Source organism: Amblyomma maculatum, chromosome 11 (assembly GCF_055883805.1).
Source record: "Amblyomma maculatum isolate TAMU_Amacu chromosome 11, ASM5588380v1, whole genome shotgun sequence".
In the NCBI taxonomy this organism is placed as follows: domain Eukaryota; kingdom Metazoa; phylum Arthropoda; class Arachnida; order Ixodida; family Ixodidae; genus Amblyomma; species Amblyomma maculatum.
Genome location: NC_139354.1, coordinates 100,307,342 through 100,451,520, shown reverse-complemented (window position 1 = coordinate 100,451,520; position 144,179 = coordinate 100,307,342). Strand labels below are relative to the sequence as shown.

At 45.8% G+C, this 144,179-nt stretch overlaps 1 protein-coding gene, 1 long non-coding RNA gene and 1 pseudogene across 16 annotated transcripts; 2 read left to right on the top strand and 1 right to left on the bottom strand.

Moving 5' to 3' along the window:
* The first annotated feature begins 10,897 nt into the window (after positions 1 to 10,897).
* LOC146174495 (uncharacterized) lies at positions 10,898 to 16,215 on the top strand (annotated as a pseudogene).
* Positions 16,216 to 38,926: 22,711 nt separating this feature from the next.
* On the top strand, positions 38,927 to 128,044 carry LOC146174493 (uncharacterized). Of its 14 annotated transcripts, none has more exons than XM_084583563.1 (9): positions 38,951 to 39,109; positions 43,457 to 43,519; positions 75,761 to 76,015; positions 76,103 to 76,245; positions 90,616 to 90,711; positions 108,670 to 108,748; positions 109,808 to 109,871; positions 126,987 to 127,083; positions 127,853 to 128,044. In XM_084583563.1, the coding sequence occupies exons 4-8, from the start codon at positions 76,172 to 76,174 to the stop codon at positions 127,049 to 127,051; spliced, it is 378 nt and encodes a 125-aa protein (XP_084439689.1). In that variant the 5' UTR covers positions 38,951 to 39,109; positions 43,457 to 43,519; positions 75,761 to 76,015; positions 76,103 to 76,171; the 3' UTR covers positions 127,052 to 127,083; positions 127,853 to 128,044. The 14 variants fall into 14 exon arrangements, with proteins under 14 accessions (XP_084439694.1, XP_084439695.1, XP_084439689.1 ...); XM_084583561.1 differs by having other exon boundaries at positions 75,748 to 76,015; XM_084583562.1 differs by having other exon boundaries at positions 75,748 to 76,015; positions 76,094 to 76,245.
* On the bottom strand, positions 58,374 to 65,886 carry LOC146174494 (uncharacterized). 2 transcript variants are annotated; one of them, XR_014702252.1, is made up of 4 exons: positions 65,613 to 65,886; positions 63,591 to 63,740; positions 63,148 to 63,338; positions 58,374 to 58,736 (listed from the first exon to the last, which is right to left on the bottom strand). It is a non-coding gene; the product is annotated as an uncharacterized LOC146174494 (long non-coding RNA). The 2 variants fall into 2 exon arrangements; XR_014702251.1 differs by lacking the exon at positions 63,148 to 63,338 and having other exon boundaries at positions 65,613 to 65,875.
* Positions 128,045 to 144,179: the final 16,135 nt, after the last annotated feature.

The following is a 144,179-nucleotide window of genomic DNA, read 5'->3' as shown; positions in this document are numbered from 1 at the left end:
TGCTTTTCACACGTAACAAGATTAAGAGTACCGCAATATTGAAAGAATGCCAACGTTAAGGAATTCACAAGGGACGCTTGACTCTTACGACGTCCAATTCAGCCCTTTTTACTTTGACTGGTATGCCACGATGCGCAGGTGTACACCCGACATATAAATCCCCGTTTTAACTTCACCGTGCTTATATTCCGCCGTAGCCTGCTATATCATGCCTGGCTTTGCTTCTAAAAGTACTGGGAGATTGAAGTTCATTCCATTATCACAACTCAAATGAGCAACACGAGTTGGCAGCTGGTTCCAAATTTCTGTTGTCATATTGCGTTATAAAATTGCGCGAACCATCAAATATTCAGCGGCCGAACATGCCAGCTGCTAACTACTACCTGCAAGGCCATGCCTGTCATGGTTTTTCGCTCAAAACGCTTTGGACTGGATTTTGTAAGTAATTGAATCTTTGATGCTACCGAATTTAAAATAAGATTGTTCAGACTACTGTCCATTACTTACATGGTATTTACTAATGCAGTCTCGAAAACAAGTAGCACCAACCTTACACTTCATTTTACCAGCGCACCATGCCGCCATATTTAAGGCAATGCGACAAAAGATTTTGTCCAGTCAATTATTTAAAAAATGTGCTACAAAGAACTATTCCCTGTGCAGAGCCACCGTAGATTACGAGAAAGTGTTTGACTCAGGCAAAATTAGAGCAGTCATGAATTCACTACAGAATCGAGGAGTAGCAGATACCTACGCGGAAATTCTGAAAAATATCTCAAGTGTTCTGGTGTGAGTTCAAAAATGTGCCCCTGGTATTCCTTTTATTGCCCCAAACGAAGGTCTTTAAACATGCAACCTGAACACCATTCTTCAAATAGTAAAACCTTAACTCACCTGACAGTATGCCCGGCTTGCCCGGACCACCACTGGTCGGAATATACTTGAATTCCTATCCGCAAAATTTAATTCGGTAAATAATACAAGAGTACCCTCTTGTATGCGTATCCTCTTAACCAACCCCAACGACATCAAAAACGGGGGGAAGTCATTCAAAGACAACTTTCCAAGGTCAAGTAGGGGCTACATATCGATGCAGTAGAATATTCATTAGGCCCTTCCTATGCCCTGTCAGCCGTCGACTCCAACGGCCACCCTATAACAGCTGATAGCATATATGCCTCGCTCTTGGTCTGAGCGCTCCCGATATTGCCACCATGTTCAGAGATTCTAAATCAGTCATCCATCATTTCATCGCGGGTTGAATATTCCTTCCAGCCCTGTCTCTTCTCATAAGTCACCCTTGATCCCAATATATCCCCTTATTCTTGACCACCCACATGCATAGAAACGAGGCGGCTCAAGCCAGCGCCCTAGGTTTCACTGTCCGGCTGCAGGCAATGGAGTCCACCTTCGGCCACTCGAATCCACTAACTGTGCGGGTGGTGGTGGTAATAACTTTATAAAAGCAGAGGCGTTTGAGGCATGCATGCTCTTGGGCCCCCGCACGGCCCCACGACACTCAAAAGTTAATGCTCCTATGGTTCATGACATCGGCAGCCCAGTCTGTGGCTATCTTTTGCCGAACTGGGTCCTCACAGTGCAGCAGTCTCCCAGTCCTCCAGGTGGTAACGTGCTCTAGACTCCGTGGGGGAGGATCCGCCGGAGATTGGAACAGGATGTTGGCGAGGGTGGCGGTGGGGTTGTTACAAAGGGTCCGGGAGGGATCGGTGAGGGTGTGGTGGTAGTGAGACGTACTATAAGGGGTCAGGAGGGTGCAGGTCTGTAGTCTTCTTCAGAGCGTCTGGTGGTACTTATCTAGAAATCGGTGAGGTGGAGGGTAGAGAAGTCGCTCGGCCCGATAGGCCTGCGTTAGCTCACTGAAGGAGTGCAGGGGATCATGCGCGAATCCCGGATCGGAGGCTCCCGGCGCCCGGTTTAAGAACCTCAGGCTAACGCAATGGCGGCCTCGTTACCAGAATTCCCGGAGTGCGCAGGCACCCTTATCAGCTCAACATAGTGGGATGGGTTAGCGGCTGGCAAGCTCAATGTGGTCAACGCAAAAACGTGAACTCTGCCGAGCGCAAAATTTAGTATCGCAGTTTTAGAGTTGGAAATTATATAGCGTGCTTCCGCGTGTGTAAGCCCGTAGGCGATGGCTGCTTCCTCGGCTGCTTTCGAGTAAGAAGAGTATTAAGAAGTTACAGAAAGGAATTGGTGACGGCCAATACTACTCCCTCATTCGTGCATGCGGCGTCCACACATACGGCGTTCGTTTCGGAGCCGTAGTATTTGTGGAGCGCCACTGCTCGGGCTCGGCTTCGTTGCTCGTGATACTGGGGTGCAAGGGAGAGGCTTGATGAGAAGGTCTCGGTGAAGGGGCTAGGTATGGGAAGGGGGTAGGGACATTCACTGGGACACGAGCATCTAAAGTCTCCAGGATATGGCGACCGGTGGAGGTCTTGGTGAGACGGAAGTTTTGGGCTTGGCGATGAGGCTCCACAAGGTCCCCAACTGTGTTGTGGAGGCCAAGCTGCAGAAGGCGTTCTGTTGAAGTATTGATTGGGAGAAGTAGGGCCGTCTTGAACGCTTGATGAGTCGTAGGTAGGGTACTGTGTATAAGAAACGGCTGAGGAAGAAGGCGTGAATAAGACGACATAGGTCTTTCTCTTTCATGCATGTGTGATGGCCCAAAACTCAGCGGATGAGGTGCGATATCGCGCCTGCCAGCCGGTTTAGTTTCTTGAGAGTTAAGGTGATGTTGTCATTGTTCTGGATGTGAAGTTCCAGAACACGAAGCGTATTAACCTCTGGGATAAGACGGCCATCGAGTTCTATGACAATGGATATAGTACGGCATCCACGGGTCGTGCGGTGAAGTATAAGTAAGTAGCTCAAACTTTTGTGGGGAGCATGAGAGTTGGATGCTCTGGCCGTGTTCTTGCGTGAGTGATGCGGTGCTGCGTAAGGTACCCTCTATGTCGCCATCACTACCGTATGTGGTCCATAGTGTGACGTCGTCCGCATAAAGGGTGTGTCTAAGATGAGGTATCGCAGACAGTTTTCGGGCGATGGGAAGGAGGGTGGCGTTGAATAGGAAAGGAGAGAGGACGGACCCCTGTGGTGTACCGACGCTCCTGAGGGTGTAGAGGGGAGAGGCAAGGGAGCCACAATGAACCTCAGCCATTACACCGTTACAAAAGCCTGAATGTAAGTGTACATCTGTACACCTATGTTCTGGGGAAAGAGGGCAGTCATTATCGCCTGATGTTCAACGCGATGAAAACCTTTGGACAGATCCAAAGCCAGGACTTCCTTTGTGTAGCCTAAAATAGCCTGGTCGAAGATGTCGTGAGTGAGCTGCAGCATGGCATTCTGAGCGGAGAGATGGGGTGGAAGCCCACCATGCTGTGTGGGTAAATATCGTTGTCCGCTATGTGAAGTGTCAATCTCGCAAGTGCCACGCGCTCAAAAAGTTTCCCGAGACACGAAGTGGGCGAGATTGGGCGCAGATTTTCTAGTTTAAGAGGCTTGTTCGGTTTTGCTATAAATATTACCTTCGAGTGTTGCCAGGACTGAGGGAGGGTGCCCTCCGCCCAGCATTTGTTGAAGTAGTCTGCAATCTGTGCAATTGATTAGTCATCCAGGTTGCGGAGTATAGAACTGGAAACCCGTCTCATTTCGTTTCATGACATGTTACCATTACTGCCTCTCCAGGTGGTCGAAATTTTAAGAGTTCTCCATTACGGCGTTTCTCATAGCCTGAGTCGTTTGGGACGTTAAAACTGATTGATTGATTGATTTTTAGGAAATGAAAGGCGCAGTAACTGTCTCACTTGTTTTCTGTGGACACCTCAACAGCGCCGTAAGGTAAGAGAGGAAGGTGGGACTGAAAGTGGAAAGCAAGAAAGAGGAGCCGTAATGGAGCGCTACGGAGTAATTTTGACCACCTGGGGATCTTTAACGTGCGCTGACCGGCGCTGGCTTTGGAACGTTAAACCCCACGAACCAACCATTAGTGCCTCGATCCCCTGCTGTGTCCTCCAGCATGCTTCAATATCTCTCGTTAGCGCGAGATTCTGTATCACCAGCTTCAGACTCACACATTTCCCACTCCTGCCTTCCGACACAGCATTCATCCAGCTATGTAATAGCCCTCAGCTTGTAATTTCTGCCTCGCCAGAGCCAACATTGACCATATCACTTAAGGCTACACTAGCCAACCTCCACCAAATAAAACTCCGTATCCTTTCAAAGGAGCAGTGGAAGGCTGCCTTGTGGAGCCGAGCGCCAGATCTTCAGGAAGAGATCCTGGATTGTCTAAGGCAACGGATGCCTATCAAGTGAGAGACTTCCCTCCTTCCCGCACTGCCCCTTTCCAATATGGGATAAATAAAGTTGCTACTCACTCATTCTCAAATGTTCGTTTTCTAAAAATTATTCAGGTATTTAATAAAGGTTTCCAAAGGAAGTAAATCCTCTCAATTCCCATTGTTTGTTATTCCGCTAAGATATCTACAGAACTTTTTACCACTTGCTCAACAGAAGCGTTCTATTAATCAATAATATAATTGGTCCAAAGGAAAGGCCCAGTAGCTTTGAAAATTCTCCCGTGGACACTTGAACCGCACCGTAAGAAAAGGGAGGAAGGTAGGAGCGAAAGTGCAAAGACAAAAAATGGCTTTGGCTCAACTTGGTTAAGCCGGAAAATTGCGAAAGCAATGCCCATGGCTACGCCCTCGCTCACGTGATAGTCCTGCTGTTGTAGTGCTTGTGTGAAACTTGTATATCTTGTGCTGCTGTGGTGATCACTTGGCTATTATAAGTACAACTAGTAATGAAACTATAATCGCTGCGGCTGTGAGGATATACTTGGTTGTTGGCGATATTAATGCAGACTGTAGAACTGCTGTTCCTGCACTGGCTACAACGGCATGCTTGGAACACATGGTAAATGTCCTGGTAAATCCAAGGTACACACTAGTCACACAAGAGACACATTGGTACAGTGGCTCATCGCTTTTATTCAAGCCGATAAACACAGTTCGGTGGTCCGTGAAGAAGTGACTCCACTTGTAAGTCTCTTATTGAATACCCGTCTGAATTTCTGTAGGCGACCAAGTCGAAACTGCTAACCCATTGAGTAGTTGATCTTGGCTGGTGAGGGCATAGCTGGAGGTAGTACTTTTTGTCTAAGGCCTCGATGATTTTGGAGACTCTTCTTGGGTTCTTGTTGAAATCACCAGTGCATATGAACATTCTTTTATCAGTGCGCTTCAGCAGGCCGTTTGCGAAGGTTTTGAGTGCAGCATCGTCTCCTGTTTGCGGTGAGATGTAGACACCAGCCACAGCTAAGTCCAAAGCAATCACTTCAACCCACACTGCTTCCCCATCTTTGGTAGGCACTGGGGCTGTCACTGCGGTTGCTTACAAGAGTTGCCTTACGTATATGCATACCCCTGTGTCTTTGGTTATCGCGCCTAGCCCCCCCGACAAAGTTGAACCCAGTTGTGCAGATGGGAGTATCCCCAGAGCACCCTGTCTCAGTGAATACTAGCACATGAGCTGACATTAAGCGTGTATCTGTGGCTATGTCGTGTTGATGCGCAGCAAGGGATCTCACGTTCAATGTGACACCATGACCTCACTTTTGGCGATGAAGTCTTCACAACGACTGAACGCTGTAACCATCCTATGCTTTTCTAGCCTTTCAAATTCTGCCACGAGAAACTTGTCGGGATTAGGCTCCTTATGAATGAACTGTCGGCATCCATCCTTGTTTGTAAGATATAAGCTTTGTAAACTTGTAGCACGACTCAATGCTAAATACACCAATTTCTGGTGGTGGTTGGATGCATACTCGTAGAGGACTGCATCGAACATTCCACCTCGCGACTTGTATATGGTCATTGCACTGGCAAGTATTATTGGAAACTGCGTCTCCTTGACCGACATACTGTTAAGGAAAAGTACACAGTGGTAAACGCTAGTTCACTGTTAGACGCACACAACACACCGCGCACCACAGAACGAAGTCAGCTAGGCCTGAGCGTCGTCTTCTTCCCTACTTACATCAGCACGTCGTCGTCGTCTTCATACTGTGCTCCGTAACAGTACTCCCCGCCCCGAAGAAGCACCGTCCCGGTGCGTCCTTGAAAGGAGCACTCGAATGATATGGTTTTAGACGGGCGACATGCACGAGTTCTGGATGAGGGGCTGTGGAAGGATTCTTGGGCTGTAAAGGGGCGATCTCATAGGTCACATTGGTGACTTGCCGCAAGACGGAGTAAGGACCCACGTAACGAGGCAAAGGTTCCTCACACATACCTACACGGCGAGCCGGGTGCCTACGAGGGAACCAGGAGGATAGTGGACGTCTCGGTGATGAAAGTCATAACGACGTTTTTGAGAGCGCTGAGACGCTCTAAGACGTTCTCGAGCAATGTGGCGGGCGGCATCAGCGCGGGCGATGGCATCCGAAGCGTAGCTGCAGGAAGAGTCGTCAAGAGACAGCAAGGTGTTGAGTGGGAGCAAAGGGTCAAGGCCGAAGAGTAGATAAAAAGGAGAGTATCCGGCGGTATCATGGCGTGAGTGTTATACGCCATGCGCAGCGCCTATAGGGGCGCCAGTGAAAGCCGCGTAGCGGCGGCCGTCGGAACCCGAGGCGGGCCCCATGCGGCAAGCGGGGCCGTGGTGCACGCGTGCGATCAGCCGTTTGTGCGCGTCTCGCGGGCTCTTCCGCAGTGACAGGATCGCACTGTACAATAGTGGACATGTGTTCGATATCACGGCCGTCTGGGACTACATCGCCTCCATATGCATCAAGTGTGTGCTGAAGACGAGCGTCAACAAGGCTGCGTACGAAGTGGAGCTCATTTGAGTTCCCCGCTTTCACAACATCGCCACGCCAATTCGTTCATTCCTTGACCTATGAAACAATGTTCTTTCTTTGCTTAATGTTACACGTTTGCTTCGTTTACATGCAATAAATTGCTTCAGCAAACTAGGCAGCGTCTTCGAAACTGCGAGTGGTTTCTTACCGGTGCGACCGCAGGAAAAGCCAGCGAGCTTGCAAACCAGCATTCTGAGCATCAGAAAAATAGCGCATATTGGGCTCCTGTAGCAAGAGTTCAGATTTTTTATGCTTGTGCTTTATCATGGCTTGTACGGCATGGATTTCACGTCCGTCGTCAAAACGGCAGAGAGGGTAGATACTTTCATAGGGGAGTGAGATATCAGCAGAGGAATTATCTGAAAAGCTGCATCACAGGTTGGTCAAGGGCATATTAGAGTTAAATTTTATATTTGATTTATTATTGTAGTATCATCTTCATTTCATTCGTATTACCCTCGCGCCAAACTGCAGAATTACAGTGTGCTTTATAACCAGTTCTAGAGCCCTTAGTCTGGATAGCAAGTGCAGCGACATGTTATGTTTTCGTAATCTTGCCAGACAACGCACGAAGGGTGCAATGACAAGCAGAAAATCCTGAAAACATAGTTATCACTCAGCCCTGCCACACGGAAAATTTAATGCCATTTCCATCAAATGACACTCGTTCAAAATTATATTTCTTTGCTACTACACGAGAAAATATAATGACATCTGATGAAAATGACATTAGGTTTGCTCATCCGAATGCGATCAACGAGGAAATATGTTTATCTCTACACACGAGACTCGGTGAGAAGATACACCCAAAATACATTACAAAAGTGCCACCTGCATTAAATACTAATGTGCTCATAAAATTTTGCAGCTAATCATCTATGTGAAATATGCCACATAGCATCGTAAAAAAGAACTGGCACCCATAGCTGCCAGCCAACTCATAGCCACCGCACTCAGCGCGGGCGGAACAGGTCGCTTCTGCTGCGGTGGTTTGTCGGCGCCGAGTCGCCGACACGGCGGATTTCTTTCGCCCCCTTGAGAAAAGCACGCTCTGTTGATCTTAAATAATACGCGCTTAATTTGTTGAAGGAATCTAAAAAAAAATTATCTTTACTGAGGATCGCTGTTATGTAACGAGATTTTGGAAGAAGTGATAACAGCAATAAAAGCAAATTTCTGCTCACATTAGCAGTGCCGCTGGTGTGATGAAGCTCATACGATTTCGTTCTCTACCTACGCTGCTAAGACGTCGCCGAAGTTACACCTTCCGTTTACTGTAAGACAATTTGTGAAACAATTGAGCTGATACTAAGGCAGTTTTATGAATATGAAATTTACTATTTCCAAAGCGCTTCCAGCTACGGCATTGACGCGAAACCGTTTAGGCGTTTAGGCCTGGCGACTAGGGCTCAGCACACAGCCAGAGCGCCGTCGTCGGCCACTTTCGCGGGCCGCGTCGTTGCGGTAAGCTCGCGGTATCTGATGTGGCAAGTGTTACGATTTTGACGTACGTATGCTTCCTTGATGAGGCCAACCTCGGGCATTTTTTGACGGGCCTTATTACGCCGAGCGAACGATCAGGGGAAAACGTACGGGAGTCACCGGGGCTGAAGTATGTTGCTTGGTGTGGCAATACTCGATGGTTCTATAAAAGCGCCGTCGGACAGTGCACTAGATACTGCCTATTTTACGTATTGCTCTTGACACTTGCTTTAGAGCGCAAAGTGTAGGTTATTGAAACTCGTACGCGTTTCGCAGTCAAGCGCAGACTTGCGCACCTTGCCCTTTCGTAAACAAACGCCGCCGACACTGCTGCTAACTTCGTAATTGGTAGTCCTAATCAACAAGTTGCCTCCACGTGCCTTTCTCTCTTCGGCTTGGTACCGTTGCCTATCTGCGTTGAAGCATCTACACAACGACTCCAGACTGACGTGTGGCTGGCTCAGGACGGTCCCCAGTCCCACGAATCTGGCCATTCGGCTCAGCCCCATCTACGGTACAGCGCGACGTGGGAATTCATTGGGACAGCCACATCAACATCGCCAACCTTTCCATCGGGCTATAAATTTACGCCCCGAACCTTTGCGCCCTTCAGTGGGCATGGGATGGCAGCGGTGACAATGGTCGCTCAAAACCATTTCTGTTTATTCGTCCAGGCTACAGTCATCGCCACGTGCCTTTCTCTCTTCGGCTTGGTACCGTTGCCTATCTGCGTTGAAGCATCTACACAACGACTCCAGACTGACGTGTGGCTGGCTCAGGACGGTCCCCAGTCCCACGAATCTGGCCATTCGGCTCAGCCCCATCTACGGTACAGCGCGACGTGGGAATTCATTGGGACAGCCACATCAACATCGCCAACCTTTCCATCGGGCTATAAATTTACGCCCCGAACCTTTGCGCCCTTCAGTGGGCATGGGATGGCAGCGGTGACAATGGTCGCTCAAAACCATTTCTGTTTATTCGTCCAGGCTACAGTCATCGCCACGTGCCTTCTGTCTTCGCCTTCGTACCGTTGCCTATCTGCGTTGAAGCATCTACACAACGACTCCAGACTGACGTGTGCCTGGCTCAGGACGGTCCTCAGTTCCACGAATCTGGCCATTCGGCTCGGCCCCCTCTACGGTACAGCGCGACGTGGGAATTCATTGGGACAGCCACATCAACATCGCCAACCTTTCCATTGGGCTATAAATTTACGCCCCGAACCTTTGCGCCCTTCAGTGGGCATGGGATGGCAGCGGTGACAATGGTCGCTCAAAACCATTTCTGTTTATTCGTCCAGGCTACAGTCATCGCCACGTGCCTTCCTGTCTTCGCCTTCGTACCGTTGCCTATCTGCGTTGAGGCATCTACACAACGACTCCAGACTGACGTGTGCTTGGCTCAGGACGGTCCCCAGTCCCACGAATCTGGCCATTCGGCTCGGCCCCATCAACGGTACAGCGCGACGTGGGAATTCATTGGGACAGCCACATCAACATCGCCAACCTTTCCATCGGGCTATAAATTTACGCCCCGAACCTTTGCGCCCTTCAGTGGGCATGGGATGGCAGCGGTGACAATGGTCGCTCAAAACCATTTCTGTTTATTCGTCCAGGCTACAGTCATCGCCACGTGCCTTCCTGTCTTCGCCTTCGTACCGTTGCCTATCTGCGTTGAAGCATCTACACAACGACTCCAGACTGACGTGTCCCTGGCTCAGGACGGTCCCCAGTCCCACGAATCTGGCCATTCGGCTCGGCCCCATCTACGGTACAGCGCGACGTGGGAATTCATTGGGACAGCCACATCAACATCGCCAACCTTTCCATCGGGCTATAAATTTACGCCCCGAACCTTTGCGCCCTTCAGTGGGCATGGGATGGCAGCGGTGACAATGGTCGCTCAAAACCATTTCTCTTTATTCGTCCAGGCTACAGTCATCGCCACGTGCCTTCTGTCTTCGCCTTCGTACCGTTGCCTATCTGCGTTGAAGCATCTACACAACGACTCCAGACTGACGTGTGCCTGGCTCAGGACGGTCCTCAGTTCCACGAATCTGGCCATTCGGCTCGGCCCCATCTACGGTACAGCGCGACGTGGGAATTCATTGGGACAGCCACATCAACATCGCCAACCTTTCCATCGGGCTATAAATTTACGCCCCGAACCTTTGCGCCCTTCAGTGGGCATGGGATGGCAGCGGTGACAATGGTCGCTCAAAACCATTTCTGTTTATTCGTCCAGGCTACAGTCATCGCCACATGCCTTCCTGTCTTCGCCTTCGTACCGTTGCCTATCTGCGTTGAAGCATCTACACAACGACTCCAGACTGACGTGTGCCTGGGTCAGGACGGTCCCCAGTCCCACGAATCTGGCCATTCGGCTCGGCCCCATCTACGGTACAGCGCGACGTGGGAATTCATTGGGACAGCCACATCAACATCGCCAACCTTTTCATCTGGCTATAAATTTACGCCCCGAACCTTTGCGCCCTTCAGTGGGCATGGGATGGCAGCGGTGACAATGGTCGCTCAAAACCATTTCTGTTTATTCGTCCAGGCTACAGTCATCGCCACGTGCCTTCCTGTCTTCGCCTTCGTACCGTTGCCCATCTGCGTTGAAGCATCTACACAACGACTCCAGACTGACGTGTGCCTGGCTCAGGACGGTCCTCAGTTCCACGAATCTGGCCATTCGGCTCGGCCCCATCTACGGTACAGCGCGACGTGGGAATTCATTGGGACAGCCACATCAACATCGCCAACCTTTCCATCGGGCTATAAATTTACGCCCCGAAACTTTGCGCCCTTCAGTGGGCATGGGATGGCAGCGGTGACAATGGTCGCTCAAAACCATTTCTGTTTATTCGTCCAGGCTACAGTCATCGCCACATGCCTTCCTGTCTTCGCCTTCGTACCGTTGCCTATCTGCGTTGAAGCATCTACACAACGACTCCAGACTGACGTGTCCCTGGCTCAGGACGGTCCCCAGTCCCACGAATCTGGCCATTCGGCTCGGCCCCATCTACGGTACAGCGCGGCGTGGGAATTCATTGGGCCAGCCACATCAACATCGCCAACCTTTCCATCGGGCTATAAATTTACGCCCCGAAGCTTTGCGCCCTTCAGTGGGCATGGGATGGCAGCGGTGACAATGGTCGCTCAAAACCATTTCTGTTTATTCGTCCAGGCTACAGTCATCGCCACGTGCCTTCCTGTCTTCGCCTTCGTACCGTTGCCTATCTTTGTTGAAGCATCTACACAACGACTCCAGACTGACGTGTGCCTGGCTCAGGACGGTCCTCAGTTCCACGAATCTGGCCATTCGGCTCGGCCCCATCTACGGTACAGCGCGACGTGGGAATTCATTGGGACAGCCACATCAACATCGCCAACCTTTCCATCGGGCTATAAATTTACGCCCCGAACCTTTGCGCCCTTCAGTGGGCATGGGATGGCAGCGGTGACAATGGTCGCTCAAAACCATTTCTGTTTATTCGTCCAGGCTACAGTCATCGACACATGCCTTCCTGTCTTCGCCTTCGTACCGTTGCCTATCTGCGTTGAAGCATTTAGACAACGACTCCAGACTGACGTGTGCCTGGCTCACGACGGTCCCCAGTCCCACGAATCTGGCCATTCGGCTCGGCCCCATCTACGGTACAGCGCGACGTGGGAATTCATTGGGACAGCCACATCAACATCGCCAACCTTTCCATCGGGCTATAAATTTACGCCCCGAACCTTTGCGCCCTTCAGTGGGCATGGGATGGCAGCGCTGACAATGGTCGCTCAAAACCATTTCTGTTTATTCGTCCAGGTCAGTGAAATTCCACCCCTTTTGTCTAAGCGTTCTGACAACATTTTTTTGCTGCTATTCCCATGCCCAAGTATTTTTTTATTATTTTAATTTTTTTATTTATTTACCCCAAAAGGCCCAAGTGGGCATTACATAGGGGGGGGGGGGTGGTAACGTCATGAAATAAACACAATGAACAAATCGGAACAGTAACGTGGCGGCATGTAAAAGTGCTAAATATACAAGAAGAAGCAATTAGGAAAAACATGATCACAATATGATGACACGGAAATATGCAAGAAAATACATGACGCACAAAGGTTAAAGCAAAAGGAAAAATCGAAACAAAAGTAAACCACAAAAGGTGAAAATTTCCCACTACGCTGTTAGAAAATCGTTAAGTAATGAAGTAAACTGGTCATAATCGATAGTATTAACTACAGAAGAGGGGAGAGCATTCCATTCTCTTATCGCTAGGTGTAAAAACGAAAATTTAACTGCTTCAGTTCGTGCAAATGGGGGCTAGATTTTTTTATCATGGTCAAAACGATGAAACGTGCGTGTGGCGGGCGTAATTATCGGTGCTGAGAAAGAGGTAGGGTTATGGTATAGTTTATGAAAAAACGCAAGGCGTGATTGCTTACGTCTTCTTTCTAATGTTGGAAGTTTAAGATTCTCTTTTATTGCTGTTATGCTTGAATAACGTGAATACTGACGTGAGATGAATCGACTCGCTCTGTTTTGAAGTGCCTCTAATTTGTTAATAAGATACAGTTGATGAGGACACCAAATGAATGACGCGTATTCGAGCTTCGGTCTAACCAGTGTGGTATAAGCGATTAGTCGGGTATCTGTATTAGCTCTGCAAAGTGACCGGCGGATAAAACCTAGAGTTTTATATGTGTTAGTCAGAAGATTATTTATATGCACAGTCCATGATAAATTAGGGGTTAAATAAACTCCTAAATATTTAAAGGATTCGACAGGCTCTATTTCCGCGTTGCTAATATAGTAGGTGTTCGACAAAACCAGGCTGCAGGTACTGAATCGCATTAATTTAGTCTTTTTAGTGTTTATAGTCATTTGCCATTCAGAGCACCACATGTCTAACCTAGATAAATCATCCTGCAACATAACACAGTCAGTAAGATTAAAAATTGGACGGTAGAGGACACAATCATCTGTGAATAGCCTGATTGATGATGTAATGCTGGAAGCAATATCGTTTATATATATTAGAAATAATGTGGGCCCAAGGACAGATCCTTGAGGGACTCCAGATTTCACGGGCTGAGGAGAAGATTTAAAGTCGTCAGTAATAACCGGTTGAACTCTGTTGTTTAAATATTCTTCTACCCATCTGATAACCTTAATATTTATGTTAATGCTACTCATTTTATATATGAGGCGATTATTGGGCACACGATCAAAGGCTTTTGCAAAATCAATGAAGATGGCGTCAGTTTGGATTAACTGTTCTAAGTTACGGTGTAGGTCGATAGTTAGTTCAAACAGCTGGGTTTCACAAGAACGACCGCGCTGAAATTCATGCTGGCTGGGAAGCAAGATATGATTCTGAGTGATATATTTCATTATATGAGATGATATGACATGTTCTAGTAATTTGCAAACAACTGATGTCAGTGATATGGGTCTGTAGTTTTTCATATTATCTCTATCCCCTCCTTTAAATACAGGTAAAACGTGCAAGCTTCCAATCATCAGGAATCTCAGCCGTATCAATTGATTGTTGAAAGATGAGTGCCAGGATGCGCGATGTATATTGTTTTGTTATTTTTAGTAGCTTTGTGCTAATTTCATCAGGGCCCGAGCTCGAAAATGCAGGCAGGCGTTCAATAGCCCTCCCTATACCCTCAGGATGTATTTCAATACTAGGCATTCTGAATTCAATGCTAGGTGCGGGTTCAAATGTAGGCAACGGCTTTTCTTCTCCAAAAATGCTACAAAAAAAAAAAGAATTAAGCTGATCACACATGTCAACTGGGTCAATTGAGGTACCATCTGCAGAGACTAAACACGGGAGTTCCTTTTTTTGTGCAGGAGAAACGACTTTCCAAAATTTTTTAGGGTTGGTTTTCAAAAAGTTTGGCATGTCAAAATTAAAAAAACCTATCTTTCGCTTCTTCAATTTTCTGCTTGCAGGATTTTGCAAAGTTCATATATGCGGTCCAGTCCAACGTTGCCTGTGTGCGTGCAGCTTTCGCATACAGGCGTTTCTTTTTGTTCAGGCATCGTTTGATATCCCTTGTGAACCATTCATTATTTCCTGTGGTTAAAAGCCACCTTTTAGGAACGTATTTCTCCTGCAAACTTTTTAACAAATCACGGAAAAGCAACCACTTTTCAGAAACACTTCGATTACAATACGCAGATTCAAAGGAATAATAAAAGCTCTCAAGGTGGGTATGAATACTGTCTATGTCTGCTTTAAAAAAATCATAAATCAATTTTTTGGACACAGATACTTTCGGGGTTTCTATTGCCGCCGAGTGTGTTCATGTTACAAAAATGCTTCTTCTAAGCGGTGACGTGGAGCTTAATCCCGGCCCTAACAATTACTGCAGCAAGAACCACAGTGAAGTGTTAACTGCTATTCAAAATCTAACCGTGCATCTTGACGAGCGGCATGACAAACTGATAACTTTTATCGATGAAATAAAAGAAAATCAAAAATAGTTGGATAGCAAAGTATGTGCCCTAACTGAAAGACTTGCTACGCTAGAAGAAAAGGTGCAGTCATTTGAAAGTACATGCGATGAAACGCATTTGGAAAATTTGATTACAATTGCAACTAGGAACGAAAGTGTCGCTCTTCAATCACGGCTAGATGAATATGAAGACCGGTCCCGCAGGGACAACCTAGTGTTTTATGGGATTTCCGATTGGTATCTGATACTTGGGCTGCCTCTGAAGAAAAGGTTCGAGAAATAATTGCTAAGTTGTTTGATTTGCATTTAGCCGACGACGCTATTTCTCGTGCACATAGATTAGGTGCATTCGTCCAGGACAGGCACCGGCCTGTCGTAGCTCGTTTTTTATTGTTTAAAATTAAAGACGCTATCTTGTCACGTCACAAAGGTCGAAATTGCTAGATACCGGCATTTCAATCAGCGAAGACTTCTGCAGAGCCACCCGTAAAAAGCTGATTGATTTTGCCAAATCATCCGGGAAGAAATATCAGTTAAAATACAATAGACTGGTTATAAACGGTAAGAGCTATGTGTACTGTCCTGTCACTGACCGCGTTTCTGAGGCTGCGCCAAGCCGCGAGCACTCTCCAGATCTGTCCCGACCGTCATATTCTAATACAGATGTCACGCCACCCCCTTCATGGCCACAAGCGAGATCACATCTGCGCTCTTCGCTGCAAGAACTTTCCTTTCTGCTTTGCAACATTCGAAGCGTCATAAAGAAACGAGAAGCTTTGTCAGCTTTTATAGACACATGCTCATCTGAAATTGTCGTTCTAACTGAAACGTGGCTCTCCGCGAACATTGACAACTGCGAAATCTTAGACTGCCAAAAGAAGTACAACATCTTTCGATGCGACCGGGACAGTCTGCCTGGTGGCGGCGTTTTGGTTGCAGTCTCCGATACACTTCTTTCTTTTCACGTTCAGTTGCTTTCTACACTTGAAATTGTTTGCGTCAGCATACGTTTCAATCACATGGATTTCCTTTTACGTGCCTGCTATCGTTCACCCAGTTCGCCCATCGGCTTCTCTATCGACTTTCATGATGCTTTGAATACCCTGCATCAGAAGTTTCCTCGGTCCCCTATTTTTGTCGTGTCGTAGGTGACTTCAATTTTCCAAACATCAACTGGTCCCTATCTTATCCTGCACCTACCCTTAATTCTTCAGAGTGTAATTCTTTCATTAACGTATGGTCTGACTTTAATCTAACTCAGCTTGTTAAAAGTCCAACTCGCGTTACTCAGTCTAGTGCAACTATTTTGGATCTAGTGCTAAGCACACACCCTGACTTTGTTCATTCCCTTTCCGTTTTACCAGGTCTGAGTGATCACTCAGTCGCTGTTTTTAATGTGTCTACCACCTCACCTCGTAAGCAAAGCAGGTTGAAACTAATTAGGGATTACGCAAGAGCATACTACTCATCACTTAATATCAAACTTCAGGTTTTCGTAAATGAATTCCTTGAGATGTTCTTCAAGCGATCGGTTGATGACAACTGGCTCATATTTAAAACCAAAATTGCTTAACTGACTAACAACATGTGCCCCTGCGTACGATACGAAACCGTACAACCTCGCCTTGGTTTACGCCGACGCTGAAACGGCTGTTGAACAAAAAGAAGCGCATTTTTAGGCGTGCAAGGCTTACAATGAGTCAGGAAAGATGGGCCGCTTATCACAGTGTGGCTGATGAATACACAAATGCATTATCTGTCGCCAAACACGCTTTCTTCAATAAAACACTTCCACCCTTGTTAAACAACAGCCCCCACAGGTTTTGGAACATTATTAATGGGAACGAAAAAAAAAACCCATAGACCTTACACCTTATGATGATCTGCCTATTCCAAGAAGTCATTGTTGTACTGTCTTAAACTCCACTTTTTCGTTGTCATTTTGTACTATTGTGCCATGTTCATTTCCTACTTTACCTGCTTGCAGGTTTTCAGTAATGGACCCGATTGTAGTTGACTGGGTTGGCATTAGCAAATTACTCGAGACTATAAAGTTTTCTTCTCCCAGTGAAGATGGAATAAACCCGAATTTTTTAAGAAATACTTCCATATACTCTTCAGTGATACTAACAAATATTTTTTCGCAGTCTTTGGAATCATGTGTTCTCCCTGATGACTGGAAGGTGGGGAAAGTGGTTCCTGTGCACAAATCAGGTAACTCTCATTGTCCACAAAATTACAGGCCCATATCATTAACTAGTGTACCATCAAAATTTTTGAGCACATCATTTATTGCCACATTGTAACCTTCCTCGAGTGCAATTCATTTTTCAGTAACTATCAGCATGGCTTCAGAAAAAAACTATTCCTGTGATACACAACTGCTCTGCTTTACTAATGACTTATTTTCTGCTATTGATCGTTCATCCACTATAGACTGCATATTCATTGACTTCGCTAAAGCTTTCGACACCGTATGCCACAGATTACTAATGCTCAAGCTAAGTGCACTGAACTTCGATCCTAACGTTCTTAAGTGGATAGAATGCTTTCTAACCGCACGCAGTTCGTAACAGCTAATGATTGCAATTCACCCGCATACCCTGTAACTTCTGGCGTACCACAAGGATCTCTTAGGACCTCTGCTGTTTTTAATATACATTATTGACTTACCTGACAACATATCTTGTTTGTGTTATTTATCGCGAAATCCTTAACCCTGCCGATCATCTTGACCTTCAATCTGATCTAGATATTATTTCTTCTTGGTGCGACACTTGGTTAATGAAACTAAACCACACTAAATGCAAGACAATGCGAGTTTAACGTAATCTTACTAACTACTTTCCCTGCGATTACAAGCTTAATGGTGCCCATCTAACCAAAGTTGCATCTTATAAATATATCGGCGTGCACATTTCTGATGACCTTTCCTGGAAAACTCACATCGACTACGTAACAAGAAATGCCAGTCGCACACTAGGTTACTTACACCGGAATTTTTCTCTTGCTCCTACTAATATAAAGTTGATGCTTTATAAAACCCTGGTCCGATCGAACCTCGAGTATGCGTCATCAATCTGGGATCCGCACATCAATACACTCATTAACAATGTTGAAGCCATCGAAAATCATTCTGCACGTTTCATACTATCAAACTATTAGCGTACTGCCAGTGTCTCCATAATGAAGTCAAACCTTAATATACCTGATCTATCTCTTCGCCGAAAAATATCACCCCTTTGCTTATTTCATAAGATTTTTCATTTCAATTTCGCTCTTAGATTCTCTCTGTTTCAGCCACCATCATATATTTCATCCCGCACCGACCACAAGTTCAAGGTTGCCATACCCAACTGCCGGACGAATCTACATTTTAATTCTTTCATACCAAAGACTTGTTCTGACTGGAACCACCTTCCCGCCTCCCTCGCTGCCATTATTGACACCAGTCTCTTCAAAACAACCATTGCCAATACCATTTAATGAATCATTGTTTATATTGTATAATGTATTCAATTCCCTGTTCTTGTTTTTGTTCTTAATGTGTTTATTAATCCACTCCTCTCTGTAATGCCTTGGCCTTGAGAGTAAATAAATAAAATAAATAAATAAAAAAAGTTGTTTACAAGGGAGGCAAGACATGAATGTAAATTGAAAGGCGGCTTTCGTTTACAGCGCAATCATCTTAGCAACATATATTGAAGGCGCACCAACATTTGCATAGCAATCGCAGTTACCATATTTGGAAATGGCATTAGCTTTGGTCATGTAGCAGCGCGTCGAAAAAATGACATTAACCTGAACAAATGTCACTCGGAGTCTGCTTGCTTTCTGCGTCGAACGCCGCGATTCACGGCCGCCGTCGTTCTCGTGAAGCATATAACTGAATACTTATACAAACGTGTTCCTGGCAAGGTTTTATGTCTGTTCGAAAAACCAACTGCGCAGCAATCCTTCCGCGACCAAAGACGAAAACACGACGCGCGCGCATAGAGGCTGACATGAACAGCGCCCGACCGAGCCCGCCTACGCTTCGCGGCTTTGGCGACAGGCGGCGTTGTCGGCGTTTTGCGCATCGCGTATAGGCGAACGTGACGAAAAGTAAGGAGACGTCCCAGTCACGATGGTGAGCGGACACATACATAGACAGCATGCCGGTCAGTGTGCGATTGAGGCGCTCAGTAAGACCGTCCGTTTGCGGATGGTAGGCCGTGGTGTACTGGTGACAAGTAGCGCATGGGCGGAAATGTCATGAACCACTTGAGCGAGGAAACAGCGGCCACGATCTGTGAGCAGTTGACGTGGAGCGCCATGAATCAAGATGACATCATGCAGAAGAAAGTCGGCAACGTCGGAGGCGCAACTGCTGGGGATAGCCCTGGTTACAGCATATCGGGCCGTATAATTAATCGCCACAGCAATCCATTTGTTTCCAGATGTCGATGTCAGAAAAGGCCCAAGAAGGTCGAGGCCCACCCGAGAAAACGTCTCCGTCGGCACTGGAATTGGTTTCAGAGGTCCACTAGGTTGAAGCGAGGGTGTCTTATGGCGCTGACACAGCTCACAAGCGGCGACGTAGCGAAGGACAGAGCGGTAGAGACCAGGCCAGAGAAGTCTGTGTCGCACACTGTCATACGTGCGTGATGCTACCAAGTGTCCTGCTGTAGGAACGTCGTAAGTTGGGTAAGGACACTAGAGCGCAGATGAGCCGGAACGACCAGTAAAAGGTCCGCGCCACCTGGACGCATATTGCGTCTGTATAATGTCTCGTTATGGAGTACAAACATGCTGGCGGAAGGATTGGGTGTTGTTGCGCAGCTCGTCGATAATTGGTTGCAAAGCAGGATCACTACGCTGTTCGGAGCCGATATTGATAAAGTCCGAGATAGACAAAACGTAGTCGTCAGCATTATGGTCGGGCGAATCGGGAGGATCTACGGGATGACGGGACAGGCAGTCAGCGCCTTGGTGTAAGTGGCCGGACTGGTACATCACAGTAAATTCATACTCTTCTATTCGTAAGGCCCAATGACCTAAGCGGCCAGTGGGGTCCTTAAGTGAGGACAGCCAACACAAAGCATAATGAACTGTCACTACACAGAAGGACAGTACAAACAAATAAGGGCGGAATTTGGTCAGCGCCCAAACAAGTGCAAGGCATTCTTGCTCTGTAATTGAATAATTGCGCCCAGAGGTCGAAAGCAGGCGGCTAGCATAAGCAATGACGCGGGAGTAACCATGCTGGAACTGGGCAAGGATAGCACCAATACCATGTCCGATAGCCTCGGTGCGCAGTTCGGTAGGTGCAGAAGAATCGAAGTTCGCCAGAACAGGTGGGGTGGTGAGGGCGGAAATAAGCGTCGTGAAGGCATAGGCTTGGTTAAAACCCCATGTGAAAGGTACAGTTTTTTTTTTTGCAGAAGAGAGGTAAGCGGACGAGCGATGTCTGTGAAGTTCCAAATGAAGCGGCGGAAGTAGGAACAAAGGCCAAGGAAGCTTCGCACGTCACTTGAGCTACGTGGGGTAGGGAAGTCGCGCACGGTTCAAACTTTGTCAGGGTTAGGCTGCACACCATTTGCGTCAACCAAATGACCCACGACTTTTATTTGGCGCCGGCCGAAGCTGCATTTTTTGGTGCTCAGTTGAAGACCGGCGCGACGGAAAACGTCCAGGACCGTAGAGAGTCGATCAAGGTGGGTTGCGAACGTGGAATAGAAAACGACGACGTCATCAAAGTAGCATCCTCTGGCTGAGGTGCGAACGCAACGGGTGTCATAGCTTCTATCTCTCGACGAACAATCCTGGTCAAGTTGGAGGGATGAGATGGCTACTGTAAGGTTGGACTATCCTCGCACGAGGACGTAGCAGCTGTGTTTGGCAAGCGTACGAATCGGTGAGCAATACGGCGGTGTTTTGCTTGTTTAAACCGACGGCGAACTTGGATAACTGAGTCGACCTTCGGACAATCTTTGCAAAGCAGCGCATTATAAACATCATCTGCAAGTCCCTTTAATATGTGGCCCACCTTGTCTAATTCGGACATGGCGCTGTCCACCTTTCAGCATAGGGCTAGAATGTCTTGTATACAAGACAAGTACTATTCCGTCGAAGACTGGGCACGAGATGCGAGGTCTTTTTGTGCGCCAAGCTTGCGTCCGATCGGCTTGCCAAATAGGTCTCGAAGCTTCTCCTTGCACATCTCCCACGATGCGATATCGTCTTCATGCGTCTCGAACTACACGCGCGCCGTACCTGCCAGATAGAAGATTACGTTGGCGAGCATGAGGGTCGCGTCCCAACGGTTGTGCTTGCTGACCCGCTCGTACATGGCGAGCCAGTCTTCTACGTCGACGTGGTCGGTGCTGCAAAAGGTGCCTGGATCTCGAGACTGCGTCATGCGTCATGCGTCACACCCAGCACCTCTACCAAATGTTAACGAAAACTACGCAGGAGTAAACGCTAGTTCACTGTTAGACGCACACGACACACCGCACACCACAGAACGAAGTCAGCTACGCCTGAGCGTCGTCTTCTTCCCTACTTCACATCAGCACGTCGTCGTCGTCTCCATACTGTGCTCCGTAACAATATGTTTGACCAGCTTTCCTATCAACTGGAACTGCATAGATACCAAATCAATCGATATCCAGTTGTTCATGTGTCGGCTGTAACACTTGGCAAGTTTCGCCTTGGCTATGATGCCAACGCCAGGCGGACTTTGCGCCAAACTCTGCATGGCTGTTCTTGTACATCATACTCGATGTGTTTCAGTGTTCATACCATGCCATTCACAAGTCCGTTTGTGATGCCCAAATTTCGTATTAGCATGTATGGCTTCTCCAAGCATAAGACAACCATTAAAGGTAGGTTGCCTGTTTCCAAACGGCTACACTTCTCTAAAACACTCGTTGCCAAATTTCTCTCTTCCAGGCACCTGTATCCAATGACCAAATCTCTTGCCAAATGCTCTTCTTTGTTGCGACTGGCTTGTGCCACTTTGTCGTTGTAGGAATCCACTTCGCAGTTGCTAAAGTACAGCCTCACGATGTCGGTGCAGTGCGCCGAGACCTCGTCGGGGTCCACAAATCGGTCCTCGAGCAGTTTAACTTCGGATTCATCCAGCACCGCCCCATCACAAATCTTGATTAGCAGGCTTGAGAACACTGCATCGCTTTGGCGGACTAATTGGGTTAAAGGGAAGTATTGGAGATGGTGCCAAGGTAAAACGCCCGTATTATACACTTCCCCCGCCATCTTTGGCCTCTTGTACACCTCGGCTGCCCTACCAGGAGGCAGTTTCCGCATGACAGCACAGAGAATGACATGGAATCCCCCATAGGGCTCCATCATCTTAACCGGCCTTATCTCCCTAATAACGCGACAAAGTTATGGGAACCGTTCTGCCAGAAATCATGCGCTTCTGAAATAAAGACGAAATACTTTGTCAGCTCATGATGCATATCTTGTGTCTGCAAGATGTGCCAGTGAGACGTCGCAATAGGTTCTGAAGAAGGCAAAGAGAAAAAAAGTATTGAAAAGAAAGAGGAAAGTCTTTCGCCACTAAGAGTGTAAGCGAAACAAGTTCCATCCCGCATTTTTTTTTAATGCAGGACATTGAAGCCAAATTTCAGACAAATGTAGTTTGTATTAAAGTCTACAAAGAATTTATGTTATACACACAGGAACTTCGACTCGTCTAAGACAATCACAGTTTTCGCCACCTATTCAAAGCAGATAATCATTTGCCTATATCACCCTAGAAAACCAATTATATCAGAATGTGTGGATGTATTGAGGGGCGTATCATTTTGTGTAACTGGCGTTCTCCGGTGACGATATGAAAAAAAAAACGATCCTGAAATTTCATACGGTAAAGCTAACAAAACTCAGACTCTGTTACTCTGATAAGCCCAAATGATTCCTGGCGTTTCGTCTATTATTGTGCGCGTGTATCACTGCCATTTGAGTAGTTGTTGCCTTTCTACATAACGTATGTTGTTTATAAGCACATGCACTAATTCAAGCGCCTGCCGAAAATATCTCTTCAAATTGACAGCGAGTTCGCAGTAGTAGAGAGCAAGCAGGAAATTAATTCAATGTGCTCTTCTAACACGCCTGGTACTGGCATATTGTTACGAAGACAACGAAGCGGGCAGTGGCGCGGGGAGGAGAGCTCGTGCTAGGCCCGCTGGCCATTAAAGCATATTTCATTATCATGTCATCACGTCGTTCTGTTTCTGTGGTGTCATCGTGTTCCGTCGCTTACCATATACCACCACAGAACAATATTTTGTGGCCTATGCGTTGCGTGGTAACCTGGCATGTCAAGGATGCGGAATGCAGTCGCAATGGAGGCAGGTTTTATTGCGATAGCAATACTGCTCCCGGTTTCGGCCCATCGCGTCTGCCCGGGAAGGGCTATGCTGGTGTTTTCCGGTAAGGGCCACAAAGGTGAAAAAAGGATGAAAAAGAAACAAGGACGAATGCAAAGCCACAGAAAATAAATTTAAGCCGGTGGTAATTCCTTATTCCCATGAAGTTGCCCGTACTCTAAAGCAGGTGGCCGTGAAGTACAGAGTTCCCGTCGTCTTCCTGCCCCCAGGAAACTCGCATCATTATGTAGTATGATCATTTCCGCAAGCAATACTAGGAAAGTATGTGAAACTAAACATGCTACCCATTTTGTGGAATGTGCTATGGGGGTTGTTTATAGCATCCCGTTGACATGCGGAAAAATTTACATCAAACAAACGTGCCGGTGTATCAATGAGCGTTTGGGTGCACAAACTACCGCTCAAGAACGGAACAGGCTCGAATCTGCCACTTGACCTAAAATAATTCGGGAAAAAGAAAAAAGAAATTGCGAAGCTAGACTGGAAGATACAAGGATTGTCTGCAAATGTGAAGGCAGTGTTGCACATGAATTGATTGAGGCATACAAAATCGCTAAGAGTGGGAATGCCTGCGTTAGCACTCCCTAAAACATGATGTGTAAAAAAGAGTGTAGGTTTTTAGATATGTTTTAGATACCTTTGTATCACACATGCCCCTTCTTGTCTAATCTTTGTGATCCCGCGCGCTTCCTATACCTTTTGTTTCCTTTTTTCCTTCCCCCGCCCTCTAATTGCATATAAGCAGCTGTTTACCAGCTTCAATAAATTGTTATATGTAGCGCATGTCCTGTCATCTCTATTTCCGTGTGCCGTCGTTGCAGCGCTTGAAATATTAGTAACAATGCACCTACATGCCCCGCAAAGTGTTTTACTGTAGTATATTTTTTGAAAGTTTTCTGTTCCTCAAAAATTCTCTAGGCTTTAGTTTTTTGAAGTGAAAGCATAGCTGCATTGCTCTACTCTTTGTCATGGTTCTTCGGTCTTTTTTTCCACTGCTTCGTTTCAGATGTCAGTTTTAAATAACTTTTTGAACCCGCCTTATCTCCAGAGATGTTAAACTTGACACGCACAGTGGTCCTGGGGTGGCTCTTAAATGCTTCAGCATGCTTACTCTTGATGCATTTACATTACTAAAACATGTACTTGCATCATCGATAACTTCCTCAACTGTTTTGAGACTGACAAAGGTGGTTTTAGGACACCTCAGTCAAATTAGTTGGCTTAGTGCCTCACTGACAATCTGGGTCCTCCTGTGAAGGCATCCTGAAAGTGTTCGGTGTCTGAAAGGTCGAGTTAAATGGCTTTCACCACGCCCATCACAGGAGTATATTTTAAAGTGAAATAGAATCCGGAGTTTCTGATCAAAAACTTCGGAGCAATTACTTTCTGGCAGTATCACAAATGAAGAGACCACGTCGTGGTGCACCAAAGTTTTCTGTCAATGTGTCGAACAAAAAACGACACAAAATGTTTTCTAAACTGCGAATATACAAGTGTTAATTATTTTCTGAAAGATACAAATATATTCAGATATAATTGCGAAATCTCCAAATTGATTTTTTTCACCGAATAATGTTTCACCTCATCTTAAAGGCAGAGCTTGAATGCCCTTTAGGCCTTGCCAGCGTACACTGAGCTCCTAACGCAATAAAGTCTTTCTTAAGATAAGTTTGGGACGTTGAACCTTCGCTTAATAATATACATTAGTCAAGAACTAAACTGCAGTCACATGTAACAAGATTTCTTAAACACAATTCTCGTGTACAGCTCTTACGCTCGCTTGGTCAGGTTACATAGTGTACCGAAACCGTATTCTTATTCTCCGTTTACACTTTATGTCCGTTTTAAATTTGCCACGCGATATATTTCATAGGTGTGTCTGAATTTCGATTTCAATTTTTTCTTTTACGCAGATGCACTTTCTACCCGTTTAGTCACCTTTCCTTTAATATCCGCCCTCATTATCTCGCATATATTTGTAACACAAGCCATAAGCTACCGCATTACGTGCAACAGCATTTGACACATAAATGTCACGGTGTCCCTCTAAGATCGCAGCGATCAATATCCATCTCACCCCCCCCCCCCCCCAATCCATCGAAAAGCACCACCTTCAACAATTTCCTATCATATCGTGGCGTCCCTCAGCCCTCAGGCGGTTGACTGACAGACCATGTGACCTGATAACTCCAAGCTACCAGAATCATACTCTTGAATTGATCCTCACAACGCCAAAGCCGAACATTCTACAGGACAGCACTGTTAAGCAGTTGCAATAAAATTGAATACACAACTATTTGGTCAATAACCTTCGTTATATAAATGCCGCCTACTAGGTTAAATCATATCGGTGGTCCCCTATGCCCTATGTGCTCACATTAGTAAAGTCACTTTGGAAAACTCAATAAGGCACAAGAAGCATTGACAATTTCTTCAAAGGCCACAAGATGCGGCCGAAGCGAGAGCCTTCTTGCTTTAAATAACGCTCTGCTTCGTTAACGCTCCACTCCACGTATTAGCAGGATAGGTATTTTTTATTCAAGCATTCTGAAGCATACGGTTTACTCTTGAGATGCAGCCGAACCGCACCCTCCTACTCCATATCCCACCTTCCTCTGAGCTACCGATGCCGCCGGTCAATCTCTTACATTTGAATACATTTATATTAAATGTATGTAAACCTTGAGAATATAGTAGATTGTGCGAATATTTTAAAATCATCGAACCACTATCAAAAATTCAAATATTCGACCGAATCATAAAAGTGAATATGGAAAATTGTTCAAGCTATTCAAATATGTTACTGATGTTGTATTCTCCACGTAGAAAAGTTCAAACATAGCAACAAAAATTAACAATATTGTTACGATGAAATTCTAAAGGGACGTTTATTTACTGTAAATATTCAATGCGGATGCAGGAAGGTAGGACTTTGCCTCAAGTACATCACGGTCTTTAGTCCGACATACCGCACACATTGTCGTAAAACGCAATCCTGGCAGGTAGGCACAGGATTTCTAATAAGTGCGTTCTTCTTTATATTCCGTAAACCGGAAAGTGCTCAAGAGAGAGAAAGAGGAAGTGAAAATTATGCGTGCATGTCAAATTATGAAGCAACCTTGACGCCCATTGAAGAGCTATCTAGCAAAACGAAATGATAGGTCATATAAAATTTCAGGCTATACAAATTTCCGAAAACCAACCCTATCAAACAGAGCGCCTAGTCATGCATGAATAGCAATTATCGCCAGAATATGATATTGCTCTGTAAAGACAAGGAAATTCGCTAGCAGAATATATCAGTCGCATATAATCTCCGCTCCTCAAGGCATGCCCGAAACGCTGCTAAACCAGAAACAATGTTTTTTTTTGTTTGTTTTTTCAGAAACGCTTTCTGGGGTGTCATATTATTGTAGCCACAAACAATAACGTACGGCTCACTTTGTTCTCGAACATGTCTGTAGAGCTTTGTTGCCACACGTGAAAATTATTATAATCAAGTTAGAATGTATGCAAAATGCGCTGTTCAATTCTTATTTAAATGTTACCATCGCATGATTACTTATTTTACCTTTTAGATCATGATCTCTTTATTATACTGATAATCGATTGAAGGTTCATCATATACGCGTTTTATGGTTGTTATTTCAACTTACCTTAATTGGTCATTATGACTTCAAAAGCATCAACTGCTTGTTATTATAAAAGGAGGGCTCTGAAATTTCACAATTTTTTTCTGGAGAAACAGAACGTTTTTTTTCTTCTCACATTTCACTGGTGAACCAAGACTTACTAAGAAAATACAAAACAGCTCTGGCCTAAAGATGTTAACCAACTGGTAGAAGAAGCAATCTTCCCTCATAATGTGCGTTATGTCTTTTTTCCGATAGTCGATAGATCATTATTGTGCCCTCCTTCAGACTTTTGAAAGATGCAGCAACCTTTTGCCTCTAATCTATGCCCCAAAATAAGCAGCGTATTTACACACCAAGTTAGACATCAAAATTGGACAACAAAGTTTTCTACAGCGTCGTTTATTCGCCTGTCTCTGTGACTGCCCCTGGCGAACTGTATAAGAATTGGTAGCATGTATCGCACTCTCTGACTTCACATCTCTGTTTTAAAGGTCTGGCATTTTCTTCCCTCAGCACACCTGTTACCCTTATTCTAGCAGTTGGGAGTACCTTCCAATATAGGCTTGTGTAAGTTCACTGAATGGTGCAGCTAGCAAAGCGTCCACGCATCTAACACTAAAGGCGCATTCGGTTGGGGGGACGAGAGCAGAGGCCCCAAGTAGTACAGAGCAGTACAGGAGAACGCCGAACGAGGGTGTAACTGTTCTCCCAGGGGAACGCTCTCTGCGTGTCGAGAGCAGTGCGCCACGACCATGTGACCACACTGCTCTCTCCAACAATTTCCGCCTGCCCGCTGCGGTGCCAGTTGCAAACACGAGGAAAGGCCACGCTCCGTGTAGAACCGCTTGTTTTCTATGCCTCGGTTCTCACAGCGCGGCGACCTACCTACCGCCCTTTCGACGCCAGCAGCGACTCTCAGACATGCATGCAGCACCTGAGCAATGCTTTCTGCTTGCCGAGCGCCGACTCTTTGCAGCCGGCATTTTGATGCCTCGTTTAAACTCGAGCATTCGGCGGAGCGAGCGAGCGAAATCCGCTCTGTGCCAACATATTACCGCCTTTGCCGCTTCGACTGCGAGCTCCCGTTAACCCTGACCTGACCGCTCGACTGCAGCTACGAATGCCACGAAAAGTATGCAGCTATGCTAAGTGCCGGAGGAAAAAGGTATCGTCTTTCAATTCTTCACTAAATCACGGCACATTTGACTAACGTAATGTGGCAATAACAGCTCCAACGTATTATATGCAGGCATAGTAAACGAAAGGGGCATATTTGCCGCCCATACAATGGACAGTGTCGATCTTATAACTAATGTCATTTTTCCCCTATTACATCCCGGCGAAAAAGGGCTTCGGATAGAAAGGAAAACCTAAAAGGTAACGACGCACCTCAAATACGTTAAAAAAACTAAAAAAATTATTTTGGAGAAGAAAAAAAATATACCCAACGCGATTCGAACTTACCACCACGGGCCCCTAGAATTCTGCGGTAACCACTCAGCCACGCCGAGTTTTTTTTCTTTATTGCATGCAGGTGCTTAGAGCTCTTTAACCAGGTCGCATTCTGCAACCTGTCAATACACAGTTACACCAGCATCGAGCTCTCACTTTGATCACACAACAAATTCCGGGAGACATATACATGCATCAAGTAAACGTAACCAGGCAAGAGGTCGATCCTGCGCAGCATATACTCCCCGCACCATAGCACATTGTTTTCTGAACAGAGACTTCGATGAACTCACAAACTGGATGGTAACTTCTCCCCGTACACAGTCCCCTTTCTAACATCTCCTGGCACCCAAACAAACTTACTGGAACAGGCAGATATTCTAGGCGAGCATTTTTCAGCAATTTCAAGATCATTACACTACCCAAAATCTTTCATAACATAAACATATAAAAACAAGGCCGAAAAACAAAACCTGCCAACAAGTGGAAGTACAAATGAAGCATATAACAAGTTAATAGCACTACAAGAAATAAACACAGTTCTATCTGCCGGCAAGAAGACTGCACTTGGCCCAGATCAAATTCACTATAAGATGCTTACACATCTTTCTACACCTGCTTTAGAAGCACATCTGAAATATTTCAACAAAGTATGGGTATCCGGTAATATTCCTGAGGCCTGGAATAAAGCTATTATTGTTCCTTTCCTGAAGCCAGAAAAGCCACCAACGGCCCCCAGCAGTTATAGACCCATAGCTCTCACAAGTTGCCTTGCAAAGTCTTTTGAAAGTGTTCTAAATACCAGATTAGCCTTTGTCCTTCACACCCGAGAACTTCTAGACATTCACCAATGTGGGTTCAAAACAGCACGTTCTACCACGGACCATCTAGTTCGCCTTGAAAACATTGTTCGTGAAGCATTTATTCACAAACAGCACTGCCTTGCCGTCTTATTCTATATGGAAAAGGCGTATGACACTACATGGAGATTTGGCATCCTCCGTGACCTAGGAGATTTAGGCATACGTGGTAGAATGTTAAACTGTCTAAAAGACTTCTTGTCAAATCGCTGATTCCGTGTGCGCTTGGGCTCAACCTTTTCAAAGAACTTTGTACAGGAGAATGGCATACCACAGGGATGAGTCTTAAGCACAACTCCCTTTATAGTAAAAATGAATTCCATAAGCACGTTATCCCGAAATCCGTAATGTATTCAGCTTATGTTGACGGTCTACAGATTGCATACACATCCTCTAACGTATCTACATGTGAGAGACAGGTGCAGTTGACCATAAATAAACAAGGAGCATGGGCAGACACAAACGGATTTCAATTTTCTCCTCAAAAAACAGTGGCTGTTCTATTCTCTCTCAAACGAGGCTTACAGACATACTACACAACACCTGAACAAAACGAAATTACCGGTGAAAAACGAACACAAATTTCTAGGCGTAACTTTTGACAAAAAACTCCCCTTTCTTCCTCATATAAATGTCCTGAAAAAAAAGACTTCCAAATCTCTAAACATACTAAAAGCTCTTTAACGTAAACACTGGGGCGCTGACAGGACATGCCTTAAACACATTTACAGATCTGTCGTACGCCTTCCTTAGACTATGGCTGCATAGTGTATGGGTCAGCTAGACCATCATACTTAAAAAAAACTAGACCCAGTACATAACACACGACTTCGACTCTCATGTGGAGCATACCGAACTTCTCCTATATCCAGTCTGCTTGTGAAAACAAATGAGCCTCCTCTTGAAATCAGAATAACTTCACTTACATGTGCCTATATATTTAAAAACAGATCTCGGCCATAGCATATCTGCTGTTCCCTAGTAACTAGATGCCCTTCTAGAACACTATTCACCTACAAACCCAATGCAGTGAGACCACTGCTCCTAAGATTTGAGCAAATGTGTCAAGAGGTTGAGCTACCGGATTGTTTACCTAGTATTGCCAAAAGACCTAACCCTCTGCCTCCTTGGTACCTGGTCCCTGCAGTTTGCGACCTCTCACACAGCTCCAAAAAACAATAACCCCACAAGAGCACATTGAATTCCTCCAGCTGAATGAAAAAAAACTGTCAGTGGCTTTACGGACTTTTACACGGATGGCTCGAAAACAGATCATTATGTCGGAAGCGCAGTTGTTCAAGGCGAATGGGAGAATTAAAGACTTCCACAGTGCGCGTCCATCTTTACTGCTGAATGTTATGCTGCCTCTGTTACGATAGAGAAAATAATAAAAGAAAACCTCAGGAGAAGTATTATTTACACAGATTCCTTAAGTATAGTCACAGCCCTTCACACAAGAAACGCAGTTATACCAATACTGGGAAACATCATACACAGCATAGCAACACTTACAGATGAAGGACGAAGCATAAAAACTTGCTGGGTCCCCAGTTATGTGGGAATCCAAGGTAATGAAAAAGCAGATATGTGCGCTGCCAAAGCTCGAGACAAGAAAATAAAAGAAGTTCAGATACCATCTCAAGACTGCATGAAATTGATACAAAGTAAACTGATACAAAAATGGCAGTCCACTTGGAACACTGAAACAAATAACAAACTACACCTCATAAAGCCTGTAATAGAAGAGTAGAAATCGAGCACCCACCTTGAACGTTCCAAAGAAGTGGCTCTATGCCGTCTTCGCATAGGACACATACATTTAACACACAGCTTCATTTTAACTAAACAGGATAAGCCCCTGTGTGATTCATGCGGACATGAGCTAACAGTCACCCACATTTTAATCTCATGCAGACAACTTGAACAACTAAGAAAAAAACATTTTACGCAGTTTTACAAACAACACATTCCTCTTCATCCAGCGTTGCTTTTAGGTGAAAATGCGCTCGTTGATTTGCCCTGTGTTCAGGTTTTTAATAGAAGCAAACGTTCTAAACAGAATGTAAGTTTAAATTACATAAATGCTACACTCTTAACATTGAAGGTGGCGCATGATAGCCTAAGTTGTTTATGCGCCACTAAACCCAACACAACAACACAACAACAACTTCGATGAACGTGGTGGCTCTGCATGGCGATCAGTCATGCGGCTCTTCCACAGGCGAAAAATTCCCATGACTCCAAAAAGGCTACATGGCGCTGCAGAAGCTTCTTTTGTAGGCAAAAACCTTATAGTATAGGGCGTAGTATCCATGTCCTTTTTGAGAGCCCGTTGAAGAATATCTCCCCAAAGCACTGCATCACAGCAACACACAAAGCAATGATCTATAGTTTCTAGCTGCTGACACAGGGCACAGTCTACTGACCATGGCACAAAAGTCCCTTTTGCACGAAGCCACGTTTTGACAGGTAAGGTTGATATGTGAGGTTTAAAAAAGAAAGTCTTTGCGGCTGATTGTACATACATTCGTTGAACCCGCTTAAATACACTATTGTCTAAAAAGGGGAGGTAAGGTTGCCAATAAATCGGTACAGGAAATGATCTCTCAATAAAAACTTTTTTTATCTGTCTTCTGGATAAACTGCACAGGTATTTCAAGGAAAACCGTACAATGAGGAAATGGAATGTTCCGCAACTCCCTTAAGAAACCCCCCAAAGAACCATCACTTCTATGACCAGTGGGCGCAAACAAATTAGGCAAATGAGCATTTAATCGTCTATGAAACATAGCTAGAAGGAAGGGATGGCTTGCTTTAAAAAAAGAACCTTGAAACAAGCTGATGACCGCACAAGTACTGCAGACCAGCTCCACTAGCTTCCAGAGAGAGACACAAACGATCTCGACGCATAGGCTCCCATTGAGAGCGCACACAAAAGTAGCGAACATTGTATGCATGAACTGTACTTTGTTTCTTGCACGCAATACATAGATAAGCTTAGAAATTAGGAAGACATTGTACACTTGTGCTTATGCAAATAGAAACAGCTCCCTCCCCATCCATGCCTGTGTTTGTCGACTAACTGATGAGATTTAAGAATCCCAGTGAGGCCCACTATTGCAATATTGATGCAAAGGAACGCCCAAATACTGTAAGTATTCGGCGTCCCACCTGATGCCGGCAAAACATTTAGGCTTTGTACCCCAATGACCTAACCAGAACCCCTTTGATTTATCTAGGTTAAGAGACGCACCCGAACTATAACAAAAACGCTCAGTTACGGGGAAAACCTCGGTCACACTCTTTTTATCAGTACAGAAAAGGGCAATGTCATCAGCATAAGATGTCAGCACCCGTATGTCAAGGCAGCATTTATAATTGAAGTTCACGTTTTGAGGTGTACAGGCCATTGCGGCCTCTCTAAAATATACAACTTCTTGCCCATCAGAGCTTGCTGCCTACTCTCAGGACTTGCAGCTGTGTTCTGGATATGCTCACTATATTGTGCAACGAAATCATTTTAACATGCGGAGTTTCACAGCGCTGGCAAAGTTAGGGACGCCGGCTCTTCGGTCATGCTCTGCTACCGTGGACGTAATTTTCACCGAACACGGAGCTGTAGCACAAATACTGAAGGAAAAAAGGCCGACGATCGAAGCTTCAAAACCGGCAAGCGCAGCAGCGAGAACACTAGTTTGCTGGTAACTATATCTTATTTGTATGTAAACTTTTCGGGAAGGATTGCGATGACCGACGGATCGGTTTGTTTATACGCAGTGCAAGAAAGAGCGCTAAAGCTTGCGAAACACGTCACGCATTGTGCATTAGAAGTGCTCTATGTTGTTTTTTTTCTTTCATGGACCCATCGCACGGTAAATTACTCTCTTTATCGTTTTATTTAATTTTTCTACTGTTTATACCGGGCCACTGTGCGGGCTATACTCTCTGTTGCATTGGCCCTGTTTTGAGCCTGCAGTAATCATCGTGTTAGAGTGGCCTCAAGAACAGCTGTGAAGATTGTTATGCGTGTAGACCACATTATTCAATTCCAGATTTAGTTGTACAGTAATCACCACTGTGTTTTGAGACAGAGCCGCGCCGATCATCGTCTCTCTCGAAGCGCTCGAAACGATGTAACGGAAGGTGGAAACTCGAAAAAAGCTACCGCCGAGTTTCACGTTGTCACAGCATCGAAAGCATTTCGGCTGTGGCTGTCGCAATTATCGTGAGCCAATGTTGATTGCGAGTACGCTGCCACCATGTTGGCCCCTGAGAGATGCTAACCGGTCGACACCGCGAGCCGCGCCGGCAGGTGCAGCCGTGTCACCATGTGACTTCCTCTACACTCGCTTTAGACGAGGGAGCAGCCGAGAGTGCACTCGGGTGCTTTCAGCGGAGGAAACGTCCTCCTCCTCTACCACTGGAGGCCAGTGATTCTACTCCTGCTCTCTCAATAGAGAGCACCCGCTTGTCTGAGAGCACTTCCAAAGTGCTCTCGAGTGCGCCTGCTCTTCCACTCGAATTCACCATAAAGACGACATACAAGATTGTCCTTTACTGGTGGGTTCAAAGTTCCCACTAATTTTGTTTTCAATTGCGTGGCCCAATGCAATTCTCTCAAAAACAATTACGTCTTATTTCCCTTTCCGAAATTCCTCTACAAAAAGTACATTTATTTTTCCACATCCTGGCCATACGGATGCCTGATTCATTTAGAGCATGTGTTCAATAACCGACTGTGGCGTTGGTACTTCAACGGTCACATAAAAGATATGCATGTCTCTCTACCACAGACTGCAAGTAAGTTCAGTATTTCTTCATCAAAAGTGATCGACGAAGAACCAATCTGCTTATCCGCTTTGCACGCTAGTTCAATCTATTACGAAAAGGGGTGCATGAAATGACAAAAATAATGAATGGATACCACCCTCGACTCTTTGGGTCAGTGTATTTGTGAGGCACTACAGGTGCTGACAAAATCTGAAGGAATATATAAAACCTCGCATGGGCTAGTTCCAAATTATATGGCGTGCATGATACATGTAATTTAATTCATATTGTTGTCTTATTTTTCTCAGTTTTTAAGAAACTTTGATCAGTTACGCGAATCTACGCATCGATTCCAATGACTGCCTAAAGCAGCGTTGCCTGACCGCTCATACTAAATATAAGACGCCAGAAAGAATCCAGCCCTGAAGTATTTCGTCGGCATGTGAGCCAAAATGCCTTGGATAATTTATGTCCGTGTAGTATTAAACGGTAATTTCTCTCCTCTGAGCTGATACTAATTCAGCTATTGAATTTCCAGGCCCGCAACAGTCAAATAAACAGGCAAAATAGTGAACGTGAGAAATTTCTGGCTCCCCAGAAAAGGCTGAGATAAATCTTTCTAGAGAGAAGACACTGAAGGTATAGAAAATAGGAAGGTAATAAATTGTTTATAAGCTTGAGGACAATAAGAAGCAAAACGTTGTTTAAATTTATGCGGCGGAGGTTCTAGATCAAAATTGCCGTCATAAATCCTTGGCAGGCTCATTCAGTGGTGTAACTTAGAGCGAGTGGCGTGGCGAGGAGTGAATAGTTGAGCACGAAGGAACCATATGAAGCTGATTTTTCACAAGAGTGAAAAAGTCAACGAAAAGTGTTTATGTTGCATGACTGAAACTTTTGAATGGAATGTGCCGTAAGATTTGACCAGAAGGTAGAGAACAAAATACTAACAGAAAACACCAGCATCCGCAAGCCAACACGAAACTAAGCTTTAGAAATTCCTAACGTTTTTTAGCAGACTAATAAAATCATTTTCAATGCACTAGTTCAAAGTTTTCATCAGCGCAGAGGCGGATGGGCAAAACCAGACGTCACTGCTGCACGCTTGTGCTGTCTGTAAGTCGTCTCTTAGCTACACGGGAACCTAACCTTGAAACAGTCATTAGTTGTGTTGGAAACAATCGCGTGAACATTTCAAGCATTTGATGTTTTCGTGCTCTCCTAACATGACCTAAACGTACAAGAGGGAACTTGCCAGGCTTTTGGATGAAAGCCAAAGTGTTTCTAAAACGACGTTAAGTACAATGACATTTGGAGTATTTAGTCTCTGGCATCTTGATAACCATTTCATGGTGAAGAATAGATCGAGTGGAGTTGCTACAGATCATAGCGCTATTTCGGGTTGTCCTTAATTACACTCAAGTTCAGATTTTATTCATGTATGCATCATACTACGCGACTGAAAGATTATCGCTGTCGTTACAAATATTTCTGGATTAAGAAGCCCCAACCACGTTTACCTTTTGTGCAGTAGAGTTCCCTGAAGCGCAGTTTTGTGTGACATCATTTGTGATCCTTAGAGTTTTTAGAGTCCCTATATTTACAGTAATGTTCTTACAATTGTTCTGAACTTTACTTTAAGTCAGCAAACAACTGCAATGTTTTTGTTTAGTTCCATCCGTAAGATAAATGCGGCGTATCGAGCAAAAGTGATAGCGTCCTCGTTCGCCTGACCGCTAATGTTTCTGTCCTCCATTAGGTTGAGAAGACACATCTGTAACAAAAATAGCGAAAGATAATATGATTAGAAGCATGGAAGATATTTGTTTCAGAATTTCCTTCTAGCAATACATGGAAAAAGAGGAAATATCGGGTCAAAGTAGGGTTGGAATAAGATTCAGTAAAATCACCTCAAAATAAAAAAAATATTTGCGTTACATTTGATTTGTATTCTAAAAACATCAACTCGATTGTTTGGTTTCGTTTTTGACACAATTAAAAAATTGGAAGATCAAAACTTCGCAAGATTACATACATATCAAGCAAATTATTCCCGGCAAATCAAATTGATGAGTCGTTGTGCAATTTTACGTTCTGCGCAACTGCCTGCGCACACCTCTCGGCTCGAGCTCATATTTTATTGGTTACTAGATTTTAATTCGAAATACTCTTGCTAAAAAGAGCAGATTACCGTGTATCACATCCTTGTACCCAAGAAATAAATATTTCAGACATAATTTAGCGAAACACATTTTTAGACCCAAATATTCGTTTCCCGAATCATCATTTCAGCTTGCAAGCTCCTCGGTGAGATCTGATCTCCAGAAATAAAACACAGTTTGAAGGAATCTTGAGATATCTTCATAAGAATCAGATATTTGACTGTTCGGAAACAAGTAGTGAGTGAAAAGAACTAACCAGTGTGATTTCGCCGTGTCTAAATATTTGGTAGTCAGGTTTACCACCATAGCGTATAAATCCTTAAAGCCTGCTCTCACTCTAATTATTCAAAAGAAGCTCCATCTTCTACTCTGCAAACATCTCTTAATTGAGCATTTCCTCCACATGGACATGACTTCCTCCTTCAATGGTAACTCTCCAATAGATTTTTGCAATTGCTTACGCAATGTGACTTAAGGCCGATGGTGGATATTGTCAAGTGCTGGTGACAAGGCCGATGAAAAGAAATGAAGAGTCCGGGAGTGCACGAAAGAAACTCTTTATTGTGCTTACTTGCGTCCGCAAAAGAACTGAGCGATTCGGCGGCGGCGATCACAGCAATCGTGCTCACTGGTCGTCGAACAACGAATGCCTATCGCGCCCGTCAACGCTCAATTGATAGGGGAGGAAGAAACGTCTAGGTAAAGACGAAAACAGTGACTAGCATCACCTGGAACATTGTAGACACGCGCAAGACAGGCTGGAATCTTCGAGATACAGCTCGACGCATCTTTCGCGACAAAGAAAATTATACAGCATCATCTCGGGACGACACGCATGAATGAACAAACAATACAAAATTTATCCGCGCGCAAGATTCACATTGATATGGCCACATGCTAGCGGCTCTCTAAAAAAAACAAAAACGATTGAAATGATTCGCGGCATTGAACCTGAATAGTCTAAATGTAGGAAGCAAGCTATACAAATACATCAAAAGTTACCTCACGTACCAAATCGTGAACGTAGAAGTAAAGGGCACAACAAGAGAAAACATTAAGCTAAGCAACAAAGGTACACCACCGGGATCGGTGCTGTCCCCTACCCCTTTAAAAATTCAATGATCGGGCTGCCAGAACGACTAAGAAAGATTGAGGGCCTCTGCCCCGCTCCTTGCGCTAACGACCTCACCCTTCTGGTTGACAGAGGGGAGAGCGATTGCCAAATAGAAGACACCCTATCTGAGACCCATAGAGTTAAAATGCTCGCCAGAAAAATTGGAGATGCTAAATGTGAGCAAGCAGCAGGTAAATATGCAGCTTCTGGTCAACAACATTCCTGTCCAAAGGGTGGACAAGTATCAGGATACTGAGTATGTGGATACAACTAAATGGAAGAAACACAGAAACAATAAACAGACAAGAAGCCAGGACCAACCAAACTTGCAGGCTTCTCAAAACGACCGCAGACAAAAACGCGGGGAGGAAGGAGGCGAAACTACTTAGGCTTGCCCACTCTTTAATCATTAGCTGAATCACCTACGCTATCCCGTACTTAAAGACAACTAAAGCAGAGAGAGACTAGGCAGACATCCTCACCAATAAAGGTGTCAAAACAGCCCTAGGTTTACTAGCGCGCACATAAACCGAGACGATCCTCAATCTAGGAGTGTCAAGGCGAAACTCACTGCCCAATATGTCAGACTAACTGGAAGCAAAACTGCCAGATCCATATTTAGGAAGCTGAGTTACCAAAACCCAGAATCGTGACAGGGGATAACCGCCATATTCCCAAAGAAACTGCCAGCAAGATAAGAATACCCCCCATCGCAAGAAACATGCACCCCATACACAACAAGGAACGCAGGAGAAGTAGAGTCCAAAGACTCCAAAGCTCCCTCCTCCAAAACAAGGGGTAGTGTGCACCGATGCGATAGAGTACCCAGAAGGGCACTACGCTGCAGTAACGGTGAGCGACAAATGCGAGGTAATCTCCAGCTGTAACATAAGACAATGCTCACCATAGGAGGCAGAGATGGCAGCGATTGCCCTGGCAATCACAAATTCATCAAGCAGAATAATAATGATCGATTCTGAAACTGCAATCAAAGCCTATGAGAACGGTAAGGTGTCCAAAGAGGCCAGCTAAATTCTGCAAGCAGGCAAGGAGAACGTACCCATCGACCTAATTAAAATAACATGGGCGCCCGCCAACAGTGGACTGACAGAGAACCAGATCTCCAACGAGGTCGCTCGAGGACTTAGACACCGGTCCCCAGAGCGGGCAGACCACTCTCTGTTCAAAAAGCGAGACTTAACCACACACAGAGAAATTCTGGAAAACTACAGAATAACCAAAAGAACCCTCCCTCCCATAAATCTGTCACAAAGAAGGAAGACGCAATTTGTCGAAACCTGCACACGGATACCTTGCCAAACCCGTATATCCTACACAAATGGCATCCTGAGATGCACTCTTCCAAATGAAAAAACTGTGAAGGCATAGCGACCGTAAATCCCATGCTCTGGGCTTGCCCAGCGCTAAACAAGCTACATGAAAACATACAGTTATGGGAAGCCTCCCTCCATAGCCAGGAAGGACAAGCCCAAAACAAGGCATTGGCCAAGCCCAGGCCGCCGCCGGAAGCCAACTGATTCGCGGCCGATGTCTAGGGGGGAGATAGACGGTAAAAGAGGGAGCTACGTCTCGCCCAATCACCCATACTCTCTGACGTGTGCAAATGAAGTGCTTTCTCTCTCTCTCCCCCCTCAAAAAGGCGTCACCTCGATACTTACAAAATAAACAAATTATAGACAGAATACGAGATATTAGAGTAACAAGGGCCTTTAGCGCGCGTAATAAGGCTTTATGCGCACAACGTGGATGATTTCTGGGCTCGTCTTGTTCCGCTGAGATGTAGACGTGCCGTCGGGAATGACTTCATAATTAAGCGGTCCGGTGCGCCGAAGGACCTGGTATGGGCCGGAATACCACGGTAAGAGCTTTTCATTCAGTCGGAGGCGGCTTAACGACGTTCGAATACACTCTTGGTTTGCCGGCCTGTATTCTGCGTCAAGTTGTGGCAAGTTGTACCGCCGGGCATCGGTGTGTTGCTTGTCTTTGATGCGCAGCCGGGCAAGTCGTCAGGCTTCCTCTGCATGCGGCAGGTAGGAGGGAACGTCGGCGTTATCTCCTGTCACGTGCAGCAGCATCGCGTAGATGGTCGTTGAGGGCTCCCTGCCGTATACACAAGCACGAACGGGGTCACTGTGGCTCTCTCCTGGATGACCGTGTCATACGCAAAAATGACATACTGGAAGATGGCGTCCCAAGTCTTGTCGGTGTTGACGTACATGGCGATGCTGTCCACGATCGTTTTGTTCAGGCGTTCCGTAAGTCCGTTGGTCTGAGGAGGGTACGCAGTTGTTTGGCGATGGCTTGTATCACTGCATTCCACGGTGGCTTGTATCACCTCTGCCGTAAATGACTTTCCCCTGTCCGTGATGAGCACTTCTTGGGCACCGTGTCTCAAGGGAATATATTCGACAAAACATTTCGCTAATTTTGGCGCGGTACAACCGCTTTCGCTTCCGGGTAGCGGGCAAGGTAGTCGGTGGCCATGATGATCCACTTGTTGATGAAGAGGGAAAGGGGCTGAGGAGATCCATCCCAATTTTTTGAAAGGGCATGGTTGGGGAAGGTATCTGGTTCAGCAGCCCAGCTGGTCTGATCGGCGGCTACTTGCGTCGCTGATCCTCGCGGCACGCTTTCACCTAATCGGTTACGTCGGCAGAGAGTTGCGGCCAGTAGTACTTCTCCAGGATTCGATGCAACGGGCGCGCCAACCCGAGATGACATAATGTGGGCTCATTGTGCAGGGCTTGCAAAATTTCTTCCCGGAGTCTTTAGGCACAAGATGCTGCGCGGTCCTGTTGGGTGCGAAGTTCTTCATGATGATAAATGGCGCTTGAACACAGCTGGAGGAGAAGCGGTCTTATCATGCAGGTCTTTCAAGTCCGAGTCGGAGCGCTGTTGGTGCGCACAACTCCTGACGCTTACCGGTCCCAAAAAGGTGTCGTCGTCATCTTCTTTCGGGGGAGCGTCGATGGGAGCGCGGGAGGAGCAGTCTGCGTCGGAATGCTTGCGGCCCGACTTATAGACTACGGTCACGTCAAATTCTTGAAGTCGTAAGATCCATCGGGCAAAGTGGCCGGATACCTATATGGATCATCGTTCACGATCGTGACAGATCATCATTCCTCTTGCTGGCTCATATGCCTACGCGATATCTGTGTTTGTTTTGGGCGTTGTACGTTGCGCTTGCAGTAATATGACTTTTCTGTCGTTTACAAAAGACGTCGTCGCCACAGTGATGGTAACTACTTGCCTTCCATTCATTCCCAATAACTACCGAAGATGCAGACTTCCAGGAATTTTGCCTCAATTTCCAAGCCATTTTCATAAACAAAGATCTTCCGTCGAGAGCAACAAAATGACCTCACGCTGCAACGGTTTGCTGCTGCGGCCACACAGGAGAATATTCTACATCGTTTACCATAAAAATTGCCTCCTATAAAACAATTACTTGGCTGAGTGTGTATCGGTGCTTTTCGTTTTCCAGCGAAATCTCCGCAATTCTGAGCTACCCGGAAAGCGCAACGACATCGCATTGGGTCACTTTTAGTTCTCTTATATATTGCAAAGACTTCGCTAGAGCTTTTAAACGTGAAAAATGTTTAAAACCACAAAACAGTGCATCTCCAACTCAAGTCTCACACCACTTGTCCTGCTGGTATTCTCCAACCGGTAATGTAACCACCGGCTCCTTTTGAAAGGTTGCAATCAATTTTCGTTGCCCATTTTTCATGTCTACAAAGGAAACGGCTGGATTTTAGTGTGTGTGGTTTATTTGACAAGATATGTGAAGATGTCAGCTCTTGTATATGTCAAGGCAAGTATGTGTCGTCGTATATGCTCCATTCGAATGTTCTCCGTCAAGGCACTCTACGTGTGATCAGGGACCGCCGACGGCAGCTCACTGCTGACATTGTAGAGGAATTAATTCGGCTCTGGGGTTGTAACTACCGCCAAGCCACACCTACACACATTCCACTTGAAGACGCAAGCGAGAATCTGCAATAAGCACTTTATTTAGTTTAGACCTCGAACTGCATGTTGGATACAAGTATATTTAATTCTTAGGAACGCACTCACCCAGAATATCTAACTTAGATGCTTTGTACTAATGTGGTTTACTGCGCGTCATTCCTCATGGAAAATATTGCTCAAGGAGAGGGGCACTGCTTTTATCAAGGAAATCACTGATATGTGGGAACATCTCACGATGAGATGTAAATGCTCGCGACAATCAATTTACGGCTATCATGGTAACTGTTTTCCTACAACGTGCAGTTGCTGAATAAGCGTTCCTTTTTCTTACCAATTGAGTATAACGAATAATTCACGACAAACATATTCATCTATTTTTCTTCAACGGGTTCTCAACAGAAGCTGTCTTTTGATCATGATATTGAGAAGTATTAAAAAAATGACAGTGAAAGTACGTCACACAGAGCGCTAGAACTATTGTAATTTTGGAAGAAAAAAAAATATATATATATATATACTGCTCATCCCGTGTCCAGGTATCCCAATATCCCAATTCAAGTTGGAAAGTTATTCTTGCAGAAAAACAAATAAAAGTACCTATCCTACAGCGCACCGCACCTACATATTTAGCACAACTCCTTTTCACGCGATTGCAAGCCATTTTCTTTCATTGAAATGGTTTATATTTCTCGTAGCCGCTGGAAGCAAAAAAACGGAATGGCCGTGCTACACTGACGAAACGTTTGAAAACTGAGAGGCAAAAAATAGAAAAGAACCCCTATTGCAAAAACCAGCGTCTCCAGTGCGAAACCAGTAAGATTTTCGCGCTGGTCTTGCACTGGATCCGCTGGGCACGCTGTAGGTCTGCGATATTCACTGGAGCAGTAACGGGAAGACACTGGCTCCACTGGTGCGATGGGAGAAAAACGCTGGGATTAGCTCTTTGACGCTAGGTGTGTCGCTGGCATCCGCGATGTACTGGGAGAAGCGCTGTATGTGCGCTGGGGCCCCACTGGTCCCAGTGCCCCACTATAGCCGGTGCGGCCTGCGGTGTCAGCAGGAGTAGCATCCCTCAGGGGCCAACAGGGCAACAGCGTACTTTCAATCGACCATCGGGGGGCATATGAAAAATATGGTTCAAGCAAGCGCTTTTTGCTGCGAAGTCGTTGCGCATTTGTAAGAAAACAAAGACAGTATCTTTTTTCTAAAGTTTCCATGTTCCGATAGGTCGTTTCGAGCGTTTCGAGAGAGACAACGACCGCCGCGCCTCGATCTCATGACACACTGGCGATTAACGCACAACTCAAGCTGGAATTGAATAATGTTGGCTATCATGCAAAACCAACTTCACAGCTGATCTTAAGGGCACTTAAACACAATGATTACTGCCAAAATGTTCAATTCGGGCTCAATCGCAGGCGAGCGTAGCCTGCACCACGGCCCAGTATAAACAGCAGAAAGAAAAACTAAAACCATGAAGATAGTAGTTTACCGAGCGATGGGCCCATGAGAGAAAAAGCAACAAAATACAGCGCTTGTAATACATAATATTTGGCGTGTTTCTCAAGCTTTTGCGCTCCTTCTAACTCTGCGTATCAAGCAGCCGAGCACTCGGTCATCGCAACGCTTTCCGCAATGTTTACATACAAATAAGGTTTAGTTACACGCAATTAGGGTCATCGCTGCGGCGCTTGCCGGTATTGAAGCTTGGTCGCACTTTTTTTCTTGAAGGCTTCTACTAAAGCTCCGTGTTCACCGAAAATTACGCCCACGGTAGCAGAGCACCACCCAAGAGCCTGCGTTGGTAAATTTGCCAGCGATGACAAACTCCACATGTTAAAATGATTCCAGTGTACAAAATAGCGCGCATAGGCACCCAGAACATTAGCTGCACGTCGTGAGAGCAGACAGCAAGCTAAAATGATCAAGAAGTTGCAATTGTTAATGAGGTAGCAATGGCTTGTAGACTGCGAAACATAAAGTCTCAAGCTTATAAATGCGAGTCATGACTTAAAATGCAGGAATGTTTCATTAACTTCCAGTTCTCGGTGAGGCCGAGTGGTTAGCGTGCTGAGCTAATGATTGATATGTGCCTAGGGACTTAGTTCGAGGCGCGCATGGTGCATTATTTTTGTCTTTTTTTTTACTTCAAGTTTTTTATGTACCTAACTTGTTTCGTTAATTTTTACTTTTTAATTTTTATCCCACGCCTTCTCTTTCACCGGGTGAACAGTGCCGCCTGTGCGGAGCGTCCCAGTGCGCCCAGTTTCCAGCGTCAAACTGGGACCTTAATCAGGTATGGCGCTGGGTCGCTGGCACCCAGTTGCACTGGTTTTTGCAATAGGGACACAAACTTTATGGAAGCATCTGCCGTGATCAACATCTTAAAGCTCCCGGTAAAGGCCAATGAGTAGCACAAGAATAAAACGCTTCATCCATAATTGCAAGCTATGGAAGCATCTGCCGCGATCAACATCTTAAGGCTCCCGGTAAAGGTCAATAAGTGGCACAAAAATAAAACGCCTCATCCATAATTGCAAGCTATTGTGAAAAGTCCCTGCGAAACGTTTTCTTGGAGACACATTTGACATTACTTTTTTCACTGTCGTTCTCAATAAGAGCTATATATTTGAGCCCCATGAATGATACGAGAGTAAAGTGGAAAAATTCGCAATATATATAAGGATGGATATATTCGCCGGGAACGGATGCATTGTGTCTGTGGCATGCGATCGTGGTCTCGGCGCAAAAGAAGACAGCCACATTACGCCTGCCAAGCACGTGCAGTTCGTTCTTCGTTCTCGACGCAAAAGAAGAACGAACTGCGCGTGCTTGACAGGTGTGCTGAGGCCGCCGCCTTTTTTTGCGCCGAGACCACGATGGCATGCCACACATAGAATCATATTGATAGCGTCAGTCGAGGGCTCTGGCTTGAATCATGAAGGCCCGCAAATGCTTTAGAAATTGATCTGCCTATTCGGTAGGTCAAAGTGCAAATGTTCTTTTTCAACATCTGTTTGCGGACGTCACCACTCTGCGCAGCAATAACCTTTCAGTAATATATGCTCTCCACCTTTCATCGAATTCATGAATAAGCCATTGTTTCCAAAGGCAGTACTGGCAGTAAAGAGGAGTATAAAACCTATCGTTTAGAATTGTTATAAGAAACATATTCGTATCATTTCAAGACGACCGTTTTGCAAAGCGTTTTGTAGAAAAGGCAGACGCGATGGAATTTGGGCGGTGTACTCTTGGAGCATTGTCTAAAACCGAATGCGACAGTTGTTAATGAACATATTTTGTATTGTAGAGAGCATACACGTGCAATGAACCAAAACTACTGACGGCAACTGAAGTCTTGTACGCCCTTCTATGCTCCTTGTGGGTACCTACATTTCATAATAAAATTTGAAAAGGCACTATATACATAGACAAATATTGTTAACGGTACTTAGAAATAAGCCTTAATATTGAGAAGACCTTCAATTTCTGCCGACTGTAAAATTACTTTAATCGGAACGAGAATAAAGATAATGGAAACAAATTTTTTTTATCTTCAACTGTGCCCTGCAATTTCTATTTTAATATGCTTCTCTGAATCTGTTGTAAGTGCGCGCTGTGGGCATAGCATATGTATAAGAGACAAGGCTAGAAGTCACAAAGTACACACTTTGTTAAGAGAAAGTGAGGTTCATGGCTACAAATTCAAGGATGTGGATACAAACCTATCCATCTGGTGGCGCAAAGGGGTGCTGTCCTAACATGAAAACAAATATTTGTGTATTGTTTCAACGAGAATAGTGCTGTACATATGTGTATACATAACGCAGCCCGTGATTTTTGCTTATACTTTGATTGTTATATCAAGGGCATCGTTATAGCATTTTCGTTTGCTATACAGAGCATAAATTTGCCATTAGCTCGGCAAGTATCTAATTTGCACTAATAGCTTAAGACGCCACACAGCAGAGCTGGGAGACTGGCGTTTCAGCAACATGAGAACATTTTTCACTCAAAGGCTGTATAGCTGGCTCTAAACAGTGGTAAATGTGGTAAAGAGACTAACCGACAGCATTATGCATAATAATGGCGGTTTAACGCAGCAAATTGTTATGCACACAAACGTGTAAGATTTCACACTGCACACAAATTAGCGTAAATAGTGAAGACTCTGAAGTAAGTGATCTTCACCCCTTTGTATCAAATGTGCAGTTAAAATAATTTGGGTTTTATTTTCGTCTTGAGAGGAGGTGACAGGATTAAAACACGTGAGAACGGCTTTACGTCTGTCCACACTCTTTACGAGTTGGCTTTTTAACAGGTACTAGTATTCTACCATTACCCCGTAGAATAAAAAGCATAACTATTATAAACATGTCAGAATTATTCGACTATACATCAGCTAATGAAATTAAAAGTTAGCAACACTAATACCATCATTTTAGTCCAAGATTTACGCATGGTTATGGCAGTTCAGCTCAAGCAAAAAAGGAATGTCGGGCTGTACCGTATAGTCGAATGGGAGAGCAGTAAAGGTAGAAATGAGCCCAAATCAGCGCGACAATGAAAACACAAGTTAAAAAGTTGCATTTGATGAAGCCAATATAAATTTTAGTGCAATTTCAAACAAACAAAATGCTATCTATTAAACAGACCGCTAAAGATGACATTGAAGATACGGAAAAGAGTATCGGGCAGTGAGTTGGAAACTGAGGTACATAGTGCTTTTTTATAAAATGAGCATAATGAGGGTAAAAGCAAGAGAAAAAAGGCTGATTACGAAAGGTATGTACAAGCAGATGGGTAGTTAGAAAGGCACAATGCCAAAAATGTGTGAGCGCTTAACTTTGAAGATGCACATCGTTACATGACTCAGAGTTTCCTTAGAGGAAGTATTCGGGGACTTGAAATGGGAGCAGTTAGGGATAAGGGTAGATGGAGAATACCTCAGTAATTTGCGATTTGATTATGACATTGCCTTGCTAAATAACTCAGGAGATGAACTGCAAATAATGACTGGTGACCTAGACAGGAAAAGTAGAAAGGTAGGCTTGAAAATAAATATGCAGAAGACTATGGTAATGTTGAAAAGCCTCGGGGAGGAACAGCAGTTTACGATTGTTAGCGAAGCACAGGAAGTAGTAGGCGAGTTTGTCTACTTAGGACAGGTAGTAATCGCAGATCCGGACCATGAAAAGGAGATAACAAGAATAATAAGATTGGGATGGAGCGCATATGGCAAGCACTCGCAGATTATGACTAGCAGCTTACCGGTATCGCTCAAGAGGAAAGAATAGAACAGTTGCATCTTGCCTGTACTCACCTATGGGGCTGAAACGTGAAGGCTAACATAGAAGGTTCTACTTAGATTGAGGACAACCCAGAGGGCTATGGATTGAAAAATGGTAGGGGTAACATTATTACATAGGAAGCGTGCAGAGTGGCCAGAGAAATAACTCAAGTTACCGACATTCTAGTTGAAATTAAGGAGAAGAAATGGGGATTGGCGGGACATGTAGTGCGAAGAGAGGATAACCGATGGTCGTTAGGGTAGCAAACTGGATTCCAAGGGAAGGAAAGCCTATAGCAGGGGGCGGCAGAAAGTTAGGTGGGCGGTTGAGGTTAAAAAGTTTGCAGGTGTCAAGTGAATGAAGCTAGCACAGAACCCGGGTAATTGGCGAAATATGGGAGAGGCTTCGCCCTGCAGTAAGTCAGGCTGATGATGATGATGACATGAAGGGAATTTCAAAACATAAATATATTACTATCCGTTGGATTGTCTCATTTTAAGTTACAGAGGGAACGATGGTTTAAGAATTGCATTCACTTTAGAATGCGACTTGAAGGAGCAGTTGCAGAAGAAAAGCTTTTCATATTTTAGGTCACAATAAATTTTATATTTTGAGGTTGGCATACATTATCTTTCAAACGCGCAATAATCATGTCGTTCTGAGTGCTTTTGTGTCCATCCGAGCTCTTTAACAATAATAACACCAGACTTGCTCAACATCGTAATCTGCTGTTACTAACAATCAGGACTAATTATGAAAAACAAACTACATGCTTTTCGGGCATATCTTTGAGGAATTAATTGCCATCCAAAATCAAATATCAGCGTACTCTCACTCATTTTCTCAGTACGTAAAGACTTACATTTTTTTTCTATTTTTGTTTTCTTCCATCGACTAAATATCTTTCTCTGGCTCTTAAGCTTTCGTGTTTATCTTATTTCATTCGTTTATCAGTAATTTGAATTCTCAGCTCGCTGCACATTAGTGGATTTTTGATTGCAGTTCTTAATTATTTAAATCTTCCCCACTGTTCCTCGTTAGCATTGTATTATAAGTTTTTCTCTGCATGCTTATATAATATTTTCTTAATAACTGCCTAGAATGTTACTTGCAAAATTTATTCATTTCTTATAGGAGATCCCCGCTCAGTTTATACTGCGGGGCGTCCTCTGTGATACAGATGAAGAACGAATTGTGTGGTTACCATAGAGCACTCAGGGGCACAAAGAATCTGATTTACTTAAATACACGTGCTGCACCACAAAGTTCGTTACAAAGAAAGGTTAAGTGCCTGTCAAGACATGTCACTTTCGAGCAGTGTCAGCAAGCTTTTTGCGCAGAATATGAAAAGTTTTGTATTTTGCATAATATTGCGATTGAGTTAATAAGACAAAAACATTTAATGCCTCATTGATGTCGACGGAAGGTTATCAGTAGATGTGTCATGCTTTAGAGAGCGAGAGTTGAAATAAATTAAAGAACCTTGCCTCCACCGGAAATGGAACCACACCCCGGATTTTTTTTTTCTGACACGGTATTTATTACACGTGTTTATGTACAGAAAGAATTATGTACACAGACTATTTACAAAGCACTGACCCGTTGCTGAGCTGCACAATAGAAAACACACAAAAAAGGCAGGCAAAGATAAACACCGTGTCACCAGCGCAAACCAGTCAGGTTGAAAGTCATTTTCTTCTTAAATCTCCTAAGTTGCGGCATCATTCGGCTATAATGGAGTCTAGGTGGAACAACAGGTGCAGCGGTGTGATATAAGATGCGTTTCTTCCGCAAGCTATGGATACCAAGAAGGAAAAACATTTTATATGGTTCGTAATCACATTGTGTAACGGCAAGATACCGCAGACTACGAATTAAGAACAACGTTTTTCTTTAGAGTTTTTCGCAGCACGTCCCAAAGAGATTTGCGTCTTTGCAAGACGCAATTTACAGACGGGAATATACAGAAGATACAAAAATATTTTTTTATTATGAAGCCTTGTGTTAATGGGTAGAGCTTCGGTGTGCAATTTAAAGAAAAATGTTTTCGTGCAAGGAAAAATCTGCATTTTGCGCACTATCTATAGAACATCATGGCCCTTAAGACCAAAGTATAAAGGACGGAACATTGGTGGTAGAAAGAGCATTGCTATCAATTCCTTGTATAGACTCTTGCGCGAAACAGAGTATAAGTACTCATTCGCGAACCGTACCGTCAAAAACTGCACAAAAGCAAAACCTTCCTGCATAAATCCTAGTAACTCTGGCCGGTCAGTAAAATCTGAACATACCCCTAAGTTTGAAAACAAATTCATGAAATTAATTTTCCGGAATGCTTCAATAATCAGATTTGAACAATCATGAAAAAAGAACAAACGGCACTCACATAAAGGTGTACTAAGCTGACCCCCTTGCACAAACAGGTATGAATAGGTTATCACGTCGAATCGGTTCAAAATTTGATGACCAAATAAAATTCGCAAATATTCTGCGAAAACGCTGGATATAATGTCTAGCACAGTGGATTACCTGAAGCACGTAATAAATTTTTGTCACCAGAACATGTTGCAGGCCTGAGTTCGACCGAAGATTAAAAGCCGATAGGGAACAAATGTATTAGCATAACGCTTGAAGAGAGGAACTCGCTCTTTCCAGTAATTTGCACGTGACTTAATTGCATGCAGTGTAACGCCAAGATATTTAGGGGGCACACGTGGCCACTCCACTCCTACATGTAGGGACAGTATGAGCCCTACGAATGAAACCAAAATCCAGAACTCTTGGAGTGATTCATCTCAGCAACCGAAATAATGCCAAATTGTTCTATGCTGGATATAACGTTTTCTATGCTTGTTGTATCAGTGCAAAAAAAAAAAAAACACTAGATCACCCGCATATGTTAGCTCTTTAACCTCATTTCAAAGAGAGAGAATCCATGGATACTAGTATTACGTAAAACACTCAGACTATGTAGCTCCAAGTAAAGAGCATAACGCCGCGTATCATCGGACAGCTTTGGTTCGCAGAAGAGGTGATTGGTGCGGGGCTTGTTAAGTGGCCATTTACAATCAGGCGAGTCGAACAATTTCTATAGCAAAGGTGCACCCCCTCGAGTACTACACAAGCTACATTTGCTCGGTGCAGAAGAGAAAACAGGAATGAATGACGAACTGGATGAAATGCTTTTGCGAGGTCGACCTGAAGTACAGCAACCTGATCATGGGAGCAGGAGCACGATTCGAGAATTGTGCGCGCAATGTGTACATTACATTGTATGGCCCTCAAGCCGCACGTCTGGTGAAGGCGAATGAGAGCCGATATTGCCAACTGTTGGCAATTTGATAAAATTTTGGCGAAAATCATGTAATCCACATTTGCAAGCGTGATTGGTGTATAGCCTTCCGTTGAGCGGAATTTTTCTTCATCAGTATTCTTTGGATTAAAGATTGTGAGACATTTGGTAAATGTCTCGGGAAGGGCCTCTACATCAAACCTCATCACTATGAGATCTAGCAGGATAGGAACAAGAACAGTTTTAAAAGCTTTGTAAAATTCAGAGGAAATTTCATCACCACCAGGCGGTTTCGAGAGAGGTAATTGGTCAATTGCCACTTCTACCTCTTGCTGCGTGAAAGAGCCACAACTTAAGGAACGATCATCTTTTAATAAAGGGGTCAACCGGGATGGGAAACGCGAGATAATGTCAGAATTTTTCACAGGAGGAGTTGCACTAAACATCGAGTAATAATCCACGAATACTGACGTAATCTCATTCGTACTCGTAACCAATGTGCCATTACCCATTAATCCCGGAATCAGCTTTCCAATGACATGATGACGTTCGTCAAGCAAAGCTTCCCGCGTCGGGCGTTCGCAGTGCACAGCACGCTTGACACGAGATCGAATTAAGGCACCCTTGTATCGTTCGGCATCATGCCTTTGTAATTCACTTTTCACACTAGCAATTTTTTTCCGTATAAGATCCAGGGGATTCGCATTCTAGTTCATAAAGTTTGCACAAGCTTTTGTTAAGTGCCTGCCCCTGATGTTTCTGGTATGGAGATTTAATTGAGCCAAGTTCAATTGCAATAGCACGTACTTCCTGCTTCAATATTTTTCAAGCGGCTAACGAGGGCAGACTGCCGGAAAGACATGGCTGGAGCTTTGAGCGCACACGAATGATAAATTCTTGCTCATTTACCATTGATGAGTTTCACTTCCAAAGTTTCCACTACGGCCTAAACTTTGAATGGTCATTGCCGCCGAGCGGGGCCGCCACAATGCAGTGATCAGAAACCAAAACCGGTAAAGTTTCGCATGCAAACCCACGGGACACTAATGTACAAGATGCGTGAATCCAATCTAGACGAGCGTGAGAATGCCCCTGAATGTGGGTGAATGATCTAGAAGCACGGCAGGACTCTCCTGTATCAGCTAGTCCAGCATCCTCTGTAACACGGAACAAAAGGTCACCGCTCCTGGCACTGCGTGCTCCTGAATTAGAACGATTACTGGGGTTGCAAACAAGCAGTTAAAGTCGCCCATTAGCACAAGATGTCGGTTAGAGTTCAGTAAGCTGGCTATGTACTCAAAGAAACTTATGCACTGAGTCACAGTATTAAATGCGTAAAATGTTAATTATCCGCCATGGCTTCCTCAAGAGTAGAAGATCGCAACATATCAGCGGGCCCTCGGCGTCGATATTATAAGTTAGGCCAGAACAAGGCAGTGTCTCTCGCTAAAACGGAAAACTACCTGCCGACAAGCCCACAGCATGTGCAACAATGGCATAAAAATCTGCCAAAAAGGACTATAATGCCCTCTCGGTCTCCTCCTCGCTCTTTATCTTCGTCTCTTGGACTGCCACAATTTCTAGACACCTGCTGCGCAAACGTCGGGGAAGTTTCATCGGTCTCTGGCGCCACCTAAGACCCGGTACACTGAGTGTTGCAAGCGCTCTCTTCAGAGACCGCCATGGTGATAGCACATAGTTTGGCCTAAAATTCAATTTGCCAGTCGGAAGTCGGCGAAGCCGCCTCCGAACCACCGCCACGCCCCGGATCGAGAAATTCTGTTCATAATAGGCCTTGTCTACAGTGAGGATAATAGTAAGATTCCGCGACTGACAGATACTAGCCTTTCCTTTCCTGTAAAAGAAATATAGAACGCCGGTGAACTTTGATGCGTTCAATGAAATGCTGGTTGTGTTCTACGAGGGGCGCACGATGTGCCGTCATGACAGGTCAAGACGTTACCAGGCGATTCGTGCAATAGAGCGCAGACTAAAGAAGTAAAAATGTAACCATAATCTTAGAACGAGAACAGCTAGACATAACAAAGAATTTGAATTATGCGCACAGAATTGGTGCAGCAGATGCGACGAGATGGAAGGCGGCATGAGCCTTTCCAGAACGTGTGTTGGCTGTAGGAAGAAGGAAAAGAAAATGCACGGGCCTGCTCCGGCTACTGGTTCTGTAGCTGAGCCACCTCCGTTGCCTCGTGCGGACAGGAGAGAAAGTAGAGAAGAACGAAAAAAAAGAGGAAGAGAAAGAGCGCGCCGCAACAGCCGTCGTCCACCACCTAAGCGGTGGCGGTTGCAATGACGGCCTACAACAGATAAAATGCGTTGGATGCAAAACATTTATTGTGAGAACCAGGGTACATTACAATGGTAGAGGTGGTTCCTAATCGCGGCCGGTGTCTGTCAGGCCGTGCCAGGCAGCGACCGCTTCAGCCCAGTCAACCAGCATCTTTTGCGCTGCTGGGTCCGAGCTCGAGACCGCGATCTCCCAACCCTCTTGGTCCGTGAGGGCCCATTCGGGCGGTGTCTTCAAATGTTCGTATAGAAACATTATGTGATTGAAGGTGGCTCTAGGTGCGCCACATAGAGAGCACGTCGGGTCGTACCGGCACGGGTGTGCCAAGGCCAACCAAGCTTTGGAGGAAAAGGTTTTGGGTTGTAGCTGTCGCCAGATTATTTGTTGGGGTTTTGAGAAAGAGGTGTGAGGTGGGGATATAAGAGTCGTTGTTCTCGGTAATGAAGTTTTATATCATGACGGGTGAGAAGTCTGTCTCGCGTGCTTCCCCAGGCTTCGATATGCGCCGCTCGGTTGACGTGCGCTCGAGCAGTTGAGTGGGCTGCCTCGTTACCGGGTTTGCCTGCATGGCTTGGTACCCAGACGATGTGAATGGGTCGAGGAGCTGTTGAACCAGAGGGTAAGATTTGATGAGCGAATTGGTGTATTTTCTTTCTTGCGAAATTTTGAATGGCCATTTTAGAATCGCTGAAAATGAGCGGCAGTGGAAGAGGAGATGGCTAGTGCTATGGCTGCCTCTTCGGCTTCTGTCGACGTTTTCGCTTTGACAGAGGCAGAAACTATGTGTTTGAAGTTATAAGAAATCACACTGATGACATATACCATGGGGTGACTGCATTCAGCCGCGACTACGTAGGCCGCTTTGGTGTAAGTCGCGTAGGCTTTGTGTAATGCCTTGGCTCGAGCTTCTCGTCATACCTTGTGGTGAGCAGGGTGCATATTTTTAGGTACGGGTTGTACGTTAAGGTTGTCCCGGATGTGTTGGGAGACTAGGTGGCTGTTTTCAATGGCTGGACCATATGGTGGAGTTTTAGCGCTGCGAGAATGAACATACCTGTCTGTGGAGGAAAGTCTGTTGATCTGGGCAGTACGATGAGCTTCTACTAGTTCTTGAAATGTGTTGTGCACTCCCATGTTAAGGAGGCGTGTGGTAGAAGTATGTTTTGGGAGGTGAAGTGCTGTTTCGTATGCCTGACGAATTAGTGCAACTTTCTCAGTTTCTGTCTTTGTAAGATAGAGATACGGGACTGAATAGACCATTCGGCTGATGCCAAATGCCTGTAGAAGCCACAGGAGATCGTGCTCTCGCATGCCTCTGTGCCTGTTCGCTATTCGTTTGATGGATGGTGACAGTCAGTTTCAGGATAGTTTCTGTGTTGAGTCCATTGTTTTGCAGGAACGTTCCCAGAACTCGAAGTTTGCTGACCTCTGGTACTTGGAGCCCATCTATGAGGACGTGTACGGAGGGATGTTATTGCTTGTTAAGGCGGCGGTTTTGGTGGAGCAACAGGAGGTTGGATGTAGTGGGGAAGCACGCTACGCCGATGGATGCTGCGTGCGTTGCCACTACGTCCGCTCCTGCTTGAAGAGTGTTCTCTATATTTCCTACATTTCCCGTAGTTGTCCGCAGGGTAATGTCATCCGCATAGAGGGTGTGGGAGAGGTTTGGGATTTGTGTTAGATTGTGGACCATCGGGATGAGGGTGACGTTAAATAGTAGGGGGGAGAGAACTGATCCCTGGGGTGTTCTGCGGTTGCACAGAGAGAAGGTGGGGGTGCGGTCGCGAACAAAGGCTGCGATATATGAGTGGGTGCGTTCTCCTACCCCTAGGATGGAGAGGGTGTCAAGGATTGAGTCATGTTGTATATTATGAAACGCTTTGGTGAGGTCCAGAGCCAGTAAGGCTCTCGTGTGGTTTCGATGCTGCGGATGTAGAATTTCTTCGGAAATTTGAAGCATGATGTTTTGTGAGGATAAGTGGCTTGCGCGGCTGACCTACCGTCCCAGCCCCGTAGGGCCACGAACATCCACCCTTCGTAGGGTCTGCAGAGATACCTATTAGATCCGACCAACTCAAAATCCCAATTGGTAATTAGATTATGGAAAGCGTTTAGGGTACAGACGCGGAATTTATGGACGCACTAATTAACGTGTACATTGGCGATTCTTATAATAGCCCCCTCCCAGAGTACGACGGAGCTTCCAACGAACCACTATTGGAACCACTATCACGTCGACGTTATTTCGCTCACTTAACCTTATTTCAGAAACTGTATTATCATTCCATCCTTCACGATTATTTTTTTTGCCACTCTCTGCAGTCTTCCCTCGCCGTGGCCACGATAACAAAGTAAATCATATAGCGTGCCGTTCTTTTTTTATGCAAAATCATTCATCGCTCACACAATAGTAGACTGGAATGAAATACCATCACGCATAGCTACTGACACTTTGTTTACAGCCTTTTCTAGATTTGCTAAAAGAAAACGCGAGCTAACAGCTTTTGTATTTCTTATATTATTCGCATTTTACACGACATTTTCGCATATTTTTCCTTTTCATGTATCATATATGTTCTGAATTGTTTTGTACAGTTTGGTTGGTTTGGTTTCGTGTGTGGGATTTAACGTCCCAAAGCGACTCAGGTTATGAGAGATACCGCAGTGGCGGACTCCAGAAATTTTGATGACCTGGGATTCCTTTAACGTGCACTGCCATCACATACCACACGGGTGCCTTGCTTTCGCCTCCATCAAAAAGCTGCCGCCGAGGCCAGGATTCGATTCCGCATTCTTGAGAACAGTAGTCGAACGCCGTACCCACTGCGCCACCCCGGTCGGGGTTTGTACATTTCATCTGCATTCCTTATCCTTTTATTTTTGTGCAACAATAGTGAAATTTCCTGACATTTCATTTTTTAGAGTGATTCTGCTGTTTTTATTATTTATGGGCTCATATCTCCCTATGTATTATATCTTATATAACCCTAAAGGCCCTCGTACGAGGGCCTTTAGGGTTATTGTAAATAAATAAAATAAATTACGCCGGTTGCTATCATAGGTCTTGCTTGAATAAAAACATAGAGCTCAAATAACTTGACTGTTATAATATACAGAGTAAATTATATTGCAAAATTATAATGTAGTCAGATCGTGCCTGTTACTAAAATGAAACCACCCTGTGCTTTAGATAATGTGTTCTGCTTTATAATAAAGCTTCTACACCACTCTGAACTAATTTATGTTTCTCGCGATTTTCTTGATTTGCAGCTAGAATAGAAATCAGTCTAAATAATTCAACTCTTTCAAGTGACCCCGTTCTATGATACAATTGTGTGAAATGTTTCCAACGCGAGGATGGCGGTGAAAACTTTAATTAAAAATGGTTATATGGAGTTCGCTCTGGGGTGAGACTTAGTGCCCTTTCCATCACAAACACTAGGTGGAGTCCCTAGTACGTGACCTCAGTGGCTTCAGCTACCGCCATTACTCGTTTGACCTACGTCTTTTGGGCTTTCAGGTCGAAGCAGGCGTGTAGGGTCGCCTCCCAGTCCTCCCGGGTGGGGTTTGAGTTAGGTGCAAAGGCAGGACTGGAGGGGCATGCCCATACCATGTTCAAGAGGTCCAAGGATATTTCCCCACAGTGCGAGCCCTTTCTGGAGAAGGCGCTGTCAAAGTGTTGAAGTGATGCCGGGCACATCACGGTGTTCGTAAGAAAGTGTAGAAACCCGCGTTCCTCCGCTCTCGTTAACCCTTTACACGGGTAGGGGTAAAGATTGTGCCTGGTTTCGCACAGCTGAGTAATTTCTCTGAAAGTGTAGGCTGGTGTGAAGCCTTCTGTGGAGGAGGAGCGGGACGAGGTTACCAGGTTAGAAAGCGCGCGGGCGGCGGCATCTGGTGCCTCGTTTCCTCCTAGCCCCGAGGGGGCGGGAGCGCAGACTATCAAGCGAAGGGACGGACTTCCAACGTACGAGCTGTTTTTAGTAGCCGGCAGGCCAGGTACAAGACCCAGCCCTGATGAATGTTCCTACACGACCGTAATGATTGTTTTGAAATCGGAGTGTGTTCCTGCTAACGCAATGGTAACCTCCTCTGCCTGGGTTACGTTTCGGGCTTTAAATGTGAGTCCGTTTACCGTTTTGGACACGTGGATCACTGCCGCCGTGTACCACCAACCTTGGTGCGGGAAGGATGCGTCCACATAGTACACTCCGGGTTTCCCTCCATAGTCATGAGCTAGGGCCTCTGCCCTGGCCATACGCCTACCCTCGTTGTCATCCTTGGATATGTTAGTGGGTAGTGGTTTTAAGTGCAGGGCGTATCGCCACTGCTGGGGAAGTCTTTCTCTTTCCTCGGTTACTGTTGTGTGCTGTATGTGTAGATGGGTTACAGGCGACTCTCCGACGGTGTTTGCGATAATCGCGTGTATTGGCTTGATAGGTGGGCTTCTCTACGCTCCTCGAACGAGTTCATCATACCCAGATCTTGGGGTCTCAGGTTCGACGTCGTTATACGGAGGTCGAAGGCCTTTTCCGGTCTTTTGTGCGTGATCACCTCGATGATGTTGTAGTCGCGTTTTTTGAGGTGGAGATAAGGGGTCGAGTACATGATTCTGCTTGGTACAAAGTCATTGGCTAGTCATAGAGCATTTTTGCTTCTCAGTCCCTCATTCTTGTTTGAGACTCTGCGGACCATTCGGCCCACCTGATCTCCCACCTTCTTTAGCTCGTCGAGCGTGGTCGTCGCTAGCTTTCGCTGGTGAATGAAAAGACCTAGGACTAATTTCCCGTCTCTTAGATATCGGGTCTGATCCAAGTCGCAATTCTATCTTGTCTGTGCTTATTTTGGAGGGACGAATATGGACGAATTTGAATTTTTTCGGTGAGCACCGAAGGCCAAATTTTTTCGCGTCCTCATTTACAGCGGTGGATGCCTCCTGCAAGCTCGCCTCAATTTCTCCCCGAGAGCCCGGCGTGGAACATATGAAGATATTGTGCGCGTACAGCGCGTGCTGCTTACCCGAGATTTTCTCCAGGTTAAACGGGAGATTCTTCATTGGCATGTCGAAAAGTAGCGGGGATAGCACCGCTCCCTGTGGTGTTCCACTGGTACCTGATATAAAAGGACCGTGTTCGGCGTTCTGGATTTTTACGCAGGTCTGTCTCTGTGAGAGGAAGCGTTTTATATACTCGAACGTGTTCTTTCCACATCCCGTTTCCAAAAGGTGCTTCAGGGTCACCTCGTGCGCCACGTAATCGAAGGCTCCCTTCAGATCTAGAGCCAGCACTATCTTATCCCCATTCGGATGTTCTATCGGATTCAGTATCTCTCTGCTAAGCTGTAACAGAACGTCCGAGCCGATTTATTTGGCCTGAAGCCGTACATCGAGTCGCCGAAGACTCGCTTGTTTTCTAGATACTCGGAGAGTCTCTCTCACCATTATTTCCATCAATTTGCCCACGCACAACATGAACGAAATGGGCCTGAGGTGGCCCGTATCTGTGGCTTTGCCTGCTTTTGGGATGAATGTTATGAGTGCCATTTGGTGAGAAGAGGAACTTCGCCCGTCTAGATTGAATTAAAGTGTTCCAGAAGGGATTGCTTTACCGTGGTCCCGCCCCTTCCTGGTGCGGTCCCGCGTTTCATTCTCACTACCCAAGCAGCACACCAGCATTGGTCCAACAATGGTTCATCACTGGAAAAGAATGGCATCAATATTGGACTGATATTGGCATTTGGGCATTTTACTACATTCTCCATTCTTGGCCCATCTTTCGTTCCAAGATTGGTCCAGTGTTCAACCAAGCTGGAGCCTCCAATGTAGGCACAATATTAGACTTTCCATTCATGCACCATGATTCTTGCCAATACTGTCCAGCATTATACCATCATTGTATTACCAATATTTGTTTAATACCAGCTATTCCATTGATGGCCCATTGTCAATGCCAATATCATACCAATGGTTAGCCATTGCAGGTGCACTGGCTACTCCATTCATGCCGCATATTGTCGATACCAATATTAATCCAATGGTTTATGGGTACACCGGCTACTCCATTCATGGACCATTGATGATGTCAAGATTACACATTTTGTGGCACTGCCTGTGCAGGCCATAAAATGCAGCCTTTTTCATTCTAGCCATATTCGTGACAGCACATCGAACTTGCTGGGACAATAATGGTCTTTCAAATAGGAGTGGTCATATAAATTCAAATTGTCGCTCATGAGCAACCAGTAGATATTCACAAAACAAGGGCATGGTTCACAAAAAGATAATATTTATTGCAATTGTTACTATAGACGGCAGTTGTTACTAGCCAGCGCTGAGGGAACACACACCAGCAGTTAGCGGGGCAGTGGCAGGTTTTGTCAGGGCAGGGCGGGCTCTCGGGAAATGGAAGGGGCCAGGGAGCTGGAGGGCACACTAATAGGCGTAGTGAGGGGGCTGACCCTGCAATTGCATTCACAAATGGCATGCCTGGTTTGCCAGGGGAGGTTTCAGCATAACGCCTTTTTCTTCCACCCCCCCCCCCCCCCCTGTCACAGGAACCAGGCAGCCACCTGCGAATAAATGCGTGTGCCTCCAAATCGTCCACCCCAACTTTTTCGCAAATGGCACCTGCACAAAAACAATGAGGAAACAAAATTTACAACACTATTACGAGGCATATAAAAACGCGCGCATTATTTTAGGAAGATGTAGAAAATTCCAGGATTCATGTACCGAAATTTATGGTCAATGAGAAACACTATACTGATGAGTTCCAGATTAGGTTCAGCTGCCTTGGGTTTATTAGGATGAAAGACGCACATACATTGCATAGCATGTGCCCTGTTGCATTTTGATCGCCTCCACAGCAATACGGCTGAGGCAGCCAGTGTTTCATCCCACACTAGGAATTAGTGCTTGATTGTCGGCTGTCTCCGCATATGACTGGCGCGCTAGTTTTTTACCGCTCCTACGCTTTCTGCGATGTGCAAACAGTTTATACTAAATATCGTTACCAAGAGAATGTTCGGCGACCATTTGCATTTTTTTTAAATGGCTAGATATAATATACACAAGCGATCTAAGCCCACGACTGCTGCACTGGCCGCTGGTTAGCTGATATACGCTTTTGACTGGTTTTGTGGGTAGTTCACTTAAACGGGAGCTCACTTAAACGGGTAGCTCACAGGTGCATCATTTTTACACATATACTGCTTGTCCAAGCAAATTTGATCCAAGGGATAAAAAAAAAACATTTCGGAAGCAGGCAAAGGAAACCAGATATATATTGCTGGAAGCTACCTTGAGCGCCACAGAAAAGGTTTTGTTTGGAATTCTTAATTGACATTATTTACCTAAATTACTGATTAATGACTTACACAATAAATGGTGTTGCTACTTTGAAGAGTACCGGCACAAACCACGTTTGATTATTTGTGATAAAGAACCCTCACGTCTGCATTTTGAACGCCAGATACAATAGGAAACCACGAAAATACAGAAATCTGATTTCCGGACAATACAGTTGAGGACTTGGCTTGGCTCGACAGCCCTGTGTAGCGTTAGACCTACAAGTTGCCTATGGTTTCTTCGTCCGCGCCAGCATATCGTCCAACAAGACTGTATTTGTATTTTACAGCTGAAAAATACTGTTAAACTCATTTATATCCTTACCGCTTTGTAGTCATTATCCGCATTGCAAAGTTCGGCGCGCTCATTGTAACTCGAGCCTTCATGTGCGCCAAAGGGCCGACGCGAAGCAACCATCGTCAGCATATCACCCTTACTCATACTCATGCATGGGGCTAGCAATCATAGCGGCAGGTTGTTTTGTCCGCTCAAAATCATGTTGTGAGCAGCACAGTTGAGGTGTGCGAATGGGCTGGTAACGGTTTCGGTATCTACATAACCCGGAATTTATCTGCAGCTGGAAAAAAAGGTACACATGAGGTTTCTAACCGCAAATATTGAAACAGGGGTTTCCGAACGTGCTCACCGACTCTGTAAGTCCTATTTATTGTCTAAAGTGAATATTTAGTACTTGAAGCGAATAACCTCACTTCCCCACGTACAAAATAAAAATTTTCTGCGCTGTCCTAAGTGGCTGCCAGCAATGCACCACCGGTTTCCATCATCTGTTTCTAATGGTTTATTTATAACCCTTGGCTCAAGCTATGGGGCGCAGCAGGTGTAATGTAGCTTGAATAAAACCTGCAAGAGATCATATATATGGGTAGATTTGTAAGGTTTAAAGATTTCACTTACAAATTCTACAGGAATCGCGTCACTGCGGCCTTCCTTTAAAATTGACACGTAATAGCGCTATATTCGTGGCTAAAATAAAGTACTCAACGCATTAATTCAGCTTAGCAAATGCAGCTTTAACAGAAAGTGAGGGCTGGCGACACCTAAGGTGTGCCTAGCTTTCAAATTTTCTTAGATGGCACCACCGTTCAAAATATGGAATATTAAAAAAAGCCCTTGATATTGGCTTTCTCACAGCGTATTATGGGTGCCTTAGATAACAAACATAATCGAGGTCCCATGGCCATCTTTCGTTTCCAATGAAATTCTTATATGTGGTGGGCAAAATATCTAGACACAAAAGAATTAACCTTAGCTTTTCAAGATACGCGTAGTTTCCTCGAAAAAAACAATTGTATGGTATATCTCTAGAGGTAGAAAACGCTGTTTTTCCATTTCAAAATGTTGCAAGTTTGGATACCATGATTTTGTCATCTGCTCTTTTTTACTCACTAAATATATGCAGGTTTTATATTTACAAACACTATTAGAAACCTGTTTTGTTTTTGCAGTTGTGTTATAAAAAATCGCAAACTTTTCTCCAGGAGCGATACGCTGCAAAAATATTCATTTTTAACCTTATGTACTAGCATATGATGCATTAGGTTCGTTGCACTAAATATGTTTTCACTTCCTGACGCATGTTCTTAATTCCAGGCAGTATCTGGAGCTCCAGACCACTAGGTGTGTTCTCCACAACGCATCAAAATTGCTCAGAATTCGAAAACAGCAGTAAAGGGCAAATTTGCTGCAATTAAAAAAAGATCATCTTCGATTTTCATTCAAATCCCTCTCAAAAATCTTCAGTAGCTCAAAAATATCACGGACTAAGAAGTGTTGCGTTATACTGTTTAAAAATATAACATTAAATATTAAACCGAGTGCTTGTGCTGATAATGGCCAAACTCAGCCTGCATTCTTGTAAGATCCAATAATATCTTGGCAGAGAAACTATTTCCCTACATTATCTAGGTTCCATTCTTTATTTCTGGAAAAATTTGAAGCTCTAGATTTGTGTGTGTATCTGCATATTATTTTGAAATTGGACAAAAGTAAGAAAATGGTAAAATAAGGAAAACTGATTAGAATTGAAGAAACGGCCGCAACATCAATTTTTATCAAAATCTGTGGAAACAATGCAAAGAGCTTTGTTAATTTGAGTCAGTAAATATATTGAATTCTGCAAAATGTAATATTAGAAATATAAAAATGCTTGTTTTTGTTCTATAGATGTGCTTATATGGCTCCCCCTTATGGAATAGGCATCAAAACTTCAATTTAGTATTTGCTGAATTTAGTTACATTTTACCTTAAGTAAAATTTAAAACCTTGTCAGCGCTTATACACCGTTTTTCTGCTTCTGGGACAAATACTTAATATAGCTTAAAATGGTATTAATTCACAATTTCTGTCAATTTCATGGCAGAACGCAAGTTAAGGCTGAACTTTTTCTCTGTCCTGCATTCTGTTTTATTGCTAGGTGCAATAGTATTCAATCTAGGTTATTAATATATTATTCCATTTCTCAGCTTTGACCACCACTAACAATACTATATTTTTGAAGATGATTTTTCAATGTGTAATTTTTATAATTACAATCATAAGCAAATCGCTTTCCAGCATAATACTTTTGGTGGCGTTACAGAGAACACACATAGCAGCTTAGAGCTCCAAATTCTGCCTTAAATTAACAATATGACCTGCGTAATAAACACAGAATGTTTTAGTGCAAACAACGCAACGCGTCACGCCAGTATGTAAGGTTGAACATTAACATTTTTGTAGCGTGTTGTTCTTGAAGCAAAGTTTGCGATTTTTTACTAAATCAACTGCATCAATGAAACACACTTTTAATACTTCTTATACAAGTAAACGTTACCCAAATGCGGTGAGTAAAAAACAGTGGATGACAAAATTTTACGCAACCAGACGGCCTCCAAACGTGCAACTTTTTGAAACGACAAAAACGGCGTTTTCCAGCTTTAGTGATAGGCGTTTTTTTTTTTTCGAGAATACTACGCCGGATCTGGCAAACCTAAGGGTCATTCCTTTGTGTCGAGACATTAGCCCACGACATATGAAAATTTAATTTAAAAAAATGGTCATGGCACCATGATTACTGTTCCTGTCCGAAGACATCCTTATTTGTTTTCATTTCGTCTCTTCAACAGGCTGGTTTAGCCAATGCGGTGAATAAAAATATCATCGCATATATTAAAGATTTCGCGCTATATGTTATACCAAAAGCTACCTATATTGTCACAACTGTCATACATTATTTGTAGCTGAAACAACATCACAAAAGGGATTCGATTGCAAATTGTTCGCTAGTTAAATAGACGTACGAGATGACACACGTATACTTTGTAGAATACAATTTAGGAAAGAGCAGATACAAACTACAGGCGAATAATGCTACGATATGGAGCATATGTATTACTCCGGTTAACAGTAAAAAAATCAACTTTTAACATATTAATATATTCGACAAACTATTGCATGCTCACATAGGAACACAATTAATGAGCTCATCCACGCATCTCATGTCTATGGGCATTAGATGTGTGGACGACTTCGTTTTATTCCAATTCGTGCGTCACGCAAAATAATTGAACGAGAAAAAAGTTAATGTCTACACAATTTTCAGTGAGTATACCACAAATTATACTAAGGTGCTTCATATATGTCACATCACCTAGCAAGTGAAATGGGATAACAGAAGTAATCAGACTCTAACCCTGATCAGCATTTCGCTTTTGCGCCATCTTTGTAAGTTTTTAGGCTGGCTTTTCCACTGATTATCCTCTTCTTTATACCCCTGCCACCCACAGGACACAAATCTTCTGGGGGTACCGAACTGTTGGTTTTCGCACCAGTGATACAACTTAATCGATCCATTTATACGTAGAAAACACTCTCGATGCGCACCTAAAAAAATGAAAGCATGTATGTGTCGGCGAAATCATTCACCGGCGATTTAATAATATGATTTGAACAATAAAATCAAAGGATCACACTCGAAGTAACAAAAAAGTGGTGGAGAGATAGGCATTGAAGCAATGAAAGGCGGTTGCTTTCTGCAAAAAGCCAATAGCAAGAGGTCCACCGTCTATAAGAATAGGCAATAAAAATAAGGCATATTTAAAGGTGCATGCAGCAGTTACCGTGTTTCAGTGCTACCTTTTTTTAGGCAGGCTTTTCCGCTGATTTTCTTCTTCTTTATTGCCCTTCCAACCACAGGACACATATCTTCTGGGGGTTGTCCGTTTTCGCACCAGTGATACAACTCCATCGATCCATTTCTATGTAGAAAACGCTCCCGATGCGCATCTAAAAAAATGAAAGCATGCATGTGCAGGCTAAATCATTCACACATGATAAAGCAATATGATTTGAACAATGAAATCAAATGATCACACCCAGAGCAACAAGAAAGTGGTGGAGAGATAGAAATTGAAGCAATGAAAGACGGTTGCTTACTGAACAAAGCCTATAGCAAGAGGTCCTGCGTCTATAAGAATAGGCAATAAATTAAGGCACGTTTATAGGTGCATGCAGCAGTTAAAGTGATGCAGTGTTACCTTTCTTTTTCACTGCAGGGATTGGTATAAATATTACAGCAATTGCTAGGCATCTCAGGTAACCCCATTAAAAACTTTATCCAAGGTACCGAGGAGCAGTGGCGTGTTATTTGCAGCTGTTAACGGAAAGACAGGCTATCCTATGAGTGCATGCGCATTTCCTCCTTTTTGTATACTTGAATAAAAGCGACTCAACAGTGAGTGTTGTAAGAGGTGCAGCGTCCCTAGGAATGGGGAACAAAATTAAGTTTTAGTAAACAGAGGTACAAAAAGAAGCAAATATGCCTGCAATAATAGCATGATGGCCTACCTTTTGATCAACAGCTGTAAACAACCTGTCACTGCCAGTCGGTTCTTTAGATAGGCTTATCAATGCCAGAGCTTAAAGCTAAGAGCAATATGAGTAATGTTTATTGCGGTCACGGCCGTAAACAATTCTAACGGTACACTCCATTACTGTAACTATTCAACCGTCAATTTATACATATCGTTCATTAAAGAACCATGCACATCATATTAAGTTGCTCTTTTCTACTCCCAAATGATTTCCTATAGAATTAGAATACGTGGATCGCTGCTTCGGTTTCAACATTCTTGCACGATGGCTATGGCGTGCACTTCATGCATACGGTACGGTACGTGAGGTATACAAAGAGCTGTAATTGCCGAACAGGCGGACCTGACGGCCTGTCCCATTTCGCCTGAAAGTGCGCGCCGTGATCGAGCGCTTCGCAAGCAATATTTCGGACGATATGGTTGCCTCATACCGGCCATCAATGTTTTGTACAATGTGTCCCGCGTGCACGTTGTTTACTTTGCAGTGACAGGGACGCAGTGCACACACGGCTGATGTGCATTTTTGCTTGTATTGTTATTTTCCCCCGCCTTCGAAGCGCGTCTGCGAAATCGCTCTCCTATTGTCGCCGCTTTCTGATAACGCCCTCACCTGAAGGCGCGGGCTCAGAAGGGGGGCGTCGATTAAGAAAATTTTGAAAAGGGGCTCACTTGCGCTGTTCACGGCTTTCAATTCCTCAATATGATATTAACCATTATAAAAGTGGAGGTTCATTATGACTTAATTATAGCCTAATCATCAAGCGGCATCACGCACATGTCTGCCCCACTGTAAAATTCGCTTGCACAGACGGCACGAACAGTTTTCAAAACTTCGTCTGTACATCTGTAAGCAAAAAACTGCCCTTAACTCTTAACAAATCCAAAAACTGTGTGAACATGGCTTCCTGCGCGCAGAAAAGAGGCTGACCAAAATATATGTACACAGCCGGGCGCATAGTATCTGGTTACTAATTGATTGCGGCGCGCTGCACAGTCAAAAAACTGCGCAAATGCCTGCCTGCAGTGTTCTGTCACGTGTTGGTGGCATACACACCTGTTACGCACGGCTCCTCTATTTTCGGCGCAAATGCTATTCATATCGCAGCCAGCAAATAAGTCCACGCACTTGCTTGCATGTAACCCGGACGAAAATTCTATTAGTTCTTGAAGTCATGCTTCGCGCAGTTGTTTCGAGGAGAATACGGAAAGAGAACATTTGGGACTGGTAGGAGATTATATAGAACCAATTATGAAGCAATGGCATGCTGCAAAGATATACACTCACGGTCTAAGATGACGGCGTTCACTGAGTCTGATAATGCCGATGGTATCCCGCCGTTGCTGTAATCCGTACTCCGGCGACATTTCACAGCTCAGCTGTTCACTGATATGTAGCAAGCACCAACCGGAGCACATGGACATGTATAGGCGCAAGAGAAAATTATGCACAGCACAATGAAAAAGAAAATTAATGAGGGAAGAAATTAAAGAAAGGTTTAAGAAGCTGTCACAAGTCTTGTAGCGTCTCCAACAAGCTCTGAAATGAACGCTTCGGGAGGAGGCCGCACAGCTGCGCAGCTGGGGATGCTGTCTGTTGTGTCTTGCACGTAGACGCGTAGGCGAGGGGGAACAACGAGCCGCTCAACCAGCGCGCGATTCCCGCCGCGGTGTTGTGTTCGCAAGGGCTGCGCGTGGGAACGAAGGACCAACGACCCTCTCAACATTCCATTCCTCCTTTACCCAGCCCTCTTCTGCTTGCACCGGCCAGCCGTGACTTCGGACCGTGCCGATGAGCGGCCGCCAGCGCGCACCGCTCGAGTTGAGTTCTAATAAATAGTTTTGTTTTGTGTGTTCGCAAACGCATTTTTTCTTCAAGCCAACCACGGACAAACATTTTCTAAAAAAATAGAAAGCCTCCCCATCTACCATCCACATTCTTGCGTAAATCCATACAGTTGGTGCATCGACAAATGTGCGCGTCCCCTCCCTTTCGCCACGTATGATCGAACAAAGGATGGTCGTTCAACCTTTTATATTTACTTCAAAATATTATATATTGTTGCGTGATGACTGATTAATAATGTCAAAGAGGCGGAGTTCCGAGCTTCTCTTCTATTCTGGCCAACTTTGGTTATAGATTATACAAATTATGCTAAAGTTAGCTAGCTGAAAATTATCCGACTAAATATATACATGTTTTTATTTGTATTCAGTTAATGTTCGCTTTTCGGGTATGAGTAGATGTTTTTATGAAAATTCTCAACATCGGCCCAGGAAACGAAAATTTTCCTAATTTGCAGGCCTTTATTTCAGAAAAGGTTCATGGTAGAGCAGCGATAATTCCACAATATGTTCTCAGCATAATTATCCGCAAACAGCTAAAGCTCATATTTTTATGACATTTGGATACAGAGACACGATCGCGCTAATTTACACAAAACAGCGAACATTGAAAATTTTTAGGAAAACAAAAACAGTTTTCACATTGTTTAAACTTTTTCCACCTATTCTACACTACCTCAGCTTTCAAAACCATTAAAACACCTTGCATAATTTTGTTGCGCAAGTAATTATGGCCACATAGATAAAGCCTTTGTCCAATTATAGCGCACCGCGCTGTTCTGAACATTCTACGGAATTTGTGAATTGTTCAAGGTTTTTAAATTTTGGCATATAATTTTGTAGCAGAGAGAAATATATTTACAAAAGAGGAATTAAGATATATACATTGAGGAACAGCCAAGGAGCCAAACTACGAGGGCCGCCCATTCGACGCACTTCTTTTTCCTAATCTTCCACAAACGAGCGCGCCACTTCGTCCTCATCATTCTCCAGCTGTAACAATATTTCTTCGCTCATGTTTTGTCTCGACTTCGCAAATCGACGGTGACAGACACAGCAATGAATGATTCAGAATCAATTTTGTGCGCGTCGAGGTCCTGATGCGCTGTGGCATCAGGCAATACACAGACGTTTTTCGCAATCACCTTCACCTTAACGCGGATTGCACAAAAAGACGATAACGTTCAATGAGCAAGCAACGTATTCCAAATCATTTTAGTAGGATGAAAGAATTGGAAAGGGCATGAAAAACTGCCTCATTAAAACAGTGTTTATAGGCTGCATTCGTTTTTTCGAATGACTCGACAGCGCACATTATTTTCATTCCTGCACAGTTTTTTTTTTATTCCTTTGCCACCGCCTACCGCGGTTGGAATGGTCAAACTCTAAACTATTTGGCGGAAAAAACTATTTTTTTGTTTATTGGCGATATATATGTTGTACGCCATATAAATGTACCGGGGCCTTCATGCTCGCAGTCTGCACGAAAAACTGTCAATTTTTTTTTACCACCGTGTGAATGCCCAAAACTAAAATGGTAACCTCGCGAGTCTTCCGGCTTTTCATTTTCCAGTGATTGCGTCTACAAAGTACACACATCGTATTCGGTCCTTTCTCCAGGTAAACAGACGATGCTGCGCGTAGTTCCTTATGGATAATACAAAGGTACTAGAACAAAAACATCGCTGAGAAAATGGTCATTTGTTCCTTCAACTTGAGGCAACGTTTTCCTTTTCGGCATTGAAAAAGCTACCTTCTAATCACTAATTTAATGTCACATGAACATGCTATGGCGGCACGATTTCGTTTTTATGCGCGTTCTCACTGACAACTGGATTTGTACTATAGGTTAAGTATAGATGCAGGGATGTAATCGGCGTCCAATACAGGCATATTGGGTCGTGAGTGCTAGCCGGTCTGGGGTATACATATGTGGGGGTATACATATGTGGTCGCACGGTCGTGCTATCATTAGATATAATTGTGCGACAAACTTATGCGCCTGCGACGAAATCTGCATGCATGCCAATAGGCTAAAACCATAAACACATATAGCTGACCCCCAAAGGTGCGCCGCATATGAGCGCACCGAAAAGACGAATCCAGACAGTTGCAGCGGTACGTGCTTGAATGCGTTATAGTAATTGTCGTCCCGTACGTGGTACTTTGTGAGGTCCGAACGATCGGCTGGAATGTTGTCGGAATTAAATGCCGCGGTTTGGCGTCCAGCGCACGTGTATTCAACCATAAAAATGGAGAATTTGTTTTGATTGAATGGTCAACGGAAAATATTCACTTCGGCAGCCCATTAAAGCTGCGTTTTTAGGATGGCAATGACAATTGCGAGATCAGAGGACAAAGTGGTCCATCGTGGGCAGCTTTCATACAGGGATAGCTAATACTGGAAAAACACAAGACAAATTGCAATGGTCCATTACAGCCAGTTTAAAACAACGGAACGGTCAACGTCGGAAGAACACAGGACACCTTGGTCCATTGTAGCCAGTTTTAAAAACTGAACGGGCAACGCCGGAAGAACACTGGAAAACATGGTCCATTGTAGCCATGTTTAAAAACCGGCACATCCAATGCCGGAAGAACACAGGACAACTTGGTCCATTGTAGCCAGTTTTAAAGACGGCAAACCCAATGACGGAGGAACGCAGGACAGCTTGGCCCATCATAGCCAGTTTTAATACCCAGTGCGACTATTATTGGGAGAACAACGGCAATCTCGGTCCAACATAGACATTTTGTATGTACGGCAGTGCCAATATCGGGAACTCGCTGTACATCTTGGCCCAAGCTAGCCAGCGTTGGCTACTGGCAGCGCCAACACTGGGAGAGCACTGGCTAGACTGGGCCATTGTTGGACATTGTGCTGACTGGCATGTCCTATGTTGGGAGCATGCTGGTTAGGCTGGCCCAATGTAGGGCCACTGTTTGCCGTCGTACTTACAACATTGGCCCAATGCTTTGTGCTGCCTGGGTAGGGCCGCCTTGATCTCGTATAGTTTGAAACGTTGATCTAGCTCAACCTTTTGTCTCCACTGTACCTGTAAGCTTCTCTCTTTGGGTCTTGGGTTGTCTTCAAGTACTGGTCTCCGAGCTTCAGTGCTAGCTGGGCCGTATTTCCTTGAAAGGCGTGTATCGCTCTCTGCAGGTGTTGCTGCGTCTCGGTGCCCATCTGGTTTGGATCTATAAGCGCACGGAAAAGACGCCATGTGTTTTTGCAGACATCTGCCAAGCTTCGGCGTTGCACCGCTCTACCCAGTTAGCGTCTGCGAATTGCGAAGCGTAGTCTGCCGCCTCTTTAGTTATCGTCACGATCCGGTTCTTAGCTTGCGGTTATGTTTCTGCCTGCGCCATCTTTTGACCAAGCTGCGTCTGGCTTCCTAGAGGGGAAGGAGGTGAGTGTCTACATCTGTCACCGCCTCAGAGAGCTCTACCCTCGGTTCCGTCAAACGCAAGCTGGTCATCACCTGTTTGGTCCAGGCTTGGTATCCCTGCTCCTGGATAGAACTAACGTTATTATCTTGTCTGAATTTTGCCCAATCCGGAAGCCTAGTCTGCCTCGTCTGTCTGGTAAGGGCTATAGTTCGGATCGTTATGTTAATCAAGCAGAGGTCGCTACCGAGTGTTTCCTCTGTATTCGTCCACTCCACTCGCCTCGAGTTTTTCGAAAAGGTTAATTCCGGACAAGTGTCCCTCTGCGCCGAGTTCCCAACCCGCGTTGGGTACGCTGGGTCGGTGTGTAGGGTTAGGCCTAATGTAGACGCTGCCTCCGCTAGCTTCCGTCCTCGTATGTCGTCGCGGTTGCAGCCCCATGAGAGGCTCTGCGCGCTGAAATCTAACACTAGTAGCGGATCTCGTCCCGCTTCCCTGATAGCCCTGCTAAGGAGTGTGAAGGAAGTTACGCACAAAAAAAACATGTACAAAAAAGAAACACACACGATGTGGTAGACGGTACATCGGACAGACGGGACGCTGCATAAATGAATGCTTGCTCGAGCGGCAAAGGTCACCTAGTTGCCCAACTTCTCGTTGCTCGCACAAGCCAGCATACAAGGCGTTTTTGAATGAGACGCAGGTGTTGCGCAAGTTTATTACTCAAAGGAGCGGATAAATTATTTAAGCCTTCATATTGCCGCGAAACCTTAAAAACTGCATTTCTTGTTTTTAGCAGCCGCCGGCATGCGACATAATTACTGATTTTGGCACGCATAAAAATTCTGTATTCTTATTTTGATAATGCTCGATGTCGCGAGATGCACATTTACAGTTTGTCCGGCAAAATGCGCAGATCTTTCTCGAAGAATCCGACCAATGGCGCATGTTTCTACAATGCTCCAGGTTGAATTAGTAACGTTTTTCGACGGTACCTTGATGTTTCGGAGCCGCTTTTAAATTTAGCGTTGACGAGTGCGACAGGCATTCTTAGTTCGACGATCGACGAGCATGTTTTTTGCTATTGCCGCTTAGTTCTTAGTTCTTTTGCTTAGTTGCTTAGTTGTTTTGCGGACGCAAGTTAGCCAAATAAATAAGTTGTTACTGTGAATTTCAAGCCTCCTCATTTGTCGCCAACAGCATTGTTATCACTATGTGGCAGACTAATGAATGAAACAATTCTGTCAGGCCCCTTCTATGTGACTGCTCGAGAAAGAGACGAATTTCTCTAAGGTAAATGCGATGGGTCGGCCATGTATGCGATAGGTTTGCTGATGGGAAGAGAAAATGAAGAAAACAAGGAAAAAAAAAAGGTCATGACACTGGTGCCTGATATGAATGTATCTGATATTGTTATCTGGTTGCGGTATACGTTTACGGCCTGCCCTCTTTTTGCCCATACATGATTGTTTGTAGAATAAATCTCAGTTTGAATCTGGCGTTCACGTGTGTCTCTCCAGCTTTGTCCGTGTTTTTGCGTGCGCTGGAACGGTGTTTCACAATTGTACTAGAATGTCCAGCTTTCTACGCTTAGTGATATGCCCCTTTTATGTATTGCTTCAACACATAAAGCGTTAATGATTTAGAAACAAATCAACCGTCCGTGAAACTATTTAGCATCTATAAGAACCGAGTGCCAAGCCGGTCTGTAATAATATAGTCGACTTCTCCTTCTTGGTTAGAACCAAAACCAAAGAAAATGGGGTGAAGGTTATAGTGTAATGCAAGTTAGGAAAGCAGAGGAAGCTGTGGAAAAAATTGAGCACGGAATGTCACAAGTGGATACGGCAGAGTTTCAATAAAACATTGCCGACGATTATGTTCCTTTTTAAGGTGAAATTTGAGCGCAGATCCTCAGCTGTTTTATCTTTTTCGATATATGAGGCAACGATTCGAAGAAGACGTCTATGTACAATTACAGACAACTATTTTATATTTGAATTCCTTCAGGAAACACTCCGCTAAGAGTTGTGGACTGTTATGAAGGAAGCTTTGTGGTCGGAGGAATGAAGAGAGCCATTAAGTTGTTGGGAAATTGCGGGAGGCAGCGCCTGGGCCCATAGAAACCTGGCGCGGCGAAGAGACTAATTCCACAAGCAGCAGACGAGAAAGAACCTTCGCTAATACCTTAAACTGATCGCTAAAGCCAAAATTAGCAAGGGTCTTATTGAATTTATAGCAGTATGTCTCAAAGAAAAACGAGGGCGAGCTAGATCCGCGTGAAACCTTCCTCAAAAGCGAAGGGACGATCGGCTAGAGATCCGGACTATCAAAACAGGCGTATCTTTGCTAACTACATCAAAATATCATGTTTTCTATGTGAGGGTGTGAATTATCGGTTACTGCACATCTTACCCTGCAGTTCGGTGTGGGCGGTTGCATTATTCACGAATTATTGTCTTTGCAGCGTGCACCATGTATGGCCACGTCTTCCACGTGAGCTCTGAAGTGTGCCTTTATTAATTGTTTAACAGAATGTAAAATGCGCATAATATGTCACGCTTCTCTTGGAAGAAGGCAGCAGAGCAGATAACACAAAGCATAAGAAGCACACACCCCCACACAAGGACACGGCTGCACTGGCAACTATATCAACAAGAATCCGCACATCTCCCTTCATTTCATATCTGCAACGGTCTTCCTCGTCTTGAACTAGCAAGTACATGTGTGACTAGCAAGTACATACGCGCATCGCGTTGTTTTTGCACGTACAACAGTCGCTGCAGCGTGTATGATCTTGTGGTGCATCTTCATATCTGCCACTAAAGATCTGCCACCTTCAACGCGCAAGTGCAAGCAACGATGTAGCGTTTCATTAGAGACGATGAAAATACGCTCGGGACTAAAATGAAACACATCTCTGGCCATCGAATAATGCACAGATAAGCCGAACATCGGGCGCCGCTTCCTCGAGTGCGTATGTATGCAAAACTCTTGGTCGGAAGTGAATTCATTGATGTCGCTGCTCCGCAGGCCGCAGGTGAAGCTAAAACAAGCAGTATTTCAAGCGTTGGTGCAACGCATATCTGTGCATGTAGAAAAACTTACATGTGTTCGAATATGATGACAAAACAAATATGCACTAGTAAATTGTGACATTCTGAGGTTTGTCTGCAAGAACGCAATGCATTGTAAAGATGCGGGACACGGACAACCCCTCGTGATAGCCAGGAGAAAGATTCAGCGAGTTTAATGGGCGATCGGTAGAATATGACCGCAAATCCAGCATCCCCCCAAAATACCCAAAGTTCGAAAGAGCAATATCGACTACATAAACAGAAATATAACCACTCTACCCATATCCCGCTCAACAAGGAAAAATGCAACCAGACTAAACAAAGAATCATTAGCAATGCTTTTTCTGCCACCACTGTATCGGTCTGTATGCTTTGGTCTTAAGGGTCATGATATGCTAAAGCGGGTGCGCAAAATGCTGATTTATCCATGCATGAAAACCTTTTTCTTTAAATTACACACCGAACCTGTTAACACATCGCTCCATAGGAAAAATATTTTTGTATCTTCCGTAAACCGCCGTCTGTGTGACGTGCCTGAAACAACTGAGCACTGTTTCATTATTTGCAAAGAGGCAATTCTCTTCTGGGACGTGATGCAAGGAACTCTAAAGAAAGACTGTTCTAAGTTTGTTGAGTGTGCGGTATTTTGCTGTTACACAATATGATTACGAACCATATGGCATGTTTTTCCGTAGTAGACTTCATATCTTGTGGAAGATATGCATGTTGGATAGCAACGCTGAACTTGTTGTTCCACCTAGACTCCATTTTAGCAGAGTGATGCTGCAACTGGAAGGACATTTATGATGAAAATGACTTTCGACCTGATGGGTTTCCGCTGGTGACAGGATGTTTATCTTTGCCTGGCTTTTAGTTGTTTCCTGTTGTGCAGCTCAGTAAAGGCTGAGTGCCTTGTAAATAGTTTGTGTACATAACCCTTTCTGTACATAGCCAAGTGTAATAAATACCATGTCAGAAAAAAAATGCCGTAGTGGTGTAGTGGTTAAACGTTTGCTTGTCGATTGGGAAGGCAGGACGTTTGAATCACGACTTGAAAATTTTTAATTTCTTGGTTAAGAAATATTTTGCTCTTTTTCAAATGTGGTGTTGTTATTTTATAGCCTCCATGCTTTTTCCATCCTGACGTTCAGTTTTTTTTCTGAAACGAACAGACCATACAGGAATTCCCGGAACCAGAGCTCTGCGCAGTTTCAAGTCGGTTCAGCCTGTATCAATTAACCAGAAACTTGAAGAACTCGTCATTTCTGGAACTGATAGCGGGCAGAGTATTTCGGCTTCTAAACAGAAGTCGGGCCGATACATGGAGCGCGACCAGAATGACGCTGCCAGACACTCCAGCGCACTAAGTCAGCATGAAAACAAACCTATTAGACAGCTATTAGAAATGCTTATATCCAGTATAGAACAACTGGGCATTGTTTCTGGTGCTCCGATGAATCACTCCAGCAGTTCCGGCCTTTGGTTTGGCTCGTGGGGCTCAACACCGTCACTATATGCAGGAGTGGAATGGTAATGTGCGCCCCATAAACATCTAGGCGTTCAACTGCATTCATTTAAGGCAAGTGAAAATTACTGAAAAGAGCACGTTCCAGTCTTTCAGCGTTAGGCTGAAACGTTTGTGCCCTATCGACTTTCCATATTCGGTCGGGCTCAGGCCTGCAGCATGCTTTTGGCGACAAAACTTTATTATGTGCTTCATGTCCTCCACTGTGCTAGGCATTACATCCAGCGCTTTCACCGAACATTTGCGGCGTTTATTTGGTCATCCAATTGTGAACCGATTCGACGGGATAAAGTATTCCGACCTGTTTGTGCAGGGGGGGGGGGGGGGGGGGGGGGCTCGGCTTAGTGCCTCTGTATGTAAGGCAGTTAGTTGCCCGTTTCTTCTTTTTTCGTGATTGTTAACATCCGAATATTAGAGAATTCCTACAAGGTAATTTCATGAATTTGCTTCCTGACTTAGTGTTTTCTTCAGCTTTTTATGACCGCCCAGAGTTACTAGGATTTACGCAGGAAGTTTATGTTTCGGTGAGGTTTTAGATAGCACGATTCTCGAAGGAGTACTTATATTCAGTTTCGCGCAAGACACTATACAATGAATTCATAACAATGCTTTTTCGGCCACCACTGTGTCGTTCTTTATACTTTGGTCCTAAGGGTCATGATGTATTAGAGAGGGTGCGAAAAATGCAGGTTTCTCCTTGCACGAGAACATTTTTCTTTAATTTACACACCGAAGCTCTACCTGTCAACACATGGCTCTATAGAAAAAAATGTATTGGTATTTTCTGTAAACTGCCGTCTGTGTGATGTGCCTGAAACAATTGAGCAGTGTTTCATTATTTGCAAAGACGCAATTATTTTTTGGGATGTGCTGCAAAGAACTCTAAAAATTTTAAAGGCCTTGTTCTAAACGCATACAGTTTGCTGTATCTTGCTGTTACACAATCTGATTACGAACCATATGACATGTTTTTCCTTATTGGACTTCATAGCTTGTGGAAGACACGCATTTTGGATCGCAACGCTGAACCTGTTGTACCACCTAGACTCCATTTTAGCAGAATTATGCTGCAACTGAAGGACATTTATGAGGAAAATGTCTTCCAACCTGATTGGTTTCCGCTGGTGACACGGTGCTTATCATTGCCTGCCTTTCAGTTGTGTTTTGTGTTGTGCATCTCAGCAACAGCTGAGTGCATTGTAAATAGTCTGTGTACATGACCATAGGTAATAAATACCATGTCAAAAAAACTATATCCCCGGGGAGTAGTGGTTAAAGCGTCCGTCTCAAGGGCGGGAAGACCGAACTTTAAATAAGGCTTGCAGGTGGGAGCTTTTATTTATTTATTTTCTAGTTTTTCAAGTTAATCGTGTTATTTTATATTCCATTCTTTTTAAAGCCAGGCTACGCGTTTTTTTCCGGAAACAAGGACCATCAACCATATAGGACGTTCCTGTATCAGACCTCCGCGCGGCTTCACTCCGTCGTTTCCTGGACAGTAATGGAATTTTCTGAAATAACCCGCAATCCTGTATCCCAGATCCTGTACAATAAACTTATATACAATTTCTTGTGGGGATTTTAAACAGGATTTTTCAATAGGGAGGCAGGCAAGCCGTCGGGCATCCTGTGCATACGGCAGGCTGGCGGGGACGCCAAGGATGTCCTCGCCTGTGAAGTGCAGTAGTATTGCGTCGAAAGTTGCTGTAGGCTCCCTGCAATGGTGGAGGTGTTGCTCTTCGCTTTCGGGATTTCCCCTACAAGCCGAGACAACAACCGTGTACTCATAACTCACGGGCAACAGACCACAGGCCACCGGCCCATTCGGCGCCTCCAAGGGCTATCGCCTGAATACGGGTTAGTACCGGACAACGCTCTACCCCAGAAAGACGCCTCAAAACAGCAATTGCAGAGCCTTAATCATCTATTACTGAGATCTTCCAGAATCTCCGACATCCGCCAAGTGTCAATGGAGAACAGGGATAGGATCCTGCGACTGGTGGACCAATTTGAATGGGTTGCTGCATTCAACAGATGGGGCGACGCCCAAACGGGAACATCGGACCAGACGGGAACGCCAGTAAGAGGTATGAAAACCGCAAGTCTTCTCTAACTACCTTAGATGAATTAAAGAAGAAACTATTGAAGATACTTGCAAGGTCGTGAATGTAGAGAGAGCTGAACTGCCACTTGAGTTTAAGATCCAGCTCCCTAATGAATCAGTCTCGCCCAGGCAGAAGCAATGGAGCGCATTTTTCATCGTGCAGTTTGGGACACGTCCGTAAAAATGAACATTCCGTTTCTCATGCGAGGCGTCAAACAGACAGTTTTTGCCGGCCTTGCAAGGAACAGCCTCCCTCTAAAAAAAATACCAGTGCCGAGTTCAAACAGAAGCGTACACTATGGGGAGGACTGTAGCCTCCCGAGCCTGGATGTCACGTGTAGGTTACAATGGCAAAGAGACTGGCGTTGAAGAGAATGAGCTGTTTGTTCGGCTTACTTGCTAACGCAAAAAAGAAAAAAAAGCTAAAAATTTCAGTAGTGCGGTAACCACAAACATGCTTCTCTATAGTCCATCAGATGGTGCCTGTTTCATATTGCAGTGCTCAATTTACTGTCAGCGCAGAAACATGTAAATAAACGAGCCAAGGTATAGGGGGAAATTCCAATAAAATAAGAAAATAGTTTTTCTTGGCTACAAAGGTTCATACTTATCTCTGCGCATCTCGCGTTGTAAGTAAACTGAGAAAGGCGCTTTTCCCGCTACCTAGAGCACAAAATTGGACTGTGAAATGAAGTTGGCCAGGCAGAATGCAAGCGGTGAAGAAAAACAAAATTTGAATGGTTAGTGGCAATAAATCTTGTTTGTATTATAAAGTTTAAACTTCCAAAAGCGCCTCTGCGCATGAGAGACGCCGTAGTGGTGGAGTGGGTGATATTGAAAACTTTGATGGCCTCACATTTTCGAGACATTCGTACCGTATTCGGACAGTTAGACTCAAATTTAGCAATGCTGACTAGCCTCATTTTTGGTGTTTTTCTCTTGTCTTGATATCTGCCTTTAGGTCGGTTCAAGGAGACCACCACCTTTATACCCCAGAATGTTAAGCATAAAACCCACCACCTATAACTATATTCTTTACAACGCGTTTCTCGAATGCGCGAAGAGGTTGGCTTGAAACGCACCACCGAAATACGACCAGCAATAATGTAAACGCGTCCGGGTTTCTGTTCCCCTTTTTGCAGGCATGTGCGTTCGAGAGAAGCACCTGAACCACACTTCAGCTCTGATGTGCGAAGCGTAATTTCGGAATGCCCGCTGCCCGCTGAAGATTATCCCCATTCGGCCAAACTAGATTCCAACGTGGGCAGTGTTGCAGGGATCATGCACGTCATAGCGCCACTGCAACTCCTCGGCGTTTGAGCAGGCAAGCCTTTACACACACCCGAGGAGAAGATAAGTATAGGTATATTGTGTAGTGTATGTCTTTACAGGCTTCTAGGAGCGCTACATCCATGAACGATCTGCGTGCACAATGTCTCGCAGACCAAGAGCATTAACCCGGCGCATATCACTCTGCAGGAATAACGTTTTTTCTATATGTTTCGAATCAATGGGGTCTCCTCTTTAAATTCAAAGCCGCTGAGCTCTGTTCGCGTAGTGTTTTTGTTTTTTTTTTTGGCAGGATTGAATAACCTATTTGCTGAAATAAACAATACAAAAGAAAATCTACCGTCGCCTGTCCCTCTCTCTCACCTTATTTGATATATATATATATATATATATATATATATATATATATATATAGAGAGAGAGAGAGAGAGAGAGAGAGAGGGAGAGATAGAAAACTGAGATTATTGGATGTATTGTGTTGCTGAACGTTTTGACAGGAGCAAAAAACTCGAAGAGAACTTTGTTTTTGCTATTTAAGTAGCTTCTTCCAAACACACGCGTTTCAATGAAGCCAACAGAGTGGGAGGTTGCCCATGTTCATATACTACCGAGAACCAACAAATTCTACTTACGCTCGCCACTCATAATCTAACTGTGAGTACTTTTCTGATTTGAATATATATATATATATATATATATATATATATATAAAGAGAGCGAGAGAGAGCCAAAGCACCGCAATCTGCATTTCCCGCTTTAGAATAGTGTAATAATTTAAATCCTAACATGACCTATAATGTTTTGTGTACTTACTAGTAATGGTGTTTTTGCAGTCAGCACGTGCTATAGAGCAGTGCGATGAGGGTTCCTGCCAGACAAAGTTATCTGTAGTGTCTTTCATTGTGGTTGTGAATATCAATTTAAGAGCACTGAGCGTTTTTATCACAGGGGGATCCAGCGGAGGTAGCATGAAATTGACGGCGCGCTTTCTATATACTTCGTAAGTCTCTATATATGATTAGCGACACGCTTTACGAAAAGTTTTAGTGAAAATTCCTGTAGATGTATTTTTAATTATCAAAACTATACAAAGCTTCATTTGCTTTTTTTTATTGATTACCTTTTTTTGAGCTGTACCGTTTAACCAAAAAAACAACATTGGAGCACTGCACTACCTGCATTGAAGTAGTGCGAAAGACGGACGCTGCTCTTCGTTGCTTCTACTTGCTTCATTCACTTCTTGTTTACTCATTTTAGTCTTTGGCACTTTCTAATTGCGCGCCAATCTTTTCCTATGCAATTTTGCGGCACTACTTTCGATTGCGTGATGTCTCATTATTGCCGTCACAATATTCCACTTCTTGTTTACCCAATTTAGTCTTCGGTACTTTCAAATTGCGCGCCAATCACTTCCTCTGCCCTCGTTCGGCTCTACTTCCAGTGGCGTGATGTCAGATGCTTGATGCCATCCTAATTGTGTGCCTTAAATAACTAATTTAGTGTTTGGTACTTTCGAATTGAGTGCCAATCTCTTGCTATGATCTTTTTCGGCTCTACTAACGGTTGCATGATGTCACATTCTTGGTGTGACATTAATTCACTTCTTGTATCCCCATTTTAGGTCTTCCGTACTACGAAATTGCGCGCCAATCTCTTCCTATGCCCTTTTTAGCACAGGTGGCACAGCTACAGAGCCAGTAGCAGGCCTGTAGATATTTCTTTTCTTCCTACATCCACAACAAAATTGAATTTTGCACCCTCTGAGAACGCTTACTCCTTGCTGCTGTTTGGGTAGGTCTTTACGGCTCCTGGTATGAAACGCGAACTTTTGTGCGCTTGCCATCTTTTCAGTGCTGCAGTTCACAGCACTCCATGAGTGCTAGTCTTCCATATGACCAAGAAATGATGCCCAAGGTCGAGTATAACTACGAGGGGGCGTATCCAAAATGCATTATGGCAGCCGATTGGGAAATCCTGTGTCATGTACAATTCAGCTTCACCTATAAATACAGCGGTGTGGGGGAGGGCATGAGAGTTCAGGATCTTGCTACAGAATAGATGTTAAGCTCTAACCGAGGATGGCGACATTACCCTAGAAGCAATGAACAATAATTTCAGAGATATCATTACTGAGTGCGCTGTAGAAGTAGGCTGCAGGATAGTTAGAGAGAATACCGGTAAGCTGTCTAAGGAGACGAAAGATTTGATTAACAAACGCCAGAGTATGAAAGTTTCCAATCCAACAGACCTGTTAGAATTGGCCAAGATATCAAAGCTAATCAATAAGCGCAAGGTGGCTGATGTAAGGAAGTATAACATGGAGAAAGTTGAGCATGCTGTAAAGAACGGGGGAAGCCTTAAAATGGTAAAGAAGAATTTGGCCATACGCAAAAACCAGATGTATCGATAAGGGACAAGGCGGGCAACGTCATCGCGAATATGGACAAGATAGTCCAAGTAGCCGAGGAGTTCTATACAGATCTCTACAGTAGCCAAAGTAGTCAGGACCGTAATGAGATTGACGGTAGGGAAAAACAGTCAGACGGTCCACCAGTGACGAAAGACGAGGTCAAGAAAGAATTAGAAACTATGAAAAGGAGGAAATCAGCTGGAGAGGATCAGATAACTACAGATTTGTTAAAAGACAGGGGGGATATTGTGCTACAAAAACTGGCTACCCTGTATACGCAGTGCCTGGTGTCAATACCGGAACCATGGAAGAATGCAAACATTATCCTTATTCATAATAAAGGGGACTCTAAGGATCTTAAAAATTACAGACCAATCAGCTTACGGTCGGTTAAGTATAAGGTATTTACTAAGGTAATCGCAAAAAGAATAAGGACAACCTTATACTGCAATCAAGCAAAGGATCAAGCAGATTTTCGGAAACGGTACTCTACTATCGATCATATCCATACATTCAACCTGCAGATCGAAAAATGCTCGGAATAAGACCAGCCCTTATACATAGCATTGATAGATTACGAAAAAGCATTTGACTCAGTTGAAACTTCGGCGGTGATACAGGCACTTCGAAATCAGGGGTAGACGAGCCGTACGTGAGTGCTGGAAGATTTATATAGTGGCTGCACAGCAACTATAGTTCTGAATAAAGAAAGTAACAAAATTCCCATAAAGAAAGATGTTAGGCAAGGAGACACGATCTAAACAGGACTATTCACAGCTTGCTTAGAGGAAGTATTCAGAGACTTGGAATGGGAGCAGTTAGGGATAAGGGTAGATGGAGAATACCTCAGTAATCTGCGATTTGCTGATGACATTGCCTTGCTTAGTAACTCAGGGGATGAATTGCAAAATATGATTGATGACCTAGGCAGGAAAAGTAGAAATATAGGCTTAAAAATCAATATGCAGAATACTAGGGTAATGTTCAACAGCCTAGGGAAGGACCAGCAGTTTACGTTAGGTAGCGAAGCACTTGAAGTAGTTGGCGAATGTCTACTTAGGACAGGTAGTATCCGCAGATCCGGACCATGAAAAGGTAATAACAGGAAGAATAAGATTGGAAAGAAGCGCATTTGACAAGCACTCGCAGATTATGACTAGCAGCTTACCGGTATCGCTCAAGAGGAAAGTAGACAACAGTTGCATCTTACCTGTACTCACCTATGGGGCTGAAACGTGGAGGCTAACCAAGAGGGTTCTACTAAGTTAAGGACAACTCAGATGGCTATGTAACGGAAAATGGCAGAGGTAACATTGAGAGATAGGAAGCGTGCAGAGTGGGTCAGATAAAAAACTCTAGTTACCGACATTCTAGTGGAAATCAAGAAGAGATGGGCATGGGCAGGACATGTAGTGCGAAGAGAGGATAACCGATGGTCGCTTAGGGTAAAAAAATTGATTCTAAGGGAAGGAAATCGTAGCAGGGGGCGGCAGAAAGTTAGGTGGGCGGATTAGGTTAAGAAGCTCGCAGGGGTCAAGTGGATGCAGCTAGCACAGAACCGGGTTAAGTGGAGAAATATGGGAGAGGCCTTCGCTCTGAAGTGGGTATAGTCAGGCTGATCATGACGATAATGATAATGAAAAACCGAAGAGAGACACGCTCCTATGAGACCCTGCGGTCCCAACCAGATTGGGCAAGTCTCCCGAGATACTTGCCGAGACCTTGTGCTAGTAAAAAACGCAGATAGACCAAATTGGATTAATACGGACCAACACCTGGGTAGCGATCATTATATCCTCGCCACCAGCCTGACTACCGGCAAACACAAAACGAAGATCGGAACTGCGCGAACTGCCGAACTGCACGAACTGCGGAACTGCCGTGCCCAAGCTAGCATGTTTCGCTAGTTGATAAGCTTCCATAGGATTTAGCAACACGCTGCAGTGAGCGAAGTTCGACAACACCATCTTGGTGTATTTGGCCAAAGCCAGCGTGAAGAAAACTAATTACAGTTAGCCTTTAAATAAGCAACCGCTGATCTTGCGATTATGATCACGGTTATTTTGGGGGCGTCAGTTCTTTTGATAACCGTTGCACTGAGTGGGCTGGTGTAACTGGCAAGCTGAATGATGCAGGAGAGGTTCAGTTCAGTTCAGTCGTTCAGTCGTGTCCGACTCTTCGTGACCCTATTGACCATGTCACGCCACGCTTTCTGGTCTCTCACTATCTTCCTAACATCACATAACTTCATTTGCAGTGCCTCGAGGATGCCATCTAACCATCGCGTTCGCTGCCTACCCCTTCTCCGGCAACCCTCAACCTTTCCCAACATCAAATCTTTCTCCAGCGACTCCTCTCTTCTCATCAGATGACCAAAGTAGCTGAGCTTTAACTTTAGAATTTGACCCTCCAATGAGCAGTCAGGGTTTATGGTCGACAATATTGACTGATTTGATCTTCTGGCAGTCCAGGAGAGGTTATAAAAATCTAAAAAGTGTCTTCTTTTTACTTAGCTTTATAAAACGCTATTCTGCGTTTTTCTACAAGCATAAGGTTGACTGGATAGGTCGTAAACATTGTTGAAGGTCGTTTTCTGTTTTACAATTTGTACACAGAACAGAAGAATGTTTCGCCAGGCGAGACGTGCACTGCCGTAGACATTGAAAAATATATTTTCATTTCTGGCAAAACACTTGCTATAAGAGAGCAAAAGATATGAAAACGAAGAACCTTAAGATTAGAGAACAACTTTTTCCAATGGCCCTGCAGGCGAACTTTCTTTACCACGGCATGCATTAGGAAGCCTCTCCAGAAAGGCAGTGGGCCATACATGGAGGACAGTTGATGCTTATATCAATTACCTGCCTGTACAGGTACGTCTTGTCTTAGAGTGAATGCACGAGATGGCCAATCTTATAAGCGCATTGAGTCAGAATTGTCCGTTCGTCAAGGAAACATTGCGAAAGTACAAAGGAACCTTGAATAAAGTGCTGCACATGTCCCGTCACGTTTCCATGATGCGTATACGGGCCGGCCGCACTGAGGCTCTGAAAAGAGCAGCATTGTACTCACGAGCACACCAACAATAAACAATCGAAGACTTAACGCCGCTTTCACGCACGTCGCTCTCAAATAATCAATAATTGTAATCGGTATCCTTGCGCTGTCATCAAGACATGAGCTTTCAAATCCGAAGCCTGGTCTGTGGGTGTGTTAGTACTGGTAACGGATATGCAGAGAGGTCCTAAACCAGTGACCGAAATTCTCATCCGGACTTAAGGGTAAGCATCGATTCAACTTTCACAATCAAAGGTGACCTTAGATACAGGACGAGTGCGCCGTAGAATGTAATCTGTAATTAGGTTTGCGAGTTTATTTTACTGTAAAACGTTTCCATCTAGATATGCCTATAGTACCTTTGACGTAAACGCGCAATGCAAAGAGTTCTAGAGCGATATAGACTGAACTAGCCTTACCGTGTGCAAAAAATATTATAGTAACTAATGTGGAATCGTGAGGATAGATATTAAACCTGCTTCAGATGCAATAGATACCCTATGGCAAAAACCAGCGTTTTTCAGCGTCTTTCAGTGCGAACCAAGTACGATTTTCGCGATAGTCTTACACTGGATATGCTGGGCATTCTGGAGGTCTGCAATATTCAATGAAGCAGTAACGGGAAGACACTGGTTGCACTGGTACGATGGGAGAAAAACGCTGGGATTAGCTTTTTGACGCTCGCTGTCACTGGAATCCGCGATGCATTGGGAGAAGCGCTGGGGCCGCACTGGTCTCAGTACCCCAATTAGCCGGTGCGACCTCTGGCGTCGACCGGAGTAGCATCCCTCAGGGGCCACGTGGCAACAGCGTATTCGCAATCGACCATCGGGGCGCATGTGATAAATATCGTTCAAGCAAGCGCTTTTTGCCTCGAAGTTGTTGCGCACCTGTAAGAAAACAAATGCAGTATCTTTTTTCTAGAGTTTCCATGTTTCGTTAGGTTGTTTCGAGCGTTTCGAGAGAGACCCCGACCGCCGCGCCTTTGATATCTCATGACACACTGACGAATAAGGCACAACTAAAACTGGAATTGAATATTGTGGGCAGACATGCATAACAAATTCACAGCTGATCTTAAGGGCACTGTAACACCACGGCCGCTCGATGGAAGCGCACTAGGCGCGGCCTGCTACGTAGCCCGAAACCGGCGGGAGGCGCCTACTTCCAGTCGCTACCGCCGCGGCGCCACCGTTCGGGGACAGCCGCGCGCGGAGAGCTGCGCCTGGCTTCGCTTTGAGGGAGGCGTAGGCGTGGTAGAAGCCTTTTATTTTAAGGATATAAGAGCTCCGCTTCACAAACTTTGGCAACAAGAATTAGTACATGCTGCCATGTCTAGTGTGACCATGTCAGCACTTAGCGCTTGCTCGGCAAGGATGTATACTGAAGTGTACCCCGAAAAACTTATAGTGACGGTGGTTCAAGGCCACTCGATTGGAGAGCTCGCATTACCGTGATGTTGCATTCGGATCCAGTTGTTCGTCACATTAAAATGTGACCCGGCTGTGAACAAGCCGAAGCTGTTCAGCTGCCATGGTAGCCTAATGCATAACCACTTTATTAACTATGTCGCGAATTCCGTGTGTCATTTTCATACAATTTACTCATTTCTGCCTACAGCTTTTATACACAAATTGATGTCAACCTGTTCTAAGCTGCCAGCCCTATCCAATAAAAATGTCCTACTATGAGCAACATCTGTGAAAATGCGGCATGTAACCAACCTTTCTATCTCATTGTGACAAATTTTACGGTGGAAATATGAAGATGTTTATTAAGTTAAATCTAGATGATAACCTGGGATCTTCGACTCAGTTGGAGACCTTAAACTTTGTACGTCAGAACGCCAGAACGCTGTCCGTCATGGCTTTCCGCATTTTGCATGACCGAACAAAGTAAGCGCGCTTGATAGAGCCGGTCTGCCTCAAGGGGCTACGTATATGCGCCGAACGTTTTTATTACTATTTTTATTGGCTGCTCGCAAACCCACATTTTTGCTGGTTCGTAATTTTCAATGGAAGAACGCGCATCGAGTGTTGCTGTTGTGAAACTCTTAGCTGTGATCACAAGCATGTTCACGCGGCTGAGCGCAACTGCAGCCGAGATTCAGCGAGCAGCCGAGTACGCTTATTTTGTGGCTACACAAAAAAAGGAAGAAAATGACCAATCGCAGACGGAAAACCTTTTTTGGGAGAGGTTTATGCCATAGCCATAAACATTGCTCCACTGTTGAGTTGACATTTCCAGCCCAGCTCTCTACCGTTGGGGGCAGCAACTTAACGACATCTTGCATAGCGCCTTAGCATGGGCACGATCACTGTTTTTATAGATTAGCTGCAGGTACCGTGTACAGTGAGAAAACAATGATGAAACCAAAAGTTTACACAGCTTGCTATTTCACCGGACCTCTTCAGACTTCATCATCCTGTTAATGAAGGTGCTCGTAAACTGACAAAGCTTGATTAGTTCCTTTGCGGGGTGTTCAAGCCTCCATTGTCCTTGGTTTTCATTAACCTGTAACTTGTCCGGTTGACTCATATTTCCTGCAACGGGCTCTTGCTCGACTGACATGTCGCCTCAAAACCATTACTAAATATCGCATAAATTAAGCAACAACCTGGTAGTGATAAACAAAACTTGGGGTTCTTAAGTCTCCTTGAGGAGCCTTGTTAGAGTGCCCGCACTTTGCTACCTGCTTATTCACCGTATCCCGTAATTGCTGCCTCTGTCGAATATCATTAGAATGCAGCCTTAAGCCACCGCATTATATGAAATAACACCCTACACATAGCTATATAAAGCCCCTTTTTACCGAAGCCGTACGAACGTGCCCTATAGGAGTATAGTGTGCCTGACTTAGGATCTAAGGGTCCCGCTTTCAATAATTCCCATTTCACCCTTACATCTTATTGACTCTCTCTGGTTTGGCAGCTGCTGCCACATTGAACATGTCATGTGTTCTCATTGCGCCAAAGGTGTCTGGCCATATCACCAACTAAAGTGCCTCTTACAGAGAGGTTTTTTTCCCGACTTTCCACCGACAGAGCGAGCGCTGGATTTTCTGTGAAACGTGGCTTTTCATTTTATCACATCGGCTCAGACTCAACAGTATAAACAAATGTTGTATGCACAGGCTCCTTTACTTGCAAGGCCACTCAGACTAGCGCGTCAAAATTTCAAACAAACTGCATGCTTCAAACAAAAAACCCTTCGTAGCTTTTTCTGATATGTCCTCGCAACATGACCTGCGACCTCATCGTGTTCATCTGCTTCACAACATATCGTTAAAAATCCTAGTTCACTGGCCAGCTCCCTGGTAACTAAATAGGTTAAACAACATGACGGGAACACAGGAAAAGAGGACGACACAACTAGCGCGGATGTGCCGTCTTCTTCTCCTCTGTTCCCGTCACGCTGTTTGCACGGTTAACCTATAATTAACCACCAACAAGTCCAATCTGCTGTCCCTTGTAGCAAATTCAATGGCAGCTGATAGGGCATTATGCGTCAGCATCTGGACTTTTTAACCTCAGCGCCGCTTTCATTTCAGAGGAAGCGAGTGCATTTGCACTCCTCGCTGCTGTCTTTGCCTGAAGCGAGCTCAGCAGATAAAATTAGAAGGTCTCTTAGATGTCTCTTAAGCGGAGGACGGCGAACGCCTACCCTTCTCCTATCATTTGCCTCTCATTGTTTGCCACAGTTTGTCATTTCAAGTCCTCGTTTGATATGTTGGTCTTTTCTCAGTCATGATGAGTCTGCCTGCGTAGTCACTGTAGCTCTTATCACTCATAACTAAGCAGGTTACTCATTTAGAATCAGCAGTGGTCCTTACATGTCGTCGTTTCACATATTGGTCATTTCGTAGTCATTAACAGTAATGATGAGTCATGCCTAGCTATTATAGTCATTACCACACATCGCTAAGCACGTTTACTCATTTCTAATCAATTGCGGTCATTACATGTCGTAGTTTGATATACTGGTCATTACAAATTCTTTTAGTCCTTAGTACCCATTATTAGTCATTAGCATTACATTACCTCTATCAATGTTTATTTATAATTTATTGATTACCTATCACCATCAATCAGTTTCATTCTTAATCTCCCTGGCACGTCCGCTTTTGCGACTGGCACACCGGTGCACAGATGCGACGCACACATAACAGGCACAGCTTCTGCGCATAGATTTTCGCTCCGTGAGCCTAGAACGGCTTTCGCCTTAAAAACCAAACGCAGCCAGTTTCAAAGTTAACGTGCTTGCACACGCGCACACAAAAAAGTTTGCGTGTGCCAGGCAGACGCGAGGTGAACGCGCCCAGAAAGGAAGCAAACCGCGCGCTCAGAGCCGGCGACCCCGGCGGCGACGCGTCCCCAAACAGTGGTGCCCTCAGCAGAAATAGCGGGCGCAAGGACTCCCCAAGGACGCGCTTCCCCATTGACGGCGGCGCGACGCAGCAGGCCGCACCCAGTGCGCTTCCATCGAGCGGCCGTGGTAACACAATGATCACTGCCAAAATATTGAATGCTGGCTCAGTCGCAGGCGAGCGTAGCCTGCACCATTGCCCAGTATAAACAGCAGAAGGAAAAAAAAATAAAACGAGGAAGAGAGTAGTTTACCGAGCGATGGGCCAATGAGAAAAAAAACAACATACGGCGCTTGTAATGCATAATATTTGGCCTGTTTCTCAAGCTTTTGCGCTGCTTCTTACTCTGCGTATAAAGCAGCCGAGCCCTCTGTCATCGCAACGCTTCCCGAAATGTTTACATACAAATAGGCTTAGTTACACGCAAAATAGCGTCGTCGCCGCTGCGCTTGCCGGTATTGAAGCTTGGTCGCACATTTTTCCTTCAAGGTTTGTACTAAAGCTCCGTGTTCAGCGAAACTTACGCCCATGGTAGCAGAGCACCACCGAAGAGCCGGCGTTGGTAAATTGGCCAGCGTTGTCAAACTCCACGTGTTAAAAGGATTCCAGTGCACAAAATAGCGCGCATAGGCATCCAGAACATTAGCTGCAAGTCGTGAGAGCATGTACAAAGCTCCAATGATCAAGAAGTTGTAATTGTGAGAGCGGCAGCAATTGCATGTAGACTGCGAAAGCTGAAGTCCCAATCTTATAAATGCGGTCATGATATAAAATTCAGAAATATTTCGAAAGGCACCAGTTGTCGGCGTGGCCGAGGAAGAGAAATCTACTGAAAATCTGCCGCAAAAAAAAGATGCCCTAAGCCCACGCCGCCAACCTTGACACTTCTGAATAAATTGGTGCGGCTACATCTTTCCCATTTTGAAGCCCACACAAAAACCGCGAATATCCTATGCAGCTTCTGCACACTCTATCTTGCACAGTGTAAAACTTGCATCACATACCACAGCCTAAAAATGAAGAAGAGGTTGCACACTGTGGCTCTTGCAAAAATTGTTAGACCAGTTCCTTTCCACTTATTTGCACTTTTCCGCATGTCATCTGTGCATGCTCTATAATATGTTTCGCTATCACGTTGTCTTGCAAACGTCAGGCAATAAATAAAACAAAAAGTCGGCGTGGCCGAGTGGTTAATGTGGCGAGCTAGTTATTAAGTATAGGTGACCAGGTAACCAAATTCGGAGCGCGCTAGGTGCCACTCTTTTTTTGTTTTTAGTTTACTTTTTAGGGTTTTTTTTATGTCCTTAACTTGCTTTGTCACTTTCTACTTTTTAATTCTTATCCCGGGCCTTTTTTTCTGCGGACGAACAGTGCCGCCAGTGCGGAGCGTGCCGTATGCCGCGACCGAGTGCGCCCAGTTTCCAGTATCATGAGACCATAATCAGGTATGGCGCGGGGGCGCTGGGAACCAGTGGCACTGGGGTTTGCAATAGGGTAGAGGCAGTCATCTTAATCGTAGCTTACATTTTCAATGCTGCCTACGAACTCAGGGAAGAATTCAGTTCATAGTGATGATGGAATAATGCACAAATGTGAAGTAATTTTCTCGCCAAATGAAGCACAAGAATCACACGAGTAACTTGTTTATTGCATATTCAGGCACAAGACATGGGATCAGCCACTTTCTCAATTCGGATGTAAACCAATAGACTTCGGTCTTTGTTCCATTCACGGCTTTCTTTAGAATTCTGACATCTCTCAGATGCAAAAATGCATAACCTTAAGCCGCTTTCGCATTGGTAGCACCGTAATCTATTCACGACTACCGATCATGACTACAAAAAAGTAACATGAGGTAGCTCTGATAGATAGATTTCACATCAGAGCGTACACCGAATATTTCACAGAATATTTAGAAGCCTTTTTTTTGCAAAGACATATTTATTTGTGGCATTTAACTTTCAAAAGCAACTTAGGCTATGTGAGACGCCATAGTGTAAGGCTCCGGAAATTTGGACGACCAGCGGTTTCTCACGGCAGCTGATACTGTCCAAGTAAATGATCGCCTTGCTTTTCACCTCCATCGAAAATCGCCTGCCGTGGCCGAGATTCTACGCCGCATTCTTGGGCACAGTAGTAGAGCGCCGTAACCACTGCAATACAGAAACGCAAAGATATCTATTCACCTTTTTACCTGAATAAATCGATTGCAGTCAATAATGTATTCTTTTTTCGAAACCACACGAAGCAATCAGAAGGAATTTACAGGCGCGTCAAGTGACACATGTGTATAAAGGTTTTAATGAAAGGAGCCACGATTTAGCTGGTTACTTAACCATAGCATAAGAGTCTGCGTTTTGCGTTCTAAAACATGCTGCTAGAAACAAAACGTGACCAATATTTTCATTCCGAACGCTCACGTCAGAATCATGTTGAAGCAATCATTCCTTATTCATCATTTCAGAGTCTTAAGCCCCTTTGCAAAGTGCTTCAATGAACGAATACAATTATTTTTAAACTTGTCATCTTCAATTTTTGTATATCGCCTCAGACATCATCTCTTCTCACTTTCCTATGCCACGGCAGTCAGTGTTTGAGAGTAGGCGGAACATCGTTTCTAGTCTCTGCATGAAGTTATAACAGTGAACCTTTACTGGCGCCGCCGGTAACGAGCGTTGTATTGCGAATTCGAAATGGGTAAACTGGTAGTATTATCGTTGAAGAGGGTTTTATTGGGTTGTCTGGAGGACGATACACGACCAGTAACGCAGGGCGATCGTGTAGCAAAGAACGATATCTGGTCCGATCAAGGGAGCCAGAGGCTTAAGTGCGCGCCCCATCAGATGGCGAACTAAGAAGCCTTCCTCTTTTTTTTCTGTGCAGCGAGGTCATTTTCTTCAGATCTTGGCTTTCAGCGGGCGATTAGGCCACTGGTTTTAAATTACATAAAAGGAACACAATGAAATCTTTTGCGCGAAGTATTTATATCGTAATTATCTCCCATTTCATAGATACGAAATTTTAATTTTTTGTTGGTCTCGAACCTGATGTAGCGTGCCTTACAGGTGTGTTGATGTGTGTATCGCCATAGCCAACGCTGTTGTGATGCTTTGTGTAAAGGAGTTCATGTTCCGCCGTGCTGTTTTACGCCCTGAGAACAGCGTTTTGTTGAAGAATAAATTTCAATTCGAATGAGAGCGTTGTCGTACGGTTCTTTGTTGTCATTTCAGCACGAATACTACAGTGGCTACAGCAAAGTTAACAATGCAGAATAACCTGTTGTACGCTCTTGGATTGCTGCTCTGTTTCCAAAGCCTAATCCTAAGGTATGTGTTTATTTTTGAGACTCCAAAAAAGATTAACTATTCCTGAATTTAGAGACAACCGAACGCTGTTGTAATTTACTTCAGGTCTGCTACCGTGGGGTACAACTTCCTGAAGAGCTCTCTGCACTGAGAACCCAACACGTGGTAGTAAGGGTGATTGTTTAGTCGATCCTATCTGAGTGCCTGTGAAGGTTGCAGAATATTGAGGCAGATTTGACTTCAAGAACGGTATCATGTATGTAATAGCTTTTGTGAAAAATCCCAGTATGGCAGCAAAACGGCTTTTACTGGTGCTTTATTATACGGAATAAACATCGTACTTGTGTGATCAGTCCTGTACGCATCATAAACAGGCTAATCATCATCATCAGCAGCCTTACTATGCCAACTGCAGGGCGAAGGCCTCTCCCATATTTCTCCAAACAACCCAGTTCTGTGCTAGCTGCATCCACTTGATCCTTGCGAACTTCCTAACCTCATCCACCCACCTAACTTTCTGCCGCCCCCTGCTACGCTTTCCTTCCCTTGGAATCCAGTTTGTTACCCTAAGCGACCATCGGTTATCCTCTCTTCGCACTACATGTTCTGCCCATGCCCATTTCTTCTTGATTTCCACTAGAATGTCAGTAACTTGAGTTATTTATCTGACCCACTCTGGACTTTTCCTATCTCTTAATGTTACCCCTACCATTTTTCGTTCCATAGCCCTCTGCGTCGTCGAGTTACTGGTTGAGTTTGCAGATTGTAATACGTTAAGAATCATGAGTACTTTCTTCAGCAAATGGAAGAACCGGGAATGGACATGGAAAAGTCCAAACGGGGAGACTAAATTAAAATTGCTTTCATACTGTGTTCAACCCCCGCCATTATGCAAGATGTAGAGGTAATCGGGAAAGTGCGATGCAGTGACCACAGGATGGTGAGGTCCCAAATTAGCCTAAATCTGAAGAAAGAATGCAACAGATTAGTATGAAAGAAACCCATCAACGAATTGAATTAGAGGTGAGGGGGGGGGGGGCAGGAGAGTTCAGGATCTCGCAACAGAATAGATATTCAGCTCTAGCCGAGGTTGGCGACATTACCCTAGAAGCAATGAAAAGTAATTTCAGAGATATCATTGCTGAGTGCGCTGTAGAAGTAGCCGGTAGAATAGTTAGAGAGGATACCGGTAAGCTGCATAACAAGACGAAAGATTTGATTAAAAAACGCCAGAGTATGAAAACTTCCAATCCAACAGACCAAATAGAATTGCCCAGATATCAATGCTAGTCAGTAAGCGCGAGGCGGCCGATAAAGAAAGTATAACATGGAGAAAATCGAGCATGCTGTAAAGAGTAGGGGAAGCCTTAAAGCGGTAAAGAAGAAATTGGGCATAGGCATAAACCAGATATATGCGCTAAGGGACAAGGCGGGCAACTTCATCGCGAATATGGACAAGAGAGTCAAAGTAGCCGAGGAGTTATATACAGATCTCTACAGTAGCCAAAGTAGTCAGGACCGTAATGAAATTGGCGGTAGGGAAAAACAGTCAGACGTTCCATCAGTGACGAAGGACGAGGTCAAGAAAGCATTAGAAACTATAAAAAGGGGGAAATCAGCTGGAGAGGATCAGATAACTACAGATTTGTTGAAGGACGGGGGGGATATCGTGCTTGAAAAACTGGCCACCATGTATACATAGTGTCTGGTGTCATCGACGGTACCGGAACCATGGAAGAATGCTACCAATATCCTCAATCATAGGAAAAGAGACGCTAAGGATCTAAAGAAAACAGACCAATGAGCTTACTGTCTTTTATGTATAAGGTATTTACTAAGGTAATCACTAATAGAATGAGGACAGTCTTAGACTGCAATCAAGCAAAGGATCAAGTAGGTTTTTCGGAAACGGTACTCTACTATCGATCATATCCACACTATCAATCAGGTGATAGAAAAGTGCTCGGAAATAACCAGCCCTTATACATAGCATTCATTGATTACGAAAAAGCATTTGACTCAGTAGAAACCTTTTTTGCGAAATAAGAGGGTAGACGAGCCATACGTGAAAGTGCTGAAGGTATTTATAGTGGTTGCACAGCAACCATAGTTCTGTATAAAGAAAGTGACAAAATTCCCATAAAAAAAGGTGTTAGGCAATGAGTCACGATCTCCCCAGTACTATTCATTGTTTGCTTAGAGGAAGTATTCAGAGACTTGGAATGGGAGCAGTTAGAAAAAAGCGTAGATGTAGAATACCTCAGTAATCTGCGATTGGCGGATGACATTGTCTTGCTAAGTAACTTGGGGGATGAACTGCAAATAATGATTGATGACCTTGACAAAAAAAGTAGAAAGGTAGGCTTGCAAATTAATACGCAGAAGACTAAGATAATGTTCAACAGCCTCAGGAAGGAACAGCAGTTTACGTTAGGTAGGGAAGCACTGGAAGCTGTAGGCGAATATGTCTACTTAGAACAGGTAGTAAGCGCAGATTCAGACTATGAAAAGGAAATAACAAGAAGAATAAGATTGGGATGGAGCGCATTTGGCAAGCACTCGCAGATTATGACTAGCAGCTTACCGGCATCGTTTAAGAGGAAAGTATACAACAGTTGCATCTTACCTATACTCACCTATGGGGCTGAAACCGGTTTATACCGAGCTGGTAATCGTTTGAACAGGACAGACCTGTACGGTATATTTATTTTTATCTTATTTATTTATAGATACTGCGATCTGGTACAAATGGAGTTTATACCGGACTGGCGACATCCGATTTTAAGGTCGACCTAAACATAACACGTTAGGTTTGATTCTCAACCCAGACGGACCGGTTCGGTATGAAGCTAATACCGTACAATTTCCGTTATGCATATCAAACCTGGATCCCTCTTCGGTATGCATCTGAAACCTTCGGGACCATTCCGGTGTGGAGCTCATATGTCGGATAAACCATGTCAGGTTTGAATCAAACCAGACTTACCTGTCATTATTGGAACTAATACTGAATACAGCATTTCTTTTTGTCATCACAAACTGGACTGATAGTGCAGTTCAACAAGAATGAATATGCCGTAGCATGCCAAAACTTAAAATAAGCATGGAACAATACTAATATAGGATAAAACTTTTCCGTATATGCGGAACAAGCATTATTTCACAAATACCTTGGAGATTTGTAGCCCTCGTAGTGTGTGCCATCAAGTACATGTGCGCATCGCATTCCTTTTGCACCTGGAGCAGCCGCTCCAGCTCGTATCTTCTTACAGTGTATCTTATATACGCGACTAAGAACCTTCAATGCAAAATTGAAAGAACGTAGCGTTTCATAAGCGATGACAAAAATATGCTCGTGCATAAATGAAACACATCGCCGACAATCGAAATATGCCGAGCTATCGCCATATCGGCCGACGCTTCCTCGGGTGTCCAGATATACAAACGCTTAGTCGGAAGTGTTTCATAGACATCGCTGCTCAGCGCGCAGCATGTGAAGCTAACTCATGCAATGTGACAAGGGTTATTGAGTCGGATATCTCTTTATGTAGGAAAAATTAAATGTATTCTAAGATTATATAAAAATGCTTGTAATTTGTAAATAATGATATTCTCACATTTGCCTCCGGGAAAGAGATGTATTATAAAGATGTAGAGTGTTGGTGTCCCCTCAGGATAGCCAGGAAAATTAATCAGCGTATTTCAAGCAGTAGGTGAAATATGGCTATATATTTCGCACTCGAGCAAAAATATACAATGACCGAAAGTCAAAGTTCTGTACATACAAAGGATTATAACCACGTATCCAAATGGCGTCTCAACAATTTAGGGCCATTGTGTGTGATATTTTCTGTTGTAAATGTTGTGTCGAATACAGGCAACAAGGAAAAAAGTGGTGAGCCTTAGCTGTCAAAACATGGCTTCATGCCAAAGGGACCCTTGTGCAATGGTCAGTAGACTCTCGACTGCATCAGTAGTCAGACACTAAAAATCATTGCTTTGTGTGTTACCGTGATGCAGTGTTTTTTGGGGGACATTTTTCAACGGATTCTCAAAAATGACATTGATATTGTTACGTGGTTGCGTGCAAACGATGAAACACGGCGACACAACATGAACAGAACAACTTGCTGACATGACGATGAACTATGCTTTAATGGCCAGCGGGCCTAGCGCGAGCACTCCGCCCCGCGCCACTGCCCGCTTTGTCATCTTCGTAGCATTACCCGGGGCCACCGAGCGATCGTCCCGATCGATTGCTAGAAATCCATTGCATGAAGTGACCATGAACACAGACACAGGATTAGGACATGAAACGCTGAAGACCCCAATTAATGCAAAGATGGGATAAATGCTTGCCCCGGAGCATCAGGTCCAATCGTCACCGTTTGCCGAAGGCCAAGGCTCATGGACACGCCGAACGGCTTGGGCAGGGGTGCTGTCTTTGCTCTAGTGGTCGTGAGGTCGCTTCGTCGTGGGGTCGGTTGGGTCGGCTTTGGGCTCTTCCTGGTCGTCGTGTGTTGTGGTCAGGGCTGGGGACGGGGCTGGGGAGAGCGGCTGTTCGTGTCTGAACAAAAAGGGCTGAGGCAAAGCTGGGCGGCGATCTCCACGGGCTCTCGGCCAATGAACCCGGCGTACGGTTGGCTTTGACGGTGCAAGGCGAAGATAGGGATGAACCGCACCTCCAACGAAATGTTACGTGGTGGCATGAAAAGCGATGAAACACAGCGACACAACAGGAACAGAACAACTTGCTGACATGACGATGAAATATGCTTTAATGGCCAGCGGGCCTAGCGCGAGCACTCCGCCCCGCTCCACTGCCCGCTTCGTCATCTTCGCAGCAATATTACGCTCGATACCATAATCGTTTACCTACAATGGAAGCTTCCTGAGGTTCCGTGTGATCTTTTTGTGCTCAAGGAAGTGTTTAGGATGTGGAAGAGCCGCATGAAAGGTCGCCAGGCAGCGCCATCGCGTTCATCGAAGTCTCTGTTCAGAGAACAGTGTGGTATGGTGCGGGGGGTATATGCTGCGCAGAATTGACCTCCTACTTGGTTACCTTTACATTATGCAAGTATGTCTCCCGGAATTGTAATCTGTTGGCAAAGTTAGAGCTTGATCCTGGTGTGACCGTAAGACAGGTTGCGGGATACGACCTAAAAAAATTTCAAGGCAGAGCCGATTCAAATCCGACTTCAAAATAAAGAAATCAGAGAAGTAATATCTTTGAGGATGCTAGGTATGTGGCTACAAAGCCACGGGGAAAGAACGCACACACTCAGGCTACTGACTCGGGCAACCAGTGCGGTCTGCGGCATGATCCGAAGAATTGCAAACAGGATCGGAGGTTTAAAGGACAAGGACACGATCACAATAGTAAAGGCGATGATAGTCTCCCGCTGGACCTATAGTCTCCCATACCACAACGTCACCAGAACGAAATCACAGAAAATTGATGCGCAGTTTCGGAAAGCTTATAAACTACCACTCGGATTACCAAGTCATGCATCCATTGAGGCGTTTATGGCAATGGACATCTCGGCCACCTCGTAAGAACACAAAGAAGCAATCCTGTTCTGCCAAGAACCCAGACTAGAACAAAGTCGCACTGGTAGACACCTACTGAACATCATGGGACGATTCATCGACGAGAAAGCTAGCCCCCCAAGAAAAACGCTCATCCCCGAAAGCAGAGCTGAATACCAGGTCCTTCCAATTCCCAAGTAGATGGACCCCCTACACAACAGCGAAAGATGAAAAGCGGAAAGCAAATTTGCCGCTTCAGACATCTTCATATACAAAAAGCCCGCTTTTAAAAGTTCATTGTCGTCTTAAAAACTAAGGTAGTGAGAAATCGCGTCTGGTAGAGTAACAAAATATTTTAAAAACAAAAAGAACTCAGACCATAAGTTTTGACATAAACATTTGTTTAGGTTTCCATACAAAAGTATTATTCATTACAAATTACGCTTGGAAAACGGCATTCACGTTCGTTTCAATAATCGTCGGAGGCATCATGCATACATTAATTTTATGCTCGTTTGTTGCCAGTCTTCGGAGGGCTGAAGCCTCTTCAAATCTAGTCATTCGGCAGTGAGGAAGCAGTAGACGATGATGAGATGATGGTAAGAAGGAGAATTATATTTACACAACAAAAAAAAGTATGCATTTGGAAACTGGAAACTAAAGTAACAAGAGTCACACAGACAACTGTAACTTAAAAGAAAATAGACTCTCACACAGAGAAGTCCCTCCACAAGCGCTTACTTTCCTACCGAGCGTCTCGGTTAAAAGCCTATGGCCTGTAGAGACATGCTAAGCACGGAGCCTCAATCTTGACTGCTCAACCTGTCCTGAGAATCGCTTTTTGATGAAAAACATCAAGAAAGACCCGAGAGTGGTCATCTTAGTTGATCCGCCCCGAAAATAAAGCAGCCAATCAAATTATTGAAAAACACGCCAAAACCCCAGTGGGTGGGGAATAATCTTGGACCCAGGCCATTAACTACATGAAATAAAAACACAACATTCATAACACACACTCACTCCACTCGCCGGTCCTCAAAACCCTCTCACACGGCGCCTGTCTTTCCTTCCCCTCCCCGGCGTGTTTGCGACGCAAATCTTGCAACTGGCGCTTTTCTGGAAGAAACGCCCTGAGGGTCTGGAGACAAGGTCACCCAGCAGTCCCGTTCGAGAAAGGGGGGGGGGGGCGGCACTGTCCTGGAGAAGTGTGCCGTCGCGGTTTCTGGCACCCGACGAGTCGCTGCGGGGGGGCCAAGGGCCGCGCCAATTGCCGCCTTCTGCCGGACATTTAGGGAGCGCTTGGTGCAGGGAAAATGGTTTCATTAGCGGGGTCTCCCTGCAGCAGTGTTTGGCGACACAGCTGGAGATCACTGGGAGAGCCGGACGTAAAACGCTTCTCAAAAGCATGCTGCTGTTGTTCGCGGCCGATAAGGGTGCGTCTGCCGTCGCTTCCTCGCGACGCCTGGGGGGAGGGGGTGAAGGGAAGAAACAAACCAAGCCTTCTGCCCGCCAAGCGGGGCGCGGCTAGCGCCCAAGTAGAGGGGAGAAAAAAACAGTGCTGGCTCCTTGGCCTCGACGCTCGGGGGTTCGACCGCCAGCTCGACTCTACACGCGAGTAACTTTTCAATGCGGCCTTACATATATGTTGCCGAGAGATGCTATCCCTGCGATGAAGTGTTTTTTTGCTGTTTGTAATACGAGTGAATCTAGATACTGGCGTGGAAGCGAATTCCTATTCTATGGCTGTAATCGAGACTCCTTCGAAGCAGATATTGTCCACTGCTGATACGGTGTGCTGGGCAATTGCGTTGGAGACATCTTTCTTACAGCTTCTTCTCGACATCATTCATATCGTCGTTCAAACGTCTTTTAAAATTCCCGCTTTCACCTATATAGACATGATCGCAATTTTCGCAACGGATCTTGTACACGATGCCTCGAAAGGTTTCTTTTCTGCTCAAAAAAAAAAATTGTGGCCGTCAACTTCCATTAACGCCGAACAGCACGGAACAGCAATAAGCGCCTTCATTTCAGTCACGGCCGCGAAGCTCACCATGAAAGCCATAGAAAACCGGACTCTGGCAACTTCAATTCCTCCAAAAGTCTTCTTCCCGTACATTGATGACTCCTTTTGTGTAATAAAAAGTAGGCACTTACCGCCTTCACCGAGCCTATATAAAGATGGAAGAGGCCATCAAGTTTACTCTCGAATAGGAGGGTGCCAACTGACTGTCCTTTTGCTCGTAATAGTGGAGCTTGGCGGCCACATTATTTCCTTCAAAATCTTTATCAACAACACTCACACAGTCAGGTACCTGTGTTTTGTTCTGTAAATCCTGCATGCCAAAAACATGCTAGTAAACTTCTTTTTGCTGTTTCTTGAAGTTCTTTTTTTTTCTTCTTGTTGTTGGTGGTGGTCCCGTCTCCTTGCTTCGTCGAAATAATTGCAATGGGCCGAATTAAATTCACAAACTGATTTAATTAAAATAATGGGTTGGTTAGATAAACAAGCACAGCACAGTCGAAATAAAGAACAGATAAGACAATGAGTCGGGTCGCCCTCCTTAGGACAGTCCGCCGTCCCAAGCGAGCGTATGGGAGAACGTCCGGCTTCTCCGCTCGGGCCGCAACTCTCCGGGCCACCCATCGCACCTCGTCATTTTCGCGCGGTCCCCCGTTTCCGTGAAAACTTCCCTGGTGTCCCCCTCCCCCCCCCCCCCCCGTTCACATAGATTCGTGGAAAATCGCAGCCGAGGTCCAGTTCGCCGAAGCGTCCCAACCCCGGCCTTTCCACCACTGGCATTCCACTCTCGAGGACGCGCACGAGATTTACGGCTGCCTGTTACACATACCAAACAAAAGAAACATCCAACGGGCACTCGACGGGGTCCGCCGAAGGCGTTCGGAGCCTTGCGCGCTAACCGCCAGGCCAAACACAGAACGACCAAGCGCCTTTCAATGCGCGAGACCCCCCGCCCCTCAAGAAAGACATAAAACCGACAACGCGCCCACGCAGGGACACTTCACGCTGTAAGCAAAAACAGGAAAAAGGTCCCCCGTTTCCGTGGGTACGGGCGCCGCTCCACCCGCTCGCCTCGCGGGCCGGCTCTTCGAAACGGGAGGAAACACACAAAAGGAAAACCCAAGCAAACATGCACTATTGACGACCTTACACGCCCCTCCTAAGATCGTTGTAACAACCTCACTGGTTGCCGCACACGATAAATAACACAAAGGTCGGCACAACTTCATTACAACGCATAAAAAGAAAAGAAAACGCCACTTTCAACAAATAGATACTGAGACACAAGGCAACCGCCGCATGCGAGGCATATAGCATGGCACCATGCGAACGCATCCAACACGAAAACATTTTTCAGAGTGGTCCTTCTGCCTGCCCTCGGAAACCACAGTGGGCGGCAACAGCTCTCGTGGCCTGCTGCGCCATGATAGAGGTGCCAATGATTTGCATGCGCATGTTTGATTTTGCCGCAGCCTACCCCTAGTTCCTACGGCGCTCTCAGTTTTTCGCCACGTCTTCCTTCTGCGTCTCCAATTACCTCCTCCGCTCTCCGGTCCCTCTCGGCCTTTTCTAATGAGCGAGGTTCTACCTCTCTCGCCGCTACTTGCCTCCAAGGTGACGGCCGCCTGTCCTGTCTTGTCGGGCACTTCGCAACCGCTGTTGCGTGCTTGTTGTTCAATCGTGTGCTAAGCGTCTGCAGAACGGAGGCAGTCTGCCTCCTTGGAAGCCAGTTCCCCTGTTAGGGCGCAGAGCAGTGACGCGCTTCCTCCGACATGCTGACCCTGACCTGCCTCTAAGCTGAGTGGAACTCGAGCTAGTTTTGCCAGCACTCTATTACCAAACGCACCCGCAGGTGTGACGTCGCCCACCTTCTCCGTTCCATTGTTAGGTAGCGCGCCCTCTTTTACGACAGTAATTTCGGTGCCACTGTCAACCAGCGCTGGCAGAACCGCGTCACCACATCTCAGGTTGACGCAGTCGCGTGAGGCTTTTCCCTTCCCTAACAATGGCACTGCACATGTCGTAACATCAACGGTGGCTATCCGTCTGCCCGCATCCATGGCTCCGCCGCCGATGCTGCCAGCATCTCCACAACTCCCCTGCCCTACAATGTTTTCTCCATTACACCGCATGTTGCCGGCTCCCCTGTTGGTGGGGTTTTCAGGGCAGGACCTTGCAAAATGTAGGCCATTACAAATGAAGCACGCAGGAGATTTGGAGGACCCTGGGTGCGCCGGCGGAGAAAGAGTTGATTTTTGCAAAGTTGGTTGTTGTTTGCCAGAGGGGCTTCGGCCTGCAATTATTTGTTTCCTTCCTGACCCCTTTCCTTCGAAATCCTCGAAAGCCTCCACCAATTTTGCTATCTCGTGTGGCTTCACCCAGCCGTCCCCTTCCTCTCGTTTGACATACTTCTGAGCCTCAGTGCTCAGTGCCTGCTTCATCTGATCTTCAGAGCAATCAGGTCCTCGAGCGTCTTGATTTCCCGCGCCGCCGTATAAAAAGCATGGTAGCTTTCGATTCGCGACGCAAAATGTTGCCAGGTCTCGTTTTCAGCCGGCAGCGCATTTTGGAACTGCTTTAGGTAATCACCTGGAGACAGTCAAAGCTCAGACAAAATGGCCTTTTTGACCCTATCATAATTATCTAGCTCTTCGGTAGAGAGCTTTGAGAACTGGTGCGGGATTCTGTTGGTCACCAGGGGCATAACTAAATGGCTTCTAACCTCTTCAGGCACCTTATAAGAACGAAAAATGCCCTCAATTCCCTCGAGCCACAAGGGTACCTCTGGATCTGTTGGAATTGTGGTGAGCAAACTCTTTAGGCGCTTAGCGAAATACGCAAGCCTCTGTTCGCGCATTTGCCTCCCGCCTGAGTGCAAACACTTCAGTAAACCGCTCTGCAGCTCCAACTGCCGCGTTTTCTCTCGCTCGATGAGCAGCGTGGTTCTGCTCAGCTCGAGCTCCATTTCCAGCCGTCGCATAGCTGAATCGGGGGTTTCTCCAGCGCTCCCATCTGCTCCTGCAGGACCTTTTGACCTTTTGTTTCCGTGAAAACGTCCTTGGTGTCCCCCCCCCCCCCGTTCACACAGATTCGTGAAAAATCGCAGCCGAGGTCCAGTTCGCCGAAGGGTCCCAACCCCGGCCTTTCCACCACTGGCATTCCACTCTCGAGGACGCACACGAGATTTACGGCGGCCTGTTACACATACTAAATAAAAAAAAAACACCCAACCGGCACTCGACGGGGTCCGCTGACGACGTTCGGAGCCTTGCGCGCTAACCACCAGGCCAAACACAGAACGACCAAGCGCCCTTCAACGCGCGAGACCCCCCGCCCCTCAAGAAATACATAAAACAGACAACGCGCCCACGCAGGGACACTTCACGCTGTAAACAAAAACAGGAAAAAGGTCCCCCGTTTCCGTGGGTACGGGCGCCGCTCCACCCGCGCGCCTCGCGGGCCAGCTCTTTCGAAACGGGAGGAAACAAACAAACACACACAAAAGGAAAACCCGAGCAAACATGCACTATTGACGACCTTACAATGCTGTACCGGCGTCACTCTTTAAAAATTCCCAGAAACTGCTCTCGATCTCAATACCATAGCATACGACGTCTTGTGAGTACGCCACGAACTGACCAGTTGCAGCTACCCCAAAACTTGTTTGGATATAGTGGAAGGCCACTCGTTGCAACCAGAAAACATGGTCCGCAACCACCGGAATATACGATCTGCAGATCGTTATATACCTGACGTTAGCGAAGCGCTGGAACAGGTGCTACACTTACAGTGATACAATTTATGTACGTGTACACGGCAAAGCGTGCATGACTGTACAATCAGCGCAGCCTAGTAGACGATGGCAGGCAGTTCACGTTGGAGATGCGCGCCCGCAAGGCTTTTAAATGAGCGGATGCACTCCATGGCTTCAATGCAACCTGTTGCCTCGCCTATAGGCGTGGAGTCTGCGTTAGTTAACCTACAATGCGTGGCGAAATCAGCTCACAAAAAGCGTACCGAGACCTAGGCTGAATTTGAGCGCGCTGCGACAAGTATTGCGATATTTTATCACACTCACGTTTCCGTGTTTCGTTTCGTTTATAGGATAAGGTTATCGCTTTACACATTCATGGAAAAACTTCCAGGCCGTTGAGTACCCATGCCTTTTTTGTCAGTGAGCGCTGTTGAAGGTTGACAGGAAGCGGCTGTAGCAGTGAGTTCTTCTGCTCATGTAAAAGCCTTAGCCGGGCGCATACCGCACGCGAAGTCACTGCTACCGCACGCTACACTGCGCTGATTTGTTTCTATGTACTGTTGACGCGCATAAAATGTTAATCTATGACGTGCCAATTGCCCATATCATATCGCCCTGCACAAAAAAAAAAAAATTGTGGCACGAGGTGGTTAATGTGAAAGAAGAACTGAGAAAACAAACATTTCTGCGCGTCAAGTACCATACCCCCTGCAACGATTGTGATCATGTTTACAAGGCAAAAGCGGAAATTTTGATAGACTTTTGAGGGATTATATGAGTGATGTCAGTAACAAGAAAGGTGTCTCCAACGCTCATGCCGAACCCCTAATATCTGCTAGAAGGGACCCTCGATTATAGCCAAACAAAGGAGCCGGCTTTCATGCCAGTACGTTGAATCACTCGTAATAAAACAACAGAAAAAAACACTTAATCGTAACGATGGCGATATATCACCAACGTACGAAAGATGCCGCGGACGACTTCAAACGAATTGAACCCCGCTCTTCAAGCGTTGTTGTTAGTGAACAGGGCTTTTGTATGGAAGCCATACTTACTTGCTTTCCTGAACCGAACCCTTGGTCACTGCTCCTTGATGAAATAATTGCTTGATGAAATAATTACCGGCTTCCGCGAATTAGCTGACCGCAAAAAGTGAAGTCCCCCAACGTAAATTTGAACCACATATTGAACCTCCTTATTCCAGAGTATGGTTAAAAAAATCGCATATCGTAAACCGTATTCAAAACTCACTGAGTCGGCTTTCTGCTAGTACACAAGACCAAATGGCCTCTGTAGCAGCTATGTTATATCAAATAAAGACGTCACCTAAGTTTTCGATAGTGTTGAAGAGGGTCGCATACATTTTTGGACTACCTACACTTAAGATGACACTTTAAGAAGCGAGTGAAAATCACCACAGGCTATTTCCAAACCACATATTGACTTCCCACATTTTCATCACATATGCTTTTGAGAAATTTGAAGGAGGAGGAGGAAACAACTTTATTTAACGCATTGCATTAAGCGTTAAGAATGTCCTGGGCCAGGGTCACCAAGGCCAACTGATCTTGCAGCTGGTCAGAGGCTAACCAAGCCCGCCACGTTGGGGGAGGAGGGTGTGGAAAGTGAGGAGATTGGAGGGCGACAGGGCATGAAAAGATGCAATGCTCCAAGTTTGCATAGTGTTCTGGGCAATTTGGGCATGCAGGGGAATGTATGAATCTGTATAGAAAAGATCGGGCAGGAGTAAGCAGTGTATTTAGTTGTATGCGTCTAAGAATGCGGATTTGCGTGGTAGTGAGAGATTTATCAGGAAGAGGAAGTGTACGGAGTGTTTCTCTAATGTTGTCATAGTGAACGTTGATTTCTTTTTTGTAGTGAAGAGTAGTGTGCCACGTTGGTGGATAAGGCCAGGGAATCCCAGGCGCCCGGTGTTGAAGTTCGCGGGCGAGGCGATGCACTACCTCATTGCCTGGGATTCCAGCGTGACCAGGAATCCACCTCAGTGTTATAGTGTGGGGACGTAGTTTGGTAAGAGCTCTGTGTAGATCATCGTGTAGTTCTTCAGGAATGCGACCCCTGTGAATGGCGCATATAGCTTGTATTGAATCAGTGTATATGGCATATCCTGAAGGGTTAGGGGGTGCTTGTGCGAGGTCTTGAATACTGGTAACTATTGGTAGGGTCTCGAGATTCGCTGTAGAAGGAGGATCTATGTAAGGACCGAGGGTATGCGTCACTACATCGCTACAGCTCTGAATTGAGTAAGCAGCCGCTCCGACGTTAGTTCGTGATGCATCTGTGTAGATGATCGTAGAATCTGTCGGGTGAACATGGTTGGAAACGCGAGCGGAACGTCTGCCTGTGTTAGTGTCGGGTGCAACGTTTTTTGGAATGGGGATTATTCTGAGGTTATCCGGGAGCGAAGAAGGAGGGTTAATTATAGGGAGGTCTATAGGTTTGAGTGCAACCTGCTGTAGTATCCAATGTCCTTGTTTGGTGCTAGAAAGACGTGCCATTTGCCGGTCGCGATGTTGTTGTATGAGGTCTCCCAGGGGCAAGAACAGCCCCGTAGAGTATAGGCGCTCCGTGGACGTGTGTACAGGGACGTTAAGGGCGGCCTTGTACAATATGTGAAGCGCAACCTCAATCTGATGTCTTTGGCGACAAGTTAGTGTAAGGTAAGTAATCGTATATAAAATTTTGCTAAGTGCTAATGCGTGGACAAGCTGCCTGACTTGACCCTCGCGTAGGCCGGCGTGCTTATTGACTATGCGGCGAACTAGATGCGTAAGCTGATTGCAAACTTTAACTGTTGTAGATACATTGGCTTGATTGGTTGACTCATGGATATGAAGTCCGAGGATCCGGCAGGATGATACACGAGGGATGGGGGTGACCTGCCATAGTGAGATTGATCAGCTGGTTATGTTGGCGTTGATAGCGAGTTTTTGCAATCAGCAGCAATTCGGATTTTTCAGGTGCGGGAGATAGCCCTACTTTATCAAGGTAACTAACGACTGCATCGATAACTTGCTGTAGGGTCTCCTCTACTGCTCCAGGAGAACCAGAAGTGCACCAAAGAGTAAGGTCGTCTGCATAGAATGTGTGTTTTAGGTTTGGGATAGACGCTAAAGTACGAGATAGGGGAGTCATTGCAAGGTTAAAAAGGGTGGGTGACAGAATAGCGCCCTGAGGAGTACCACGTGTGAGGGAGAAAGGATCAGATATCGAATCGGGGAGACGGAACTTGGCCGTACGGTCGCGGAGAAATGCTGTGAGGTAGCCATACATCTTTGGACCACAGCCAGTAGAGGCAAATATGTTTAATAGAGGATCATGGGCAAGGTTATCAAAAGCTTTTCGCACATCAAGGGCCACTATGGCTTGGATCTGGGAAGTGGGCGGAGGGTCAAATTCGTGCATGAGGAGAAAAAATAGGTCCTGAGTAGACACACCTTTTCGGAAGCCAATTTGTTGAGGGGGAAAGAAATCTATGGATTCAAGATGAGTCTCGAGCCGATTGAGCACCATCCGCTCCATGGTTTTTCCCAGACATGATGTTAAAGAAACTGGGCGGAGGTTTTGAAGCGCAGGTTTTTTGCCTGGCTTTGGAAGTAGGGTTATAAGTGATTGTTTCCAAGATGCTGGGAGTGTGCTTTCTTCCCAATGTAAGTTTATAATGCTGAGAAAATGTTCTTTGTCCTTGTCAGAGAGATTTCGAATGAGTGAGTATGTAATCTGGTCTTCACCTGGGACTGACTTCCGCTTTAGCTGTTCTAGCGCCCAGTCGAGGTCCCAGAGGGTAAACGGCTGATCGAGTTCTACATTGGAGGCACCAATGTACGGAGTATAAAGGCTGGGTAGGGGAGGAGGAATGTAGAGATCGCGGAGTTGGGCTGTTAAGGCATCCGCTCCTAGTTGAGAATAGTGCTTCTCGAGAGTGGGAACAGGCGCCGGTTGAGGCCAGAGTAGTTCTCTGAGTAAATGCCAGGTTCTTTTTTATTTAGTGTGCCGTTAATGGTGTTACAAATTTTGTTCCATTGATTGGTGTCAAGTGCAACGCAGTGTTCTTTAACCTGTCGCGTCAATTCGGTGACTCGGTCGGAGAGGCGAGCATTGTTGGGCTGAGTGCGAAGAGTGCGCAAGAGTCGTTTTCGCCTCTTCCAGATGCGTACAAGGTAAGGGTCCGGATTATCTGACGGGGCTGAAGTGGAACTCTCCTGCGTAGCTTGTTTCTGAGCATGTTTGAGTGCTTTTGTCCAGCTCTGAAGACTGCCAGTAGTATGAGAGGTGTCGCGTATAGTGAGAAAGGTATTCCAGTTTGTGTGGGAAATTTTACGTTTACGCGGACGGGTACGGCTAGGGACAGTGATGTTAATAATGTAATGGTCGCTTTGCAATTTTTCATCTGTAACTTGCCAGGTGACCTCTCGCAGTCCGCGGCCCACTGTGAGGTCTGGCATGGTGGATTGTTGGTTCCTGTAACCTTCCCGGGTAATGGAGTTTGGGGTGTTATAAACAGTTAATTGAGCTCCGTTTAATGCGTCGTTGAGTATACGGCCAGTTCGGAAGGTGTGTGGGTAACCCCAGATAACGTGCGGGGCATTAAAATCCCCACCTATCAAGAAGTCGGAGTCTCGAAACAATCTTGAAGTAAAGTGCATTAGCGGTTTGAAAAGCGTGTACTCTGTAGGAGGGTTATAAAAATTTAGAATGGACAAAGGGCGAGATAAGTGATCAGAATACAGTGTAAATGCAATAAGGTGACGTTCAAGACGACTGGGGACTTCAATGGCCTCAAATCGGATGTCCCGACGAATATAAGTGCTCACTAATGGGGCACAGTCGCTGTCATGCGCTGCATGCAGGGCGCGGTATCCCGGAATACCTTTAAGAGCACGCGATTCTTGAATGAGAATGACGTGGGGCTGCGAGGGTAAAGTCAGGAGCCATTGGATAAAGAGTGTTCGATTGGTACGCAGGTTTCTGCTATTCCACTGTACAATGTGTATGTGATTGTTCCCTGCCATTCTTAAGCTACGTTAGCGCGCTTCTCGGGAGGGACAGAAGAGGATGCAGCAGTTGCTTCAGGGGATGTAGATGGACGGGGCCGTTTAAGAGAATGATTTAGGAAATCCATGCGTTCGTCATCCTGCAGGAGATTGCTAAGGAGGGTATGCATGAGTTCGAATGCTTGGCGAATGGCGGAAATTTCTTCTGCAAGGTACCAGATAATAGGGTCATTTCGATCTTTTATGTGGCGCATATAATTCTCAGATGTGATAACTGGTGTGGAATCGGAAGATGTATAAGAGAAAGGTTTGGGAGGGGAAACGGGAAGTGGCGGGCTCGGCTTACCCGGTGGTGGGAGCGTAGCTGGCTTGAGAAGCGGACGTGGGGCAGCTGGCAGTTCTTGAACTTCTTGATGCCAGACATTGGTCCGAGGGGGTGGTGCCGTCTCTTGATTTGCATGTGACAGAGGGGGGAAGTCCTCGCGAGTCGGAGGATGAAGGGGTTGCGTGTTCTTCTTGCCAGAGTGACCAGACATTTTCTGTCGCGTAGTCAATAGTCGCTTTGTAGTGGGACGCTGGGAATTAGATGGCTTTTTCTGGTCTTGGACAGAAGGTTCCAGCTGTTCCCTGAGACTCTTCCTTCGGTCATATGCAGCCTTGTGGCTCTTTTGGTCTTGTTGTTTCTGTACAGGGCAGGTGAGGTCAAAATTTGAAAATGAGGCTAGAACATAATATAGAGAGCCTTCAGTTACCATATTGTAATATTACAGCTAAAATAATACGTAAAGAGGTGATTGCTAATGTTAGTAAATAGATCGTCTAATCATGACACCTTATGCCGCACATAATGCCCGCCTGTCTGCAAAACCAAACTGCACAAGCCACACAAGCGTATTTCACGCAGATATTAAAATACTAGTTTGTAAACATTGACTAAGATGGAGTCCAATGTCACACACCTCCCGGACCACTACTGTATCGCGGGTATAGAAAGATGCAGAATTGTCGATATAAATGAGCATGCCCATCCGTACAAAAGTTTTATATGGAAGTAATAAATAAAAGAGGCATGCTACTACAGCGACCCACATCAAGGAGTACAAGCCCGGAGATACTCCCCTGATCTCCCCTAAGAAGTAGCGGAAAGGGATGGTAGAATAGGAAATCGGAAATAGGAATATGGGGTTCGGTTATGGGCAGTTGGACGGAAGCTGGCGACAGCGAGTTTTCGCCATGGCATTCTGATATTTCATGGCTCCCCGTAATGCCTTTTCTGTCCGAGACAGGTAGAGCACCAAGATCCTTCGAATATGCGACCTCACTTTGTGGAAATTCCACTCACTCACCGGGTGCACTCGGGCATCGACGCCGAGACAGGTGAAAACCTAATGTGGAGGTGGAGAATCTGGGTCCCTTCCAGAACACACCCGGTTTCATAGACCGTATCAATAACCGCGGGCCTGGGTCGTTCGTTCAGTCAAATCAAGGAGAGAGTTTTCTCCCGCGGCTCCTTGGCCCACTGAGTGCTTTCATGGGTTCCATCTGCGAGTTTTGTAGCGAAGATGCTTCCTCCTAAGGCACAACCCTAAGGAGGAAGCACCCAACAGACATCACCTGGGCTTACCAATCATCCTCCTGCCTTTATTTCTTCATCTCAGATTACTCAACACCTACCCAGGTGCGCTCGTGCATGGCCTGGCTGGCGGACCCATATCTATGACCCGGGCTCATTTGGAGGTAATCTTGGGCCTACTAACCTTTACTCCCTTACCTCGGCTGGTGTTGCACTATATTTGGCAACTATTCGACCCCTCATTCTCGGCGTCCCGCCACGACACATAAGACGGCCGGCTGGCCGGTATGGCCACTTCCCAGAGGGGAACTTTGAAGCCCAGCCACCATTTATACCCCTCCCCCCTCTCCACGAAGACCAGGGTTCCCCTAACGCAGGAATCGGGGCCTCTCAGGGGGATTTAAATCGCGGCTGGACCCCCGCGTGCCGGAGGGAGATTTCGAATTTAGGCACTTTCTGCCTTTTGTCTCGTCGGATTCCTTGTGCTCAGCCTGGAAGAAGCACTGGTGTGCACCCAGCCCTACCTCCGCTCAGGCATCGGACATCATGTTCTGAGCTTGCCCTCACAACTGTGTGAGAGTTCTACGCCAACTTTCATGGGGTTTTGCATCCCCAGAGGGTAGGTCCCGGCAGCCCACCCCCACCGCTGGCTGTTAGTCATTGAGCAAAGGGAGGCAGCCTTAACCACTTTGACCCACTCAACGTGCAAAGAGGACCACGTGCAGGTCGCCAGATCTAATTTACTTCCCAAGTTTGTAAACAGCGAAAGCACCACTATATCAGTGCACTAATAAGTGTATGTCAAAGGAAAAGTAAAAGAAAACAAATATTTCCGACAACAGCGCCACCTGTAGAAACCACCGCTGTATATGCTCTTTCTGCTCATCAAATTCGTTGCAGGAAGGTTCCGTGATCACACTACCTAATTAAAGACAAGAATAAATTTCATTTTTAAATTTAATTTCAAACTTAAACGTAATAGCTGATATAGTAAGTATAATTTATTGACTCTTAGTTACCAGCTAAGAAAAAAGGTCTAAATGCCTAGCTCTGATGACTGGTACTGAAAGTGCAATGTTTCAAGATATGTGTATTGTGAAATATTCGCGGGGGAATTTGGTGACATATTGTCTGGGCTATGTTCGTGACAACTGGCTTAACGCTTAGCATTACGAGGAGCATGGTGCTTAGCCTAATAATTAATATGTTTGTTTCTTATTTAGCGTGAATGGCTGCCTTACAAATCCACCGCAAAAAAGGGCCACTTCCCCGCAGTGTTTCGGAGAGGTAAGTTACATCACTGTCATTTTTATACGCCGTCAGCAGTGTCTCTTTCACCTAACTTAAGCACTTTAGTGCTGCTAGGATTTCATCTGCTTATAAAATTGCGAGATATTTTTGAAGGGTCATAGTAACAATTACCAAAGTACCATCTGTGAAGTTACACCAAATAAAGTTATTCATAAAAATAACAGCCTACACACGCTCGCACATTCATAAATATAGCACCATAGTGGTGCATGGATTAGGCCGAGTAGTGAAGCTGGGGCTAGCTCGAATCGGCCTTCACTTTGGTACAGTGCCGAGTCTTGGGGTTCAGTAGAAATTGATGCTGCGATGTTGGTGAAACGACCACAAGCTGGCTGAATGCGCTATTAGAAAACTTATTCATGTGAAAATCGACACAGCAGCAATATGGAAATAATTTAACACTCTATCGAAAAAAGCAACTGGATGCGCTATTTATTGAGTGCCCAGGGCAATATTTCTCGCCCCGCAGCGTCCTTAAATCTTTTGCTCTCTTTCCCTCTCCGATCACGCCAAACAATCAAATCTGAAGACACATAGCTCAGAGATCGGCGACCAGGTTACACACATCAATACTTAGTTGGAACGATGCAAGGGCTGGCCATCTATTGTTCTACTAGGCGGGATCACTTAGTGTCTGGGAGATCTCTAAAGGCGAAGAGGTAGTAAGCACCGTTTCCTCAGTAAAGAGCTGTCTCAACGGTACAGGTGAGTTCGCTTTTCAGAAGCTCCCTAAGGGTCAAAAGAAGGAGCGGCACCAGCTCCCAATAACCGCCTACTTCTTTGCATACTACACCTAATGGATGACTGCTGTCTTCCTCATCCACTCTTCTCAAACTTGGCTACGATCCGTTCACAACGCCATTCTGTTTCCCTCAGTAGGCGCTGCTTCGCCGGGAGGGTCAAACTCCATATAAAGTGTGGAGACTTCTTGGACTGTTTCTTCGAAGGGAGTAGCGTTTCCTTTTTTCTCTTCAGTTAGTCACACGACCCGATACCGGCTAGCCGGCTGTACGCTCGTGACAGCCTCCTCCCCCGCCAAAACTATTCAAGGTGGGTAGCAGCCGCAGCTGCTGCGCGGACAGGCAACTTAATCGCCTGCTAATGGAGGCTCGAAGCTCTCTCGCTCAACCATATATGGCAAAAACTCAACCATATATGGCAGTAAGCTCTCCGCTCCCCTCCGAAAAGGTCAGAATAAAAAGAGGAGCGCCATCAAATTTTTACTTTTCTGAGAAAAGCTTTCACTCAAGGCTTATGACCCACATATGCCCTGAAAACTGAACGTGCCAACTTACTGTCACAGACTGGCGCACTAAACAAAAAATCATTTAGCAATTTAGGGGCATGGTGAAAATAACCTTCAAGTGCTTAGAAAAAAATGACAAAGTGCGTCTGCATTCCCAAATAACTTGCCCTTCTTGTTCTTTATGTCAAAATTATACTGCTGTAGAACCAAGCTCTATCTTATAAGTTAACTGTTTCTTGATATCGCACTTTGCAGCCAGGCCAAGGGACAATGGTCCGTCTCTGCAGTGAATTTGCAACCCACAAGAGAACATTGTACTTTTTGGATGGCCCATATAATGCAAGCGTACTCTTTAACTTTCGAGCTGCGTATCTGATGGCACGTTCAGTAAGCGGTATTTGCCAGTATGCTGAGTTAAGATCAAGCGTAGTTGATAGGCCGCTCGACTGACCTGTTCCTCTCCCTCTTTAATATTGGGAATATGATCCACTAGAGGAGCGGGATCTTTATCTCGAGCTTCTACTAAGACCATTTGCGACGCGATATCGCTTTTCGCTGGTTTTATTACAGCAACTTTGAGCATTCGCTTAACTTGTCTGTCCAATATTTTTTCTGCCTCGCATAAAATTGGTAGCACTTTGACCGCACTGAGCCGCTAGAAGTCAGCTCATTATTGTGCTCAAGTCAAATTAGTTCTGCCTTGTCTGTCCACAAAACACTTCTGAAACTCAGCTATCAGGTCACTAAAAGCAGATAACTGAGCTTTTTCAGTTCACCCTCCGCTCCATCTCTTTGATGAGGCCTCTGAGTATTGCGTATCTCTCCGCTAAGACAAAGCACACTGTCATCCATCTCCTGAAAAATGTTTAATGTTGGATTTACCAAGGCATCTCCCTGCACGTAAGGCTTCATGAGGTTTCAATGATGCATGCGGAAGCTTTAATGCCTGCGAGAGATTTTCACCGCGGAGTTAGTGTCAGGCAGCTTAGCAACCTCTTCAGCAGGTCCTTCCCACTGCACTTCGAGCCTATTCTGCCGTAAAGGTTTCAGCAACATGACTTGTTCCGCGATGTGAATGCTCTTCTGATGGGCTATTATCATAGTACACTTTGGAACGAGGTTGCAATGACTTCATGCTGACCTCTACAAGTTCTTTAATGTTACGTAAGCAATTGCAAAGTTTCAAAATGAATTCTACCTTTGTTGGGTTTTCACCTTGCCCCTCCCAGACTTCGTTATAACGGCCAGGATCAATTCAGCGGATTCATGTGGCGCCGATTACAAGGCGAAACGTGTTGCAGGTACGCAGCTATCCCAGTCGCGCGAGTTTTCGTAACATTGTGTCTTGCAAGAATGTGCTTGAGAACAGAATTCACATGCCTACGCTGTTGTCCTGCTGACGGTGGACTGAGCTATACAAAGTCTTAATGACACATGGCTTGATAAATTATGTAGTGAGGACAGTTGTGATATGCGCTGCCCTGGTTGCTTTTGATCTCGGAAGGGAATCTAACTCGTGCAAAAACTGACAGCAGCGAATGCACAACTCTCTCAGAGATCATCACACGCCACGTTAAGCCCCGGGAAACTTTGTGGCTGGGCATAACGTAGTGAGTATGTAACGGTATCCTTTCTCTGTCATAGGGATTGCAAAAGTTACCTCTATCACTAATTGGGGAAGTGGGTTGCTAATGAGGATATTAAGACTATCGGTGCTTTTCACATACCTTACGCCTTCCTGATCTCTTGGCATGTGTCTAATGCGCATTAAAAAGCTCTATATTTCTCGTTAAGTCATTCGGGCCAATAGTATACCTGCAGTAGCCTTTGTTTTGCTTTCCAAATACCAAGGTGACACGACTCTACGCATCCATGGGAATGTCGCAGTAAGACTTCGCAATGTTTTTCAAGAACGACCAATCGGTGTTTGTCCATTACGGGCTTATCGTAGAATAAGCGATACAGCACAGAGGTTCTCATTTAGAAAAAAGTATGCTTTGCTGCCGTATCCCTAGTGAAAAAACCCTATGAGTCACAATAACCTCATACAAATTATCATACTAAACTCATACTAATCTCATACTAAACTCATTCATCCTATGAAAAATATATGAAAATAAATGAGATAAGTATGAGTTTAGTATGAGAAATCTGTATGAGGTTATTGTGACTTATACGGTGTTTTTCACTAGGGATTCGGTCTGCGGCGGAGCTCTCTGATCTCTTGTGCCGTGGGATAATTGACCGGTTCCATCTCAAATGTCATCTCGTTTGCCACTTAAATGTCATGTGACATTAGGAGACACTGGTGGCAAGAGGTTACCGTCAAGTGCGTCCTGTACAGCAGTTCGTCAATCTCACTATCATGCTGACTTGTCGCGAAGGTTTCGATCTCATCATTTTTTGATCCGCTATCCTTCACATCGGTGACAGTTTCAACTCCTGTTTTAGCCTTTGAAGAAGTTTCTGAAATAAGCTGAGTCGCCATTACTCGCGCTATTGAACATGCTAAGGGCAGCGCAACTCTCCCTGAAACGGATGGCCCTAATGCCTACGAGCATATGAGATTTGATCAAAGCCAAATACGAATAGCATTTAGGGAGCTTGTCGGACACGGCAGTTCGGTCCTTATCTGACGAAAAGGACCGTCGAGTACTCTCTTCACGATGTGCAAGCACACGTTCTTCTCTTTCACAAACTGTCGTATATACGCACACTGGCCTGCATAATGGAAGGCGACACAAGTTTTGCAATGAAAAACACTTATTTTTGCGACAAACTCACCTAGTAATATGCCAGGCTTCTCTTTGACCACTAGATCTTGCATACACTGATGTCCTCCTCGTAGTCATTGAGATACAAGAAGCAATCTTCATTTTGGAGGTTGACGCCCATGTGTCCTGGATTTTTACACCTGTAGCAAGTGAAGGGCTTTGCACACTCTAACTCTTTCTTTGCATTTGGCGCTTCGGCCGCTCCCGAATCGCTATCACTGCCACCATTTAGCGGGAGTTTGCCTGAAGAAACCTTCCTTTATTTGTTTACGTATGGCTTGCAATGGCCCAATCGTGACGGTTACAGGCACTGGCACTCCTCAACGAGTTAAGTTTATTCCGTTGCACACCCTATATCACTCCGGTTCAATAAACAATCCATTTTCCTTTCCAGAATATAGTTATAAACTGGTCCAAAGGACTCGTTCAACTGCGGACCGGATTGTAGGACTAGGTGCTTTTTAACCCCTCGATCATATTGTTACGAGGCACGTCGAGATGTTAGGAGGCGGTGGTACGTCGTAGCCGCAACAGTTCATCGTCAGGGACACACTCACAGGAGAACCAGACTTAGCTGCAGCGTCGTCTTTCTCCACTAGCCCAGCACTTCGTCATCGTCTCTTTCACTGCGTACCGTAACAATACCCCCCCCCCCCCTTCCCCCGCGGAAAGGGGCGCGGGACGCCGTCAAACTTGTTTGGTGTGAGCGGTTTTTTTTTTTCTCCTGCAGAAAAAAAAATGCGGAGGGCGGCTGCCCTCCCTGCAGCGGTGGAAGTCGTGTGCTCAGTGTCTGTACAGAAAAAAGAAGAAAAAAAAAGGAGCGTGCGGTCTCACGTGCTCTAACAGCAGTTTGGAGCTAGAGCGCGTTTTCATCTCAGCTTCGGTAACGGTACAAACAGCACGCGTACTGCGCCAAAGCAAATTAGTATAATTATAGCAACCATGTATTAAACCGCAGAAAATTATGCTCACACCAATAACATTATCCTTCACAATCAGCGAAATTATTCTTCTCAATCAGCACAATCACAGAAAGCATAATGAACTATTCTATCAATAAAAGAATTGTTCGTGACAGCATGGCAATATGGTTTTGATACAAGCATTAAAAATCAAGTTAGAATGGCACGGACTGAAATAATATTTCACGCACATCTGTCGGAAGTCGGGGTTAGCTGTGCCGTCCTGCATATTGCAAAATTAAATAAAATCGGCATTTGTTGTCAGTCCCTTGTGCTTTGTTGCTGGAAGGCATTGCCATCTTAGCTTCAGTAGCTGTACGCAACTCCACAGTTTACAGCAAAGCGCCGCGCGTACAGCACGGAAGCAAATGGGTACGAATATAAGCAGCGAGTACTAAAACGTAGTGTAAATGCACACTCTAGTTATATTACTTTTGATAAGCAGTTTCGTCAGAACTTTCATAAAAAGGGTTCTCTGCCTGGCAGGTAGACTGCGGCTTTTTCTTGAATTTTGTTTTTCCCATTTTTATGCTTTTTCTTTATTTCTTTCCTTAGACCTCCTCCCATTCGTGATGTTTTCTTGCCGCGCCATTCACCCTTTGTTTGCTTTTTTTTTCTCCTTTTTGTGTTCCGTTTTCTCCTCTGCTCCTTTCCTCACCTCACCCATTACCTTTTTCTTTTCCTTCACCTGTGCGGCAGTCATTTTGACTTCTTCGCCTGCCTAGCCAATAGATTTTCCGCCCGCCCGAATCTTTACTGTCCCTCCGAACCTTGTTTGCTACGCCGTACTTCTTTTTGTTTCTGGTTTGTCTGTATAACGGATCTTAGCTCAAATTATGAGCCACATACTTTATGTGATTTAAGTTTGCCAAGCACTTGTTCTGCGTTTGGATTGGCTTAGGTTTGCGAGAAAAACTACGCGCTTAACAGTTTGCAACGAGGTATCGTCTGCGTAGATCCGGAATGGAAGGGAGTGAAATTCCAAATATACTACTCGAGAATAGTACTGTTACTTCAGCACTCCTGATAAAAAATAAAATCCCCGTCTCTTATATTCCACATTTAGTGTCGCGACTTCTCGCAGCAGTTCGGAGTTGGAACGCCTTCTTATCTCAGCTTCAGTACAAACACCGCGCGTACTACGAAACAACAAATGGGTACGAATATATATCAAGGCTGTATCCAAGCTCAGCATAAATGCGCACTCCTATAATATTTATAGTATTATTCATGGCAGTCAGCGAAATCGAAGAAATCTATAGGTACATATAAATAACTCTGTCATCAATAAAGGAATGGGTCGCCAGAACTTGCAAGATTTCTTTTGATAAACCCATTCAAATATACAACTTAAACATCGTAAAATTTTGCAGGAGGTCATGTTTAGCTGCGACACCCGGTGCATTGAGAAATGAAAAAAAAAAAGGAACAGCATTTGTTGTCTCTTGTCAGAGCGCGCTTCGCGGGGCACCGGACAGGAGGGCAACCCCCGCTTTTTTTTTTTTCTCTGTGCTCGCGCACCGCCGTCTGCTCGCGCGGCCGCTCCGCCAGCGCTCGCTTGGTCGCGACACGCAAGCCGGGACGTAGATTCACGTGAGAGAAGCGAGCGCGCTCACTGGACCGTCTTTCGTGGGGCGGAGTCCGCCGCTCGCCGGACCGGCGGCGCCTTGGAGCAAAACCCCACGGCGCCGGCCACCCGATTTCGGGGAGTACTGGCACCATTAACTCCCCTTCTCGGGCGAGTGCCGGCGCGACGGAGGCGACGGAGGAGAGAAAAACCGGCTGTGAGAATGAGGCCTAAGACCGTTCGTTTGAGGATGGGGCCGTTGTGAAGTTGTGGCGCGTAGCGCATGAGCGCAGAAGGTCATTAAAACTTTAGAAAGGAAGCAGCGACCGCGATCGGAGGGCAGTTGACGAGGAGCACCATTAAGCAAGATGACGTCATGCAAAAGAAAGTCTGCAAAGTCGGAGGCACAGCTGGTGGGGATAGCTCTGGTTATGGCATACCGGGTGGCGTAATCGGTCGCTACGGCAATCCATTTCTTCCCTGAAGTGGATGTGAGAAATGGCCCAAGGAGGTGGAGACCAACTCGAGAAAAGGGCTCAGTTGGAACTGCGAGTGGTTGCAGGGGCCCACTAGGGTGAAGAGACGGGGTCTTCCTGCGCTGGCACAGCTCACAGGCGGCGACGTAGCGACGAACAGAGCGGTAGAGGCCAGGCCAGAAGAATCGCCGTCGAACATTGTCGTACGTGCGGGACACTCCTGCGTGCCCTGCTGTAGGAGCATCATGAAGGTGCGCAAGAACAGCAGAGCGTAGATGTGTCGGGACCACAAGCAAAATGTCTACACCATCTGGGCGCATATTGCGTCGGTATAACGTGTTATTAAGCAGCACAAACATACTGATGGGCGGATCGGTGCTGTCGTTGCGCAGGTGATCAATAATGGGGCGCAGGGAAGGATAACGACTCTGTTCGAGGCCGATGTGGAGAAAGTTCAAAATGGACAAAACGCAGTCGTCAGCAGTATTGTCAGGAAGTTCAGGAGGGTCAACAGAGTGGCGGGACAGGGAGTCGGCGTCTTGATGTAGGCGGCCTGACTTGTACAGAACAGTAAACGTGTATTCTTGTAATCGCAAGGCCCAGCGACCTAAGCGGCCAGTAGAGGCCTTAAGTGATGACAACCAACGCAAGGCATGATGGTCCGGCACTACGCTGAAGGGCCGCCCAAACAAATAAGGGCGGACTTTGGTCAACGCCCAAACAAGTGCAAGGCATTCGCGCTCCGTAATGGAATAATTGCGCTCGGACTGAGATAGAAGGCGGCTGGCATAGGCAATCACACGAGAGTGGCCGTGCTGGTACTGGGTAAGGATGGCGCCAATACCATGTGCGCTAGCGCCGGTGCGCAGTTCTGTAAGCGCAGACGGGTCGAAGTGCGCCAGTACAGGAGGAGCGGTGAGCGCGGAAATGAGCGTTGTGAAGGCCTGAGCTTGTTCACGGCTCCACGAGAAATTCACGTTCACAAATTCACAATCTTTGCAAAATAGAAGGTTAAAAGCGTCGTCAGCAATACCCTTTAAGATGTGGCCCACCTTGTCACACTCGGGCATGGCGCTGTTCACTTTGCGGCATAGAGCTGTACGTCTTGCATGTAAGACAGATATGATTCGGTCGACGACTGTACTCGCGATGCTAGGTCCTTTTTAGCGCCGAGCTTGCGTCCGATCATCTTGCCAAAGAGATCCCGAAGCTTCTCTTTGCAAATGTCCCAGGATGTTAGATCTTCGTTCGTCTCGAACCAGACGCGCGCCGTACCAGCCAGGTAGAAAATGACATTTGCAAGCATCAACGTTGCGTCCCATCGCTTGTGCTTACTCACTCGCTCGTACATAGCGAGCCAGTCTTCGACGTCGATGTCATCGGTGCCGCAAAAGGTTCCCGGATCACGAGGCTTCGCAACGACGACAGTGGGCGCTGGTTGTGCCGCTGTATAGGTAGCTGCGTCGGACGCATAGTGCGTCGGACGCATTCTGTGGCAAACCGATGACGCCTTGTGTAAACCTAGCACACATTCTCGCGCTGTGCAGCAAACATCTACATTTTTAAATTCCAATCGCAACACCCTCTAGCACTGTGCTGTGTGCATCTTCGTCTTCATGACGTTTTATTAGCTCTGCTTCCATTAACCCAGCCAGCTGTGAGAGTGCGGTGGCGATCCGTGTGCGTAGCATAGGGTGATTTGTTTAGGCGGCGTGAGAAATATACGTTGCCTGGAGTAGACAAATCCCCTCACAATAAAGACAGAGACCGCAGCATAGCAAGAAAGCTGCCGAGACCACCGCACGACATTGCTTTCGGTTAACTTCAATCCAGTTTATTTGCAAGAAGGTTCTGGTCCCTTCCCTGAGCTCAAAACTTTCAGGCAGCGTTTCAGGCAGCGGTTAAATAGTTTCAGGCAGCGGTTACAGGGCATCAAACAGCAGACACAATTCAAATATTCACACGAGCAAAAGGCAAGTTTGTGACTTCACACCTGTAACAAAAACTGGATCACCATTGCAAATCAGTCCAAAAAATGTTCGCAGCTTTTAACATAGCGACATGTCGTATTACATGACTCTGAATGTTCATATACTGTGCAGAGCCCTCACGAGAATTACAGATCGGGGGAAAGAAGCCGCCTCTGAATCTGGGCAGGCAGGCAGTGGCTCTCTTGGCCTTGTCGGGAACTCTCGGCCAAAGAAGCAGTAGACTATATGTGTTACCGAAGTTTTGCGTGAAAGCCTACCAAGTCGTCAAATTGTAAGCTATATATGCAATACATTCCCAAGATACACACTGTGTGAAATACAACTGTAATTGTATAGAAAGCTACACTATGATGAAGGCGCTGGCGCGCTCTTGTAGCCCTTAGGGCTGCTTGTCTAATAATGTACAGAATTGTCAGTTGCCTTTCCACCTTATCTTTCCCCTACTTGCCATCTCAGGTAGCAACCAATCTCTCTTTGAAACAGCAACACTGAGAAGGAAAGCCTGTCAGGGCCATGCTCCCGAATTTTGCTCACAATGGCCACTACCTTCATAGACTCCTTTCTCTCTGATCCTCACACTTTCACCTGCTCTCAAGTCCCGCTCTCTTGAATACTCTCCATGACCGTTGAGTCCATACCCATTGATTATCGTAATGTTGTGCGATGTATTAGCGCAATCGCTCCAGTATTCCTCTTCTGCCGTAGTCCCCGTCCGTATTCATCCTATAGTACCTCCACATCTTCTCTACCTTTCAGGAATCATCATAACGCCCTCCCTCAACAGTATCCGTCGTCGTCGTTTTCGCCACACAGCCGCATTCCGGTTACATATCGCTTTGTTTTGGGAACGCAGTCAAAGCCTCTCTAATATCCGGTTTTGTTTCACATAAAGCACGGAATGGGATACTACTTAATATTCCACCTGCTAGCCATTATAGTTTGAAAATCGCTCTGATTCCATAAACCACGTCAGACAGGCTGGATGATAGGAGAAGGCTATCACAGCACCGGTTTTGAAGCATAGTCTAAGAACTGGCACCTAAACGATGCTCGCTAAATGGGGCCATTTGCCACAGATTTTAACTGGAGTTAGGTCATGTAACCTTTTTATGTCAGAGAATTCAGTAACGATCAGTACGAGGAAAACATTTGACGGTCACAAAAATGTGTGGCTCGGCGACAAGGCATAGTCATCAACCTGCTGATATTTCAGGCACGGGGCGGAAGTTTGCTGCTGATTATTCAGTGGGGTTTATGATGTCACGAGATGGCAAGAGAAAGCAGACCTGGTAGGCACCTTTGTTGTAGCAGTTGCTAGCCAACATTACTGAGGTTTCATATCAGCAGCAAAAATAGTGACATTGAAGTTCTGATAGCACCTCGCACAATGAGTTTTGAGGCATACATATTGTTACGGTGCGCAATATCTAGATGCCGACGACGCACTGGTGTGGTGTTGTGAAGAAGACGACGCTCAAGCTAAGCTGGGTTTGTGCTGGTGGTGTGAGCTTCTGAGAGTTATCTGGCTTTTACCGCTGTCTAAGTTTCCCTTAACATTTGGTGGAGGATTGCTGGAAGTGCACCTGTACAAAACCTGGATCTCCGTAGTGGCCGCCAGATTGGTACCATCACTATGCCATCCGACGCGACATCAGCTTCAGCTGCACCACCGGCTTCCACAGTCGTCATGACGCAGCCTCGTGATCCGGGCACCTTTTGCGGCACCGACCATGTCGACGTAGAAGACGGGATCGGTATGTACGAGCGAGTAAGCAAGCACAATCATTGGGACGCGACCCTCATGCTCGCAAACGTCATCTTCTATCTGGCGGGTACGGCGCGCGTCTGGTTTGAGACGCATGAAGATGATATCACATCCTGAGATATGTGCAAAGAGAAACTTCGCGATCTATTCGGCAAGCCGATCGGACGCAAGCTCGGCGCACAAAAAGACCTCGCGTCCCGTGCCCAGTCTTCCACGGAATCTTATTTGTCGTATATTCAAGATATTCTAGTCTTATGCCGAAAAGTGGACAGTGCCATGTCCGAGTCAGACAAAGTTGGTCACATATTAAAGGGCATTGCAAACGATGTTTACAATCTGCTGCTTTGCAAAGACTGTCCGACGGTCGACTCAGTCATCCAAGTTTGCCGGCAGTTTGAGCAAGCAAAACACCGTCGCATTACTCCCCGCTTCGACCGCTTGCCAAATACAGCTGCTACGTCTTCGTGCGAAGACAGTCCAACACTGCAGCAGCCATCGCTGCCTTCAAACTTGACCAGAATTGTTCGCCGAGAGATAGAAGCTATGGCGCCCGTTGCGTTCGCTCCTCAGCCGGCAGATGCTACTATAGCTTTAATACAATCTGTCGTTCGCCAGGAGTTCGCAAATGTGGGCCTCAACGCGAACGTGGGCTTCAACTCTGGCCAGTCTTCTGCACAGCCCTCGTTCCAACCTAATGCACAGCCATCTGTCCAACCCACCGTTCCGGTGGTAGCAGCTGCGGCTCCAACTGCGCCCTTGCCGACGCTATACCGCTACCGCAATCCGGATGAATGGCGAACCTCGGATGACCGACCGATCTGCTTCACCTGTTCACGTGTCAGCCATATTTCTGGTCATTGCCGCAGCCGTTGGATTCCGCCACCTCGACCCGGATACTTTACAGATCGCAGCTCCGAATATCCACACCCAAACCATTTCCGGGATACTCGCTCTCGTCACTAACTCGCCAGCTCCGCGCATGTCCAGCCGCTCACCGTCGCCTCAGACCCGGAGGTCCCGCTCGCCCCTACCTCACCGTCCACCATCTCCTCACTTCTCTGGCTCTCTTCCGGAAAACTAACCAATGCAGCTCCCGGAGGTGACGACCCGGCCCGAAAATCCTCTGCTGACCCTCGCTAATCGCCGCAACCTTCTAGACATCTGTGTGGATGGTGCCCCTGTTACTGCCCTCATTGAAACTGGTGCCCAAATTTCGGTCCTCAGCTCATCCTTTCGCCGCCGTCTCAAAAAGGTTGTCACACCCGCCGCTTCATCCGCCGTTCGTGTCGCCGATGGAAGCGTCGCTGCCGTCGTGGGACTGTGCACTGCGCGCGTCAGTATTTCCGGTCGCACTACCCTTGTCCTCTTCACTGTTATCGACCGCTGCCCTCGTGGCGTGATCCTCGGCATCGACTTTTTAACGGCCCATTCTGCCCTGATTGATTGCTAAACTGGCCTTCTTCGCTTAGACCTGCCCTACTGCCCCGAAACCAGCGATGTCAAGCCCCGCCTCCGATCCGCCGAATTTGTTCGTCTACCACCCGAAGCTGCTATTTATGTTCCGCTGGCCCCGTTCCCCGCAGTTCCTGACGGCACATGCGTCACTTGCCCAATTACCGATGTTGTTCTACGTCGCAACATCATACTCCCTCATACCGTTGTGACTGTCACTGCTAACCGCACCTCTCTTCCCGTCCTTAACTTCAGCCGCTCGACCCAAGTTTTACCCCATGGCATGACACTTGCTGATCTGTTTCCTTCGGCGGACTGCGAGGTTGCTGCTCTAACGCCTCAGCATCTGTCGGAGCAGCATATATCAGCTTCTTCACATTCGAACCTCTTTTCAAGCATGATATCTGCGGATCTGCCAGATGACCAAGCCAGAGCTCTCTCCGACCTTTTGCTGTCGTACGCTGATATATTTGATTTCGGGGACCGACCATTGGGCCAAACATCCGTTGTGACCCATCGAATCAATACGGGTGATGCCAGCCCCATCCACAGACGGCCTTATCGTGTTTCCCTTACTGAGCGGCATGCTATACAGAAAGAAGTTGACAAGATGCTGACGCAAAACATTATTGAGCCTTCCTGCAGTCCCTTGGCGTCCCCTGTCGTATTGAAAAAAAAGAAAGACCAAAGTTTGAGGTTTTGTGTGGACTATCGCCACCTTAATCAAATAAGAAAGAAAGATGTTTACACTCTTCCACGAATTGACGACGCGCTTGACTGCTTGCATGGTGCCAGCTATTTTTCTTCTATCGACATGCGTTCAGGCTACTGGCAAATTGCTGTCGACGAACGGGATCGCGAGAAAACCGCATTTGTCACCCCCGACGGACTCTATCAGTTCAAGGTGATGCCATTTGGACTCTGTAACGCTCCTGCGACATTCGAGCGCATGATGGACTCGCTCCTCCGTGGCTTCAAGTGGACAACATGTTTATGCTACTTAGATGACGTCGTAGTTTTCTCTTCCACGTTCGCAACCCACCTTGATCGACTTTCTACAGTCCTGGCCGTTTTTCGCCGCGCCGGTCTTCAACTGAACGCTAAAAAATGCAGCTTCGGTAGGCGCCAAATCAAAGTCCTGGGTCATTTGGTTGATGCAAATGGTGTACAGCCCGACCCTGACAAGGTTCGAGTCGTGCGCGAGTTCCCCACCCCACGTAGCTCAAGTGACGTGCGAAGATTCCTTGGCCTTTGCTCCTACTTCCGCCGCTTCATTCGGAACTTCGCAGACATCGCTCGTCCGCTTACCTCTCTTCTGAAGAAAAACGTACCTTTCACATGGGGTTCTGACCAAGCATATGCCTTCACGACGCTTATTTCCGCCCTCACTACACCACCTGTTTTGGCGCACTTCGATCCTTCTGCACCTACCAAACTGCGCACCGACGCTAGAGGCCATGGTATTGGTGCTGTCCTTGCCCAATCCCAGCATGGGTCCTCCCGCGTCATTGCTTATGCCAGCCGCCTGCTTTCGTCTTCTGAGCGCAATTATTCAATTACAGAGCGGGAATGCCTTGCACTCGTTTGGGGGCTGACCAAATTTCGCCCTTATTTGTTTGGACGGTCCTTCTGAGTCACAGACCATCATGCTTTGTGTTGGCTGTCCTCACTTAAGGACCCCACTGGCCGTTTAGGTCGCTGGGCCTTGCGAATACAAGAGTACGAGTTTACTGTGGTATACAATTCCGGCCACTTACACCAAGACGCTGACTGCTTGTCCCGCCATCCCGTAGATCCTCCCGATTTGTCCGACCATACTGCTGACGACTACATTTTGTCCATCTCGGACTTTATAAATATCGCCTCAGAACAGCGTCGGGATCCTGCCCTGCAACCAATTATAATCCAGCTGCGCAACAACCCCGACTCTTCCGCCAGCATGTTTGTGCTCCATAACGAGACATTATACAGACGCAACATGCGTCCAGATGGCGCGGACCTTTTACTGGTTGTTCCGGCTCATCTGCGCTCTACTCTCCTCGCCCAACTTCACGACGCCCCTACAGCAGGACGCTTGGGAGTATCAAGCACGTACGACCGTGTGCGACGACGATTTTTCTGGCCTGGTCTTTACCGCTCTGTCCGTCGCTACGTCGCCGCTTGTGAGCTATGTCAGCGCCGTAAGACACCATCGCTTCAACCTAGTGGGCCCCTGCAACCAATCTCAGTGCCTACTGAACCGTTTTCTCGTATGGGCCTCGATCTTCTTGGGCCTTTTCCGACGTCGACGTCTGGAAACAAATGGATTGCTGTGGCGACTGATTATACTACCCGATATGGTATAACCAGGGCCATCCCCACCAGCTGCGCCACCGACGTTGCTGACTTTCTTTTGCATGACGTAATCTTGATTCATGGCGCTCCGCGTGAACTGCTCAAAGATCGTGGCCGCTGTTTCCTTTCTAAAGTTGTTCATGACCTTCTCCGCTCATGCGCTACTCGTCACCAATTCACCACGGCCTACCATCCGCAAACGAACGGTCTTACTGAGCGCCTTGATCGCACATTGACCGACATGCTATCTATGTATGTGTCCGATCACCATCGTGACTGGGACATCTCCTTACTTTTCGTCACGTTCGCCTATAACTCCTCACGCCATGATACCGCCGGATACTCTCCCTTTTATCTACTTTTCGGCCGCGACCCTTTACTCCCCTTCGACACCTTGCTCCCTCTTGACAACTCTTCTTGTAGTTACGCTTCGGACGCCATCGCCCGCGCTGATGCCGCCCGCCACATTGCTCGAGACGGGCTTGGCGCGTCTCAGTGCTCACAAAAGCGTCGTTATGACCTACATAACCGAGACGTCCACTACCCTCCTGGTTCCCTCGTGCTTCTTTGGCTCCCGGCTCGTCGTGTGGGGATGTGCGAGAAACTTCTGCCTCGTTACGTAGGTCCTTACTGCGTCCTGCGACAAGTCACCGATGTGACTTATGAGATCGCCCCTCTACAGCCCAAGTATCCTTCCACAACCCCTCATCCAGAAATTGTGCACGTCGCCCGTCTGAAACCGTACTATTCAATTTCTCCTGTGTAGGCAGCACCGGGACGGTGCTTCTCCCGCGCGGGGAATACTGTTACGGTGCGCAATATCTAGATGACGACGACGCACTGGTGTGGTGTTGTGAAGAAGACGACGCTCAAGCTAAGCTGGGTTTGTGCTGGTGGTGTGAGCTTCTGAGAGTTATCTGGCTTTTACCGCTGTGTAAGTTTCCCTTAACAATATTTCAAGAATTTACAGCTCAATAGACATAACAATTTTGTAGACAGACATGACCTTAACTGACATAGAAAATTCAATTTTTGTATTTCTTTCCAGCTTTGATAGGCTGTTCGGGTTCAATATATTTATCTCCAATTTGAGGCCGAAATTCTTTGACCGACTTAAGCCTACCTATGACTCTCTCTTGTCCTCTTTGAATAAAACACCCCTTTAAGGTGACGTCAATCTTCAGGATCACATTTTACCACAATGGAAAGACATCCAACACATCGCAATTTAAAAGAATACGATCACTGACATTGGACACATCGAAAGCAACCTACAAGCGCAATAATGTTTCTCTTATAAGGAAAGCACCGCGGATTAATCTGCAATCCGGAATTCGCAAAAATGTTATGTAAAACCACTTCTCATCCTGAAAGATTCTACTTGGAGCTACTCGTCTTCTCAGTTTAAGAATTCTCCGTTTAAATGGCCTAAATTCAGACGCCTTCTGCGGAAAGATGTGCGCTTGCGACGACAAAGTTTATACCTCTTTAACGATTGCATCAAGCGTGAGAAGCAGGTTTTTAGGAATGTATACGGCATTTAAGGTATCTATGAGCGCTTTCGTGATTTCCAGCATCTGGTTTTGCCATTCATCCTGTGTGAGAAAGATTTTCGAGCACCCTATATACATCACGGGTAGATCATCGGGAGCTTCCTTTCTGGGCGAGAAATCAGTTTCAGTTTCGATTTGCTGCTTTCCCTCTATCGAAACGCTGCCGATATAGAATTATCAAAAACAGTTTGCCTTGATAGATACCGTCGCCCAGATGAAGGGAAGTCAATCAATACGGCCAGATAGAGGAAAGCCATTCACCAGAACTTGTTTAAAGATCCAGAAGCGTCCCTCATTGCTGTTGTTAATTTGCGCTTTAAATATATAAAATACAACATTGGCAGCCTCAATCTGAGCTCAATTTCGCTACAGAATACACATTTCTATTTTAGTTTTATTTAAAATTGTTTGAATTAGTAATAGCGAAAAACAAATCAACACATTGGTTCTCTTGAACTCGAGACATACTTTCTACAATCTAGGCTTTCGGTTATAATTCATACTAAATTAAGGATTCAGCTATACGTGCACTAAATAATGATAATGCTGCTATCTGATTCGGAAATCATTGCAACCGTCCTGAAACATGATTTTTAGCCTACAATAAATTGCCGATGCGACAGTGAATCTCTTCTTTGTGAGAGGAACCCCAGATTTTAACACTTCGTGAACGTGCTTGGAGCAGAGACCAGTGGTGTGAATCTGACATTCATGTTATTACGACTTACAGTCTGTAAGTCAGAATCCGGTCTAAGTTTAGCCATGTTCGAACACATCTTGTGGGTTTTATGCGATGTCGGGGTGAGATTCGCAGCTGGTTGCTTTTACTTCAGCGTCAAAGTGTCAAACGAAAACATATTATCCGTGGTTAAGAATAAAGAACTGTCTGGCATGCGGCGTGGAATATATGGTACCGGGAAAAGTCAGGAGCAAAATCTGTGTGATATATTGTGTTATTGTTTTTTTTTCAGTTCTGTGGCTTCTGGGGATCCTGCTGGGGAACCTGTTCCTGCACTGGCCGGAATCCATGGTGTAGTGGGTACTGCATTGGCTGAAGCATAAACATAAGTGAGAAATCTTCGCTCTTTGTGCTGAATTCCATGGCTTTCTCGTTTGTTCTTTATTTCCTTCTGAAGCCTTGAAACGTGCGCTGGGTAATTTATGGAGCCCACTACCTTAGACGAAACATTTATCGGAAGTCATTTAGGCTGTGCGGTGTGCATCTGAAGCCTTATTATCTATTTTAGTTTTGATGTTTACAGTAAAAAAGACGTATTAAAACAACCTTGTTGAAGAGGGTTACAAGTGTGTGTTGCGTGCTATAGTCAGAAGTATGTTTCTAAGTCATGAATCTAGTATGTTTCTAAGGTATGAATCTCGCATATATATCACAATTCCCCACTCAAAGATCAAACACTCTTCAATAAAGAATCAGTTTTCACCTGTGGAGGCCGATAATGAAACAGCTTGTTACATCTTATTAACATTAATTGCCCGTTTAATTGAAACTTACGATATCCCCGTGGTGTTTTTACAGTTTTGGCCGAGGTCGTGTGGATGCGCCACTAATTGTTTTACTGGCCAATTATCACGATACTGGCATACGTTGTCATATACAATGTGATAATTCCGCATTGAAACGTCCATCTGGCGCTATCTAATTAGTGAGTGGCAAGTTGTACTACTAACTTTGCTTAGAAATTATTCGAGCGGAGAGTTTTTGAGTTAGATGCTTAGAAGAAATGAAACAACGACGTGATCATATAATGACTACACTGTCGTAGAAACGCTGCAGTGTGGCGTGATACTTATGCAGATTCTCGCTTGTCACCTGCAGGTATGCTGAAGCAATATGGTTGGCTAGTTGCTTGAGCACCGTGCACCGAAGAGATAGAGCATCACGCACCAAAGATACATCAACATTTTTGGTGGCGTTTTCCTATGGGTTTACGTTTGTATGTTTCTAGACTGGAGTCGTCTATGCCATTGCTCTTTAACGCACAGAAATAAATGGTTCAGTTCATGGTCATCCCTGTGTTCGTTAGTCTCTCCGTTTCTTGTTCTTGCCTGTGCACGCCCCTACACGCCCCCTTCGATATATGATGCATGTAGCCGCGCCCTTCGATATATGATGCATGTATCTAAGTACAAGTTGCCAGCAACGTCGAACATAACGATCCACTCTTCATGAAAGCTATTCAGGAACTTCACGCAAGGTTGACTAAATATGTGAGCAAAGAAAACACAGAAGTTGTAATTTCGGCAGCCAGCCAAGGAAGTGGAGGACGTGAAAAAAAAAAAATGAAAAGGAGCAGGTGGCTACCTCCTGGCCCAATGAATCAGGTAAAAAGACTTCGTCTTGAAGAGTACGCCATGCGCTCCTAGAACAGTGCTTTCTTTGCGGAAAAAAAGCATCGACGCCACATCATAACTGCTGAACCATGCACGAAGTTTCTTTTCATGGACCGTTGCAGTTATTTGACCCAGTACAGAGCATTCTATTGCTGCTTCGCTCTAGAGATTTTGTCTGCTGCCGCAATACAGAACGTTTGATGTCAGCCGACGACTAGCCATGCTGGGCGTATTCGCTCGTGCACATTTTTTGGTCTTCGCCCAGACGACAAGTCCACTTGTCAGAACGTTGCGTCGACTTGGGAACTGAGGCTTCCCTCTACTCGTGCTCTGTGCTCTTTCATACCGTGTAGCATCTTTTTCTTATTCTACACTCAATACTATGTGTGTTAGCCGTTTTCTAATATTTTGTGATAAAATGCTTAGGTTTTATATAATTATGATTGCTCTCAGAACAAATTGCTGGGTGGCTGGCAAAAAGCTTTTTTTTTATTCTTTATCAAAATAATAAGGGAACAGTGGCTGAGAGCCACCGCTTCAATCAAACAAAACCTTTATTTATTCATTCATTCATTCTTTACAAATTAGCAGTGAGTATTTACGAATCTCTCGTTATCATTATCAGCTTGACTATTCTCGCTATGTAAGGGCCCCTCTCAAACCTTACCTTTCAACAACGCTGGTTCCCTGTTCACACTCTACCACCAAGCGCATTACTTCGTCCACCCTTCTAACTTCGTGTCCTCCCGAACCAATGCCTACCTTCCGTTGATATCGTGCCCATGGACCTAAATGAAATTCGCATTACAAACTAGCTAAGTTTTTTTATCTTAATGCACTTACTAGTGTATCAGAGCTCGCATTTGCTTATTTATTTCCAAGGCTTTTCACGTATATAATTATTAAACCTTTCATTTCACAAAATTAAAAATGTCTGCTGAATTCATTCTCTAACCTCCAGGCTTTAATCTATAGATCTATAGACTAATCTATTGGTTCAAGAAATTACTTATTACATTCTTTATGAATACTTCTTTTTATTGCAGTTACGACGCTCACTGTAAGGAAGACAAAGATTGCTCTTGCTGCGATATCTTTGTCATCGTCCTTTGTATGCGGCAAATTATCTCTCGCGCTGAAGCTGTATGCTGCTGCCTGCGGTTTTATCATTGCGTCCGAACTATTGCCAACGGAGGGCATCAGACCAAGTCAGTAAATCTTTTCACATGATGGATGTGCATTCGTGGTCCCCAGCACAGTTCTCGGCCTGGAACATCGCAGCCGAACACTCATCGCAGCAATGGCAGAGCTGACATCACAACGTCCAGCTCCACCAGTCACCTGCGCTGCTCCCCTGCGTCAGCGAGACCCCGCTACCTTCAGTGGTACCTGTACCTGTACCTTTAACAAGCAAAAACTCCGCCTCTCCTTCCGAAAGGTCAGTATTGTTGTGCCGAAGGAAGTATTGCACGTAGCTCACGTCACCCGTTTCGTGAACGAGAGCTGGCTGCTCCTTCGCGGTAGCGATGAAACCGAGTCAGCAACGAAGAGGTGAACACAAAGGCATCTTTATATATATGTGCAGGCATATTTTTAGAAAGTCGCCCTGGGGGCCGAGGGCTACCAGCCAGAGACAGCTGTAGTCGCACAGCGACGCCCGAGCGGCCTAACGTTGTCAGATTGGGTGAGGTAGATGACACCCGAAAGCGCCGCGCCCCAGAGTCTCACATAGCCCCTCAGCCCATCATCATCCGTTCAACACCTCCTGTAGCGCCCCCCTCCCCCCGGGCCATGTGGGTCTCGAGGAGAGTTTTTGTTCGAGGTGGGGGCCCTACTCGGACAAGGGGACCCGCTGTGCGATGCTCCCACAGGGATGGGATGCAACAAATGCGAAAACAGCCTCAGCGCCATAACGGCATAGAGCCAACGACGCGGACCTTCATAATCACACAACATATGTCATCAAGGACAATCGTTCCCTGTAATGGAATCATATCGACACAGAAAGTGTTGCACCAGTAACCGAAAAAATCACGGACAGCCGAAACCAAATCTCCGAGAACCTCAACTCGCTGAGAATGCGACGCCCCCGCTGCAAGTGGAACCAGGCCTCCTTCTTCACCTTTGCAGTTACTTCATGGAGGCCCGAAACCCTACTGCTGTATGCGGCAGCACAGCGTGCAAGCCATACTTGGTACATGTACTTGACGAGCACGAGAACGAGCTGGTTAACGGCTACACCTGGCAAAGGATTCAGATATCGCACACTTTGTTGCGGTATGCCCGGAAGCTGGAAGAGGTCACTTACTTGACGGAAAAACTCTTCACGAAGACGACACTGCGAAACCATGTGCACAGTGTCCTCTCTACTGCCACAAAATAGACAAGATGGTCGCCAGCTGGCCCGTGTAAACGCTTGAGCCTTAATGGGGAGGACTCCCCTGGCGAAGCGATATTTAACGGACGCTCTGCTAGCTTCCAAAAATTCCCCCGTGATGTACCACCAGCTGGGCCTAACATTTACAAGCTCATACTGATGGAGGTGAGGAGGAAAACTTGGAGTGACGAGCCTAACTAAATTCTTGAGTGGAACCGAACCCAGATCAATATCATCCTCCACCTTACCATGACGTTTAAGGCAGGTGGTTGCCTGGGCGTAAAAGTGTGATGGAGAGCCGGATCGTGGCACACAGTGAGAATACGTGCTCTGGGCAAACAGGCAGATACGAATATTACGAGAAAATCCTAGAAAAAAAACCTTGTCAGGCTTCGAGTCAGAGTCATGTCTGAGCTGAGTAGCACTTGAATCAAGCTAACGTGCAAGGTGGAGGTTACAAAACCCAGGTCTGTGATGCCAAGGTCTCCCCTATCTCTAGGCAGCTTCAAAGTTAATGTCGTGTTCCTTTACCTTGCGTTACTGTCTGCTTCATAATGCGGCTCAGCACCTTCTTCCTCCAGGCCTTTATTTAGGGCACATACTTATTAACATAAATTTCAAAGCTACTACAATATTTGGACATACATCCAGCAAGCATATGAAACGCCTCTTTCGAAAAACTTTAAGAGAGGGTCATATGGCTTAGGACTTCGGGCTGAAGGAACCATGTTCATATCTCATCCCTTGCACACAACTGTCCACTTATCATCAAGGCCTTGTAAATTTATCTCATAAATTTAGGCACCCGAGCGATCATTGTGTGCCTGGCTATAGCGGCCGTGAATTTCCAGTTTATAAACAGACGCTTGTCGTTCCTGCTTAAGGCGCAGACTTTCAAAACGCATGAAATTAGGAGAATGGATCCGTTACTAACCATAGATATAACTCCTTGTAATATTTTTCTCTTACTCTTAGAAAGGATCGTAGCCGCGTAATTAGCCACTGGTAAAAATAAGTAGTCATCGAACTTAGTTCACTCGAATGCAAGGGTAGCTCTTCATTTTCGTGCTACAGGTTCTTTTAGAAGGTTGGGTGTTGACCTAGCTGAAAAGAGTCAATTTTAGAGGTCGGAAGTCAGAAGAATGGGTGAAATATGAATACCATTGCTCCCAAATTGAAAGAGCGAATGAAAATAATAAAGAAAGCGATAGGAAGACTGAAACGTAATAGATTTTTTATTCAAACGCAACTTTGGTATTGTACAGGTAGTGGTTCTTTGTATCGTTTGGGTGGAATTGCGAACCATATAATTGCACTGACTTGACTTCATCTAGATATAACGACGGAACTGGAGAACGTAGTGGCACTTCATTGAATCAGAGAGATGAAAAGCCGAGGAATAAGGAATCTCGCTGCAGAAATGATTTTGGAGGAGGCTATCATTAAAGTAAAAAAACGAAACGGTGATTTAAGAGGCATGTTTGAAAATTGTACCCCGCCGGTATACACTACTACTACAAGATACCGCTAGAATTTCTAAAGAGAAGGAAGATCTTATTCGTAAGCCTAAGTGTGAAAGTCTACGCAATGAAAGACAGGATAAAACAGAACCATGAAGTCAACCAATGAACATAAGGTAAAACGACGTGAATAAGTTTAATATTCTTAAAGGAACAGGCATAACATGGATGTGATCAGGAGGAAGCAGGGCATAGGTAAACTTTTGCGTTTGTGACTATGAACAAGGCACAAAATGAATTACGACTATGAATATATCCGATGGAGTTCTAGATCAATCCACAGAGTAGGCACTGTAATGAGGAATACCGAAAGCATCATTTATGCACCTAAATGAGATATTTTGATGATAATCATAACCGACAAAGTGTTGCCATTGGCGAAATAATTTGAAGAAAATAGCTGGAGAAGATCATTTTTATATAAACCTGTAAACGGGTAATGAAGGGCACGTACTAAAAAAGTCGCCACCCTTTATACGCAATGATTAATAATATTGTTACCAAGAAGAAGATCGGCAGTGGGGCGAGCGGAGCCCTCGCGCTAGGCCACCCAATAAAATAATCCTTCACCCTATCGCCATGTTGTGCTGTCCTCTTTGCTTGTCACCATGTAATGTTTTGTTTGGAGGTGAGGCGTACGTCAACCCCGTCCTCGCTTGGAGCATCGATGCCATCTGTGAGCCGGGACCGTCGACCGAGGGCCCAGGGACATCGTCGAGCAGCTTCGCCCCAGCCCTTTCAGCCCAGACCCGACCAACTACCACCGGCCAGCCCCCTGCCCGGATCTAAAGACAACGAGAACACACAGACTAACCAAAACCGAGACGAAAGACCCGAATGACCCGTAGTTACCGATGAACACGAACACGCAACCACCGCCAAGCCGCCCGACGCGAACTCGAGGCATCGGTCCAATGGATGCTTTTGTGGCGGATGGTTGAAGATCTCCAGGGGAGGCGGATCACTCACGCATCAGACATCGTGGTGGCAAGCAAGTCATTCACTCCTGTATTGCCTTCAACGTCCTCACCGTCACGTCACCATCAACTTCAAGCGATCCGATCAGGACGATCGCTCGGTTGCCCAGGGAAGTGTTACGAAGAAGATCGGCAGTGGCGCGAGAGGAGCCGTCATTGGGCCAACCATTAAATTCATCCTTCAACTTATCGCCATGTCGTGCTGTCCTCTGCTTTTCACACGAAACAAGATTAAGAGTACCGCAATACTGAAAGAATGCCAACGTTAAGGAGTTCACAAGAGACGCTTGACTCTTATATAGCTGATTCATTTACAGGAAGGACTCTTATATAGCTGATTCATTTACAGGAAGGGAAAGGCGTGGTAACTGTCTCACTTGTTTTCCGTGGACACCGCAACCGCGCCGTAAGGGAAGTGAAGAAGGTGGGAGTGAAAGTGGAAAGAGAGAAAGAGGAGCCGTAGTGGAGGGCTACGGAGTAATTTCGACCACCTGGGGATCTTTAACGTGCGCTGACATCGCACAGCACACGGACGCCTCTTCATTACGCTTGACTCTTACGACGTCCAATTCAGCACTTTTTACTTTGACTGGTATGCCACGATGCGCAGGTGTCCACCCGACATATAAATCCCCATTTTAACTTCGCCCTGCTTATATTCCGCCGTAGCCTGGCTATAGCATGCCTGGCTTTGCATCTAAAAGTGCTGGGAGATTGAAGCTCATTCCATTATCGCAACTCAAATGAGCAGCACGAGTTGGCAGCTGGTCCCAATTCTTTCTGTTGTCATATTGCGTTATAAAATTCCACAAACCGTCAAATATTCAGCGGCCGAACATGCCAGCTGCTAACTACTACCTGAAACGCCATGACTGTCATGGTTTTTCGCTCAAAACGCTTTGGACTGGATTTTGTAAGTAATTGGATCTTTGATGCTACCGTATTTAAAATCAGATTGTTCAGCCTACTGTCCATTACTTACATGGTATTTAGTAATGCAGTCTCTAATACAAGTGGCACCAACCTTACACTTCATTTTACAAGCGCACCATGCCGCCATATATAAGGAAATGCGACAAAAGATTTTGTCCAGTCAATTATTCACTACAGAATCGAGGAGTAGCAGATACCTACGCGGAAATTCTGGAAGATATCTCAAATGTTCTGGTGTGAGTTCAAAAATATGCCCCTGGTATTCTTTTTCTTGCCCCAATCTAAGGTATTTAAACATGCAACCTGAACACCATTCTTTAAATAGCAAAACCTTAACTCACCTCACAGTATGCCCGGCTTGCCCGGACCACCACTGGTCGGAATATACTTGAATTCCTATCCGCAAAATTTAATTCGGTAAATAATACAAGAGTACCCTCTTGTCTGCGTATCCTCTTAACCAACCCCAACGACATCAAAAACGGGTGGATGTCCTTTAAAGACAACTTTCCAAGGTCGAGTAGGGGCTATATATAGATGCAGTAGATTCTTCATTAGGCCCTTCCTATGCCCTGTCAGCCGTCGACTCCAACGGCCGCCTTATAACAGCTGATAGCATATATGCCTCGCTCTTGGTCTGACCGCTCCCGATATTGCCACCATGTTCAGAGATTTTAAATCAGTCATCCATCCTTTCATCGCGGGTTGAATATTACTTCCAGCCCTGTCTCTTCTCATAAGGCACCCTTGAACTCAATATATCACCTCATTCTGGACCACCCACATGCATAGTAACGAGGCGGCTCAAACCAGTGCCCTAGGTTTCACTGTCCGGCAGCAGGCAATGGAGTCCACCTTCGGCCTCGCGGATCCACTTACTGTGCGGGTGGTGGTGGTAATAGCTTTATAAAAGCAGAGGCGTTTGAGGCATGCATGCTCTTGGGCCCCCACAAGGCCCCACGACACTCAAAAGTTAATGCTCCTATGGTTCATGGCATCGGCAGCCCAGTCTGTGGCTATCTTCCGCCGAAATGGGTCCTCAGAGTGCAGCAGTCTCCCAGTCCTCCCATGTGGTAAGGTGCTCTAGACTCCGTGGGGGAGGATCCGCCGGAGATTGGAACAGGATGTGGGCGAGGGTGGCGGTGGGGTTGTTACAAAGGGTCCGGGAGGGATCGGTGAGGGTGTGGTGGTAGTGAGACGTACTATAAGGGGTCGGGAGTGTGCGCCTCTGTAGTCCTCTCCAGTGTCTGGTGGTACTTATCTAGAAATCAGTGAGTTGGGGGGGTAGAGAAGTCGCTCGGCCCGATAGGCCTGCGTTAGCTCACTGAGGGAGTGCGTGGGATCATGCGCGAATCCCGGATCGGAGGCTGCCGGCTCCCGGTTTAAATAACCTCGGGTTAACGCATTGGCGGCCTCGTTACTGGGATTCCCGGAGTGCGCAGGCACCCTTATCAGCTCAACATAGTGGGGTGGGTTAGCGGCTGGCAAGCTCAGTATGCTGAACGCAGAAACGTGAACTCTGCCGCGCGCAAAACTTGGTATCGCAGTTTTAGAGTTGGAAATTATGTAGCGTGCTTCCGCGTGTGTAAGCCCGTAGGCGATGGCTGCTTTCGAGTAGGCGACCGAGAGGAGGGGGACAGAAGTAAGAAGTTGCAGAAAGGAATTGGTGACGGCCAATACTGCTCCCTCATTCGTGCATGCGGTGTCCACACATACGGCATTCGTTTCAGAGCCGTAGTATTTGTGGAGCGCCGCTACTCGGGCAAGGTGGCGTTGCTCGTGATATTGGGGCGCAAATGAGAGGCTTGATGAGAAGGTCTCGGTGAAGGGGCTAGGTATGGGAAGGAGGGTAGAGACATTCACAGGGACACGAGCATCTAAAGTCTCCAGGATATGGCGACCGGTGAGACGGAAGTTTTGGACTTGGCGATGGGCCTCCACAAGCTCCCCAACTGTGTTGTGGAGGCCAAGCTGCAGAAGGCGTTCTGTGGAAGTATTTATTGGGAGATGTAGGGCCGTCTTGAACGCTTGATGAGTCGTAGGTAGGGGACTGTGAATCAGAAACGGCTGAGGAGGAAGGCGTGAATAAGACTGCATAGGTCGTTCTCCTTCATGCCTGTGTAATAGCCCAAAACTCGGCGGATGAGGTGCGATATCGCGCCTGTCACCCGGTTTAGTTTTTTGTGAGTTAAGGTGTTGCCATTGTTCTGGATGTGAAGTTCCAGAACTCGAAACGTATTAACCTCTGGGATGGGACGGTCATCGAGTTCAATTACAACGGATGTAGTACGGCATCCTTGGGTTGTGGGGTGAAGTATAAGTAAGTAGCTCAAATTTTTCTGGGGAGCATGAGAGTTGGACTCTCTGGGCGTGTTCTTGTGTGTGATGCGGCGCTGCGTAAGGTACCCTCTATGTCGCCATCATTACCGTGTGTGGTCCATAGTGTGATGTCGTCCGCATAAAGGGTGTGTCTAAGATGAGGTGTCGCAGACAGTTTCCGGGCGAGGGGAAGGAGGGTGGCGTTGAATAGGAAAGGAGAGAGGACGGACCCCTGTGGTATGCCGACGCTCCTGAGGGTGTAGAGTGGCGAGGCAAGGGAGCCAAAATGAACCTCAGCCATTAGATTGAAAAACTGATTTATTTATAGGAAGGGAAAGGCACGGTGACTGTCTCACTTGTTTTCTGTGGACACCGCAACCGCGCCGTAAGGGAAGGGAGGAAGGTGGGAGTGAAAGTGGAAGGAGGGAAAGAGGAGCCGTAGTGCAGTGCTACAGAGGAATTTCGACCGCCTGGAGATCTTGAACGTGCGCTGACATCGCACAGCACACGGACGCCTCTTTGTTTCGCCTCCATCGAAAAGTCAGCCATTAGACCGTTACAAAAGCCTGAATGTAAGTGTACATCAGTACACCTATGTTCAGGGGAAAGAGGGCAGTCATGATCGCCTGATGTTCGACGCGATGGAAAGCTTTAGACAGATCCAAAGCCAGGACTGCCTTTTTGTGGCCTAAAATAGCTAAAATAGTGAGTGAGCTGCAGCATGGCATTCTGAGCGGAGAGATGGGGCGGAAGCCCACCATGCTGTGTGGGTAAATGTCATCCGCTATGCGAAGTGAAATCTCGCAAGTGCCACGTGCTCAAAGTTTCCCGAGGCACGAAGTGGGCGAGATTGGGCGCAGCTTTTCTAGTTTAAGAGGCTTGTTCGGTTTTGTTATAAATATTACCTTGGAGTGTCGCCAGGACTGAGGGAGGGTGCCCTCCACCCAGCATTTGTTGAAGTAGTCTGCAATCTGTGCAATTGATTAGTCATCCAGGTTGCGGAGTATAGAACTGGAAACCCGTCTCCTTTCGTTTCATTTCATGTTACCATTACTGCCTCTCCAGGTGGTCAAAATTTCCAGAGTCCTCCACTATGGCGTCTCTCATAGCCTAAGTCGCTTTGAAAGGTTAAAACTGATTGATTGATTTATAGGAAAGGAAAGGCGCAGTAACTGTCTCACTTGTTTTCTGTGGACAACTCAACAGCGCCGTAAGGTAAGGGAGGAAGGTGGGAGTGAAAGTGGAAAGCGAGAAAGAGGAGCCGTAATTGAGTGCTACGGAGTAATTTTGACCACCCGGGGATCTTTATCTTGCGCTGACCTGCGCTGGCTTTGCGACGTTAAAACCCACGAACCAACCATTACTGCCTCGATCTCCTGCTGTGTCCTCCGGCACGCTTCAATATCCCTTTGGTGAGTGAGTAGCACCTTTATTTATCCCTTTCCAATATGGGATAAATAAAGGTGCTACTCACTCATTCTCAAGTGTTCGTTTTCTAAAAATTATTCAGATATTTAATAAAGGTTTCCAAAGGAAGTAAATCCTCTCAATTCCCATTGTTTGTTATTCAGCTAAGATATCTACAGAACTTTTTACCACTTGCTCAACAGAACAATTCTATTAATTAATAATATAATTGGTCCAAAGGAAAGGCCCTGTAGCTTTCACAATTCTCCTCTGGACACTTGAACCGCGCCTAAGAAAAGGGAGGAAGGTAGGAGCGAAAGTGCAAAGACAAAAAATGGCTTTGGCTCAACTTGGTTAAGCCGGAAAATTGCGAAAGCAATACAAATGGCTACGCCCTCGCTCACGTGATAGTCCTGCTGTTGTGGTGCTTGTGTGAAACTTGTTGTATACCTTGTGCTACTGCGGTGCTCACTTGGCTATTCTATATACAACTAGTAGTGAAACAATAATCGCTGCGGCTGTGAGGATATCATTGGTTGTTGGCGATGTTAATGCAGACTGTAGAACTGCTGTTGCTGCACTGGCAACAACGGCATGCTTGGCACTCATGGTAAATGTCCTGGTAAATCCAAAGTGCACACTAGTCACACAAGAGACACATTGGTACAGTGGCTCATCGCTTTTATTCAAGCCAATAAACACACTTCGGTGGTCCGTGAAGAAGTTACTCTTCACTTGTAACTCTCTTATTGAATACCCGTCTGCATTCCTGTAAGCGGCCAAGTCGAATCTGTTTCCCCATTGAGTAGTTGATCTTGGCTGCTGAGGGCATAGCTGGAGGTAGTACTCTTCGTCTAAGGCCTCGATGAATTTGGGATCTCTTCTTGAGTCCTTGTTGAAATCACCAGTGCATATGAACATTCTTTTATCAGCGCGCTTCAGCGGGCCGTTTGCGAAGGTTTTGAGTGCAGCATCGTCTCCTGTTTGCGGTGAGATGTAGACACCAGCCACAACTAAGTCCAAAGCAATCACTTCAACACGCACTGCTTCCCCATCTTTGGTAGGCACTGGGGCTGTCACTACGGTTGCTTACAAGAGTTGCCTTACGTATATGCATACTCCTGCGTTTCTACTTTGGTTATCGCGCCTAGCCCCCCCCCCCCGACAAAGTTGAACCCAGGTATGCAGATGGGAGTATCCCCAGAACACCCTGTCTCAGTGAATACTAGCACATGAGCTGACATTAAGAGTCTGTGGTTATGTCGTGTTGATGCGCAGCAAGGGATCTCACATTCAATGTGACAGCCGTGATCTCACTTTGGGCGATTAAGTCTTTACAACGACTGAACGCTGTAACCACCCTATGCTTTTCTAGCCTTTCAAATTCTGCCACGAGAAACTTGTCGGGATTAGGCTCCTTATGGATGAACTGTCGGCATCCATCCTTTTTTGTAAGATATAAGCTTTGTAAACTTGTTGCACGACTCAATGCTACATACACCAATTTCTGGTGGTGGTTGGATGTATACTCGTAGAGGGCTGCATCGAACGTTCCGCCTCGCGACTTGTATATGGTCATTGCACTCGCAGGTATTAGTGGAAACTGCATCCGCTTGACCGACATACTGTTAAGGAAAAGTACACAGTGGTAAACGCTAGTTCACTGTTAGACGCACACAGCACACTGCACACCACAGAACGAAGTCAGCTATGCCTGAGCGTCGTCTTCTTCCCTACTTCACATCAGCACGTCGTCGTCGTCTCCATACTGTGCTCCGTAACAGTACTCCCCACGCCGAAGAAGCACCGTCCTGGTGCGTCCTGGAAAGGAGAACTCGAATGAAATGGTTTTAGACGGGCGACATGCACGAGTTCTGGATGAGGGGTTGTGGAAGGATTCTTGGGCTGTAAAGGGGCGATCTCATAGGTCACATCGGTGACTTGCTGCAAGACGGAGTAAGGGCCCACGTAATGATGCAAAGGTTTCTTACACATACCTACACTGCGAGCCGGGTGCCAGAGGAGTACGAGGGAACCAGGAGGATAGTGGACATCTCGGTGATGAAAGTCATAACGACGTTTTTGAGAGCGCTGAGACGCTCCAAGACGCTCTCAAGCAATGTGGCGGGCGATGGCATCCGAAGCGTAGCTGCAGGAAGAGTCGTCAAGAGACAGCAAGGTGTTGAATGGGAGCAAAGGGTCACGGCCGAAGAGTAGATAGAAAGGAGAGTATCCGGCGGTATCATGGTGTGAAGAGTTACAGGCGAGCGTGACGGAAGGTAAGGAGACGTCCCACTCATGATGGTGATCGGACACATGCATAGACAGCATGTCGGTCAGTGTGCGATTGAGGCGCTCAGTAAGACCGTTCGTTTGCGGATGGTAGGCCGTGGTGAACTGGTGACGAGTAGCGCATGAGCGGAAAGGTCATGAACCTCTTGAGAGAGGAAACAGCGGGCACGATCTGTGAGCAGTTGACGTGGAGCGCCATGAATCAAGATGACATCATGCAGAAGAAAGTCGGCAACGTCGGAGGCGCAACTGCTGGGGATAGCCCTGGTTACAGCATATCGGGTGGTATAATCAGTCGCCACAGCAATCCATTTGTTTCCAAAAGTCGATGTCAGAAAAGGCCCAAGAAGGTCGAGGCCCACCCGAGAAAATGTCTCAGTCGACACAGCAATTGGTTGCAGGGGCCCACTAGGTTGAAGCGAGGGTGTCTTAAGGCGCTGACACAGCTCACAAGCGGCGACGTAGCGAAGGACAGAGCGGTAGAGACCAGGCCAGAAAAGTCTGCGTCGCACACTGTCATACGTGCGTGATACTCTCAAGTGTCCTGCTGTAGGAACGTCGTAAAGTTGGGCAAGGACACTAGAGCGCAGATGAGCTGGAACGACCAGTAAAAGATCCGCGTCATCTGGACGCATATTGAGTCTGTATAATGTCTCGTTATGGAGTACAAACATGCTGGCGGAAGGATCGAGGATGTTGCGCAGCTCGTGAATAATTGGTTGTAGGACAGGATCACGACGCTTTTCGGAGCCGATATTGATAAAGTCCGAGATGGACAAAACGTAGTCGTCAGCATTATGGTCGGACAAATCGGGAGGATCTACGGGATGGCCGGACAGACAGTAAGCGCCTTGGTGTAAGTGGCCGGACTCGAACACAACAGTAAATTCATACTCTTGTATTCGTAAGGCCCAACGACCTAAGCGGCCAGTGGGGTCCTTAAGTGAGGACAGCGAACAAAGAGCATGATGATCAGTCACTACACTGAAGGACAGCACAAACAAATAAGGGCGGAATTTGGTCAGCGCCCAAACAAGTGCAATGCATTCTTGCTCCGTAATTGAATAAACGCGCACAGAGGTCGAAAGCAGGCGGCTAGCATAAGCAATGACGCGGGAGGAACCATGCTGGAACTGGGCAAAAATAGCACCAGTACCATGTCCGTAGCATCGGTGCGCAGTTCGGTAGCTGCAGAAGGATCGAAGTGCGCCAGAACAGGTGGGGCGGTGAGGGCGAAAAATAAGCGTCGTGAAGGCATAGGCTTGGTCAAAACCCCATGTGAAAGGTACATTTTTTTGCAGAAGAGAGGTAAGCGGACGAGCGATGTCTGCGAAGTTCCAAATGAAGCGGCGGAAGTAGGAACAAAGGCCAAGGAAGCTTCGCACGTCCCTTGAGCTACGTGGGGTAGGGAAGTCGCGCACGGCTCAAACTTTGTCAGGGTCGGGCTGCACACCATTTGCGTCAACCAAATGACCCGGGACTTTGATTTGGCGCCGGCCGAAGCTGCATTTTTTGGCGTTCAGTTGAAGACCGGCGCGACGGAAAACGTCCTGGACCGTAGAAAGTCGTTCAAGGTTGGTTGCGAACGTGGAAGAGAAAACGACGACGTCATCCAAGTAGCATCCGCTGGCTGAGGAGCGAACGCAACGGGTGTCATAGCTTCTATCTCTCGACGAACAATCCTGGTCACGTTGGAGGGATGCGATGGCTGCTGTAAGGTTGGACTATCTTCGCACGAGGACGTAGCAGCTGTGTTTGTCAAGCGTTCACATCGGTGAGCAATACGGCGGCGTTTTGCTTTTTCGAACTGACGGCAAACTTGGATAACTGAGTCGACCTTCGGACAATCTTTGCAAAGCAGCAGATTATAAACATCATCTGAAATTCCCTTTAATATGTGGCCCACATTGTCTAATTCGGACATGGTGCTGTCCACCTTTCTGCATAGGGCTAGAATGTCTTGAATACAAGACAAGTACGACTCCGTCGAAGACTGGGCACGAGATGCGAGGTCTTTTTGTGTGCCAAGCTTGCGTCCGATCGGCTTGCCAAATAGATCTCGAAGCGTCTCCTTGCACATCTCCCACTATGTGATATCGTCTTCATGCGTCTCGAACCACACGCGTGCCGTACCTGCCAGATAGAAGATTACGTTGGCGAGCACAAGGATCGCGTAACAACGGTTGTGCTTGATGACCCGCTCGTACATGGCGAGCCAGTCGTCTACGTCGACGTGGTCGGTACCACAAAAGGTGCATGGATCGCGAGACTGCGTCATGCGCCATACGTCACACCCAGCACCTCCACCAATTGTTAAGGAAAACTACACAGTGGTAAACGCTAGTTCACTGTTAGACGCACACGACACACCGCACACCACAGAACGAAGTCTGTTAGGCCTGAGCGTCGTCTTCTTCCCTTCTTCACATCAGCACGTCGTCGTCTCCATACTGTGCTCCGTAACAATATGTTTGACCAGCTTTCCTTTCAATTGGAACTGCATAGATACCAAATCAATCGGTATCCAGTTGTTCATGTGTCGGCCGTAACCACGCTTGGCAAGCTTCGCCTTGGCTATGATGCCAACGCCAGGCGGACTTTGAGCCAAACTCTGCATGTCTGTTCTTGTACATCATACTCGATGTGTTCAGTGTTCCTACCATGCCATTCACAAGTCCGTCTGTGATGCCCAAATTTCGTATTACCATGTATGGCTTCTCCAAGCATAAGACGACCATTAAAGGTAGGTTGCCTGTTTCCACACGGCTACACATCTCTAACACACGCGTTGCCAAATTTCTGTCTTCCGAGCACCTGTATCCAATGACCAAATCTCTTGCCAAATGCTCTTCTTTGTTGCGACTGGCTTGTGCCATTTTGTCGTTGTAGGAATCCACTTCGCAATTGCTAAAGTACAGGCTCACGGTGTCGGTGCACTGCGCCGAGACCTCTTCGGGGTCCACAAATTGGTCCTCCATCAGTTTAAGTTCGGATTCATCCAGCACCGCACCATCACCAATCTTGATTACCAGGCTTGAGACCACTGCGTCGCTCTGGCGGACTACTTTGGTTAAAGGGAAGTATTCGAGATGGTGCCAAGGTAAACCGCCCGTATTATACACTACAACCGCCGTCTTTGGCCTCTTGTACACCTCGGCTGCCCTAACAGGAGGCAGTTTCCGCATGTCAGCACAGAGAATGACATAAAATCCCCCATAGGGCTCCATCATCTTATCCGGCCTTATCTCCCTAATAACGCGACAAAGTTATGGGAACCGTTCTGCCAGAAATCGTGCGCTTCCGAAATAAAGACGAAATACTTTGTCAGCTCATGATGAATACCTTGTCTCTGCAAACATATGCCAGCGAGACGTCGCAATAGGTTCTGAAGAAGAAGAACAGAGAACAGAGTCGGTGATTGCCACATTTGCGTGAACTTCATGCCCGTCAGAGATAAAAGCATGGCCATTGATCTTCCGTGTGGATCCTCTTGAATCTAAGCCACTGCAGTGCACTAATTGCTGGCGATATGGTCACAGTGCTCGAGGTTGTAAGTCCTCCGTGGGGTGTTCCAAATGTAGCGATGGTCATCATTCGTCATCATGTTCACAACAAAACGACAAATGCTGCCTTTGCGGTGGAGCCCACGCTGCAAACTCCTTGGAGTGTCCATCTCGAAAACAGGAGCTGCAAATTCTAGAAGTAATAGATAGAGAACGCTGTTCGCGTCGTGACGCTGTAACAGAGGTTAAGGAGCGATTACACGGTTATGCAGGTGTGTCAGCCCGATCAGGTGTGCCTCTGTATGCATCAATCTCAAAGGCGATAATGACTGCAGTGGAAGCATCAATGACTAAAATGGTCGACCGAATAGTTGCTACTGTCACAGTGTTTTTTTAACGTTCTGGCAGTTCAGCTAACGCAAGCCCTGCAATCAGGAATAGCCCCTTTCACAGCAAACATGCCCTCTGAAAGCTCTCAACTGCT

Bases quoted from the DNA above. Each gene is read 5' to 3' on its own strand.
- LOC146174493 (XM_084583566.1), top strand. From the start codon at position 76,172: ATGGGTTGCTGCATTCAACAGATGGGGCGACGCCCAAACGGGAACATC. The intron at 108,749-109,807 runs GTAATCTTGGGC...TTTCTTATTTAG, and splicing joins TGACCCGGGCTCATTTGGAG to CGTGAATGGCTGCCTTACAA. The intron at 109,872-126,986 runs GTAAGTTACATC...TTTTTTTTTCAG, and splicing joins CCCCGCAGTGTTTCGGAGAG to TTCTGTGGCTTCTGGGGATC.